Here is a 108,203-nt window from a genome sequence, read left to right on the forward strand (position 1 = left end):
TTTGGATTAAGAATTTTAAAACGTTTTTAACTAAATTTTAGAATAAAGTTAATAATAATTTGTCTCCGTATTTTTTATTTAGTATAATAGTTGGGAAAGATAGATGTTGTTTTCAGCCTTTGCCCTTTTCTATCCAAGTACAAAAATTATATTGAGACGTCTACTAGTTTTTTTTCTATCACGCCTCGACTTTTCCTATGGTTTTAAGGTCTAGGGACGCCCTTGGTCTGGCGGCGAAACGGCTTGTGGCGTTATTTTCGGATCCGGTCGGCAAGTTAAAAATTAAAATATAATAATATTTTTTACTTGGTGACTAATATTTCTGGGGGAGGAGGATTGGAAGGCAGAAATTCCTAAAGGGTGACTAGTTTGCTATGACATACACCGAAAAAATGAGATCAAAATTCGTGATTAAAAAATGTTGTTTTTGTAGGTAACGTAGTTTACTCACGCAGCATACCTGCTTGTGGGTTATTTTACAAAAGCATTAGGACAATATAAAACAAGATATTTTTTTTCTCATAAACTATTAATATTTTTGTGAATGGTTAGCCAATAATGGATAGCCATAAAATATATACTAGACAAATTCTAAAGGCGTCTACCAACATGAACACTGACGTCTATAAACTATAAAACAAATTATTGTCCAGTTGTCGAACAGCCAAAGAGAATCCTACACGTACCTACTCTTATTATTTTCCGCATATTTACCATGTAGTATGCAGGTAAGTACATAATACTCAATAGCATAGCAAGGGTTTGTAGTACAACAAAATTCAAAGACCACAATATCCCAATTATTACAAATGCATCCTTCAAACATATGAAATACATGTTATTGATGCGGACCCGACAGGCTGAAGTTTGAACTATTACAATTTATGACCATTGCCCTATTCAGTTATTGAGTTGTTACATTTTTAATGGAAAATAAATTGTCTAGAACTACCAACTACATGTCATTACAACGATTATTTGTACTGCTTGTGTAAAAGTCGCAAAAAAATATATTTTTGATAAATAACTAAAATGAGATTATATTTTTGAAAATATAAAAATTAATTTTAAAAATAAAAATAAATAGTGAATGTGAGACCGGGTCCCGTGAGTTCCACTAAACTCGACCCTGAAAAAGGGGAAGTGAGTAAAAAACAAAATAGGTATAATATGTTATGGTCTGTGATAATAGGTGTTGGCTCTTTTATTAATTAATGTTCTCCACTAACGCAATGATAATTTTATAAAAAAATATATAAAAGAGAAATACAATATAATTTGTCATGACGGTGCGATTAGGGGAGGCGCGATTCCACAGTCGCGTTGAAAGCCAAACGGGCCAAGAGCAGACGGCAGTCGCCGGTTGGTCACTCAAGTGGACCGACATTCTACCCTGACCGGCACGAGTAGGGGTAATATTTTTCGTCCGCCTGTTGTCGTGTTAGGACTTCGGAAACGGCAGGACCGCGTCATTTTTTATGCTAGTTTATTTTTGTCGATGATTATTGTAATTTTTTCTTTTCTATATCAATATATCATGCTGTATGAAATTCTTCGCATAGACTATTTAAATTTTAGTTTTTCTAGATTAAGTAAATAATAGTACTAAATGTAGTAGTAATACTATATGTGCTGTTGTTTACAGGTAGTGTAAATCTTGGTTGTTACAACATCTACAATTCTCTTAGATTAAATATTACAAATTTAAGACAAAAAAGGTATTTGTCTCTGATCTCCATTATTTTACGCTACAATGACATATTTATATTTTAGAATCATAACAGCCAACAGGTAAACGTAAAAGTAAAATAACATTATCGATAATTGTGGGTAATCACTAATCATATTTTGTAAACGATATTTAAATTCTATACAATAATAACAGTAAATATAGATACAGATAACAGATTACATTATTATAACGTGTTTAAACTTGTTATTTAAATTCAATCCATCCACGATTTCCTATTATAGCTGTTTTTTTTATAATGTACATGTTATAAAGATTGAATAATTTTCAATAAATTCCTATGTAATCAACGATATTTCATATCATATAGATGTGAAACAAGTATTTTTTTACATTGTCATCTTATTCACTTATTAGCTCACCATTAGACGCAACATTCATTAATCATTGAACAATGTCTTCACAAATTAATCTTTACAAATGTATGGTGTGTACCTTCACATTGAAGAAGCACATTCACTCTGCTATGCTATATAATATTCAACTAAAATCTTGACGTACTCAATATTATATTATACCTTGTACCATTGATTTTAAAATATATAATAAAATTAATGCTTCTACCTATTAGCTATTTATTGTTCAATTTTGTATGTGTTTGTAATCACACTGCACGTATTATTAATGTATATACAAAGGAGGAAGTTTTTGAAATTATAAAAATGAAACAATTTAATCGTAAACGCTCACAGTGATTATCTACCTAATTATTTTGTTATTAAATAAACTATAAAGTATGAACGATAAAAATAATTATTACCTACCGTTTGTATGGATTCGCGGGTTTGCGTGCCAGTGCACATGTGTTTGGAACCCCTGGTCACCCGCAATATACGCTAGTAGAAATTGATTCTAAAAATGCTGCTACGTTCAAGTCAGTCGATTTCAATTAGTGCAGTTTAAAGTTTCACATTTCTATTAACACTGCCGCTGTTGGTTGGAGTGATAATTTTTAGTTTTATGTGTAACCTCTAGTTTTTATTCTAATGCGGTTTTCCGGTTGCAATTTTCAAATTGAAACAAAAATAAATTAAACTAACAGCCTGGGTGAGGCTCACAAACGAACACTAAACATATAGTTACACCTGATTAACTGCATTTCATTCTCGAGCCATATACGAACAAAATCATCTTCTATTAACGGTATGGCCAATGCTGCCAAGAAGCAAGATGAACACAACTTATCGGTGCTCCGCGAACAATTATCGTTACCAGCCAACAAATATTGCTTCGACTGCCACCAAAGAGGCCCAACGTATGTTAATGTTACCATTGGTTCGTTCGTATGCACATCATGCTCAGGATTATTGTAAGTCAATTTTTTGCGTCCACAATGATTTTATTTAGTCAATTAAGTTTATTATTATGTATAGAAATAATATACATATATTTACTAAATTAGTTCAATAATTACACTTTTTACAAACAATTGTCTTTTTAAAAAAAGCCTAGGTATAATTAAAAGTATAAATATTAGGTATATCATATGTTAACAGAACTTGATATAGATATTTTGAAGACTTAACAATATATAAATTAATATGAAACATATGACCGCTGTTTCCTGCTAGTTAAAATATTCAGTAGCTCTAATTATAAATGTTTAGTCTACCCACCTAAAGTTTCTAAAATTAAGTGGCCTTAATTTCTATTTAATTTTTTTCTTACTATGGATTCAAGAGCTATAACTATTTATCTAAATTGTACTATTATTTCATTAATAAATGTTAGATAAATTGTTAACACTGCCTAGGTTAATATAGTGTAGGTTTAATTCAGCCTACGACCACAATTTGGTTTTTTAATCTATTATTTATTTTCTTTGAGAATTTAATATGGCATATAGAAACAACATTAATTATAATTTAATATTGTAATATTTTTTGTATAATTATTATATGAATAATATTTTAGTATAAGAAAAAACATAATATTGCAAATAAATAATAGCCAGAATATATTACAATCACTTAACTTATGTGGGCACTTTAATGTCTTAATTTTCCATGTTTAAATTTAGAAAATACCTGACCTATAACAGTGTAGTTGTAAATTGTATCACTCTAACCTATAGAATCTTAACTATATGTTTATTATTTATATTAACAAAAGTAATGATAATAATTTACAATAGTAATACGCTGAACTACCTGTTATTAAATATGAACTTGCATGGGTAGTTAGCTATTGGGCTTTTAATATATTTATCAGTTGAGATTATTATTATAGAAACAATTGTATGTTCTGTGTATAATTTATAAAAATTGCTGTAATTTAAAAATCAAATTGTATTATCAGAATTTGAATAATTGAACATAAAAAGATAATAGATAAAAAATATAAAAACATAAATATTATATTTAATTTATTTAAAAGTTTTTTTTATAAGAACATAATATAATATATTATACACAATTTTTGCTTTTAAACTATTTAATCTATTTCATTATTGCATAGATAAAATATAATATAAACAGACAGTGAGAAAATATATATCTATATTATATTACATTACGTGTCGGTTTTTTTTTATTAAATAATAATTTTACGACTAAACTTTAGAAGCGTAGGTGTGTTGCCTATCTATTGTCAAAAATGTAATAAAATCCTACTACACTAGTATAAATAATATTAAAAAAAATCATAGTAAGAAGATTCCAAAATTTGGGATGTGAATAATTTTGGTAGATACAAATCAATTTCAAGGGATTTTATTAAACTGTCTTGGTGAAGTAAAATAATTTACGATTATTCATTTGCTCAAAAAAATTCTTCACAAATGACTTTTTTGAGAGTACATTCAATGTGTTTTATGAAAATTCTTTTTATCAGAGAATTATTTTTAATTGTGACATATTTTGTTGTTAGCAAAACCTACAATTATCTTCCCTTTGACGTTTCACCACTGATAACTGCCGATTGTGAATGACTCATTTATCAGTTAACTAAGACTATCTATCCCTGTCTAATGTTTGCAGAATATTTAATCTCCAATTGGGATAGTAATTTTACAATAAATTAAAGACGAAAAAAGTTATTAAAAATTTAACTATAAATTTATTTAACATCAAATCTGTAATATATATATTTTTTTATCCATGAAAATATCATAATAGATTACCAAACTGAATTAAAAAAAAAAAAAAAAATGTGTTCAATTACTAGTAATTTATAATATTAATATATTTTATCTCCATGGGAGTAATCCTGATGCCCAATAACATGGTAAATTAAGTCTATGGTGTTGACTGACTAATCGGCAATCAATCAGTTAGTGTTGAATCGCATATTCACAATTGTATTTGTTTGGATTTTTATGAAAAATAAATTGTATATAATATACGTATAGTGCTTAGCAAATTTGTTTATACTATTTTTTTTTTGTTTATAAAAGAATAAGTACAATGGTTTTATGCTAATTATAATCTTTTTACTGCTGAGATTTTACTTTTATTACCTCTTCCCAAAAAAAAAAGTTTTCGTTCCTTACATTTTGAAAATGCTGGTTTGTACTTAACCATTAAATATCTCGTTATAAATAATTTTAACTATCTATTGGTAATATATGTAGTTCTTAGGTTTTTCTTAATGTTAAATATGTATAACACAAAACGTGTTCGTATCTTCTCGAGGATTTTAATAAAAATAAAATACAAATTGCATTTCGACCAAGAAGTAATAACGCGTTTTGAAAAACCATTGTCTTGTTTATACTGTTCTGTTCTGATGCGTACGCGTCTAGTCCTCATGTCAAATGCACGTTTGATGTGTTACATTGTTTTTTTAAGTTCATTGTACTGTCACTAGTACTTATGCTTGTGTACGACAATAATTCAGAATTATTCTCGTTCGTAGGTAAAACGATTCACCAAGTATAAGAGAAAAGAGCGCGTTTGCGTTTATATTCAGTCCATCTATAAACATGCACGGTTTTTATTTTTTTTCTGTTTTTTGTTTTGTTTCAACGTAAAATAATTACGTACTATGAAGTGGTCTTGAAGTAAACATAGATAAAATTCAATAAAATTGTGGCCATATTCCAAGTTGCGTCACTCAAGGATAACATACAAATTTACCGCGTGCACTATTATTTACAATGATTTCAATGAGTGCTAAAAATATTTTTGGAACTTGAATTATTATGATTCATTATGTTATTATTACTTATTACCAAGCGTAAGCAATAATGTTATGTTCGATTTATAATATTTATAAATTATAAATACAGCCGTTTCCGATTTTATAGAATCGCCTGAAAGCAATAAAACTTGAGTTCATACTATAAAATGGCCGCGTAAAATACGTGAATTCGCGTGTAAAAAATGCGCGTTAAGTTTAATATATAGCAAGTGCTAAACATTGGCCAAAAAATAAAATGTATAATAACCGTAAAAACGGCCTATACTCGGTAAATTATACTTGGGTAATTCCTCAACTTTAGACATTCGACATACGTGGGGTAGTATTGGCTGCTTATTTTTATAATGAGAAGATAACGAGAACTTCTCAGTAGCTTCTCGATTCCCCAATGATTTTAAGGCTAGAGTTTAATAGTTTCTTCTATAAATATTTTTTAAACCGCTAGTTATACATTTTTTAGTCCTCGTATTCATAAATGTATCAAGCGTTTGGCATACGAAGGCAACATTTCAAACGATTATTAGCTCAGCAAAGACCTTTTAAAAGTTAGACACTAGTGAACAAGTTTGTGTAGGCGACAACTAACAATTGCAACAGAGTTAAAAAGCAGCATTGGATATTATGATTAGTCCAGCCACCAAACAATAATAACTTATAAGCTTCGTGGCGAGTAAGAAACCGTGTGAAAATCACCAGATGGAATAACCAAGATATTTAAATTAATCCTATTACAACTTCCGAGTACCTAATAATTATATGCGGCTGTATGACCCAGTTGAAGTATGGAGATCAAAATAAAATGTATATACAATACACAACACACATTCAGTTTAACAGAAAATAGCCATTCCCCCCTTGCTTAGCCTTAGTTAAACCACAGCTGTAATGATACAATACTGTCGCATATCATTATATTTTGAAAAAGATAATGTTGCGTACCTGTATTTATTAAGGGGTATAAAGTAGATAATATACATGCCCGACAGTATGCAGAGTACTTCATAAAGATGACACTAATAATTTTCTCTTAAACAAATTTCGTTTTTTTTTTAGTTTACCTATGTTATTTTATAATATTAAACAATGTTTAATTTTTTGTTTTTTATTTTTTCCAGAATTCTATCAACTTTTAAAACTTAAATGGTGTGTATTTAATTAACTTTTTAAATAAAAAATAATTTACTGATATTTTTTACTGATCGATAACCATTTTTGAATAAGTACTTTTAAAGTTATTAAAGTCTAAAATTTAGAACGGAAGGTGGAGTGAGGTAGAATACACTACTTTTTATCTTCCATTACAAATAGCTGTCGTGCTAGCATAAGCGCAACTAAGGGGGTAGTAGAAGGACTTTAGTACCCCCAAAAATTCCTTGATTATTACGCATAAAATTTTAATAATGTACATGACTTTATTTACAATTTTATCAGTCAAATATGCATAATTTTAGCGCCCCTTAAAATGGAGGTCTAATTGCACTTGTGCGAGCTAGCTAAAAAAAATAATGGTAAAAGGGATTCCTTTACCATTAAGTCATTTTTTTAGAAATTACTATTAATCGTACAAAAATTGTTCTACATTCAAAACTATACTCTTATTGGTAATACAAATTAATTTGATAATAAGTTGTCGTGATCATTATTTGTAAAACAAGTTTTATTTATACATTTTTGATTATATTTTGTACCACAATAAAAATCCGGCACTGGAAATACTAAAAAAATTCAGTTTTTTTATTATTATTACAAACGGTCATTTTTACATGGTATTTTTTCTTATTGTTAGCAAGAACTTTCCCACTATTATAGGACTTATTGTTGTTATATTGCCATAATCGTACCAAAAGCTCAAATGTTAACAGCCAAAACGAAATTTCTTCTTGTCGCTCGAGGGAGTAATTAGAAAACTTTTCAGTCTGTATGATACACGCGCCAACACTCCATGTTCATAAAACGTAAATGTGCATTTCGCGCTCATAAAAAATTCGAAACGATTAAAACACAATATTAAAGTATTTTACGGTAGACAAGAATCAAAGACTTTACACACAGTATACAAATATATTAGTTACAACACGAATTAGTGCACAAACACGTTAATCGTTGGCGTGCAATTTTAATTGTAGTCATTTTTGTGGTATTTTATGCGTGTCTGTTAAGGAGCGTCTCCATTAAAATAGGTCAATTAATGCTGTTGGCTATTAAACATAAATATTATACTAAAAGCAAGCAGCGGAGTAATAATTATTATTATTGTTAGAATATTAAATCTGTCATCTTACCACAGCACATAAATACATAATAGTTACCATTTGGTTCTTTCATAAAATAGAAGTATATAGATAGAATGAATTGTAACTACTTGTTTATCAATTATCATAATATGAATTTAAAATAAGTGTAACATTTCTCGAGGGCATTTGTCCTATAAACACAAAAATTTATTTAGATTTTTACTTTGTTGTAAAGAGGCTGTTGTTTTAAACCGCATCAATTTGACTGTTGACTATGATATTGAATAATTTGATATGTAACAATTATGGTAGCTATTTTGGTTAATTTTTAAAAATTGAATTCATTTTTATATATAAAGATAATACAAATTTAAATGTATCGAGGCCTCTATGTATAATTTTAAACGTTTATTAATAAATATATTTCTATAGTATTGAACATTTTCTTTGACATTAAATATTCTATTTTCAGATTTATCGCAGATAAATTATTACGGTTTGTAACTGCCGACTAGAGAAAAATACGTATATTAGTTAAAATTATTATTAATTGTGTTTATACTTTATAATAATTAGCTGGTACAATTATTGGTACTAGCTAGGAAGACCGTTTTAATTTTAATGAAAATAACATCTCGTGCAAAAAAACCCAATTACTTAAAAGTATTCCGAATGCTATATGGCTTAAAAGCCTTATAATTTACATTACCTCTGACGGCGAAACGGCTCGGCGAGCTTAATTACATTATTATTAGATTTTTGTTTACTGATATTTTTTATTTTTTGTTAATATGATGTGTACTGAACAAACGTGTTGTTTGAAGCCTTACATAGCTATGCACACGACGGCATAAAGAAAAAAATTACAGACTGACGACTGTCAAATGTTTAATGTTAAAAATCACCATAAAAAACATTTAACATCTGGTCTCATAATTGTAACAATAATTATTATGAAAAAAAAAAAATACTGATAACGTTCACGCCTACACCGTCACCTATTGTTTTGTGTACACGTCAGCATCGAACGTTACGACCGTTTCATTGCTCTTTCCGAATAATTAATCTTCAAGTGGCCATTAACGGATGTAAAAGTTATATTTTTCAATAACAATTTTGTTTACCATTAAGTATTAACACAAGTTTGTTGGCTTTATTTTTTAATTATCTGAGTAAATCTATTTCGGATTTCGAACGACTCTTGTAAGTATATCTAACGTATTGGAAATATGCATTAATAGAAGACGTGACACCTTTTTACTTCGGCACGTGGTACACGTTATATATATATGAATGTAATATATTAGTGTATTACAGGAGATGCACTTTTCTAAGAAACTTAAACAGTTTTAGTGGGGATTTTCAAAACCCATAGTTTTTATTGATACCAAACTTATTTTGCTAAGTTTGTTTTTTTTCTAGCAACTCCGAATTAATTTCATGCATTTGTTTTCGTTTAATGTATAATCTTATAAATTAAATTTGAAGTATCGATTTTTAATAATTTCCTTAGATAAAATCTTGACGACATCGAAACACCTACTGACCTTCACAACTAATATTATTATAATGCAAACTTGTTGCTACGAAGCAAGGGTTAAAAGATTATAGTAGGTTTGGTTTTTTCGCTAATGTATCGATTTTAAATTAAGACACCGTTTACGGCATTACGGTCGGTTTAATCCAATTTCGAAATGCGTCATGCTTGTATTACTTACTTACTTTATATTATGGTGTCTCTTAAACACAACACAGCTAGATAGACAATTTATTTCGTAATGAAAAAATAAATAAGGTGGGCGAGCAAAAGGGTTAACAAGTAGACTTATGTTGTGAAGGGACGTCGGATGCATATTATATCTTATATATATATATGTGTTCAGAAATGTATTTATTATAGGCATAAATGGGTTCTCAGTACGAATATTTATATTAAGCTTCAAAGTTGATACTTAACTTTTTATTATTGCGAGGTCGAAATGATTTTCTTATAGTTGCAAATCAACTACTTACAATTACTAAATTAGTTTAAAAGGTTTTTTTTTATAGTGTTTATAGTTTTATATACAAATTTGTACATCTGTAAAATCTTGCTGGTTAGTCATAAAATGTCAAAACTAAATTACATTTTTTATCGACGGGTAAAAACTAAAAAATGACCTTGATTAAAACTGTTAAGAGTAAATTATCTAAAACTATGTGTTGTCCAATGCTCGTTAATAACAATGCCTATGTATTGTATTGTTATCTCCAAATCATTGGTAAAATAACATATACAAGGTACAAAGAATGAGTTTTGTTCAATAAAAAAAATTGATCAAATTCACCTTGTATTATAATTGTAATATATTATATAAGTAAGAAAATAACGTTGATGCAAAATGTATTTAATTATGTTTAAATAAATATATTTTCATTAAATGGGTAATGCTTGTAGTAAAGAATCTTAGCTAGTGATCTACTTATCGCTCTACTATACTATGATACTATCTATCTACTACTATACTACAAATCGATACCTTTTAAAGCACATAATATGTCCACTTTATATTGTATGGACATAAGCACTTGTATGCTTTAAGGTACCTTAAGGAAGGTCTGCATGATTTTGTTTTACAGTTCTTTCGTTGGGTATCATTTACAAGTATTTTATGAAACTAAGATTTTAACCATTAAAATTATAAGTTTTATTTCTTCAATGCTATTTTTTTGAACGATAATATTAAATTTTTTTTTCATAATATATATTATATAATATTGACGACTTATTGAACTCGACTTGATCGACTACCTGAAGATGGCAGGCAGCTTTTATGCGTAGGTATTTTTGTTGGAGCGCTTGAAGTGTTTTATATTAATATCCCAAACGTCAAAAAAATTGAATTGTCCATCTCCAAAAGTTTTTTTTATCTTTTCATATTGCACAACATTTTAAATTGTTTTCGTATGACTAGTTTATTTTTCTCGAGTGCGATTTAAAATTTTATCCAATTCAGTTTTATTTGTTAACAGTTCAATTTATTTATTTTAATAAATTCGGTATGAATAATTGGAAAATGAAATCTGTTTGTGTTTCCATTCCCGCGGATCATTACTTTTTTTTGTCGTGTAAAATTTAAATCAGTAAATCAGTAATAATAAAATCTGTAAATCAATCTATAATATGAAAATTGCATTTAATCCTAATAAGTTATAGGCAAATATATAAAATGCATTTAGATGGCAGTACCGAAATAATATCTAAATAAATTATGTTTTTATTGTAGCCTAATGTACAATTCTAACTTTTAGTCATGAAAACGTCGACCTTGACAGCCTTGGCGAATAGTTTGATAACAATTACACGGCCTACTAAATCGATTACTGACAAAAATAGAAACACTATATCTTGACACAAAATTTTCCAAACGCCTCTACTAAAACGTGGTAGAAACGTCATAATCTGTATTTAACGTGTTATGTATCATGTGACGTGGTGATACCACGGACAATTGGTATTTTTATATTGATATACAAATTACATGCAAAAGTATAAAACTTATATTTGGTTAGAAAGTATGATGAAAGAATTTCTCCATTCGCGCTTATCAACTGTATTTGTACAAATCTGTCAGCGACGATTGCTAGGTTTAATTTTTTTGGAGTAAAAATCAATTTTCAAATAATAACATAGGAAATACTTTTGTATTGTTTTTAATTTTGTCGTTTAGAATGTAAGTTCGTTAGCGCTTGACGGCCAATATCACCCATGCTATGTTTATTAATTTTTTTATTGTAAATTAATAACGCAATTTTTATTAATTTTCGTTCAATTGTTTATTTTCAGACGAGGCTTAACACCACCGCACAGAGTAAAAAGCGTATCGATGGCAACTTTTAGCACTGAGGAAATTGACTTTATCAAATCTAGAGGAAACGAGGTAATAATTTAATTTATAGTGAAATGGCTGTCAAGTACCATTTATATCATTATCTGCATCCACGTCATTAGTCTTAATTATATTATTAATATAGCTTGAACTTAAAAAATGTTACTAATAGAAAATTGTGACGGTTATATTATAGTTGTAACCAACTTTTAATGAATTAAACAAGTCATTAATCCAATGCTCGTTAATAGCAATACATTTCCATTGTATTGATATCTCCAAAACATTGGTAAAGTAATGTATACAAGGTACAATTATTACAAATTGTAATATGGACAATTTTGTTAAAGTACCTTATATTATATTAGTAAAAAACAAATACAAATTAATTAATTTTAAAGTAGGTTTACACAATCAGTGTAACTGTATACACTTTGGTTTGTGCAAAGTAATTGTACTTGTAAATAGAAATCAAAGAATTGCATTTTTTTTCTTCAATTAATCGAAAATTGCACAAAAAATTTTCCCAGTCTAGCTAATTGTGTAAACCTTGTTCTGAATTGTTTTTTAAATCTTTTCTTTAGTTATTATATTGCACACTAAAACCAATTTTTTTTTTGTCTTTAAATATTTCGTTTAAGTTTAATATTTTATTTTAGAACTGCCAGAGGGTTTGGCTTGGAACATATGATTCGAAACAACCTACTAAAGATGAAAAACAGATAAAGGATTTTATGATATCCAAGTATGAAAAAAAAACATATTATTCTGATCCAGTTGCCCAAAAGCCTAGAAATGGTTTTCAGCCAAAACCCAGTGTTACACAAAATATTACTACTACAACTAACCAAGTAATGCATTTATAAAACAATATTTTTTATTACTCAGTCTTGGTAGTATTGATTAAACTAATATGTATTTAATTTTTATTTTTAGAATTCAATTAATATGATATCACCAGCAATTAGTATATCAACACCAAACAAATTTGATTTTTTCAAAGAAGAGCCTGTTGTTCAAACATCTCCATCGTTCGCAAATTTTGATAATAATCCTGTCTTTTCTAACTCTTTTGATAGTACAAAAAGTATTGGTATGTATTGAATATTTTCCAATAATAATATTTCTTAATACGTTATGTTTAGTTGTTCAAATTAAATGTATTAAATTATCAATATATTAATGACATTAAAAAAAAAATTTTTAATACTTATTCTAAAGTAATAATTTCAATATTTGTTTAAAAAAAAACCATTAAAAATATATGAATATACATTTAATTAAACATAATTGATAAAAAAAATGTAATTAGTTGTTTTTAATGAACTGTTACATGCAAATTTAAAAATTATTGTATTTTAATTTATAACCTAAAATTTCAAAATCAATTACTATATTAAAATTATCCTTTTAACTTAATTTTTTGGTTTGTTAAGACTTAAGTTTTAAGTTTATGCAACCAATTCAAACTGGATATTTCGATTATTTTGGAACAAATCCAATACATTTTTCACCGGCGAGAAAACCTAACAACATAAACAATCGTTGGAGTGAGTTTAACGTGTGTTGCCTTGGAATGAAATAAAATGTTTGATAGATACACAAAAAATTTTGGATAATGACGATTGAAATATTTTTTATTAATGTTGTTTGTATTTAGTAGTCTTTTGTTCATGCATTTTGTTTTGTCAATAAAACTATTATTTAGCATGTTTTTTTTAATTAGAGTAATATTTTGAAGAATTTTATTTACACGTTAAAATGTTATCCTTTTTTTATTGGTATATTTTTATAAAATAATTATTAATATATAATTGTTACTGCTTAGTTAAAATATGATGCACTGTAGTGTTATCTTTATCAGATTATTCTACTTAACCTCCTACATTGGTATCATTTTGTACTTAAACACTTTTGATGATAACAAGTAAAAAAAAACATTAATTGAAACCGGGTTATTGATCAGTAATATTTCATTAAGTTATTCTCATAATGTTAATAAAATATTTCAAAATTTTCATTGTCAAAATAAAAACAATTTGTTTAACTAATATAAATATTTTTTATCAGATATTTATCTTAAAAACACAGTTTTTTTAGGGAGGAGAGGCTACTATACTGATATTTTAAATATCGAACACGGACAATATTATAGTTTACTATCTAGTTGATTTTTCCAATATAAATAAAAACAAGCAATCTGATTTGGTGTATATTATATATTTTTTATTTATAGTTTGATATTTTAATTTTTAATTTTGTTATTTTATTAATTAAAAAAAAGTGTTTAAGCCAGTCTTCTTTCTTAAATAATCATTAAAATTATTAATAGGTGTTGCTGTTGATAATTCGAGTCCATGTCCTAGTTGGAAATCAAATGGTTCTCAAGCTCCATCTGAAGATCGGTATGCTGCGTTGAAGGATCTCGACTATCTTATGAAATCTCAATCCCAACAAGATGCTCCTCCTCTTCCTCAATTAAATAACAGCAATAATTCTGCATGGAGTAAGTTCAAGCTTATAATTTTAAATTAGATGTACATCTATTATAATTTTCTTCTAAAATATTTTTAGGTTCCGATACATCTTTAAATGGTACATGGAGTAGTCAGCTTTCAGAAAATAACTCATCTCAAAATCCGTTCAAAGGTAATCAAGTCCAAATAATTAATATTATTTATTTATTTATTTAAAAAAAAAAAATCCTTACTTTTATTGTTATAAATGTACTATAAGTAACTTATCTAATTATTCGAGGTATAACAACCTAAATAGTGTATTGATGTTTCTCTTACTTTTCTTTCAAAACTGTGTAGATAATAATATGATACAAGACAGTTGGATATCGTCAAATGATTTAATTAACCCATTTCTGAATAGCAAATCAGGTACGCTTTAATAATAAGTTTCTATGTGTATAATTGAATGGTCAAAAACTAACTAACTGCCTAATTTTAACATGACTAATAATAACGGTAATTGATAAATTTGATATTAAATCTAATTCCAGTATTATAAAAAAATGTCCTTACTATATTTTATCAATCGTATGTATTTTGTACTAATGAAACATAAAGTAGGGTTTTTTTACTAATTTATAATGTTTGCATTTACACTTTTGTTAAAGGATAACAGAAGTTGATAAGTCATTTATTGTCAATTTTGGGTATACAGCATACAAATATGTTTAAAAAGTGGTAAAATATTGTATAGCTGGGCTATAGTGTTTTCATTATTAAGCTGTAATTGCAATATGCATTTTTTATTGAATGTTCCTGAAAATTCAAAAAAGAGACATTAGCTCCTTTCATCCTTACACAGACTATTCAATATTACTAGACCGTTTTTTTAACAAATTATTTTAAAATAACAATGATGTGCCTTAAATAGGAAAATATTATCTAATGGTACAACTTGTATTTAAAAATTAATTTTACTATTAATACTTATAATATTGAGGTCAACATTTAGTTAATATTATGACCTTACTTTTAATAATATTATACTGTAAAATCTAATACCTGAATAGATTATTATGCTTTTTATCTCTAACAAAATATATGAACTGATGTGCTGCTTTAATTTTTCCTCTAACAAGCTGAAAAGCCTAAATAATTGTAGTAAATAATTAATATTAATGTATAAATATTATAGATGATTGGCAAACCAATGTGCAATGGACCAACGGTATGTCTTCTAGCCAATCAATGGGCTTCAACGATGCGAAACCATGGAACCCGGATTTTTCTAACCCATTTAAGGTAAGCAGTTTGAAAACTTCTTTAAAATATTAATATGAAACATTTTTATGAGTCTTAAATTTTTCGACTAGGTTAGTTCAGAAATCAACAAACATTCTAGCAACCCATTTTTATGAGAAAAAAAATAGGATTTTTATCATCAAATGGTAATATACAAATTTTATAATTAGTATTCATATTAAATGAAACGTTTTATAGAAATCAGATGATTTGTTATTCCTTATCTAAATTATAAAAATAATAAATCAAAATCATGGCTAGTAACATGCGAGTCTACGTTTTTAAAAATATGGTATTTAATAAATTTTTAACGTTTCGCTTAACAGCTCACTATTTTAGACCCATAATATAGTCTTTTTTCCTAAATAAATAGATATTCATGCAATTGTCTAGTCTTGCAAATATGTATGATTTGCTTCCTTTTTTTTATACAACATTTTATTATTGTATTACTTTTATTATTTATTTATTTATTGTTTAAATTTTTAGATCGGCTATTTTTTTTTATAAACTGACACTTAAAGTGTTATTTAATAAATATATATTATATTAAGTATATATATAAATGTGATACTGCTGTAAAGCCTTTTAAAAAATACAAACATTATATACGATATTGTATTTATTTCAAATTATTATTTTTTAATAAAATATTGATATTATATGCACTACTTTGTAATATGTTTAGTTTTTATAATATTGTGTATTCGTTGTTAGGTTTTAAATTATATTTACTACTTTTAAACATATTAAAGCTTTATTTTTAATTTTACAATTTTTTTATGATTTATTTTTCAGTACCTGACTGAACAATTTTTTTTCTTAGCATGTTAACTTTTGATTTGATTTGATCTAATTATGAATCTCCATTATCGAATAACAGAAATATAAATTAAATAACTTTATACTTTGAACATTAAAAAAATGTAAGTCAAGTAAATTTTAGTATTGTATTATAATATTAGTAGTAATTAAATTATGTCTTGGGAATCGGAGGTTGAGGATTAATTAATTTTACTCTTGTTTTTTAAATCAATTTGATATTTAATCATTATTTATTATTAGAAAGTGATTTTGATTTTGATTTTTCATATACTATAATTATAATTATTTTTAGCTGCCTTCTCATTATAAATACCTATAACTGTGATAATATATTTTTCATTCAACTATACTTATAATGATTGGTATTAAAAACAAAATTCGGTTCGAAGATCAAGGTGGGCCAAACTTTTATCTTATATATTTATATTGATTGTTAAATTAGAAAGCAATTTATTGTTGTTAAAATATAATTATAACTATTCTATCATCATCATATAACTTCACAGTCTTTAAAGGCCTAATGCTGTGATCATGAGATGGTTTCTTGAAAATTGACTATCCGTGACAGGTCTTAGGTCTTTCATCAGAGAGGGGGATGGCGTGACCTTTTTCAATGAATAAAAAATATTAAATTTAAATAATGCATATACATACGTATCTATAGTATTATACTTATCGATTTTACTAAATTTTTTGTAAAATTATTTATTATTTTCGTTAAATGTGGTAATATTTGCTTGAAAAACTGCACTGATGGAAAAAAAATTGTGTTGTTTGAGTTTAATTGTGCATATTTTGAACACCCTTTAAATGTTGTATTATTTTTATATTTAAATTTAGTGTTAAATTATACATAATTATTTAGTTTATTTAATGAATCAGATTTTTACCAAAATAAAAACCATGTTTTATTTTAAATTACTATAATAGTTTTTTTTTGTTTTAATGTGCAAGTGTTTTAAATTACATATATACTACCTTTATATAAATATAAAAGTTTTACTTTAGTACACTTATAAGTTTAAAAATTAATATCCATTATATAATATTATTAAAACATTGCTTATTTGTGACTTTATGGAACACAGGGTTATTAAATTATTTTTATGTATCAGGATATCGGATATGACAGGGTTTAAAAAAATGTATTGTATAAAACCATACAGATGTAACTTCAATCACAAGCTTAACATTCTTACAAAATATTATGTTTATTTAAAGTTTAACTTGATTAGTTAAACTTGTGACAAAATAACCATTTACATTATTAAAAAGATACACTAATAATTCGATTATATTATAATGATTTTTTTTTTAATTCTTAATTTGTTTGAGCTCTCTGCGGTGTACGGTTTTATAGGGTTAGTAAGTTTATGGATTATACGTTTCTAGTATAAACTTAAATTTAGGCATACGATTGACTGACTTACATTACTCTTAGTTCTTAACTCTCATAAACTTCCCATAAGATTCAGTAAACAAAATTATATTTATCAATTGTTGTCTTTGTTAATGTAATACATGGTAAAAAAATATTGTTTTAAAAATAGCAAAATGTATTTTTTAAGTTATTATTTGTTAAAGCCATTTAATTGTACGAATATTAATATTACTTTATACGATCAATTTAAGCTCAACAGTGTAAACTTTTTTTTGTAGCGTTTAAGTAAAAACTTATTACATACATGTGCTATACCTACATAATTTTTTTATTACATTTTACTTATATTTTTTATTTTTATGTTGTAAAATATTTTATGATTTGACCATCAAACTGGCTTAACGTAAATTCTATGATTCAAACATTTTATTTTTTTATGCTTGAAACTATTATAATGTATACGTTTTAACGTTGTAAAAATGTTATCTTTTCAACTTCGAGTATACGCTTAATTAAACAATAATTGTTTAATTATTACTATTTATAAAATGTAACATTATCTCTTTGGAAACTATTATAACATAAAATATGTATTATGTATACTTTAATATATTGTTACCTATGCTTTAATTTTTGTTTAGAATTATAACACATTTTTATCACAATAATATTGTTACTATGAAGTATATAACTGTGTGTTGTTTATTTAAATTTCCTGTTTATAGATAGTATTCTATGTAATAAAATGACAAGTATCATGAAGCTACAAAAAAAAACGAATATAATAGAAAACAGGTCCATTCCGTGTTTTATAATAGTATTGTTTTCCACTATTGGAAATATCCAATCATATGACATATTATTTTATAATTTGTTTAATTTTATTACAGATATGTACTTTGCTTAATTGTAGATATTGTGTTTGAAGTTATAGTAATCTGTATTATGTTAAGTAAATCATATTTGGATACTCCAATAATACAAAAATCAGCTATTAACTGCAATAATAAATTTTGTTCATTTGATTCATAGTGAATTAAAAAAAATAACAATCTAAAAGTCAAATTTTAGGTTCTCAAATTTCACGACTTATTACAAATAAACTATTTGTGAACGTGTTGCAAGAGAAAATACTATTTTATAATTCAAAAAACAGAAGCAAACTTAGTCCGCCAAAAAAAATTTGTTTTTTTTTATATTGATCAAAATTTTAAAACAACTTTAACTTAGTTGCGTTGTTGGTTTCAATTTACTTATCTTTTCCACACATTATATTTCGTTCTCTTAAGGTTTTACAGGTATTAAAATAAAATAAAAAACTTTCTCTATTCATCCAACATGAATCATGATTATCACAAATAATAATTTCGCTTATTATAGTACACCTAAGTTTTCTGTGTTGTAATTATATTATTACAACACAAGAGACCACATAAGACGTATAAACAAATATTTATCTAGGCAAGTGTCATGTATAATATGTTTGATTGAAATGTTAAATGAGTACAACAGTAAAATGTTTATTTAATACAGCTGCCGAGTGGTAGCGACGGAAATACCAACAAGTGACTTGTGATTACTTTAGAAGATAATTTTGATTATATACTGAATGTTTTTTTAAGACATAGGTACACACTAAATTGAGGAAAACGCGCGATAATATCTAACAAAGAACAAATAGTTAGGTGTTGAACTATTATAATAATATATGTGTATATATAATTGGGTATATACTTGAAGATCGACACCGATAAATCAAGATTAATTTTAAAAATAATAGGCGAAGTCAAATATCATAGTAGATGCTTTCAAAAAAATACGTTACCAACTCGGCCCTTAGGTACCTATTCTACATTGATTACAATAATTTAAGTCTGTAAACTAGTCATAGGTACCTATTGTTTAAGGATTATAAAAAAACAAACAGATTAACTGCAATCTGACGAGTTGTGTCACTTCGAAAATTACCTAACTAATATTGCTTAAATGTAATGTCTTATACATTTTTGTGATATAAATGTGGTTATGAATTATTTTTTTTAATATACGTAATATATCTAAAGTCCAATAAGAAAAAGATATCTGTAAACGTCAATTCTTTATATAATTTGCCTTTAATGATTTATTTGTACGTTACATTAATTGGATATTTATTGTGCACGTAATTTATATTTTATTTATAGTTTCCGGTTTTAGAGCATCGAATCTGTCAATGTTTAAAAAATATTAATATCCATTCAATGACATATTAATTAGAGCATATTCTCCGTAAACAAAATCGCATACTTTAAACCATAGAATATATTAGTCTCAAAAAGATATTTTATTTGAATTAATAAAGTATATGTACCTATATCCGATATCGCCGACTTTTGATTTTACTCGTAATATTAAGTTAAGCTACCAGATATTAGGTATATCCGAATAGTTAACATTTTAAAAAATGAGTGTTAAATAAATGGATAAGTGCAATTTGAACTTCAGATCTTAAAGACGAATCCGTCCCAGAAAAAACAAAATTCTACGTACGAATAACGACCGACTAACAATTATTGGGAAAAGAAACGAAGAAAATTGCAAACGATTAGTAGCAAAAAGCTTTCAAATCTTTACGTTATTACTACGCAGTGGTTGGCTTTAAAAGCCAATTTATAATATGCCATTTATTTAAAGCAAAACATAAATTGTATACGACAATATTTATTCTAAAATGGATTTCGGTCAAATGTTCTTTAAGTGTCAGTAAATATTTATCTCATCGGTTTAGTCTTTCTCAAAATGACAGTTTTAATAATAATTACATCTATTTTCCAGAGAAGAACAACTCGCGTAAAATGTTCAATTTTTGTTTTTCCTGTCTTGAAAAGGGTTGGTCTTTTACAACCAATTAAAATGTTATTTTTACTCTTTTAATATTTTAAAGTTTATTTCGATTGAAAAAAATATGTTTAGTCTAAAGGACACTATTTTGAAACATACTGCTACGAACAAAAAATTACGTTATACAATAATTAAAGAACTCATTTCAGTTATTATATTATAATTAAATTAAATTCTATGTTGGAAAAAAAAAATGGCGATGTTTTATAAGTATCTGATATCTCATATTTTGGTCAGAAACTTAATATCATAGAAGAAGTGTTTAAAAACAAATTTTTAAAATACTTTATTAATTATAAAAATGTTTTCAATATCTTATTAATAAGTATTAACTAAGCAGTGTTTGTGAGAAATTCAATTTCTGACCGAATAATTGATAGTTATTTGAAATATTGTAAATTTGTTCATCGTATAAGTTTAATTTGAGTATCACGGTACTTCATATTGCATATCAAATGAACTTAATTAGTTAAACCAATTTTTGTTTAAGACTTAAGATCTGAGCTACATACTTATAGCTCATTATAGAAGAATAAGCCCGTCCTAAAAAGTAGAATTCAAAATTAGAGAAAAATTTTAATATTTCAACTTTTTTAGAATTTTTTCCGCTGAATTCAAATTTTTTTAATTTTTATATCTATTTTATTTTAAAGTTCCTAGAATACAAGAACCTTGGCTTACAGAAAAACTTGAAACAGTAGAAAACTGCCTTTTGTGTTGAACCTTCCAATAAGTAATTTCAACTAAATAAATTATAATAATAACTTCTGTCTTACCTTTTAAAAATATAACGCTTTAAGTTTTTCAACAAAATTTTCAGTTTTAAATGTGCTCAATGCTCATTAAACTTATTAGTTATTTAAAACAAAAAACAACTTTTTAGTTTTAAAACTATACAGAATGTAGTTACAACAACTTTTGACTTCTTATGAAGTTACTGTCCATCTTGGTGCAAAACTTGCGTTGAAAATATCACAAAACGCTATTTTTCAAAACTTTGTAAATATTCTAAAAAAATAATTCGAAGTACGATTAGGGGAATTCTTAGGGGAAAAAAAGTTATATTTATTTGGTTTTTGTTCTAAAAATAGTTAAATTTTGTTGTACAATCTAATCAATAAATCTTTCTTTTATGTTCTGTCCTGAAAGTATCCTTATACATATTTTTAAAAACATAATATTATGCCAAACTTTTATTATTGTTAATATCTTTATAATTTATAACACACAAAAATAATTAAATGCTTGTAAAATGTTGTATGCACTATGTTTCCATATTGAATACAATCTCTTTGTCAATACTGCCTAAGTATGCCTTGCTCGTTTTATACTTTATAAATATACTGCGATTTAAATACATACTTATTTTTATTATCTAATCAAAAAGTAAATAGTACCCGTATTATACACTCGATTATTTTTTCGGTGGACTTGAAGGCATTTCGAGGGGGAAGGGTCAAGAGGATGCTTTCCTAATCCCTATTTGCGCTACCACATGCGAGGTATTCAGGTATAGCCTAGTAGCAAGTTAAAATAGGGAATAAGAGGATGTTAAACAGCTGTTTGTTTTTAATAAAACATACAACTTGCACAGTTTTACCGTTATACTTATTATAAAACAGTTACTCTCACAGAAAAAGACTATACTCTCCACCCCAATCTATTCACTACTTCCTCCTATCTACCCCATGTTACACCTACACGATGTAGGCTTTATTATAGACATGCATTTAGCTGACATCTATATTGGCAAATCGATGCTCGGTGCTCCCCTTTTGCCTTTTGAAAGTCGCGTAAGCGCATGTCGCAAAATTATTTTTTTAGCGTTCTATTCTGCCATGTGGGTATCTGTGAAGTAATTAGATACCCATATCTTATACTTTCCCAGTGGTATATATGGTCAATAAACATGCAGTGTGGTCCCTCCCCCTAATTTATTGCCTTGGTAGCGCCGAATCAGTGACGGCCGACCGCCGACGGGATGGGAGTCGCTTTCGACATTGGCGTGGGTATTGTGGACAAGTGGAAATCCTCAAAAGCACAGACTTCACTAATGCCACCTATCGGGTGGCCTATGAATTAATGTGATAAAACCAACAAATCGTTGTTTTATCTGAATTATTAATAAACGGATAATAATTGATCAATAGAACCAATTACAAAATAGATATAAGATTGATGGATATTATTTTAACTGAATTTGTTTGTTCGATAATCTTACCCCCTCAAGTTCTTAGTTCCTCTAGTTCACCGAACTAAACGCAGTAAACACATTCCTCAAAACATTTTAATTAGGTAACTATCCTATTGGTTATTGGATATTGCTCAATTAGATAGTTCAAGTTTTTTTAGTACATAAGTCATGTCATAAGTGCAAAATTTACTAGGCATAAATATCTGAGAAGAATCGTGTAGTGTTTTGACTAGATTATTTTATTTAGACTTTCAATTAAAATAATATAAAAACTCGAGTAACATATAAAATAACTAATAAGACGTAAAAAGCACAACTTCTATTAAGCCAGATTAAGCCCACCCCCCTCGGCTTAGCAACTACTCCCTAAACAAATTTTAGTTTATAGTGTTATTCTCTAAATGTCAATAATAATGTACAACGTAATTTAACGTTTTTTTTTTTTGGAACATGAAATAAAATACATCTATATATACCATTATATTAATCAAATATTTCTTATTATTATATATTGAACTTAAGTAGTTCAAGCAAATCGTGATAGGTATTTCTTTACAACGAGACGTAAATAGCTGCAAACTAAAGGTTTAAATAAGAATAGGTTTAGCAATTTAAATATAAATTTTAATATCAAATAGTAAGTCCAGTGACGCACAAAATAGTATGCATTTAAATTCCACTACCGACAAATTATTTTCAAACCTTTATTCTTTAAACTATCTTTTTACCAGAAATTAAGTCAATATAATTTATTCAAGCTAAATTAACTTTAAAATACTTAGGACCGCACGTGACTTTTGAGACATACGCAATGTAGTACAAAAACAGTAAATATGTAAAATGAGTAAGAAAATAAATTGTAATATCTGAACAAATAATACAGTACCTACAATTTTATTAACTAGCATAAGATATTTGGGTATAATAAATTATATTATACCTATATAGTATGTGTATATATATATATATATATCTAAAATATTATTATATATCATAGATATAATATATAGAATTGTATCTTTCCTCCTTATAAAAAATAAACACAAAAAACTACAAAATTGCAATTGTTTTTAGAGAAATAAGTTTTACATAAAATTAATAACCACCCTAACCCTTGTAACATACACATTAATTATTATATTAAACGTTAGTACATCTGACGTCACGCGTACTATATTTGAATTTTGCATAGGTATCACTTTTTTTTTACACTAAATGGGTACTTATTAAAATGGAACCTTGATTTTTTTATCTTAAACCGTTTATGAGTATTGAGGTATGATTTTTTAAGAATTTGTTAAAAATACTTAACACTAAAAATGATGTTACAAAACTTAAAATAAGGACTTGCCTTAGGGCGGAAAGTGGCTGCCGGCTTTAATTAATGATATGTCAATTTTATTAAAATGACGGTGAAGGGGGTAAATGCAATTTCAGAGAATTGCTAAAAGCGGTTGTCCTGGGATACTTATAATGCGGTTAGCACGACACTGTTTACAAGGCGTCTAACTTCATTTTCGTCAAACATTGACATTGGCTCTTTTAGATCCCAAGACCTAACCTAACCTAACAAATACGTAAAATATACATATATTTGTTTAATCCCTGCGGTGGCATAAACTCAGCAGAGCACCTGCGCACTCCCATAAAATGTGTAAAGGGGCCTCTAAAAACATACTATTTTGCACCTTCTGGAAAATTTACTTTTACATTACGTAGGTAAGTACTAAATTTATAAAAACTGTGAAATAGACCCGGCCATAACTTTTATTCTCGGAGGCTGTCAAATCGGGTTTGTACAAGTTGAAATTCTGCGATATTAGGCCTATGAATGTTCAGGGATATGCAATAATAATTTGTTTATATTGGGTATTTTATTCTTAATTGAAGATGCGTAGCGTATATGGGTTTTCACTAAATGTTAAATTTTCATACCTATAAAACCGTTTTTTTTCATCGGTTAGGGCGGTTTATCAGTTGTGTGTGTATAATATATATATATATACATAACGTAAAATATATATACACACCCTATACAATGTATATGCGGTTACTGGGGGTAGTTTTGAACTTCAATATGAATGAATATTTGCGATAAACAAAAAACGAACGATACGCTTTTCGCTTGACAACCGAAAACCGAACGATGGAGTGACGGGATGGTTAGAGGGGAGGGTTTGACGTCAATCGATTGTGTATGTGGTGTGTGCGGGTGATTATTTAGTGTACATAATTTAATAATAAAATAATCAATGAACACCGCCACCGGCTACCGCGGTCCTATCGATAACGGACGACGGGGAAAATATCGCCAATTCGGAAGCGTCATCGCAGGCTGCGGGTCGGCCGGCGGCGGCGGCGATCGGCCGTTATCACCGGCCAATGGAAAGCCGCGAAAAAAATGCACGGATAGAAAACAAACGTGAACGGCGTGGCGGGCGGTGGCGGCGGCAGCAGAGGACGCCGAAATTGCAATTCCGTACAATTGACAGCACTGACACAAATCAATTAAACCCGTACGGCGTAACGACGTTCGACGACGAGTTGAATGGATTCTGAGCCACCTTCCGTCGGACGTTTACTTTTTTACCGTATTTTTTCAAAGTCGCCAGATTCGTTATGGAATAATAATATTGCCAGTTTGCCGAAATCCGGCAAATCATCTCCTCTCGACCTATTCTCTCTGCAGAAATCGGGGAAATTAGAAATAGGGACGAATAAATCTAATATAAACGCGGCCCAATACAGAATAGACGTATATCGATGCCACTACAGTCTACACAGTCATCCTCCATATAATTTTATATTATGTTCCGAGTGCAGATAATTTTCATAAAAGGGACGAGACGCGAGCTAATAGCAATTGCAAACGACGGGTGATTGAGGAAGCCGGCACGGGAGGGGTGAAGAGGGGTTGTTAGCCCGGCGTACACACAGAGGAACCGGCAACGATAATATTTAATACAACAGAGTATTACGAGTGTCGTTGGGGCCGGCGAGACACCGTCGTGTGTAAAAACACGATTGTGGTCAGAAACGACGGCGGCGACGATATACCGTAGTATTATATTATTATTTTATATATACATATATATATATAGATTATATGTGTGTTATTGGTCAAATGATTGTCCCGCAACCAGCTGACCTAACGGCGTCCGCCATTGGCCCGCGTCCCCGAGCCGCCGTCGTTGTAACCGGCCGACGACGACCAATCATTCGGGCCGTTACACGAGTCGCCCGCACCGCCGTTGCTGTCCAAGATACAATGTTGACGTGTGTGTGTGTTTCTCCCCCTCTGGCCGCTAACGCGGATATACCGTCGCACACGTTTCCCCTTTCGCTAACCGTAGGGCGCGCGCGGGGCGAGACGGTGACCGGAACGCACGCGTGCGGGCAAACCTCACGATCACGACGACGGCGGACGGACGCAACGACGACGACGAACCGTGCCGATCGTCTATGTGAATGTGTGTATAGAGCGCGTGCGTGTGTATGTGTGTGTGAATTGCCCGAGGATTATATTATTGTGGTGGAAATGAAAATATAAATGAATGATAATAAAATATATTATCGAGAAAAAAAATCGAGACAAGAAAATTTAACGAAAAATCAAAATTAATTAGATAGTTAAAATTCATCATATATTTATATATGTACACATAGAGTATTATTATTATATATAATATAATTTCATATAATAATAATAATATTATAGTCGTTTGGTGTTATTTTATTCGCTTCCCTTCTCTCGCTCTCTCTCTCTCCAAACTCATTCTCACGCACACACCTCTCTCACTCACTCTCGTCGTCGCCTCCGCCACAGTCGTCCGTCGTGCAGCACCGCGGTACGAGTCTGAAGTAGATACCGCCGCCGCCGCCGCCGACGTACCGATTTTCCGTTCGTTTACACCGCCGTCGCCGCCGTACAAGTCTGTGTGCGAGTGCGTCGTGTATAGTTGTGTACGTGTGTGTGTGTGTGTGTGCGTGTATGTGTGTACGCGCTGATTATAGAAGATTGTTGTTAAAATATTGAAAAAAAAAGAAGAAATCGTATTTACACTTATCAACGCGAACAAATAAATATTATAGAGCAACGCCGCCGCGACGATATAATATTATCATATTCGCACAAATAACATAATATAACGCTATATTTACATGTATATAATATACAATAACACACTCGCACGATATCATCGTTTTGTGTGTATATAACATAATTTATATTTATATATACAACGAAATAACATGACGTATCGTTTTACCCCGTGCAACAGAAGAAGAATAAGCAGCAGCCGCCGTTATTCCGGTAAAAGTGTCGTGGCCGTCGACGCCGCCGCCGCCGCCGCTGCAGTCGCGTTTACGTGAACCGCAAATTTGTATTTATATTGTTTTTCGCGTGTGATAATAACTATTGTATGTGGTCATCGTCCGGCAACGGCACGCAGAAATCGCAGCTGCCCCGCACAAAGCAGAGAACCGAACGACCGTCATCGTTTTATTATTATTTTTTCCCTATTCGTTTTTTACATTAATTGTTTTTATTATTATTATCAATTTGCACGCCGACGATATGACGTGATCGCCAAATGATACAACCGCTACCGGTAAGTCGGCCGATTTTCGGTCTTGCGTTTATTATTATTATTATAACAATAGAGCTCATTATCATTATTGTTGTTATTAGTATTAGTATTAGTATGTGCACCTATAAAATAATAACCATCATTGGCAAGTGCTACCCGTTTTGTTGTAGACGCGCATAGCATCCCCCCCGTTTCGTTATCGTCCGCGCGTTCTCTGAAATCGCCGACGACGACGCCGCCGCCGCCTCCATCACAATTCATAGCTGTAATTAGTATTCGGAACGTTGGTTTGATCGTTTGTTTTTGTTTACATCCGACATTTACATATTTCAACAATTAGCAATATCGCAATAGGCGTTATATTACATGGGGTTGCTCGGGACAGTGATAACGAACGCCATCGCCGTGAAGCGTCCTGACGTCGTCGCCGTCGCCGTTTTGGTGGCGGCGTGGTAGTGACTAGTGGCGGCGGCGGTGGTGGCGGTGCGTGTGCGGTTCCACGGTAGTTTGTTTATCAACGTTGGTGAGACACAACAATGTCGCAACGCAAGACGAGCCCTGTCCGTTTTGTAAACTATAGGTAAGACCCACCACGTTTATATATCGGTTTAAGTGCGATCGTGTTCGGTTTTAGTGTCCGAGGCATACACCCCCCCCCCCACCCAACCTTCTGTCTAGATGTTTTTGGAATTGTTCAATTTTCGAATACGGTTGATACTGCAGCCGATAATGATACAATTGCTAATGTTGTTATGCTAACAAGTATGTGGGTGGTAGTGGGTACACCATAATACACATTTTCACCCAGCCAAATTTGATGCCGCCCCAATGTCCATTGACGACCATCCTAATCATTATCATAAGCGATTTAGCACTACTCGATTTGTTTTAAGAATTTCATTTTCGTTATCGTCTCGAAGAATTAATATTGGTCACCCCGAACGTCGTTATACATATAAAATGTTTATTGTTTACATTCAATATATAAGTAATGTCTAAAGATGAGCCACACTCTTATAAAAATCGACCTAATAACAAAGTTTTTTGCTAATGACCTTTCTTATTTTGTTTCATAGTAATAGTAGCTATAGTTTTAGCTTCGTTGCAAAGCGAGAAGGTATTTAAACTATAGAAATAAACAGTAAATATAGGTTTATGTTCGATCTAAGTAATGATAGCATAATACTAGGTATACAAGTGCCAACCTTTTAGGGTTAAAATGAAATTAAAACCGGCAAAATTTTTTTTATTTTAACTGAATGTTCATTATTGAAAACGATAAATAAAAATGTACATTTCTGTTAAAATTAGTCCTTTTTTACAGTTTTACCAAATATTATGTTTTAGTTTTATATTATTACATAATATTATAAGTGTCCTATTCGAACTAATGTCTTACGAATAAATAAATAAATTTGAACTAATTAAATTTTACAATTAAAATTATACCATTAAAATGAAAATTTAAAACAATTTTGATAAATGAATTAAGTTGTAACTTATAGTTATTAAATTCACGTTGAAGAAAATTATGCGTTATTGTTATTGTTCACTTTTTAATCTTTTTAGTGTCTTGCACGTATGTTATGGAAACAAACTATTTTATTATATTTTTGCGTTTTTACATATTTAACTTTAATGTGACATATCACATGACAGTTGGTAATGAACATTTGAACAATAAAAATGTATGATTTATGTATAGTATCAATTAAAATTAAATACTAGATATTATTAATTAACAATTCGTTTAATTGAGATTTAAAATTTATATTAACTTACTTAAATTGTTTTGTCCAAATGCACAAACATATTTTAAGTATTTTTTAGAATTTTAGATTTGATGATTATTTTGTTCTACACTTATTAAACACATAGAATTAACCTAACAGTTGATATTTATAAATTATAAGCTTTAAATAAATATTATTAAATAAATAACACTTTAAAAAAAAAAATTATTTAGTGAATAACTAATGTTTAAAATATTTTACATTTTATTCTATTTTTGTGAATATAAATAGTTAAATACAAATAGTGAATATCAATAATTTAATTCAATAATACAGAGAAATAAATTTATAAAACATGTAGGTACAATAAATAATATTTCACATTAAATTTTGGTTCATCCAACCAGGTAAGGAGCTAATATAAACATTTGTGAAATGAAAATGATTTATACGACTTCAATACCTATTTATTTTTCTCATTAACGCTTTGATGTTTTCAACTTGTAACTAAACAAATAGTTGAAAATTCATTCAGATGTTCAAAAATGATAATTCTTTCGACTTAAGGTATTATATAGTAGAAAACAAAAAGCCTTACTTTATTCAATAAAGACTATATATTCAATTAAGTACTAGGTCCTAGTACTTAATTAAAGTACTAGGGCTATGAGCTAAAGTACTATAAAAATATATATAGTAACTAGGGCATCATTATTTTCGTTTTAATATAATTAAATGATTTCATTATCAATGTTTTTTCTATGCCTTGGTAGCGGTTGGAACTCGAGTCTGGTCTTCGGGTGTTACGTTTGAGAGGTTTTCAACTAATAAAGTATTACAAATGGAGAAATATTTTTTCAAATTGGTCATCTTATTATTATTTGTTTTTGGAGGTGACATTATAAGTCCCTAATTAGACTACTGAAATTGTAGTACAGCCAAATAGTGTTAGTTAAAAAGGTGTAGCTTTTTCTCAGATGGAAATAATTGATAGTCAAAGTATTATAACGTTATACTGAAGTTGTAGTAAAATAAATTTATTGAATTAAAATTTTTGATATTCTAATATTAGAGCATATTTGTCAACCTATTATGGGAACTTTTATTTAATTAGACATATAGTGATATAATTGAATTGATGTTATTATGTTAGAATTAGAAAATTAAATGTTAGGAATAAATTGACGTTGATGTGGTGTCTGATGTATGGAGGTTGAGTGGCTAAGTGGCGTAGTTGTTTGTCGCTCTCTGTTACTGGTTTGACAATCAATCACGGACGCTCAATTTGCTTGGCGAGAAATTGTCTCGTAAAAAAGAGCTCCAATTTCCCTCAGTGACCACCTAAATAGAGAATTCTTCAAGAAACCATCTCATGATCACAGTGTTGGGCCATCAGGCCTATTTAGCCTATTATATTATGATGATGAACCTTTAGAGGCATTAGCCTCTGACATACAATTATTCTTTATTTGATGTTCAATAAGAAAATTGTATGTTTTTTTTAGACATTTTGAGTAAAACTTTATAATAGTAGTCAAACAAAGAAAATGCTTCTGTATCTGAATTGTTTAGTGTTTACTTGTATGTCATGTTTCATATGGGTAATAAGTATCTATTCTACAAATATTAATATTTTTGATAACTTTTTCTATTTTATATATTTACTTATTATTCAATATTTATTATGACACTAAGCAAACATTTTGTAGTTGAAGTATGTCTAATGTAGACTTTTTTCTCTTGTTTTTTTTTTACAATAAGGGAGAAAAAGAGTTACTACTTTTTTTTTTTAATATGCATTTTTTTATATCTTATTTTTTTCTAATAATTTATTATATAATTCTTAACATAGTAATTAATTGTACTTGAGTTTACTTTTCTTGATTGAAATAAGGTTTGTGTTCAATGACAGGTCACTAAAATAGAATTATGCTATAAAAAGAATAGTTTCAATTTGTTTGTTGGTTATGTTTAAGATTAAAACAAAAAATTAAGAAAAAATTTTAATTGTTTGAGAATTTATTGGATTTGATGGAACAGAGATAGTTTTAAATCTTTTTAATGAAAAATTGTTTTATGTGGTTGGATTTATGGCTATTCTCACCATTATAGCTTTAAAATTAAGTATAGCTTAACAATACTAAAATTATTCGATATTCGTATATTAAGCCTAACTGGTTAAAACAATTATTAGAACATTTTTGTTAGTAAAAATAAAAATATATTTCATTATCTACCGTTATTAAACATTTTTATAAAGAACTTGCAACATTGATATATGATTTTGAACATCATTTTTATGTATATTTTAAAAGTCATTTTATAATTTTTTTATAGGCTTTTTTACCTTACAACGTAGATTAAAAAAAATATTAGCTTAAATTGCATCAGTTTCCTCCTTTATTTTCACAATACCTAAAACCTGTAATATAATTGTTAAGAACAGGTTAGGTAAAACAACCATTATTTTCTTTAGATTATTTTTGATTATAAGTAAGTAAATGCTGATAATAATAATGATCTATGTGATGCCATGCATAAAGCATTATCTTGATTGTTGGTTTTGTTCTATGAGATGTGCTATGAAATGAAAAATTTGTATTCATTATATAGTTTTTATTTATGTTGGTAATTAAAATCGCTTTACTATAAAGAGAAAAACTTGATGTGACAAGCTTACAATAAAGTAAATTTTGAAACTTTTTGCAGCCAAAAAAAAAAAAAACCAATCCTACTGAAATTTGTAATATAAATTTATTGTATTCATAAAAAAATATTTTTTTTTTTGATATTATGAAATTAAACCTAAGTATTGATTTTACCAGTGGCGGCTCGTGAGTAAAATAGTTGGTGGTGCATATTTATAAAATGTTATAAAACTTGATAGCACTCAATTACTTTTATCTTTTATTAATTTTAATTTTAATATTTCAAAACACATATAAACAAAACGGTAAACACACTAATACAATGTATAATTTTATTGCACTGGATTTAAACATCAAAAGACCATCAGGTATCTGCAGTAAAAAAAGTGAATACAAGTTACGATAAAAGAACAGCTTAATATATTTTTACGCTTGTACAATAAGTAATATTATTGTATACAGCAGTAATATTCCCATATATTTCTTGATAAAAATAGTATTGGCTGCAGTGGTCTGGGGAAGCGTTAACCGCTTTTATAAAATGACCACAACTCATAGTCTTACAATCAAGGCAAAGGCACCGCTGCAGCCGTTTGTACTTTATAAAATAAAAGCCTCGAGCACACAATGTCTGTGAACCAAAAGCCATGCCTAACACAACATATTTTGGGAGTAGTGGGAATGAAACTGCATTTCAAATATTATTACTATATCATATTAAGTAATTTTTGTTTACTTCAATTCTGTATTTTAACAAAAAAAAATGTTTAACTAATATTTTATATTTTACAATATTTTTAATATCATCTAAAAATGCTTTTCATAAATTAAAAGAAAATGTCTACAATAAGTTTTAATAGGTCAAATACTTTCTATTGTGTACGCCAGTTGGGGAAAAGAGATTTTGACAAAATTGCGATTAAATTTTAAAATAGGAAAAACTAATAGACAGTGTTATGTTATCACACTCATAATTTAATATGCTAAATAATGTTTCAAGGATATAATCTTTAAATTATTCTTTTTTAAATAATTAAAATTTTTTTTTTATACTAGGCAACCCTCTTGTAATGTAAATGTAAAATTTGAAATTTTATTAGGTACCTATAGTTATTTTTAATAGTTTCTTTACTATTAAATCTATAATGTTTCTATAATAATCGAAAATTATTACAAATATTCCTTATATTTTTTTAAATTTTTTTTGAACAAAGGCAGAGTCAAAAAACTTATGGGCATTACACATTTGACATATTATTTGTCATTAGAACATTTATGTTTTATGAAATACTTCACACATCAAAATCAATTAGACATTTAAAATTCCTAATTCAACTTATTACAATGAAAATGTGTAGTTTTTTTTTCATTTAATAGGTATATTTAGTTTTTATTAGAAGACGTGACACCTAGCAAATCGGACACTATCCATTTTATAGCCAAGTTTTTTGAAAAATATCACATGACCCTATTTAAAGTATTTTTATTCTCAGTATTTAGATTATTTTATATGTAATTAAATATTAATTACATAGTTAGATATTTACGTATTGCCTTAATAATAAAATTTAAAAAAATGATTAAGTACCATTTATTTATTTTAAACTTTTATGCTAGAAGAGGAAAAGTTATTTCACTTATGTGCATGGATGTAGTCGTAAGCGTATAACTTTTACCCTTTTAGCATATTCCACTAATACATCATCTTTTATGTTCAGATAGACTATGTAAGAATTACAAACAAAACTCAAAATTAGGCAACTGATATATGGTTATAAAATACTTAAATTGTTGTTTATTAGGTATTATTATTTAAAATTAAATTAAAATATGTATGATTTTTAAAAACTCAATTTAACATTATACTACTATTAGAGCTATAGAATACCCAGTACATTTTCCCTTGATTTACTGAATAAAATTTAAATAGGGAATATTTTTAAAACTAGTTTGTTTATGCAACATTTTTAAAATAAAAATTATTGTTTAATAGTAACAAATATATGTATTTTTGTATGCTACAGGAAGTGTAAATTCGAATTGTGCAAACGCTTTGCAGTCGAACAATGTCAGACGGCGACACAAATGAAGATCTGCTAAAAAGCAGTAGTTAGTCAGGTTTGAGACTATGGATTCATATGAGCTGTTTGGAGAGGATGTGGGTGGAAATATGTTGGAAGGCTTACCTGAATTGGGAGGAGATAATTTTACAGATGTGGCAGGTCGTGGCAATCAACCTCCTCCGAATGCCGGTTATGCACAATCGCAGCCGTATCAGATGCCTGGAGAAATGCACGGCCATCAAGTGGAATCTCCATTACAAAAACTTGCATCTTTTGGACCACCAGGAAATGGAGGACCAGGTGCACCTGATTACAACTCTGGTAATCACATGGATCATTTCCATTCTAATCATTCTGGGTCTGCATATGGTTCAAGTAGGATGCCTTCAGGTCTCAGACCTAATTTAGGGCAATCTGGACCTCAACAGTATTCTCCTTATTCAGATACAGCTGGAGGCATGTATGGAAACAATGATCAAGCTGCTTTACAAGCCTGGTCGAATTATCCTGCTCCGGGTATGAGCAGACATTATCCTCATATAGCTCAAACGTCGTATCGACAACACATGAGCTATCAGCAACAGCCCAATCAAGAAACCCAACAAAAACCTGGTCAATATGTACCGATGATGACTTCACATCAAGCACCTTCTAGTGCTTATTCCAGAAGTCAACAACAGTCGATGGCCCCTCCTTATCAGAATATGATGTACTCAAATTCTGCACCTGGATACACTGGTTATGGCCATCAACAAAATACTACGACAGGTTCTACACGTATGCCACAACATCACATACAACAATATCCTCAGCAACAAATGCAGATGTCTGAAATACCTAACCCACAAGGTTCTTCAAATTACAACCATTTACAGTCTCAAATGTCTACACATCCAGGTTTTGCGCAGCAAACACAACCACCTCCACAACAACAGCAATCTCAACAACCCCAACAACCACAACAACAAATGCCTCAAAGAGCTTTAGGCATTGAAGTACCTAGTAATCCATCGTACGGTTCCCCTAGTGGTAATAGTCAAAGTAAATCTCATACTTCTCAAGGTGAAAGTCCACAACCACAATATCGTGCACAATTTCCCCAACTTTCACCCCAGATGTCACCGCGGCCTCAAATGTCACCTAGACCGCAAATGTCGCCTAGGCCCGTAATGTCACCAGCCAAACCATCGACACATTCTCCACATCCTCATTCCGCTCAAACTATGTCCCCAAGGCCAGCTACTGCGATAACTCCTAAGGCTGTAGCTTCGTCAAGCCCATCACCATACACCCAACAAAGTACTCTTCAACAGCTTGAACAAATGGTTATGCCGACTGTAAACACTAACCAACCTACAGAGTATCCGTCATACAGAGGAGGTCTTCAGACTAATACTTCTCCGCACTGGCAATCGAATCCAAGAACTCCACATAACGGAGGAATGGTTCCATCAAATTTAAACGACCCTAGTATGTCCGGATACTCAAACATGTCAGCATCTGAGGATAACCAAAATGTAGATTCATCGAAATCGCAAAGTAACTCGAATTCAAGTAGCAATATGAACATGAACAACATGTCTAATATGGGTAAGTTAAATTATTTATATCTGTAATTCAATTTTATTTTTCTTCTATCTCCAGTAATGTTTTGGAGCAAATGTAATATTAAAGGCAGTTGACCTGAGCAATTTTTATTTAAAACAAATAATAAATTATTTGAAATAAATACCACTTAAAATTTTGAACAATATTTTTTAAACATTTTTTTTTTTTTTTTCATATAGCTTGTTATTTAAAATGATTTTTCAAGTACAAATTTAAATACACTGTTATTTTCTATAATATTTGTTGATATTAAGGTAGAAGTAATAGAAAAGTTTATTCCACAAAAACAGCTGCTTATTTTCCTTTGCAACATGATGTCTGTTAATATATTTGTTCCCTGAAGTATTGGTACCAAATAAATAACATTTTATTTTCCATAGCAAAAGAATGTCTGTAAAAAAATAAGTATATGTTTTGTTAAATTTTTAGTATTTGAAAATCCCATTTATAAACGTCTCTCTCTATGGTGACAAAGAGGACGATTTTAAATATTAATAATTTTTCGGCGTGGAACGAATAATTTAAAGATCATGTTAAAATTGACTTTATTTTATACAAAGCTAATGCTGCAGAAAGTCATATAGGCATTAACACGGGTTTCTATTTTTTGTTTCATATTTTACCCTTATATGTTCCTTCCAATTAGACGCTCAATTTTTGGAGGTTTTTACACTAGTTTCTTTATTTACGTAAATTGATGTATTTTCTTAAATTGACAAAATTTTTTTTTTAAATATTTGTCATAACACTTAAACTTAAAAAAACTTTACTTCTTAAATTTTTAAAATAAAAAATATCCTTACACAGTTGTAGTACTATATATTTTCTTGGAAAGTGTATTGTTTTAAAATGATTTGCTGAAAATTACTAAATATTACTTTTGTCTTACTGAATTCAGAATTTTTTTCATAAAAACATAATTTTATAGTTAATAATTTTGTTTTTATAGATTTGCCTCCAACTTTAGAACCGCAGACCAGCATACCACCTGTGCAACAACAACAAACCAATCAAAATCAGGGCTCTATTGATCACATGGGATCTAATAGTATTATGCCATCTGCTGCTAATATTGGGTATAATGATTCAATGTCACAATATCAAAATGGTAATAAAATGGAAGATATGATCAGCAGCCATCCATCCGATCCACCCCAGCAGATGCAACATGGACAAGCTTCGATGTATGATCATAGAGGGCCACCGCCTCCTGGAATGTATCATTCGTCTCCTATTAGCCACCAGCAAGAAATGGCTGCATTGCAACAGCAACTCCAAGAGTTATATTGTATGCCACCCGCTGGACCTGATCACCAAATGAGAGTATGTATTTATTAAATTGAAAGAATTTTTGTTTTTTTGAGTAGGGTTTTTTTTAGAATTGTTTACACTCCAGGCAGGCTAATTATGAACTCTATGGTTGATATTTTATGATAATAATATTCTTCTTCTTCTTCTTCCAGCTTTAAAGGTCATTATAGCCCATCGCTGCAAAACAAATCTCCTTCCATCTGTCTCTGTTCAGAGCTGCTTCAATAATATTGTCTATTCCAAGTTGATTTAGTTCTTTTTTATTTTTGTCCATCCACCTCTGTTTCGGTCTTCCAATCGGCCTTCTTCCCTGAGGAATCCAGCTTAATACATCATTTGCTATTGACTTAGCCCTTAGCACATGTCCAAGCCAACTCAGTCTCTTGTGGCGTATTTCCGCTATTATGTCTGGTTTTCCGAATAATTCCTGCAGTTCTCTGTTAGACCTAATTTCGTATGTTTGGTCTTCGTTTCTTTTTGGTCCGTAAATCCTCCTAAGGAATTTCCTCTCCGTGATAGCTAGTCTATTCTCATCTCCTTGGGTCGTGGGCCATGTCTCACATGCATACATTATCACTGGTCTAGCTAGTACTATGTAAAGTCGTTCTTTTGATTTTTTTGACAGTAGCTTCGACCCCAATAACTCCGAGAACGCGTAAAAACATTTGTTTCCCGATGTAATGCGTTTTTTTATTTCTTCATGGTTGTCGTTTGTGCTACTTAAGTTAGTGCCTAAATATTTAAAATCATCTACCTCCTCAAAAATATATTCTCCGACCTGTAGTCCAACTGCATTTCGCATCTGACCTTTGTTCCTACCGATTCGCATGTATTTTGTTTTAGTCTCGTTAATGTTGAGTCCCCGTTTTTTTGCCCTTCGTATCAGCAGTTTTGCTTTTTGAATGCCCTGCTCACTTTCGCCTAATATTACAACGTCGTCGCCATATGCTAGTAATGGAAGGTTTCGGCCGCAGTTAATTCCTTGATATTCTTCTTGTACTTCCCTTACTGCCATATCTAGTACGATGTTAAATAGTATTGGTGACAGTGCGTCACCTTGTTTTATCCTGTTGTTGTTTGGAATTCTTCTGATTTTTCGTGACCAAATTTAACTGCACATCTTGATCCTTCCGTACTCACTCTTATCATCGATATTAGTTTTGAGGGGACTCCTAACAGCTTTAAGCATCTCCATATTTCTGCTCTTTGTACGGAGTCATATGCCTGTTTAAAGTCTATAAAAATTAAGTGTAACGGCCTGTTGAACTCATAGTACTTTTCTATTACTTGTTTAAGCGTGAATATATGGTCTATTGTTGATCTGCCTGACATGAAACCACTCTGATATTCTCCTATGATGTTATTGGCGTATGGTCTTAATCGGTTTAGTAGAGTATTCGATAAAATCTTGTATGCGGTGTTAAGTAAGGATATTCCTCTATAATTCTTTACATCCATGGGGTCCTCTTTTTTATATATGGGGCATATTATCGCTAGGTTCCATTCCGGTGGAATCCTTTCAGTTTTCCATACTTCTTCTTTTAATAGGTCCCATATTTCCTGCGTTAGTTTTTGTCCACCGTTCTTCAGGAGTTCAGCCATGATCTAGTCTTCTCCTGGGGCCTTATTATTTTTAAGAATTTTAATGGCCGCTTCTATTTCTTCTTGACTTGGTTTTTTATCCTCTGGTTCTGCAGTTAGGTATGTTATACTCTCTTCGGTTGTGTCCGCTGGTTTTCCCAATAACTGTTTAAATGTTTCTCTGAATTCTTCCGCAATCTTTTTTTCTTCTGTAATCAGTACGTTATTGCTATCCTTCATTATCATCGTTCTTGGTTTACGTTTTTTTGTTAGCTCATTTGTTATTCCAAAAAAGGTGCGGGAATTCAGGTATTCCTCTTCGATGGTTTTTATTTTTTGTTCTTCCCAGATTTTTTTTTCCCTTCTTATTATATGTTTGCATGCTCTCTGTTTTTGTGCTAGCATTTGTCTTTTTTCTTCTGTGTTAGATCTCAGTACTTCGAGTCTTGCTTTGTCTTCTACCGCGGTATATTACTTAAAATAATTATTTCAGGTCATCATGAATAAATTATATGTTGTGTCAATTATTGTTATTATTATTATCATCAATATTTTTAGATAAGCCACTTACAAGAAAGAATATCTATTTTGCAACAACATGAAGCAAATGACCAATGTATGGGCGGTGTTCATTGTCCTGTAGTTAATCCAATGTATCAACCTCCAATCATGGAACCAGCTGTGCCTGTGGTATGACATTATTATTAATAACATTAATTTGTGTTGTACATGACTTATAAGAATTATAATTCCAGGCGACTTCAGGACGTGGAAGAGGTAGAGGACGAGGGAGAGGCAGAGGCAGTGCTTCGGGCGAAGGTAGAGGAACGCCTAAACCTAGAAAAAGTAGAAAGAAGGCTCAAGAACAAGAGCAGATGCCTTTTTCTCCTCCTGTTTTACAACCCGAACTGCCCACTCATTCTATGGTGCCACAAGAAATGATGCCAATGCACATGAATATGAGTCCTGGTATGGCTCAGCAACACCATATGATGGGTTCTAATATGCCACACTTAGGAATGCCGCCAAATCCTATGCATCATGAACAGCATATGCCTCAACCACCCATGTATAATAATTCAGACCCTGCATATCATCATCACATGCAGTCCATGGGAATGCCACCACAACAGCACGTACCCCAACAACCTCCACCTCAACAGTTACAACAACTACCAGTCCAACAGCCTATCATGCCCTGTGCATCGGAGCCACAATTGCCTAATTCTGTGCCCTATCCGACAGACCCTATGATACCTACGGGACACATTGAACAACCTATGCAAATGCCTCCTGAACAACATCAACAACAACCACACCAACATGTACAGCAACAAGAACAACACTTAACTCGAGAGCAACACCAGCAACAGGAGGATGCGGAAATCGAGCAGGAAGAACAGCTACAACAGCAGCAACAACAATTACAACAACAGTCCATTATAGCTAATTCTCCAATTCCATCTGAGCCTATAAGCCAGGCTGAATCGCCTTCTGTAGAACAAAATAATGATGACTCACCAGCACCTTCTGAGTATAATGCACAATCGCCATTGCCTTACATTGAAGAGAAAAAAGATGACAATACTGATAGTCAATCCCCGGTTCCCAGTCCAAATGTTGAAAAACCAGCAACACCTGAAAATGATAAAATATCTGTTGACTCTCATCAATCTAGATCGTTATCTCCAGCAGAATTAAATGAACCACAATCTCTTGAACGTGATTGTTGGTCTGGCAGTGATCAGGATCCTCCACCGCCAACACTAATTCCTGAAGTCTCACCACCAGTTTCACCTAAAGCGTTAGAAGAACCTCCTGTAGAGTCCAGTGTATTTAATTTTACAGAAGACGAAGAACCGCCCCCTCCACTTCATTCACTTACTGAAGGATCTCCTAGAAAGTCTAAAGCAACAAGGTATTATTTTATTATTTTACACATAAATTTTATGTGCTCGACTTGTATTAAATAATATTAAAAATATATTTTTTGAAATATTACAGAACACCTAAAAAGTCACAGTCTCCAAAAACCAAAAAACCTAAAGCTGTCAAAGTTCCTAAACCTAAAGTTGTTAAAGAAAAGAAAAAGAAAGAAACAGTCACAGAAACTGAAGTAACAGAAACTCCTAAGCCCAAAAGGTAATATTAAAAACATTGTTAGAAATATACTATATTGTATATATTTAAAAATGAAAGCTGCCATTTAATTACAATTTTATTACAATTTTTTTATAGACAACCAAAAAAGAAGAAAAAAGTTGGAGTCGAAAATGTTACGCCTGTTGAAGAAGCTCCGATTGACGAACTAAATTTAGAAACAAATAATGAAGAAGAAAGCATTATGAATGACAGTGAAGTTGAAACTAAAAATGATACTGAACCAGCTAAGTCTTTGGATGATTCTGAAGTAGATACAAATCCTTGCAAGAGCGAAAAGGAAAATACTGCTGATGATTCAATGGTAGATGTAGAATCGTTACCTGAAAGTACTCAATCAGAAGCACCTTCAAAATCTTCAAAGTCTACTAAACGGAGTACAGATCGTAAAACGAAAGCTCGTAGTAGTAATCGTTCTTCTAAGTAAGTTGTTTTTTTTTTTTTTATGATTTGAGTATATAGTTTAATTGACTAAACATTGTGTTTATTTGTTTTAGGCGGAAAAAACCAAAACCCGTTCCTGCTAATGAATCCGATAATGACGAACGTAACATAACACCACCACCATCTCCAGAAGGAGATGATAATGTATGTATTGTATATAAATATAATTCAAAAGAAGAATTATGTTTTTATTTTAATGAAATATAGAGTTAGAGATTACCTAATCAATTATTAAGGAACTATAATCATAATAATAATTTAAACTAAATAAAAATGAAAAAAATATGATTGATAAAATTAAATCATTTTAATTAAATTTGAATGTTTTCTTACAGAAACGAAGATCGGGGAGGCATACTCAAAGAAAGAAATATGTTGATGATATTATGTTAGCTATGTCCGATGATGACTCACGAAAATCGTCATCTCCTCAAAGGAAGTCTTCAGTTTCTGGTTCTGGTACTGCTGGTGAAAGTAAAAAATCAAATCAAGACAAAAATGCTAATGCTAATTCGGTCAAACCTAATATGGTGTATATTGTAAGTCATTTCATGGTGACTAGAAATTAGTTTTTTATTAATTAGTTACGAGTTATTTTCATTATGAATATTGTCAAATTGTTTTTCAGAATGTAACTGATGAGGATTCGATGGTAGTTCAGCATATATTAGCTGTTCGAAAGGGAACTCGAGAAGTGATTACTACTAGTAAAGATGAAAAGAGTTCTCATAGTGACAGTGAAAGTGAAATTAAGAAAGAAAATGAAGAGGTTATAACTGAAAAGACTGAAAAAGATTTGGAAGAAAAAACAGAAGAAACAGAAGATAAGGTCGATGAAGAAGGATCTACAGTAAAAACTGAAGATATAAAACATGAGGAAAAAATTGAAAATAAAGAAATTATAAAAAAAGAATCGGGTGATGAAGAAGAAAATACAGAATTAAAATCTGATGAGTCTAATGATAATAATAAAAAAACGATTGAAGTGGATGAATATTATGTGAAGTATAGGAATTTCTCATATCTTCATTGTGATTGGAAAACCGAAGAAGAATTAATGAAAGGCGATAAACGAATCGCTGCTAAATTGAAACGATTCAAACAGAAAATGGCAAATAATACTAACATTTTTGAAAATGTGAGTGTTATTGTTTTATGCTCATAAGTTTTAAAGCTTTTATTTGTCTATGTATTATAATACGTAATTTTGTGTTTTAGCTTGAAGAAGAACCTTTCAATCCAGACTATATCGAAGTAGATCGTGTCCTTGATGTATCGGAACAGTTTGAAGAACCAAATGCTGAAAAACCGACCAAATATTACTTGGTTAAATGGCGTGCTCTGCAGTATGAAGATAGCACGTGGGAGTTGGAACCGGATGTCGACCCAGTGAAAATCGAGGCCTTTGAAAAGATAAGGCATACACCACCCAAAGACCAATGGAAGGTAAATTCTAATTTAAATTATTTTTAAATCTTAATTTGTTAATACTTATGAGAAAAACCTATGTGAAAATGATGACTGTAGCCATGCTAATATGAATGTTCAAACAATAATATTATTTTATTAAAATATATCTATTGGACATCATGATATATATTATGTCTGATACTCACTTAAAACATTTACTTTACCACTTTTCCCTTTTGTTTTAATGTAAATTAGTACTTGGACTCTCAATTATATATTTTTTATAATTATGAATTATCGTTGTATAGCCCAAGAAAAAACCTTCTCCGACCGATTGGGAGAAATTGGAGAAGTCGCCTGTCTATAAGAGTAACAACACGCTGAGGGAATACCAATTGGAAGGTCTTAACTGGTTACTTTTTTCCTGGTATAATGGGTGAGTAACAATAATCATTTTCAAATCGCGTTCGTTGTAGTCTTAATATATTTCATTTGATTAAACCTTAGTCGCAATTGTATATTGGCTGATGAAATGGGTCTCGGTAAAACTATTCAGTCATTGACATTTATAAACGCTGTTCATGAATATGGTGTTAGAGGGCCTTTTCTAGTCATAGCGCCGTTATCGACTATTCCTAATTGGCAAAGAGAATTTGAAGGGTGGACTGAATTAAATGTTATCGTTTATCATGGCTCGTGAGTATTCTACTATTTAGTACTAAATACTACTAAATAAATTTAAAGAAAAACATGGAATAAAGTATTTATTATTCTTTATTTTTCAACAGTTCTCATAGCAGAAATATGGTACAACAATATGAAATGTATTATCGAACCGAGAAAGGTGCTATAATTAAAGAGATAACCAAATTCGATGTACTTATCACAACATTTGAAACTATTATATCCGATTGTATGGAACTTAAAGATATTAACTGGAGACTTTGTGTTATTGATGAAGCACATAGGCTTAAAAATCGAAACTGTAAATTGCTGGAAGGATTGCGTGCATTGAACCTTGTAAGTTATAATAGATAATAATAATAGTGATGTCTTGCAATTTTGAATATTTATCAAATAAGTATGTTATTATTAACAGGAACATAGAGTTTTGTTGTCTGGAACACCTCTACAAAACAATGTAAACGAACTATTTTCGCTATTGAATTTCCTCGAACCCACTCAGTTTTCGAGCTGTGAAGAATTTTTGCAAGAGTTTGGTTCTTTAAAATCAGAAACTGAAGTACAGAAGCTTCAATTATTACTAAAGCCAATGATGTTACGGCGGCTTAAAGAAGACGTTGAAAAGTCAATTGCCCCTAAAGAAGAAACAGTCGTTGAAGTAATTAAAATATTTCAATTGTGTGTCGTGACAAGAATATGCACTTGTGTCTATTTACATTTTGTTTTTTATATATTAGGTTGAATTGACCAATATACAAAAGAAATATTACAGAGGAATTTTGGAGAAAAACTTCTCATTTTTATCGAAGGGCACAACTTCGGCTAATGTCCCTAACTTAATGAACACCATGATGGAATTACGTAAATGTTGTATTCATCCATATCTATTAAATGGTAATATTTAGAAATATTATTTTGTCTGCTTATATAGTAACATAAATATAATATTCTCTTGTAGGAGCTGAAGATCAAATTCAATACGATTATCGCAACCTCAACGGTGATGATCCTGATGTCTATTATAAAGCATTAATACATTCTTCTGGTAAAATGGTATTGATTGACAAATTGCTTCCAAAACTCAAAGATAATGGACACAGGGTGTTGATATTTAGTCAGATGGTACGGTGTTTAGACATTATTGAAGATTATTTAGTGTATAGAAAGTGAGTTCAATTAGATTATTACTACTGTGTACATGTAACATTTTTGAAATGCCTATTAATATAATTTGTATGTTTCAGGTATCCGTTTGAAAGGTTAGATGGTAGGATACGTGGAAACTTGCGTCAAGCTGCCATCGACAGGTTTTGTAAACCAGATTCTGATAGATTCGTGTTTTTGTTGTGTACCAAAGCTGGTGGTTTGGGTATTAATTTAACCGCTGCCGATACTGTAATAATTTATGACAGCGATTGGAACCCACAGAACGATCTTCAGGTTAAAATACTTTTTATGAAATATTGCAAACGTTTATTATAATTTGTTGTTGACTGATGCTTTTAATACACAAAAGTTCTAAATATTTATTCAATGATTTTTTTCATTTTAGGCCCAAGCGCGTTGCCATAGAATTGGACAACAAAAAATGGTAAAAGTGTATAGACTTTTGTGCCGCAATACATACGAAAGGGAAATGTTTAATAAAGCATCGTTAAAACTTGGATTGGATAAAGCTCTTCTTCAGAGTATGAATACAGCACAAGGCAAAGATTTAAACAACAAACAGCTTTCTAAAAAAGAAATAGAAGATTTGCTAAAGAAAGGTTTGATAAAGAAATTATAATAAAATGTGTTAAGATTTATTTTGCTTTATGTTATATATTACCTACTTTGTAATATTAGGTGCGTATGGTGCTGTTATGGAAGAAGACAATGCTGGGGACAAATTTTGCGAAGAAGATATCGACCAGATCCTTTCAAGGAGAACACAAGTTATCACACTAGAAAGTGAAAAAGGATCAACTTTTTCCAAAGCTAGTTTTGCATCAAGTGGCATACGTCAAGATATCGATATTGACGATCCCGACTTTTGGAAAAAATGGGCTAGGAAAGCTGATATTGACACATCCGACAGAGGAGATCAAGTATGTATTTACATTTGGTTAAAAAATACTTTTTGTAATTTTAATTTTATTATTTTTTTTTACAGAATGAACTAGTAATATCAGAACCAAGACGGCGTACACAAATAAAACGATATGGGCACGATGAAGCTGTTATGGATATGTCAGAACTTGAATCTTCTGGTTCTGCGGACAGCGACGGTGACAATAATCAAGGAATCGGTCGTGGAAGAGGTAAATATTGTACATAGAAAATATTAGTCAAAATGCGTTTTAGTCAAATATTGTAGTGTACAATATTTTCATATAAAACTCGAGAAAAAATATTTTTTATGGTCTCTTGTTGAATATGTAAATATCAAAGTAAATATTGTTTTGTAAAATACAAAATATTATTTGAATGCTAGCTCAACTTGACCATACATAATTATACTTTATAGGACGTCGAACTCGTAAAAGTAAAAACTTGCGTAACAAATTTTTACCACCTGACTATGTACCCAAAGAAGGAGAAGTGCTTTATGGTTGCTGGACAAGAAGTGAATGTTACAAAGTTGAAAGAGGAATTTTGACTTTTGGGTTCGTATTTTATTTGAAATAACCATCTAATTGGTTTAATGTTATATTAATTGTTACAATTAAATATTTTTGCTTGTTATTATTATAGATGGAGTCGTTGGTCAGATATTATTTTACATAATGATTTCCGTGACGGTTGGAAAGAAAATGATGTTGAAGATTTAGCTCGTATTGTTGTATGTATTGATAAGGGTTTAATTTAAAAATAATTAAAATCGAGTATTTTGTAATAAAATAAATTATTATTTATAGATTTTATATTGCTTACGATTTTATCGTGGAGATGAAAAGATACGATCTTTTATTTGGGATCTTATAACACCTGATAACATATCTGTTGAAGATTCTCCAACACATAGTGGTAAGCAATCAAGCATTTTCTTTCAAATTTTTCATACTTAAGTACTTACTGATAAAAAGAGTTTTTTTTAAAACAAGGTTATATATTTTTATTTGTAAATAATTTATATTGTAATTTTACTTATATAATATTTATTATATGTTATTTAATGCCATACCTATGATTTATGTTAAATCAGGCCAAAATTCTCGAGGATCAAAAAAGAAAAAATTGAAGCAAAAAGAATTGAATTCTGCTCAATTGATTGACGAAGAACATTGGAGCCGAAACTCCAAGTACGACGGAGACATTTTTTTGGATAGCAATTATCGTAAACATCTCAGTCGACATGCTAACAAGTGGGTATTTAAATTTTTTTAAAAAACTTTTTTACTATAAAATTATTTTTTTATATTTTCAGAGTTTTAATAAGACTACGTATGCTGTATTATATCAAAAGTGACATAGTGGGTGATTTAGCTTCACAAGTCATAGAAGGTCTCCATATTAGGTCAGTAATGCGCCTTGTACATTGTTATTTATTAAATATTTAGTGTGTACAAATTTATAAAATAAATATGTAAAATTTTAATAATAAGTGATTATTCTTATGGTTTAATTTACAGTAAATTACCAATAAACACACCTCTTTGTGATCTCGCTCCTACTCCCTGGTGGGATCGCGATGATGACCGTTCACTATTAGTCGGTATATATAAACATGGCTTTGAAAGTTATAACCAGATGAGAAATGATCCTGCTTTGAGTTTCCTTGCCAAGTGCGGACCACCAACTACAGTGTAAATATCATTTTTTTTGCTTGATAACCTAACCTAACGTGTATTTGATTTCATTTTATAACAAACTCAATATTTTTTTTTTTTTTAGCGATGAAAAAGAAACAAATGTGTCAAAACTAAATGATGTAGAAGAAAATTCTGAAGTACCTACAAACTATGAAGAAATATTATCAGAACCATCAACTTCATTGGCTGCAGAAGATAGCACTGCCGTATTACCGTCAACACCTACAGCCGAATCAAATGAATTTATTTGGCCTTCCATCGGTGATCTTAATAACAGAGTGAGAAGACTCATATCTACTTGCCAAAGAAATTTTAAGAAAGAAGAACAAAAAATGGTTCAGAAGGCTAAGGTTAGTTTTTATTTTAAATACTTACTGTTGCAACTATTTTAGTAAATTGTCGTCGGATGATTATGATCAATGAACACGTTAAATTTTGGATATAGCAACTATTCTATCCTATTTGAAATTTAAGCTATTTTTTTTTTTAAATTAAACATTTATGCCTATTTTTAATTAGTAAAATGTATGTAATAAAATTTCTTTATTTACAATAATATTATAATAATATAAAATTTAATTTCTTTATTTTCACAATTGATTGAATTTACTTGATAATTAAGTTAGAATAGGTATGATCTGTTATATTATTATTGTGAACTCTGGAACTCTGGTGTTTGTTTCTATGCAGGATGTGACCATGTTTAAATTTGATCTCGGATCGCCGAGATCTTTGATGGATACCATCAGTTCATCACAGGCATTGCCGGTAAATCTTTTATTTGTGTCTTGTAAATATTCTATATGATATGTTTTCGTTTTTAATTTTTATTTTGAAGCATTCATTCAAGCATGACACATAGATGAACATTTTTTTTTTTTTGGTGTTCCATATTATTTTATTGGTCATTCGCTAATTAATTGAAATTATTTAATTTGTTTTATTATGTCTATTATTATTTTATGATTTTTTATTTGGTCACTATATTTATCTTATTTCCCTCTCCCTTTTTTTAAGGCAGAAATGTTTTTTACTATAAGAAATATTACAACAATACTTAATGTAAAATTGAAAATCCACAAAATATTTATTGGTTTTGTTTATAAATATATTTTTTTTAATTTTAATATTTGATTTGAACATCAACTAGTTCAGTTGTTTCAGATCATAAATCTAGAACATAGAATTGACTTCATTAGTTAAGTAGAGTCATTTATAGGTAGGCTAAAAAAACTGGTTGTTAAAAAATAATTGGTGTGATTTCTTTTATATGTTTAGGGTAATAGTGCTGGGTTGCACAAAACAATTAATAATTTTAACTGTTCTTTAAAAATCAATTGATCAAGCGCAGTCCTTTAGAGAGCTTACTTACATAATAAGATAAATTCATTTAAATTGTACTCTATTTAAATTAAACATTATGCATTGGAATTAGATAATGGCATAAATGTCTATAATATTATACTGAATTTTTCATTTCCGTGTGTATGGATTAAGTAGTAGTATTGGTTGGTTTTGTGGGCTTGTTATTTGTTGTTTTATTTCCGTATAATATAATATTTATATATTCTGTACAGTGTATGGATTATTCAAATTCCATGTTGCAGCCAATTTTTAGATAAAATATTTATGATAAATAAAATTACACTTAAAGTAAGGAACTTAAAAAACAATTCCTTTGTACTTTAGAGGAAAATCTCTAATAAAATATCCCAAACAAATATGTATCTTATTATGTTGATTTTTTGAAAAATTATAGCATACATAGAAAATATATATCCATTTTAATTTGTAAGTCTTTTAATTTTAATGTGAGGGTAATACTATGTTTTTAATATTTTCCTTCATAATAAACTTTCGTGAAGGATTTCTGATTAATAAACTGTATAGATTCAGATAGAGAAATTTGTCTATGTTTTTGTGAATTAAAAAACACATAAAATGCTAGTTAAAATATTATCACATCAACGTTAAAATTAAATATTTCAATTATTTTTAGATATAATTATTTGTTTACTGTTTTTTGAAAAATTACACTTGTTAGTGTAAATAAACCAAATTAAAAAAAAAAAAATTTAAACCAATAATTTCTAATGGTTGTTGATTAAATACTTTTGAGATTTATTTTTTGAACACATTTTTACATAACAGTCATACTAAGTTATGTGACTATTGAAACATATTATGAGTAATATTTTAAGTTTTCATATAAAAAAAAATACAAATAAGTTCTTAATCAGTCATTGAAATAAAAAAATAAAAAATATAAATCAGTTTAATAGCTGGCTTTCAATTCAAACAAAATTATTAAATTATTTCTATTCTTATGAACGCCTATTATGTTATGTTATTATTACTTTATTAATATTTCACATTTGACGTATTTAGAATGCTTTTACACAAACAAGTAGTGGACAGCTGCTAACACAATCATTATTACACAGTTATGAAATTATTATTTTTTTTTTCCGGTTGATCAATTACAAAGTTACAAAATTGATTAAAACTTAGTAATATTATATTCTTTTTTAGTGAAACCATCATTAAAATATAATATAATATAATATGTAGATTTGTTGATGTAGATTATGTTTAGTTGCATGAATGTTGTTTGTGTGTTCGTAGCTAGGAGAATCAACGTGCGCGGTGACGCCAGGTACAGCCCAGTTATCAGGAGACGTTGCCAGCCTCCTTGGTACGGGACAGCCCGGATGGGACTGGCAACAACTGGCCATGTATCTTTGGGTTCGTATCAGAGTTCAACAAAATTACTTGGTCAAAATACATTATGGATTTGCACTAACACTAACAAATTGAATGGTGTTCTTAATGATAACTCTCGCTTGTAATCAATATTCAGATTGTATCAACATCATTAATATTAAAACATCCTCGAAACCATTTTTTTAAATTAAATAGTGATCGACAATTGTGTTATTATCATAGATTTTTGGGAGACACACACTTCATTAAGTTTTTGAGAAATATTATAATATGACAGCTCATTTTGTGTTCGGTAATAAACAAGTTCTTAATTATTATACCTACATTTTTCTAAATAAAAATCAATTATTTTTAATTTAAAATTTATTTCAGTATTAGTTATAATAATATTTACATTATTATGTAGATTAGCACTAATAAGGGCAAATAATTTTACTGTTAAAATCAAGTTCTTATTTTTGTATTATAAAAACAAAGTCGTTGCACGATTCTCACAATAGCTGTAGTTAATTTTTGCATGATAATTTCGCATAAAAAATAATATCAGCTTTTGTGGTTGCATTGATTATAAATACAACTATTGTATTTATAGTCAATCGTGGTTGTTATTTTGCATGGTTTGTTTAGAATTAATTGCTTGTTGTGTGATTGTAATAAATATTAATATTTTGCAATAAAGTTCTATGACCATTCAAAGAACTATTTTAGTGGTACTAACTTGGAACGTACTATGAACAATTTTTATGCACTTTCTATGAATAATTTGTAATATTAACATTGTAGTAGTGAGTTAAAAAATATAATGATTTTGTTTTATAAATAATAATACATTTTTTTACAATAAACATGATATTTCATTTTATAAAACCAAATACCACGTTAGTATTAAAAAAGGGGACCTCTTTAGTGACTTGTGGTGTTGATTGTAATATCTTAATGCAAATTACATGAATAATAAATTTAAAAATCAACTATTTATTATATCAAATTTGATTCGGTTCAATTATATACTTTTTTTTATTATGTTATTAAGTGTTTTTATACAATATATAAAATACACTAGTATTATAAGTCAATAGCATGATGCATGTAACTTATTTAATAGAGTTATTAGTTTTTGTAAATATAAATTTATATTGGTATTCAATATTAATTGTTAGTAACGAGATTATTTTTTTTTTAATCTCAAATTCCTGTTTTATTTTTGTTAATATTTACTGTTATCTTACTGAGTTTAATTATTAAATTTTGTGTTTATTAGAAGGTGGAAAGAAGAGAAAAGTATGAACAATTTGTCAGGGAGCGAGAACGACAGCGAATGGAAGTGAGTCAGAAAAAATGGACCAGAAAAGAAGAACAAGAATTCTATAGGGCTGTGACCACATATGGTGTTGATTACGATAGGTAAAAATAAAAGATTAAATAAACGGTTTAAATAATAGTGAAGTTTTATAATTATATTGGAAAATTTAAGGTCGACAAAAACATATAATTGGACAAAATTTAAAAGTGTTGCTAAATTGGAGAAAAAATACGATGACACTTTAACTGAATATTTCCGTTCATTTTATGCAATGTGTAAACGTTTATGTAACCAGGCTTTGACCAAAGAAGAAGGTATGTTTAAAATAACTGCTTTTTGTTTGTCTGCAATAACTTAAATAATTTTTTATTGATTTATAATATTTTTTTAGAATTATGTGATTTTCCAATGGAATTGATAAATGAAGAACGTGCCCGTCGAGCTCTGGAACGCATTAATTTACTTGTTAAAATACGCGAAGAAATATTAATTCACCCACAATTGGATGAACGTTTAAAAGCTTGCCAAGTGTCTGCAGATGTACCTGATTGGTGGCAACCTGGGAAGCATGATAAAGATTTACTCATTGGAGTTGCCAAGTAAAGAATAATTGTTTAATAAGTGAATCCTTTTTTTTTTTTTGATAATTTTCTTAATGTTAAATCCTGTATTTATTTATAGACACGGCCTAGGAAGAACCGATTTTTACATTCTTAATGATCCCGAGTTAACTTTTAGAGAAATAGTTCAGAAAAATTTACTATCCGCAGTGTCGGGATCTTATCCAGCAGAATTACTTCAAGCGGCTAAATCTGAAGCTATTCAATTGGCCGAATCCAGTAAATTAAAAGTTTCAAAGACAGATTCGAGTAAATCTGAACTATCTAAGCCGGCTTGTAATAAATCAGAAGTGATTAAAGCAGAAACTCCAGTAGTTGAGTCAGTAAAGGTTGAAGCCACTGCATCAGATGTTCCTGAATCTGACACTTCCAAGGGGGAATCTTTAAAATCTGATCCCGAAGCTGAATCAAAAACGTCTAAATCCGACGATGAAGAGGTAGTGGATAAGGTAGCTAAACCTGAAAATGAACCTACCGAGTTTTTAGATAATAGTAAATTGTCAAAAAGTGACACCGCAGATGCTGATCAGGAGAATGATTTATCTGAAGATGCAAACGAATCGAAAACCACTACTGTAGCTGGAAATATTGAACCCATGCAAGTCGATATTCAAGAAGATGCAGAATCTGAAAGCTCCGATAAAAATAACAAACAAGAAATCCATGAAAATCAAAAGGAAGTGTATAATGATAGAGAAAACTTATCAGAGACTAATGATAAACAAGAAAGTGATGAAAAACAAGAAGATGATTTAGTAGAAAACGAGAAAGCCAACAAGCCCGAGAAAGAAAATGACGTGTTCCCGGTTGATAACAAATCGAGTGATAAAGTAGAAACTAAAGAAGAATCGATGACCTCTGAAATTAAAGAGGAAGCCACTAATGAAATAACTACACAAATCACAATTAATCCTGATATTAAAACCAATGAAGAACCTATCAAAACTAAGGATGTTTCTGCATCAGTAGAAAGTGTTGACAGGTTAAAAGCTATGTTTCCCGAACTTGAAGTTATGCATAAAGATATTTCTAGTCCTGCTATTGATAAATTGCCCATGCAAAAACCATTACAGCAAATCGATCAAACTATTGCTCACCTCTTAGCCACTAGTTATCAGAATCCAATTAAATGGCCAAAGGTATTGTATGCGTGAATTTGGTGGCTAGTTGAATTTCTTTGTGTATAGTACAATTTACCATATATTTATTTTCAGGAACATGCTCTGGTTGTTCGATTGCAGCACATTGTCGAATGTGTTGAAACTGGTGAATGGCCTGTTAGTAAAAAGTTTTCAGCATATGCCCAAAATCCAATTGGAATTGTTAATGTAGGAATGGACGATTCCGATATTGGAATTGGTAAAAGAGAAATAGGGCAACTACATGATCACACTGGAATATCTGATGTCCACAATGACCACTCTTCAATAAGATCTAAAATTATGATGGCTCATTCGAATGTTAACTTAAAACGCAAACGTCATATTGCCATTGATGTAGAGACTGAAAGAGGTTGGTATATATTTCCACAATTAAAAAAGTTACATATTATGTGCTATTTGAAAAAATGTATAATGTATAATGCATATATGTAGTATACAACTAGTACTTGTTATTAAATTATATTACTATAAACAATGCTAAATAGTAAATAATTTTTTTTTTATAGCCAAACTTCATGCATTACTTAATACCAATTCAATTCCTGCACATCCAGCAAAACACTCATCTGCTCCCATGTGGGAGCAAACGGATGAATCACTTTCTGAAGACTCGAGGTTTGGAAAAAAAAAATAAACATTTCAAACATAATGTAAAGTACTTAAAAACATATTTTATTATTACAGGCGATCGACACCAATTCCTTCGCAACATATTCAACCTCCACCAGCTCATCAGCAATCACATAATACATCTGCTAGGCTAATGAACATGGCTTATGATTTAAAATTTTCAAATACTCAAAAACCACCTACTTCAAATATTGCCACTACACCACAGTCTACTGGACCAATAGATCTGTCGTCTGGGTAAATATAACTTTTCTCCCTTTTTTGTATAGTCAATGCAATTAAAGCTTGGGGTCCGTACACAAAAATTGGGAGAGAATAGACTGTATGTGCAGTGGGTACATGTTATAATCCAAGAGTAAATAAGATAATGATGATGAATTTGAGATAAAGAGGGTTGACCGAATCTATTAAGATACAAAAATGTACAAACAATAATAATAATAATGTACAATAACATAATTTATAAACTTTGGAATTTACAGAGGTGGACAACAACAGTCAGGGTGTATGGACTTGAGTTCTGGACCAAGGGATTCTTCTGTAAACGAAGTCCAAGACTTTTCCATGCCATTTAAAAATAAACCCAACCAAAATGTAACGCAATCTTCCAGTACGTCTACACCACCTAAAAGTAAATTGGATGACATGTTGAACAAACTCATGCAAAAGAAAAATTGTGTACGCCCCTCAATGACACGAGTAAGTAACAATAAATATGGAATATTGTGATACACGGTCATGCGAGTTTAGTCCGATTTGGCTAAAGTTTAACAATTAGTTATGACTGCCTATCGAAAATATATATTTATATATTATTAAAATATTAACTGTATCAGTATTGTTTTTGAATTGTGTTTATTTTATACACAGGCTGCAGAAGAACCTCCTGCTGTTGGAAAAGAAATGAAACGTCGCAAGCTTGATGAAATAGTGTTCGGTTTATCTGCTGCTAAAGAACAGCAGTCAACACCTCCGGCCGAACAGAAGAAACAGCACTCTTCATCAACTCCCTCTGCCCATGGTTATCCGGTACCATCAAGTAAATCGCAACAGAGTTTGTCACAGCAATTAGGAGCGGCTCATAGGCAATCCAGTAAATTAGACCCACTAACAGCATTTTTATCATCACAAGTTCATGAACAGCAGTCGAACTTGCTTAAGCAACACACTACATTACAACAACAACTTGCCCAACAACAACAAGTAAAAACTCATATCTTAACATTTTAAACTTATTTTCTTAACAATATTTTTTTCTAGGTTTTAAAAATGTCTCAGTCATCGAATGCTTCATCAGTTTCTCAAACACAACGAAAAATGTATGAAGCAATGATGGACAGTATGGCAAAAAGCACTGCTGAATACTCTGGTAAATTAAACGCGTCTGCGTTTTCACAAGAAGCCAAAGTTAACAAATGGTTAGCAGAACAAAATGCATTGATGACCGATCAGCAAATGTCTGCAGACTTCCTATCGGCTCCAAGAAGGCGAAGACCAAGAGTAGATCCGACACTATTAGACTGGAAAAAATTGACCGGAGAAGAAAATGTATCGGTTATAAACAGAACCACAGGAAAAAAGGTATTTTTTTTTTTAAATTCTTTGTAGACAATACATTTAAATTGATTAAATCATAAATTTTCATTGTACAATAAAAAAACGTTTTTATAATTTTTTATTTAATAGCTGACTGGAACAAAAGCTCCGCCATTAAAGAGAATTGGTCAATGGCTTCTTGAAAACCCATCGTATGATGTAGATCCAAAGTGGGCTGACTTAGTTAAAGAACGTGGAAATCTCACTCATGATTTGCAAAAAAGATTACCCCAAACTGAACGTAAAAAGGGACCAGGACGACCACCAATGCAATCTGGAGAAAATGCTGGCTCATCTGGTCCATCACTTTCAGGAAATCAGCCTTCGTCATCTATGGCTTCAAATTTGTCCTTCCCATCATTAGCTACTGCTGGACTTGGTGGAATAAATCCATCAACGCTTCTGTCTAGTTTGTCAATGGGCAATTTTGATCCAAAGAACAATCCTTTATTAATGCCATTTAGTGGACTTTCTAATATTGGTGCATTGGGCAGTATGGGAGGATTAAGTAACATGAACTTGACAAATTCATTATTTGCTAACCTTGCTGGTTTAGGGTTACCGGGACTGGCTGGTCTAGATCCATCCAGCATGAATGACAGTTCTCATTCTACCCAAAACCAGCAAGTCAATTCTAAAGCCTCTAAATCAAGGAAGTCTGAATCGAGTACTAAAACACCCACTCCGTCATCTTCGTCGGCCAACGTACCATCAAGCTTACCAGGATCATTACCATTTTTCTTCCCCAATCCCAGTATGTTGTACTCGCCATTGGGCTTGGGTGGACTGAATCCATTTACATTGCCACCCGGAGCCATATCATCGGCATATGACAGTTTGTCATTACTAAACGGTAGTCTTAATGTCTCATCTCCAAACACTTCTCAAGGACTCTCTCGACATAAAACTTCAAGTAGCCGAGGTCAGAGTTTAAATGCCAGTACCGTAACTTCATCTAGTCAACGACAACCGAGGACCAGTACACATCATTTACCTACGCCCTCCCCAAGTCCTGCTGACCTTCTTGAAAATTTAACTAGAGCAAGTCGTAATTTACCCCATCCGGAAATGTCAAAGAGTCGGAGTTCCAGGGACGTAGACAGTTTACGTTCGCTGATGTCGAGCATGCCACCGTTCAATATGTTGGCCGCTGGAGCCCTAGCCGGTAGCAGCGACCCTAAAAGGTCTAGAGAACAGGAAATGAGAGAAGCCCTTGAAAACTTGAGCAAAGCTTCACCGGAGTTGTTTGCACGAGCTTTACCTGACGATAAGAAATTCAGTTTTCCATCTATGGAAATGATGGAAAAGACGCTAAAGAGAACTGTCGATCAAAATTCTACTGAGAGGCCCAGCAAACGTCCAAAAGACATGATATCTCCCATTACAATCCCAGTACCACATGCTATGACAACAAAACCGAATGTTAATAGGGAGAGTTCCTCTTCTGAATCCGGCATTGACTTGACGAGTACAGTCAAAGCCAAGTCTCCCGACAAACACAAAGAAAAATTTGAGAATATTGACGCACCTCAATCTAATGTTTTAGCAAAATGTGATTCACAAATTGATAAACCTGATGATATGACGAAGCAAAAATCTGATATGGCTGACGACATTGACGACAAAAATGGGAACGGTAAAAAAAATAAAAAAGGTAAAGTCAAAAAACTGTCAGTTGAAGAAAATGTAGAGCGAAAAAATCTTCGCAGCGCTGGTAGATCTACAAGGGCTAAGTCTCATTCTCGATCACCATCGCCAACGACATAACAACTTTCCATTATCGTCTTTTTAATTTAAACATTTTTTTTTTAATATTATATATATATATATGAGTTATAAAACCATTCCTAGTATTTAATGCGCTAGTTAGCATTTTTAACATATATTTTTTTTATTGTTTATTTGTAACAAAAGTTTTTCTAAAAAGTATTATTATTAATATAGTATTTTTAAGATATTTTTAACTAGTTTGATGTTTAAGTTTCTTTTAAATAGATTTTTTCATTTATTTAAAACTAAAGTTCAAATGAAACATTTGAATCATTTTATTGTTTCATTTTTGTACAGTAAGTTATTGGAAAATGAGAAATTAAGCTATTACATTATATTATTACTATAATATACTATTATGGGTTTCCTATGATATTGTAAATACTTTTATAATACCAAGCATTGCTCTCTAAAAAAAAAAAAAAATTATTATTTATAACTCTCTTCAAGTCATAAATAATTTACAATAAATATTTTTTTAAAATGTCTGCTTCTCATTTTTTATTTTGTTAAAGTGATTTTTTTGTTTACACAACTGTGATAGTGTATTTTCAATTTTGAAGACTAAATATAACTAATACAAATGTATTTTACATCTTTTTAAATTCATATTTCATGATATTTGTTTATTTTCATAGATCCAATTTATTTTAATTCATGATTAATATTAATAAAAGAATACTTATTTAAAAGTTTCAATATTAAAACGATTAAAACTAATTATAACTTTTTAACCAGTATTCTGTTTCATGTAATTTTCTTTATACATAAAGCAGCTAAAGTGTTTTGTGTTTACACGCACAAAAATAAATAAGTGTATGTAAATAATTATAATTGTAGATATATATTAACAAGTTTGTTAATAGATGTTAGTCATAATGTGACCCCGTTTCCTCAAGTCACTTTTGTTTGTGTATAGTCCCAATGCCCGATGTATTTTTATTTGTAACCTATAAATTTGTATATATGTTAAATATTGCTTTATAAATATTATGTATACTTAAACAAGATATAATTAAATGTAATAGGTAAACTTATCTAGTTCGTAGCGATATTGTTTTAATATTAAAATACAGTTTTTTCAACATTGTATATAAACGTACCTAAGAGTTTTGGATCGCTGATCCGTTTTCTTTGAATGAGTGGATGAGTATTATATACATGACCTGAACAAAATCACTTTATATAAAATTATAATAAAATAGGCAAATGAAAAAAAATGTACTTCAGTAATATTACTACGTAGGCTTAATTACAGAATTTAAGGTTTTATATTAATTGCATTAAATTTATTTGTATGTTTAAATTATACATGTGTCAATATGTATAATATACATGGTGTATACTTATATAATAAAAGATAACGTGGAATAAAAATATATAAACATCACAAATAAAAAAAATTGAATTAATCGACTTAAAAGGTACTTATATTAAAACTTTTTTACTCATATTGTATACTCGTTTATGTTATTTTTATTGAACTACCTATTTTGTTTGGGTTGAAAATGTCTTGTTGTTCTTACAATGTGTGGCAGTTTTTTGTTTGTTTCTAAATCTATTTTTGCTTACACAAACTGTTTACTTTCTTAACTAATATGAAACGGTATGTGTGAACATATGATAGTTAATGGAATTGTTATTATTGTTATACATTTTCTTTGTTGAATTTATTTTTGGAAAGACAACTAAAATTTCTTTCTTATTGGTGGAGGATATAAACAAAAATATAAGTTAAAGAAAAACGAGTTGTCGTTCCTATCAATATAAACGCATTTAAAATAATAATAATAATAATTTTATTGCAATGGATTTTACATTAAATATCTCAAAAATTAAATAAAAAGTATTTATAGTTGAATTGTATAAACCGAAATGATAAGATTATGTTTTAAAATTTAATTTGTATTATAAATTACTAATTAGAGAGGGAAAATCTTAGAAAATTATACTAATGAATTATAATAATATTTCCACTTAATTTTTTATTTATTCATTTTGTTATTTATACATTTTTTCCCATAAAGCGCTAATTATAATCTTTTTTTATTTACAAGGTCCTCTCATTTCTGTCAGTAATATATTTATTATCTTTATGTGAAATACTTGTCGCTGCCTGTACAATTATGTTGTAATGTGTATTGACAATTGGATATTATTTTGCCCTTTTAAAAGGCTGATATAAGTACCTATATATTATGCATTGTTTTCAGTCGATGTTTCTGTAACTTTTTTTTACTTGTACAAAATAAAAAATTGTTTTTCTATTTGATACGTCATTTATATTTATTTATTTGTATATTACTGTGACTACACCCAATATACTTAGAATACCTATACTGAAAACATAACTATAGTAAGTAAAAGGTTTTTTTTCTATTATGACAGAAAAAAGTTAAAAAGCGACTTGAGATTTAAATTTTAAAAAAATGTTTTCAAAAAAACTGTTGAAAGCCTATGTTGATAGCTTAGTTAACAAAAACATAATTACAAACGGACCTTTTCACAGGATAGCAGTTTCACTTATTCCCTTCACATTTGTTTGCCAGTATCCGTTTATGTTTTGTTTAGTTCAGACTATCTAGTAATATTACATGAGTAGTTTTATCGACGTGAACATCGGTTTTTCTTTATGATCATTAAATAATATATTGAGTTATTTTAGAGTGTTTATTAAAAGTTACTAATATTGTGTTTTAAAATTTTAATTACCTTATTCACTTTTTAATAGTGTAATGTACTCGACGCAGTACAAAGACTCAAAAGAAAGTAGTATTTTGTATACCTTCGTCCAGTGCTTTTTAAGCTCTTATAGTTGTTACAATGCCAAAATCAGTTGTGACATCCTTTAATTTCCTTTCACACATTAAATACAACTTTAAAGACACTCTAGATTAGGTTAGGAATTCGGAATTCGGTTAACAGACATCATCAATTTGATTTATAAGTAAAATTTTAGTTGTTAAATATATTGAACAAAAGAAATATACATTTTTATGTACAGTAGTACCTACATATTCATAAATATAAATGCTTTAAATTTTTGAAAGAGAGCTCTTTATTTCTAATGAATAAAAAAAGAATAAAATGTTGAACGTTGTAAAATAAATAAATTATTTTCATTACCAAAATAGTAAATAACAAATAAATGCACATTATATTATATTAATTAATGTTATGTTTTATTTAACACTAAGGAACCTATGTTTAGACAAAAGTGGGTATCAAATACTGACGACGCGCTGTTGCGTTAGTGCTGTAGTGTCATGAGCGTCTGACATTACTTTGAGTCTTGTTTAACTGAATAAAGCAAACAATAAGCACATTCCATTAAGTTTAGAGCGACCATGTACAACACATTATAATATAGGGTGCTCTGTTTATAAAATGGTGACATAACTTAATGTAATATTTATCAATTAAAACTAACTATAATTTCCAAAGGTTCATGACAGTTACTTATACTTTCTTTAATTTATATTTATTTCGTGTTTAACTTTTCCACCCTATTTCGTCAATGTTTGAACTCTAAACTCAGCAGTTTTTATTACGTTATACAATATGATTGCAGACAAACACAGGAAACACATAACACAACAATAGGTATTATGATGGGAACCCCTACTTTATCACCAACTAAATTGAAATTATTAACAAATTTTATACGGACCCAAGCCACTACATCGCAGACAATTTAACCCCGAAAAGTTGTAATCTCTCAAATTGTAATCTGACAGTCAGTGTGCACAGCTGTGTATAAATTATACGGCTATAGCACGGTTAAAAACAGAATTTTCCATTTTCTCCGTTTTTTGAGTGAATAGTTTAGCTGGAATGACCGAAAAATTAGAATTGCCCTACACCTACCAGCACTGTCGTCCATTTCTCGATCATTTCCAAAATGTTGGACATGTTTTTGTCTCGTCCCATAAGTTCGTATATTTAAAATGTAGTTTTTTTCTGTTTATTCTGTGGTTATATCAGTAAACATTTGTATCGTATTTGTACGTGAATCAACGTGTATAGTTATTTATTATGGATCAGCAACTCGGAAAATTGTATAACCTTTAAACGAGTTGAAATCTATAATGACATTAATGAGTCTAATATTACTTCGTGAACAAATAAAATGAAAAATCAACGGTGTTGACAATACACTATAACGAGCGGCCACACTGTTAAATAATCTAATTCTCATCTGCAGGCTACAAGATGTTTTATTATAAACTAGGGTTTTTTAAACAAAATATAAAATAATACACATATATACAGGGTGTAATGTAAAGTTCTACTGAGCTTCAAATGAAACATTCAGGATTCTCTATGGGTACACTAAATGGTATTCATTTTTTTTAATTTAAAAATTATTTAAAATAGAATTCGTATCTCATTAAAAAATGGTTTTACGGAAAAATAGCTCAGTGGCCACTCGGTGGACACAAGTGTGGCCAGATACCAAAAAATCATGTTACATATCAATTCAACAAGATTTTTTCTCCCGATTTCAAATCTGAAATCATTTTTTTCGTAAGAAAATTTTGTAATGAGATACGAGTTCTATTTTAAATAATTTTTAAATTAAAAAAAAATTAATACCATTTATTGTATCTATAGAGCATCCCGAATGTCTCATTTGAAGCTCGGAAGAATTTTACATTACAACCTGTTTATAAAGTGGTCCACAATGATTTGACAAATTAAATAACTTTTGTGAATATTTTTGAGATTTTATTTTTTTAAATAATTTATACTCATTTGCGCTATAAGCCCCACGGTTTTAATTGCACTTACCTGTTTTAATTATTTATTTTTATTATATATTTTTATTTTTTCAAGATAGCCATTTTATTCAAACCAATTTTTAAAAATGAATTGGTGAAAAAATGTGTATTTTTATTCATCCGTTCAAAAGCTATAGTCATTTAAAAGTGAAGATGAATTTTAAATTATTCACTAGAACAAAAGTTATTTCATTTGTCAAATCATTGTAGGCCACCCTGTATATATGTCAACTTCTAAATTAAAAATTAATCTGTAAATGTGTTAATGTCCCTGTTACTAATTCATTGTGTGAAGTTTTAATGATTGTGAAAACCAATAAAGTGTTCAGTGTTGCATAAAGAAATGTTATATTATTATAAGCCGCGTATACACTTGTCGATTACAGCGAGCCGAACCGTTCGCAAAAGGTTCGTGTCATGTTCGTTAATGTCACGTACACACTTGCAATCCGCTCCAGAACTATTGGGAAATGCGAACCTATAGCAACCAATACCGAACTACCGTCAGTATCTTCCGAGATGTCATCCGAAGATTATGGAATGCTGGTGATGAGTGGTGCGACTATGTTAATGCCAACAAGCAAACAACTATTTTTTTGCAGTCATCGACTGACTTTTCGGCTATCTCCCTTCACCGTCCACGCATCTTCTTCTAAATGCTTTTTAAAATAATCACAATGTTTCGAGTCCCATAATAAAGCTTTACTTTTGCAAATGTCAATTAGAAGAATATTTTCTTCTACTGACCATTCCATAATAAAAAATAACTTAATACAGTAGGTAATTAGAAATTTTAAATTAAAAATATAATACGTGGCTACACAAAAAATTATATACGCGACTAAACGAACACTCGGCTAAGTGACGAACCTGTGGACGACGCTGTCCCAACTTAAACCAGGTCCGCTGTGTGTTCGTCCAAAGCCGCGTATACACTAGCGAGCCAAACCCTCGTGAACCGTTCGCGAGCCCGTCCTAATTCGGCTTGGTTCGCGTTAGGTTCGTATCAAAAAACCCGTCGGTATAAAGATAATAATGGAAATGACGTTTCATACGTTTATAGTAGCATAAATAATATTGTCAATATTTTAATTAATGTCATAATTACAAATAACTTTCCTCCCTCGTCGCTGATACTGCAACAACACCTATACTAAAACAATTTTTATTTAGTTTATCACTTTAGGAGTCTATAATTGCGTTTTTTTTTTAATGCAAACACGCATTCGAATTTTAACAGTACGCCTAGTCCGACAATAGTTTTGTAAATAGATATAGATCATCGAAAACTTGCTAAATGTACCAATCGAAGTAAATTTTTAATGTTACTGACTACTGTAATTAAAAATCTTTAAACATTTCAATTTTTCACATAGAAATTACCTTGTAAATGTTTTGAAGAATCCAAATGTTATTCAAAGACTTAAATCAGATTATTTTTTAGATCTTTCTAATAAAGTAAAAAATGTATATATAAAAATTGCCTATATAATGCGCCTTAATAAATGCTAGTATAAAGTTTTGTAATTAGTAACACAGATCTAAAAACACAAAATCGGATAAGTTATTGCAATTTGTGTCATTTATTTTTTAAATATAAATTTTTACATTTTGAATGTATTTTAAATTTTAAATACAATTTACAAAGCCGACAAAAGTTGTACAGCTTTTTGAGCCATTCATTTTAGGTAAACCAAAATAGCAAACGGAGAAGCAAATTTTTAAAAATAAAATAATACTTAATAGACAATTTGTATTGTATTTAAAGGCTTTTATATTATACGATTTTAAAATATTACAAATTTAAATAAAACACAACAATTGCACTCATTCTTTTATTTTTTGTATGTTTTTATACAAATAACTAAGTCTTATAATTAATGCTTATTCATTTTTTGGTTGCAAATCACATTTATTTGGCTTAGGATATTTTATATAAATATGAAAATATATAAATAATAAAAAAAATATTGAGTTATAAAAAATTATATTTCGCAAGCGATTTTATCATTCAGTTATAATAATTTCTGCAGTCCTGTGTCCTCTCCTTCCCCAATATATTTTGACCACTATGTTCTGACCCCAAGGTTTAGATATTCTACTCGAGTAGATCGGTCCACAGGAAAAAAATTGTCCTTAGACACATCATATCGCTGTATAGTTCTATAAAGCTTTGCAATGAAAATAAATAAATTAAAAAACAACCATTATCATTTATTTTGAGTGACCGATTTTACGTTAGGTCGTTAAATGGCTGAATTTGATGTATTTAGCGTGAACGGTTCACGGTTTAATCCTCGGCCGCGAATGAAACTTTTTGCACTATATTCAACCAGTTAATTCTTGAATTCTAACATACCTTATAAATTGATATGAGTGACTAAAATTTGATATGATTGTGAGCCATTGATTACATGACGTTTATTCAGTCATACAAATAGCCAAAAACATATATATGATTCAATGTTTTACCGCGTAGTGGAGAAAATTTATCTTTTATTAGCCTGTAGAAAGGCTAATGGAAAATAATTTTTATCATTTGATATAAATATAATTTATTTTATTACTTATAATGCCTACAAAACTAAATATTGTACATACATACATATAGATACATGTATAAATATTATTTACTATACAATATAGCAACGATATGTAGCGATACACATTTATTTATGATACATAACTGTATACTATAATTCAGAGATGGGTAGGATTATTAATTAATCACGAATTACTGGATTCTTTTTTTTATTAATTAGAGTTATCCAGGATAACAGAATTAAAAATAATCTAATTTTCCAATAGGTCGAATTAATGGATTATAGATATTCCGTCAATCTAGAAAAAAGAGAATGCTGATTAAAGTCAGATTAAAATTAATCCCAGTATTTAATCTTATAAATATTTTTAAGTAAAGATCCGATTTTTATTTATAAAATATACTGTAGGAACTTAACGTTCTTAAACATCCTGGTCGAAGCGCCCGGGGGTTTTACTTGTTAAAATTCAACAATAATTTTTTTAACCAATGAACGATTTTCTTTCGATTGAGGAAATCATTCATAACAATGTGACAACCAGAAAAATACTTTTTTTAATTAATCAAAATATAGAAAAAGTATGTATCATAAATAGGGTTCTAAAATTTCATGAAATCATTTTTTTAAAAATATTTTATGAAAGTTATTTTTTTATTAATTTAGGATTACGAGTAGTTTGTAATAACCTAACCTTTGTAATCAATTACGGATTGTAATCCAGTTTGCCCATCTCTGCTATATTTATATATTTTTTTTAGCTATTATAAGTAATAAAATTTATGAAACTATTATTTTTTATTAGCCTTTCTGACTCTATTAAAATGTGTATATTTATACTTATTTGTCATGCTTATTTTCCTTTAATAATTAATATCGTCTTAGAACAATCATTAAAGCTACATTATTAAGCCGTCATAAGGTGTATTAAAAGGTATATAAAACAATCAATAATTTCATTTAAAATTACTACTATGACTAACGTCTGCCATGTAAGGAAATTGTGTTATTAACAGTGGTTTGTCCATCATAACCATGCCTAGAGTTTTTATTTTCTTGTACGTTGTTTGGTTCAGTATAATTGATCAAATCGTTCAAGCAAATCAAACTACGTATATAAACCCATCTCTATCCGATGAATATATTGAGAAACTAAACAAGGAAGCAATAACATGGAAGGTAACTGTTATACTAATCTATAAATAATTAATGCTATTACGTTGATTAACATTGGTGTTACAATTTGAAGCTATAGTTTATAGTTTTATCTACATATAATATATATTCATAATTGTCTAATTTTAATTTGATTTTAAAATAAGATTAAATAAATAATATTTGCGTGTAACGATTATAAATATATATATATATATATATATATATATATATATATATATATAGTTGTGCTATGTAACTTTTTGATGCTTTTTATCAGGCCGGGAGAAACTTTCCTGCGAATACTACAGATGAGTTCTTAATGAACTTGTTTGGGGTATTGCCCGAACCACCGACAAGGGACTTTTCATATAGACCTAAGGATAAAGAAGAAATTAGTTTAAATCAGTATCCATCAGTATGGAAGGAAACGTTCGATGCGAGAGAAGTTTGGAAGCATTGTCAAACAATCGGACACATTCGTCACCAGGGACCATGCGGCAGCTGTTGGGTGATGCTACTAAACATTTTTAAGCTTAGAGAAATGTTAGCGAAATAGAACCCAATTTCAGTCTTCAATAATAAAACTAAAAAAATAATAAAATCTTTTATTTGAGTATTTTGTTCTTGCATTTCGAAAATCATTTTTGCTATGTTTCGGATCCAATTAATCCTCTGGGATATATAGAATTATTAATTTATAAAATGATTTTGTTAGATAAATGACGATGATAGAAAAACTTTTCAAAATATCTTATATTGTCAATTGATTCATTAAAAATAGGAAACTTAAAAACTACGGCTTTGTAAGGTTCAAACTACTTACTGAACAACAGGACAACAGAGACTTGATAGAATGGCTACTTTAAACATACTCGTACATGCATTGCAAGTCATTCTACCGAAAAACTACTCATAGATTGTAACTAATTACTATTATTATCATTTAAAAACAAGTAATATATATTTAATGTAAGCCATCTTCACTCGTACTTTTTAATAAGTCTCAGACAGAAAAATTAGTTTTTTTTAAATTTACTTTTAAACCCTAAACAATTCCAATTTTTTAAAATTCATAACCTACTCCACTCCCAAAAATTAATCTTGGTTGCGCTACTGCACATATGCTACCTAAAAATTTACAACTGTCAAAAATAAAATTCGTTCTTTTTCTTGATTTTTAATTTATACAAAAATATTTGACTACAGATTTTTATGAAAATCGTATATTTTATAGCTCCACTCAAACTTCGGTCTAATTTTCTAGGTTATTTTTAATTTTTAAAGAAGGTTGGATTTTTCAATTTTTTGGCTCAATTAAGTATCTTTTTGGTACGATTTCTGTCCTGCTACATGATGAAATTAGTTCAGTGGTTTGGGAAATACGTGGGCCCATTTCACATTCAATGACGTATTAGATTTAATTGAACTTTACTGCACGATCCTAGAATTATGGTCCAGATTGTTTAGGGCAGTGTTTCTAATCCCAGACTAGTTTATTCTAACTAAAATGTTTTTCCACCGTTTAAGTTTGTCAGTTTACAGTCAACAGTGGTACTTTCCCAAAATGTATGTCATTTACTGTTGTAGGCATTTGCGACTACGAGCGTATTTTCTGACCGCATGTGCATCGCTACAAAAGGCCAATTCAATAAAATGCTGTCGGCCCAACAACTAATTTTTTGTATTCAACATGGTACTGAATTTTATGGATGTACTAGAGGTAGCTGGCCTCATGAGGCCTTTAAGTTTATTAAAGATCACGGTATTGTCACTGGAGGTGACTACTCTTCAAATGAGGTTAGTCTTTAACACATTGTCATCAAATCAATTAAAGTCAAGCACGACCAATGTAATAAACCAGTTTTTTTATGGTGTAGGGATGCCAACCGTACAAAGTTTCGTATGGACAAAAAAACAAGCACAAATGCGAACAGAATTGTTACGGTGACACTAGCATCGATTACAAGAGCGACCACGTCAAAGGTATTTGTGTGACCAAATCTTTGGCTTCCCTATAACCATGGAATTTTGATGACTTTTAATAATTACAGCCATGGACTCGTACGACGTACACTCTAGCGATATTCAAATAGAAGTATTACAGTACGGCCCAATCACTGCGACCTTTAAGGTGTATGATGATTTTTATAGTTACAAATCAGGTGAGAGACAAAATTAACTCTTCTATCATCTAGATAAAAGGCTAATTCGAAAATCGTATACTCTAAGGCGTCTATATAAAGCAAAAAAATGCTAAATATAGGGCTGCACACGCCGTGAAGCTGATCGGATGGGGGGTCAAAAAAGGAATTCCTTACTGGTTGATGGTCAACTCGTGGGGCCCTCGTTGGGGTGATGGAGGAACGTTCAAGATCCGAAGGGGTACCAACGAATGTAACATCGAAAAACAATTAGTAGCGGCTCGGCCTGATTTAACGTATTATAGCAAAAAAAGGATAAATCCCTACGGTATGTTCTATAACCAAGGCCGCAGTAGATACGGCTACTGGTTTTTTGAAAGAAAAAGTTAAATAATTCCATTTTGGAACAAAAAAAGAAATAGCTTTATTGTAAAAGTTATCAACAGCAGTGGAGAAATTAACATAATCATGAAGTAAATCAGATCAATTTATTGAACATATACGATTCAAATCATGTAATAGTTTCTGGGTTTACCGAAAAATATTACATGATTTGAGTCGTTAATCCATTCAACACTTGGTAAGTTAAAATTACCACCTAAGATAAGGCATAATAACAGAATTTGTGGAAACCCAATCTACTCGGATCTACCCGATAGGTTTCATATGCAAACTACCTGGCGGTTCAATCGAGTTTTATCGGAAAAATTGTATTTAAACTCAACATTGTTTTTTTAATAAATAAATTTCAATCATTAATAATGTTTTTTACTTTAATTTTTACTAAAAAGTGACCTATAGCTATACAATTATTATTATTTGTATGCAGTATTACTTTTAAAACCTTATCTAAGTAGAATAAAAGTACCAAAATGATATTATTTTTTAATTAAAAACAGAAAACAGTCCTTTTTCAAGTACCTATTTTGTTAAAAGTTTAGTGGGATTTTATTAAAAAAAGAGCCTCAGTTTAGCTAGGAAAAACAGCCGATTAATTTTTATTGCAATTTTTTTTTAATGGAGTCTTTTTTTCATCAATAAACGTTATTAATATTTATTAATAATATAATATTATATTATTAAGTTGTACCCCATGTAAAAACTAAAATATTTTCGTACCCTTTAGGATATATTGCAATAGGTTAACTATAATGAAAAAACTTGTACTGTGAAATTTATACCGCATCAAAGCTAAAAAAAACAAAACCAAATATTTGTACTGTTTTATTTATTTAGATCACACGACAAAAAGAATACCCTCAGTTGAGTTTCCCACTATTCGTGTAAGAGGAAGTTATTTTCAAATAGGATATGAGATTGTAAGTTATATTATTATTTAATAATTAAAAAAATAAACTAATTTACTTAGATATAGTTGTTAGAATGTTAATTATTATTTGTTTAATAGGGTAAAACTTTTAGCAGTTTGATTAGACAAAACATAGACAATGATAAGATGTTACAGCGATCATTGCGTCAATACGATACTCCAAATGGAAAAGTCGAATATGAGAAGATAATATCGTCTGCTGAAAAGTTGTGTCCACAACAATTGAAACAAATCTATGGCATGAGTTTCGGAGCCAACATAACGGTTCATAAGGTAAGCAAAAGAAGTAGGTATTATTTTTGATAAGGTAGGTTAGTAGGTAACTATAAGTATTGAACGTAGATATTAACAACTGCGCTCCAGCGTATTCTGCAAAAATCATTTAACAAAGTAACCCACTAATTAAATGGTCAAATTTTAAAGGATTACGAAGACTGCTAAAGGGTATTTCTTGTATTCAGAGAAAGACCATTAGAAATACACCAGTCAGAAAGACCTCTATTTAATTAACAACTCTATAAATCGTAACGTTCTCATTACTAACTAGTTTATAAATAGCGTCCACTTGTCTTGAGTTCAAAACATTATTTACTAAAAATTAGTAATAGACTAAAAGGTTAGTTTTAGTGAATTTAGCTCGTCTAAAACCGTGTTTTTAGAATACAGCAAAGTCTTAAAGCTCCGGCCATAAAAGGTTCAACTATTACCAGAGTTAATGATATTTTTTTGGTTTCTCTTTTGTACATAGATATCTCTCTCGATATCCTTTATTTTACAGTGTGGGGGATATATGAAGGATATCAGATATATCTTTTGAAGAGGGGCGTTTCATTTAAATCACTCAACAAAATATTCAGTTCAGTAATAAATACATACGCACACATGATTAATTTAGAAAAGCTTTATAAAAAATTTTGAAAACATAAATATATCTGCTATATTTATAATCCATATGATTGTTTTACTTTAACGTCTGTATATTCCCCTGACTGAAACTTGAAAGGTTTTTGTCACATTTGGCGGGTTTAAGGTTAGAGCTGCCAATCTAATTCTTATCAAATATGTTTGGCACCAAAGAGGGAGATATGGGCTATTTCTTTCTTTAGGCGGTTGCCTATTCGAAGGAACAAACTGTCAGTGTCACATGTCCGTATTTTGTGGTTAAAACTAATCCTTTTTAAACAGTTATTGATTTTTGTTTTCTTCTGCAAATTAATTAAAATCATTAATAAAGTTATCGTAATGAATGTTAATTTCAGCTGATGTTGTATCAGTTATACGATGAGTTAACTGGTGGCTACGGCAAAGACACAAAAATATCAACATCAACCGTCATAAATGAAAGTAATAAAAAGGTAATAATATTAAGTTTGACAACATGATTTTTAGATTTAGTAATAATTTAGTTTTACTTTTTAAACTGAGGTTTTTCACTCTTATTTGTTTTGAATTGATCACTTCAAAAGGTCAAAATACGCGAGGCAATTTGAAATTAACGATATTTTGTTAAACTATAAAATGAACACAACCCTAGTTAAGTAGATTTTACTATATCGCACGATCCACTCAATATCTCATAGGATTTAATGAGAAATTATAATTTTTTTTTCATATTTTTTTTATACAATGAAGTTATTAAAGTTTCAAGTTTAAGGCAGGAGGAAAGGTGGAGTGTAGTATTAGTTTTATCTGCGCGCATTTCCCAACCACACTTCCCCTCCCATCCTAACTTTAAAACTCTTATAACTTTAAAAATAGTTATCCGTAACTGGTTATCGACCAGTCAAAATGTTTAGTACATTATTCTCAATTTAAAAAGTTAATAAAATATATACGTTACCATTTAAGTTTCAAAAGTTGCTATCAAAAAAACTAAGTTGGGTGGCAGGTAAAACAAAAAAAATTGAGATCACATGAAAAAAAATGTAATTTCTTATTAAACCCTCTGAGATATTGATCGGTTCAAGATAAGTGGATCACCCTGTATAAATAAAAACATTGTAGAGTTGTGTCACTATCTCAATTTTTACAACAAAAAAAAATATATGAATAAAGTGAAAAAGTACATCCGACTGTGTATTTTTAAATCAGATATCACAATCTATAATATAATTTGTGAAAAAGTTATGATAAAAATTATAAAAGCAATATTTATAAAATATAAACTTAACTCCTCATAAACACACACTTGTTTACAACAAGTTACAAAACGTACGACTCATTCTGGTAATGTTTTGAACAATAGAGTAATTATGTTACAGGCTTTAATATTTTTTGATGTTGACCTTGAAGAGAATTTTGTCAACTATTACCGGGTATGGGCTGAAGTGATACCAGCTGAAGACGAAATGGGTGGTACGTTTAAAGCAGTAAGTAGTGAATGGCTAGCATACGTAAAGGCTGGTACCCTGCCGGGACAACTGTTGACTGAGAGAGGCAACACTACAGTAACTGTTAACAGGAAATTCGGGAAAACGCTTGCTAAAAGTGATTATATTAATGTTATAATTTATTGTTATATGTTATAATGTTATATTAGTGTTATCACGGGGGTATAGTATGTGTGTAGTATATTGGAGATAAATAATGTAATATTAGATAAAACCTAGTTTCAGTCTAATTTTCAGCTCTTAAATCTTGAAATCATGTATAAAAATAAAATACAAAACCTTTCAGGGGGGCGATGGGTGGTAAAAATTAAGGTTCGAGGCGGCTTTTGAAAGAGGGGATACCTGTTTAAATGTTAATTTAAGGGGATAAATGTTTGTAAAAATGTTGTTTAAAAATGTTTCATGTGAAGTTATATCATAATAGCATACGATTTTGAATCAATAGACATGCTACTCGAGTAAATCGGTTCAATGTCCAGATAAAAATGTATCGTGTAAACTGTCACAATAAACCCCACATTAGTATCGAAGAAACGACCACAGCAATCGAAATAGTTGAAATAATTATGTGTTTAAATAATTAAGATGTTTTTTTGTTTTTTTTAATTTTTTTAAATAAAATTTCCCCTCATTTTTAGTTTTTTAAACGTTTATAAGGAGAACCCAGTTTAAAATATACAAATGTTATGTAAAATTATATTAGCTTTCTGAAAAAATTATAAAATTTGGCTAACATGAAAAAAACTAATTTTTTAGATTGTCGACTCAATTTTAATGATTTTTTTTTATTCGAAAAAATAGTTAAATATTTTTTTAAAAAAAACTGAGATTATTTTACGTAAAAAACTGATTCTTAATCATTTTAACTAAGGAATGTAAAGAAAAAAACTAAAAACTACGTTATAGGCCAGGCGACCATGGCCAAAATAATAAACAATAAAAAAAATTTTTCATGACAACGGATATACAAAGTAAGTTTCAAAAGTTCCACGGAGAAGGGAGGGGTGCTCCTCTTGACGTTTCAACCTATATTTATAAAAGTTGTATATTAGTTGCGATTATAGACCATCCAGTTGGAAATTGTTTATCATTTTAAATGCTTGTAGCGTTTTATCATGAATTCTTTTTAATTTTTTTTTCTTTCGTGGAACTGGAAGAGAATTGCTTTCGCTTTACGCATCCTCCCGTTACACAACATTTATTATTCCTGTACAATCCCTGAACAAATACTCCTTTTCGGATACAAAAATTTGGTACCTACAATGGCAGGTTCACATATTTTGACAATGTCAAATTTATTATTGTCCTTCGGCCCACAGCTAATGTAGCTAATAATTGCAATTCTATATTTCCGCCTGTCTCACTTTCTTATCATTCTCTTTCTCTGACAGGATTGCTTCGATCATGTCTATAAAGTTTCCTGTAACTTTACTAGCTTTAATTTTCAACTTCTTCCTGATCAGCATGTAATTTGGCATCATTTCTTCGACTGGGCCGCAGAGAATATTATTTAACATCATCTAGCCCCGCGGCGCACAGGTCTACGCAATGTTAAATTAATCTCCAAGCGCTCTCGTAAACGGTGGAAATACCGCGAATGTTGTTACTTTTGAAAATTTAAATACAGAAATGACATGCCCGTGTAAGCACCACAACTAACAAGATTTTTTAACTCTTGGCAGCTTGGAGGTTTAGGCTAGCCCGCATGTCGCCCAAATACGCGCAACTAAAAATTAAAAGCAAGATGCAAGTATTACTAACTGAACTATGTATTGATATATTCTATATTGAAACATTCAATTATAAACTAATTAAGTAATATTAAAACGAATACTTCAGTATTCATGCTTCATTACCTTAGCAATTTTATAATTAAAATAGTTTTTAAATATATTTTTTATTAAATTAATTTCTAGAATATAGTCTTGCACTCTTAGCCACAATAAAATAATTTTCCACTCATTAAATATTCGTTGTCCGGGACGGGTCTTCAGTCTGCCGCCGGAGAGTGGGATGACGGCTCCTTTTCACTGGACCGGACGGTTGCTCGCTCGGTAAACGGAGCGCCCAAGACCGACTGTCGAACCGGCAATAGTTAGCGCCAACACAGAGCCACCTTATCCACTCGACTACTTCTTCTCTTTGTAACTAGGTTATACGTTAAGTAATTTTAAAAAAATGACATTAAATTATATGTATCATTCACGATTGGCGTATACAACTTTTATACATAAATTTACCCAACTCTACCTATCATCTTCAAGTTAGAGTGAAAAATTAGCTTATAATTATTAATTATACAACCGTAAAACAAAATGTAATTTTAATTGTTATTAAGGTGATTTCTTTAATAAAAATATATAATTTATCTCTCCAAATATAATGAAATGGATTTTTTTTCAGTTGCTCCTCTGCTAATACCAATTCAAGTAGTAGAAATAATTGAAATGGCTGAAAAAAATAAATTTATAAAGATTGAAAAACTATTAGGTGAATTGACTGAATCGTTCTTGGAAAATAGTGGAATCGAATGGACGCGCTATAATTTGGACTTGAGCACTTTAGATTTTGTTGCCAAACGACATTTTTTAAAAATAAATATCGATATCAACTCAAGAATAACTGAGGGTAAAAAATATGCCATATGTGGAGATATATTTTACTATAGAATTAAATATGACCTTATAGATGCCAAATATAATGTCGAGCGTATACCAGTGGCTTCGAATACCCCTAATACAAAATATTGTGGTTGGAGAAATGACATTTTTAATGCAGTTACATCTTACTGCTTTGAACTGTATCTAAACAGCACGGAAAACCGATTAAGAAATGACATACAGTCAATGTCAGTGACCGGGGTACCGTATTCGTCAAGCTTTGTACGCTTAACATGTAAGTACTAGGTAATCTCTTTGAATAAGGTCTAAAGTTATTTTGTTTTAATGATTCATCTAGTGTAAGAAGACAATATTTTGTTTTGTTTTGTTATTAGTTACCTATTAATATTTAATACACTAATAGGAACTCCTTATTGGTTGTTTTTTCTACTACTACAGTAATTTCTATAAAAAAAAATTTTAATTTTTCCATTATAAGAAGTTTCTGCAAATTAAATCTACCCTATCTTTGAATCGTTGTAACATATGTATTTTAACAATAAATACATTATTAATTTTATAGGAATAGAATATGTTCTCGTGGTACAAACGTTTATGGATTCTTGTAATGCTTATTTGTATAAATTCTTATAAGGCACTGAAAGTCCACTCAATTTCAAAATATTACATATACACAGCAATACTCTCATCCCTGTGGTTAGGGGAGAAAGAATTCTACCAAGGTCATTTCATTTTGTGACACACCTTTTCCGGCCCACAATTAGCACCCAGTGCTACTAGTCGGTCCGCAGTCGTAGGGGATCACTTCGAGGCGAACCACTAAAGCCAAGGAACATCATACACAACAATACTTTTTCTTACCTAATCGGTATTATAAATTTAATATTGAGTTTATAATTTTAGTTCTTTAATCCATTAAGGTCCAACTCGGCAAACTCCATACATTTAATATATATTTAAGTATAAATAAAATTGTATACAGTAAAAATAAGACATTTAAATGTGCCAAGTGAAATTATTCTTACAATTATTTTTTTAGTGCATCTTATGGAAAAATAAACAAAAATCAATTTCTTTTTAAATGTCTGACAAATTTTTTAAAACTAATGATTTATTAAATTTAAGATTTTATTTAAAAATTAAAGATTAATAGTATTCAGTAATTTTAAAATTATAATAATAAAGATAAAACTATTATTATATTTAAGATTTTAATGATTTATTTATACTAAAATATTTCAAAATTTAAATAAAAAATAGTGAAACTAGACAATTCAGATGATATTGGTTGTGTTTAAAAGCTTATTCTGTTGGATATATAAGAGAGTGATTCTACGTGTATCCGAAGTTCCGGATAAGTTGACTCAAAGTTCGTTCGTTGCTTTAAACTATACGTGTAATCGTGAAGTTTATGAATGTTTCATGAAGTTTGTTAATTTTAGGAAAATTTAAATTAATTTTTCTAATTATGTTGCATCTAACTGAAAAGTACCAATAGATTAATTGAAAAGTATTGAATTTTATTGTTTTGTAGATATGTTACATAAAACGTAATAATCTAACTCCGGGATTACAAATATAAGCCCAAAGGTGTAATACATAGAAGAACAAACTATCAAAATACAAACATTAATAATGTTATTTACGTTTTTCAGGTGTCAAAGATTATAATGAAGGGACCATGGGTGTGTTCAAAGTCAATCCTAAAATACGCCCGTCAGGAGTTTTATACTTGCCCAACACATAGAATTGTTGTCCCAAACCTGTACACAATATTATGGCCCGTAATTAGTATATTTATATTTTTTTTTATCTATTTTTGTAAACAAAAATATTAGCTAAAATAATTTTAGTTTTATATATTGTGTACATATTAAGTAGACAAAATTATACAATTTTTTATCTACTAAAAATATGGCTTTTACCTATATTTATTTTTCTTAGTTGCCATCTTTTTTTATAATATAAATAAAATTCTGCTTCCTATACAAATCAAATTGAAAATGTATAAATAATATAAATAAACCAAATATATAAGTATATTTTATAAAATATGTAACAAAATATATATACAAAAAAGAAAACATTTTAATGGGTTATTGCTTTTATAATTTTTAACTTGAATTTGATTTTTTTTAATGTAGGCTAAATGTGCACTTGTTACTTCATCATAATACTCAAGAAGTTCGACCAAATTATCGTTATTTTTGTCGCAAATTTTACTGCTACTACCCTGAAAAGGTTAATGAGAATTAAATTCATATCAAGTAGTCTTTTTTAAGATGACTTTACATTTTTTGTTTCACAAAATATATTTATTTGGAATTTACTATCTACCCCAAAACCCAACATGAATGTTGTAAATCTTTTCATATACATAGGTATAACAAGTAATATGAGTATCAGTTATTATTATGAAGAGGAAGCCTACAATATAATAGTTTTGTGGTATTGTATTTAGACACTTTTTATAGCTAATGCATTACGATTTTTTAATAGCGTAGAATGATTTTCGGCAATCAATAACCAAAAAAATAATGAACATTTCAAATTACTATAAATGAGCTAGTTTTATTGATGCTTTCCCCTATTATTTGTTATTTGGTATATGATACAAATTCTGAATATATTTTATTGTAACAATCTTTAGTCAAACATTTTTTTATTTTTAAAACATTATAGAAATCAAGAGAATTTGCTTTTATAATTTGTTAAAGTATGCTATCATTAATATTTTAGACTATAAACCGAAATAAAAATGATATTTTTACTCAACTTTGTCTGTAACATTGTCATGCGTGTATTGCATTATGTTTTACTTCGTTAATTTCAACAAAAATATTGCAAAAAGTCCAGGAAATTTAATTATTTCTATAGGATCTTCGATTTTAAATTCAGAAATTTCTACGGAAAGTGTTGTTTTTATTATTTGGTACAAGTAATGCAGGTTTTCCTTTTTTTCGTTCTTATCCAAAACTGGCTATCGACCAGTCAAAATATTCAGCAAATTATTTTTAATTTAAAAAGTTAATCAAATATGTGCGTTACTATTTAAAAAAAACTCAAGTTTATAAGATTTTAATATATAAGGGACGGAGTTTTAATTAAAAAAAATATATTAAATTTGTCCCAACTAATAATTATAAGCTTATAAAAAAAAAAATTAAAAAAAGTCCAATAGCTTCTAAGTTATTGACTGGCCCATAGTTAACCAATCACCCGGTATTAAATATTAATACCAACGTACACTGTGTATTCTTTTTAAATTGTATGATATAAATAATAAAGGCATAATGATTTGAATTTGAATATTGTCTAATATTGTAAAATTACAAAAATAATATTGTTTTAAAAAGTAAAACTACAAAATTGCAATTTTTTTGATTTTTAAGAGAAAATGAGTGTATTGACCAAATGAATCACCCCGTATAATGAATTGGATAAGGTATGCAGAAAAAACAAACGTGTTTCTAGTAGAAGGCCATTCGTTTTCCCCTAATCAACTTGACGTCACCGATAATGTCCAATTATACAAGCTTTATCAAACCGATAAACGTCACCTATAAACAAAATAATAATATTACCTATTATTTAACTGATGAGAAAGCTTATTAATACTATTGTTATTATAAATGGTAACATATTTTACACTTTTTTAAACTGATTTAATTACTGTATTTTTGTATATTTTATGCTTACGAGTAGTTTAATGTTTCAATACACAGAATGTTATATTATTATGAGGACGTGTAACTTGTATTTTATTTTTTATTTCTAATTATTAACCTTAATCTAGGTGTTGTATTAATATTATAAGTAATATTGAATAAAATTTATAATTATTCTTATTAATGATAAAATTTAAAGTTTTTACATTTATAAAAGTAGAATCAATACATGCAAGCAGTCCCACTTGGATGTCTTGACTAGTTGGCCAACGTTTCGGAACACTTGCACGTTCCATATTCAGGGCTGTGGACTTAGGTCTACAGGAGAGCGCGGTGCGAGCAACATCGAAGCACTGAAGACCCACTCAAGCTTCAATGATTTCTTAAAAAAAAATTTGTTTAATTTAACTTATAATGAATTATGTTTAAATAATTAACTTTAAAGAGTTTGCAATTCATATAGTTATCATAAATCACACGAGAGAAAGGTTTTTTTATTTTAATCATTTTTACATGTTTACACTTTTAGTAACGATGATACATATTTTATTTTATTTCGTTGATAAAATAAACTAGTGTTTATTAAATTGTAATTATTGTTATAAATAATTAGGTTTTTATTTAATCAACAATTATTTATGTCCATTAAAACGTTGTATACCTACTTATGTCAAAAACAAATTATAATTATTATTTATGCAATTTTTTACATTTCCCAATTAAATTTAAAAGAAACATTTTATTTACTAACATAGTACAATTTACCAATCAATTGTAGCACATTTTTTTTAAACGTCAACTACTTTGAAAACAACCGAAAATTAACTACAATTTTAAATAATGTGAATATATAACTAATTTCATTCATTAATTTTGGAAGATTTGAAAAAACATGGAATTTTAGTGAAATGACCCCACATATGACCCTGTGTAGGGCGACCAGAATGTCTGAGTCCCAATATTATTACAGGATATTGTATTGTCATCCGAGATGAGTGTATGTGCTAAGTTTCAGCCATCTACGAGAAGTAGGTTAAATTATTTTGCAAGATTACGGTACGTGTTAGTGAGTTAAAGTAAAGCATGTAATTATAATTATTGCCTGTTGTCAGTTGTCGTAAACCAGAAATTATATTTCTTGATGCTCTTTATATTTTTGATAGTTGTTACTAGCCTTTTTTTATAAACGGAGTACGAGCAGTGAAGAAATGACTCATTGAATGATACTTTTTTTCACGATAAACCGAATTTTTTTTGTTTATTCTTCAAAATTAATGTTAATATAGTTATAAGTTAAATTTTAAGTTGTTCTTATTACTAGACTGTATTATTAATTTGAGATATTCTTGTATGGTATAGATTTGGTAAATTTTGCTTAAACTACGTTTTATCACACCAAAATCTCCATCACAGTTTAAGCTTGAATGTCTTCTAGTTGAGATACAATGTTCTACTATTTTAAATCTACCTGTATCGATCAAAGCTTAGCGAACATCTAACGACGGTATTATTTTTTATTGTCCAGGACAGTTGTGACTAAATAATCCTAATTCTTTAACTTCAAGTGGACCACATTTGTCGTAAGACAAAAATAATGGTGATAGAGTGACTCTGTACTCTGGATGTATACACGCTGGTTGAACACTGGTACTTGCCAGAGCACTAGAGTATAACGGATTGCTGTTCGGGTTCTTCGCGGATGTCGAAGAGCCGTTGTTTACACTGGATTAAAAATAATTAGAGATAGAGAAAGGATAGGTACAAGGTTCGAACGAATCGCAAGACACGAGTACCTAAGGAAATGTAAGCAAACACGGTGCGAACGAATCGCAAGACACGAATACTTGGAGAGATGAAGGAAGGATAAAGTACGAGGTGCGAACGAATCGCAAGACACGGGTACTTAAAGAAAGGAATGTGCACTGTGCGAACGAGTCGCAAGACAAGTGCACGAGGAAAGAGGATAGACTACTAGGTGTTAATGAACGAACTCTCGAACTTAAACCTTGTAGACGGACAGCGACAACCAAGTACTCTTGACTGATGACATATGGCTACGGTAAAGTTGACTGACGAAATATCATTGAATTTAATTGTCTTTAATATTGTTTTACAATTTGAAATTAAGCGTTATTGTTAATTTAATCGTTTGGTCATCAGTCTCAAGTCGCCGGAAGCACTGCCCCCATTTATTTAAAAAACACGTAACCTATATTGATGACGTGGTCATCATATAACACATTGTTGAATATGTATGAAAATGTACACACTTCTGTTCATAACACCTTTGAATTCCTCGCCTTTTTTTTATGAAAACACATCGCGTCTTCAGATTTTATATTATGAATACCAAATAAATTAGCTTTAAGCTGACGAAGGTAAAAAATATTTAGAACATATTATTAACTGTTATACTTTTTCGGTGAGATGAAATGCAAAAGAACCAAAAATATTTTACAATCTAAAATGATATGGTTTTATATTTTCTTTAGGATGATGCAAAATGTAATTAACACTTTTATTAGTGTAATTCACAATAACTAAAAAAAAAAAATATTATGTTTAGTATGAGTTTGTAAAAGTAGCATAAAAATTGTCTGCAGGCCTATATGAACTATTTGCAATGATATCATTAATTGTTTATATTTATTAATATTAATATCTTCTTCCCTAAATTATAGCGTCCGTGCTAATTTCACAATTGCAGTTAACTTATACTTACCCGTTGCATGTATGAAGTTTGGTGAAAAGGGCAATACATTTTTTGACCCCAACTGTAGTTCGATTTTCATTTGATCTTCTAACCAGTCAAGATAATTTTTGTAGCAGTTGAAATTATCATCACAACTTAGTGTATTTTGTTCGATGGACATAAAAGGGTGAATTTGGACGCGATTTTGAGGATCTATAATATTATATTCAATATGTTTAAACTACTTCCTTTAAATTACGCTAGTTTTATACCTTCGGACACTTGTGATTCAACAGACATATTTAGTTTATAAAATAATAATTTAGCTTTACTAGAATGCGTCAGCGCTCTTACTTCCAAGCTATAATGCGTCCATTTGATTCCACTGCTCTTTAAGAACTAAGTGCTTGATTTATACAATGATGATTCAATTTGGCTTTTATCTTTACCGTCCTTTGATAATGCATCTATTTCTTTTTCTACTGCTGCTGCTTGAATTGGTATTAGCAGAGGTGTAACTAAAAAATCAACAATTCGATTGTTTATATTTTGTAGATAAATAAAGCATTTTAAACTAAAAAAACATGTGAAATAACAGAATCCACAGAAATAGTTATTAGAATACAGTTCTAATAAGTATATCAGATAGTATACTGTAAAAAAAATGTACTTTACTACAACCTGAGAGTTAAATCGAAAATAGCGGGTACAATTATATGGGGTCGTGTCCGTCGTCTATTTCCTTAAAAATATTGGGGTCCCTCCCTGAGGTAAGACTAACGAAAATCGGCGCCTCGACCAAATTGTAACGTGTCTGCTTAGCTAGTTGGCTAGGCTAGGCCGAAACGACAGTCGATAGGGTTAAATTAGTGGACCCGAAGACGGGACGGATGGCTAGGCCGTATCTACACTTCAATATCCCTAAAATCTCCTTTGTATACTTGCTATATCGCCTGAGGAGCTTAACAGGCGATCGTAACCTAACTCTAAATAACCTAACTCTCAAGTGTGCAACAAAACGAAAACAGGTTTATTAAATAAGTAAAGCTATGTACATATATATTACACCTCTACCTGGATCCTAAAGCGTTCTCTGTAGTTAGTCCAGGTAATGGTGGAGTTGAACGGACACACGAGTACGGGTAAAGTTAAAAGAAATATAAAATAGTAATGTAACGTGAAATAATAGTTAATGGCTTTAGAATAATTAGGTCGTGGTCCGAAGATGGTAGTATGTCAACTAACTGAGCATCGGTGCCCCTGGCATTGTCCCTTGTGTCTGTTGTCTATAATGGCTTACATGCTATTGAATATAATTAATATTGTTTATCTGGGTCATGGAATATAAGTAATAAATATTATATAACCTTATATGGTAGTATATGTGTACACTGAAGAAATCATGAGTAATATTTAAGTTGTTTTATACAAGGACCAATTACGTCTGTAACCTAGATTGTATCGTATATAAGACATAGTATTAAGGTGTTGGATTTACCATTCTATTACGGCTGCTGTTATAATTGAAACGTACGTTGTATATATATATTATTCTCTATACTGTGTGTGTTTTTATATTTAATAGTATTGTGTTAAACATATTATTGTTGTGTTTTATTTTCTACTAAAATACTAACTTCCACCAAGATATACAGGCGTATATCGCAATACATGCTAATCGGGGTAAACTGCTAATAATGCATATTTGGAGGCGAGTGGTAACGGGCGGCTAAATGTGACCGTTACAGCACTTTGATAACTTCTTTAAAATAAATTCAACAACGGAAGTAGATAAACAAGAAGATACCATATATTATACACTAGAATTGGGATTATCAAATCTTAACTTAGAAGAAGAACAGTACGCGATTTAGATTCTAAAAAAATATTAAGTCACCAGGAGAAAATAAAAGTACAGCTGAACTATTGGACAAGGGAAAATATATCACTAGAATGAAACAATAATATGTCAAATTTTCAAAAAAGGAAACCGACAAAAAGTTTAAAAATTACAGGATTAAATAGAATAAAAACTCTATAAAGATTTTAATATTCCACTTAACTAATTAACATGATACAGCAGTCGAATCACGGCAAACAACGAGATATCATCTTCGTTTATGATTAAGAACGGATTGAAAAAAAGTTTTTCAGCCGAGTCTGCAACCATGAAAGAGCATTTTCATGTTTCGTTGGTGTACCGAATAAATTTAGATTAGTTGTGGAATTATAATTTTAAAAAAAAATTACATGGAGCTTCCAGTTACAGCATAAGCCAAGGAGATTAAAAAATTATGTACAATCAAGTTTCTGGCTAAAATTGTAGTGTTTATTATCTGGCCAAAAGTAACTTATTATAGAGAATTAAACTATTTTGAATTTATTATTTAGGTTTGTTTCAATCATGCGCTTCGAATGACAAAGAAATGTTTGGATGCAGATTCTAAGAGAACACAATAAGAATACTGCTATCTACAGATTCGCATTGTATAGTTTTATTTATAATAGTTTTTTCTACCTACAGATATTAATTTAAAAACAAATAATAATGATTCAGAAATATCTGTGTCAATATAGTTGTTAGCCGACGTTTCGGACTCTGTGCAAAGACCGAACATCGGCTAACAACAGCTATTAACACAATATCTGAAAGTTATCCACGGGATATTTTAACCAGCGAAAGCTTAAACATATTCAAATAATAATCTTTTTATATTTGACGGTGTAAAACCTGTATAATAATACGTTATGGTAGTACTTATTTAAAAAACTCTTATTGTTAAGTCAACTAGTAAATACCTCTTGTTTAGATGAATTAATGACTAGTGTTGATGATCCCCTCGTGTCATTGCCGTGGCCTCCTATTAATTCGTCAAATAGTTGATATAAAATTAGCTGAAATGGATAATATTTACAAATGAAGCGGTTTTCACTATAAGGGCGTCTGATTTTTTAAATTAAAGCAATCAAATATCGCATATATATATATATATATATAAAATAAGCTACATATATTTTTTTAAAGAATATTACGATGGATACTGGGCCACTGTGACACGGTACCGCTGACTTTGTCAACGACCGTGTCGTTTTGGTCTCGCCGCCCTCCGCTTCTACATGCGATAACTGGTGGACGAACATCGCCCCACCTGTGCGACCAGGATCAAAGTCCGTCCACTCGGAACGGACCGACTAACGGCTGTCGCCGACTGCCCCCGGTCTGTTCGGTTTTCATCTCGCCTGCGGAATCACACTTCCGCCTCTTTGTCCCACATAGTCCCATCTCACAATAATATATATGTTTTTTTTTATCGGTTAGTAGAGAACATTAATAAACGGGCTTACGCCCAGTACCACGGACAAATAATTGTGTTAAGTTTTATATTTATTTTTATTATTGACCTTTGTCCCTTATTTTTTTAATTTGACGTGCGATCCGCTAAACGGATCTCCGTCAACCGCCTTCATTAATGGGAACATATATTAATTACTACATTAATGTTGTATATTATATCATGAGTCTACATCAGTATAGTACAAACCAAGTATAGTTTAAACCAGTACAGTAAGAAATTACCAGAGTAGGGTCCAGTCTCCACACATTCGCATCGAAGGGTTTTCTTTAATGTGATTTTATATTTTCTCCATATAACTTGATTTTGAGTACTAGACTCTAGTCTATTTTTTTTTTTTTTTTTTTAATATACCTAACGTTATGTGTTTTTCTTCAATTGACACTTTTATTTAGGCTCATCCTTGACCACAATTTTTAAAAATAGCCAATCATTATATAATATAGATAATTGGTGTAATTACTAATAATTATCAAAGTTTAATAAGAACATTTTTCTGGGAATAATAAATCATACAACATCTCACATAACTGATAACATTATAATTAAAACATTATTAATAAAATTAACGAAACTACATTTTCAACGATACATTTTCACTATCTTATAAATGCAACAAATTTGTCCACACTCAGTTTGTTTTTAATTTTAAACTCTTAAACCAGTCTTGATCAAGAACATGTTTTACATCATTCCAAACAAAATGAGTTGGCATATACTGATCCTTTTTTGCATACAAAAACTTTTTACTTAATTCTATAGCAGCCTTTGATGATACTAGTCCCACTGAACCGTATTTTTCACTTGCCGGATGATAGACGCGACCATTTTCTACATTCATCCAGAGTTTGTTAGGTTGAAATGGTACTGTCAATTTAGAACCTGCGTGGTTGTGACAGAATAAAAGGCCACTTTCATCTTCGATTATATGAGTAAACACAACTGGATAATCATCACATCGAACATAATTGCGTTCTCTACCACACAATGAAAGCCAAGGAAAGTGTTCATTGTAACGGCTGATGGTATTTCGTCGAAGACGCTTGAAGAAAAATACTATAAAATCAATTTCTTGAAACATGCAAATGAAAAATTAATAATTATTAAAATACTTCCATATTCAGAGTGCATAATTTGTATTTAAAATATAATTTGCATACCTTTATATGCTGATGTAAAATTTTTCATTTTACTGTCATCCAAAAAGAGCTGAAAAAAATAATAAAACTGCCATTTTATAAAAGTTTAAAATGAACATTGTAGTTCAATCAATTAAGTTAATAAAACATTGTGTATAAAATAAAATTGTAATTATATACCTATCGTAATATTGTAAGTATTTTTTAAAAACATTAGAAAATGCAAAATATTTTGAAAAAGCTATTAATAATAGTTAAATCCATGAAATATGCCAAATTTTATTACAAGTTCACACTATTTATTAATGAATAATATCAGTAGTATTTGTAATTGTACTTCTATTTGTAATACTTAATACAAATAAATATGCAAAATGGATCCCAAATAACTGCAGCAAACCCCAAAGTCGATCTAACAAACACACAGTATAGAGCTTTTAGCAGAGCTACCCTCTTGATTTCTCTACAAATCCTTTTTAGAAAACCAAAAGTCTTTAGAGTCTTAAAAACAAGATGCTTTGATATAGGTATGAAAACTCAATTCCTGGTCCATAATTATACCAAGATTTTTGGTCATATTACGAGTGGAGGTAAGTGAGAAACCACCCAGTGAGTAATAAAACTCCAGTGGCAAGCGTTTTCTATAGAATGTCATTGAATGACATTAATGACATAAAACCAAATATTTCATCAAATAACTTAATAAATACATATTTACAAAATTGTAGACAAAACCAAATTTACCATTCCCTGATGATCAATGAAATAAAAATATTCTCTTATTTTGTTTTCTGGAGATTGTCCTTGAATATAATTGACCGTTGAACAATATTTTTTGAGAAGCATTTGAATATTTATAATTTTAATATCTAAACTGTGAAATTTGTACAGTGTTTTGTACATTTGTACTACTTTTAATATATTTATAAAATGTAATTACATTAATACGTAAAACTTAAAAAATTTTTAAAAAACCTTTGATTAGATCATAAACATGACGGTAGATAGGTAATTTAAATATCCCTTATTATTTTAAATAAAATGTAATATTATATTAAACACTTTGTCTATATCCTCGACCAGTCGGGTATCAATTATATCACCGACCGCCGTGATAACATATGCGCGTGCGCGGGAATATAGGTATAGACATTTTTCAAAAAGAATAACAAGAAAACTCTATTCTGATACCACTTATAAATTATTTTGTGTTTTTGTATAATGTAATTTACAGTTATAAGTAGATATTATGGGCCAAGTTTCTCAAATATTGGACTTATGTGCCATCTTCAGCATGTTCCTCGTATGATTCATTTTGATTTATGTTTGCGATAATTATCATGTTTTACAACACAAATAATTTGACTTATCTTTAAAACTGTGACCTCCTCCTAGACTGTAGCCAGCAAACCTATATTTTTAGTTAGCGGAGCAAAGCGACGGCGCCGAGCGAGTGCCAAAACATTATGTGGCCTGCCGTAGAATAGTAGATTGAAGCTATAAACTACTCAACTTAAACCTGTTAACTCCTAGTAGAGTATACATCGGTAAAAGAAGATTTGGTCGGCTGTTTGTTGAGGTGCCGACCACATGATAATGAAAAACACAAGTCCCCACGCACGAGCATTTGTTATCACGGCGGTCGGTGATATAATTGATAACCATAGATATATATAATAAACTAGATTGCTAACTGTTCATCAATAGAGAAGATTGAAGCAGCCACTTTCCGCCATTTCGGTGGGAATTAGAACCTTATGACGCGAGAATAATATATGTTTATAACAATCACATATATATATAATAATATATACAGATATATATTATATGACACCCCCTGGCTTAAAAAAATGTATTTATTATTTTTTATTGAGACGCATATCTACAAATACAGTTGTAGTAAAATAAGTATTTTTAAACTCGTGGCTAGAATGTTTTTTTCCAAATATGTTTGTGGTCCCTACCATTATGTTGGGCATCACACCCAACAAAATTGATACACGTTTGAATTTGCGCCAATGTGAATGAATTTTTAATTGCAACAGATTATACAAATAAGATAACATTGAGACCGTGTTGGACTTTGTGCTCGATGACAACTGCTTTGTTTTTACCCCTAGTCCATAATATACAAGCCCGGATTAAAACCTCAACAGGGGCCGATATTTTGTTGTGGGCCCCCTACAACTAAAAAAGAATATGTATACATAAATTGTCACTTGAAAAACTATGGGCCCCGGAGACGTGGCCCCCTGCCCCCCCCCCTTAATCCGGCCCTGGTAATATAGTATAATTAACTAACCTAATGCCTATAAGAATTTAATAGTTATAAGATGTCTGCAAATAATTACTAACGCAACGTAGGTCGTAGGATAATTTCCTTACTCCATCCCTATAAAACTTAATAATTTTAACAAGCTACCATGGCTTAAATATATAACAACATTAGCTTAGCAACATTATTCATTGCCCAATGGCCAGTGGCCACCCGCAGGCCACGAACAACCACTTTATTATTAATCATGTGTTTGGCAGTATCGGTGATAATATATTGATACTGATAACTGATAAGGTAATCAAATACAAAATTAACAAAAACAGAAGTACAAAATACAAAGATGAAATGATCAAAATTAATAATTCAAATTATTGTGAAAATGTGTTTTCTTCCTTTCGAAAAATAATAGTGACATCTCTTGCATCTATTACTTGTACTTCTCCGTTAGTTCGGAACGTTCGCTGTGCTATGTAGGTATGGGAATCTATACAAATATACGTTTAGTCAGTTTTACATTGGTAATGGAACAAATATCTTTTTAGGTCAACATTGTGTCCATTTGCAATGGTTAAACCATAAACCGTAATTTAAGAATAGGCTACTTAGTAAAAGATGCAGTATGTTAAATAACATCGGGAAATGCTTGCCATGTTTTGCATAATATTACTGTTGTTTGTTAACATACTCGGGGTAACACGGTCTATCGATGCACCTTGTGACAAGTCTAGAGCTATTCTTTCTCAGGCTAGTGGCACCATTACGCATGGACCTCCAGGAACAAACTACTCAAAAAACACACATTGCGAATGGCTCATAAAAGGTAACAGTAAAAGTGTAGTATTCTTCACAGATACCTGTCAACTAGGTGTTAAAATTACTAATTATTGTTATTTCAACAAAATCACCTTTGTTAACACGTTTTAGTTGTTTATTTGATAATTATAAAATTATTATGCATTATACAATTTTTATAACTTTCATAGATTGTAGAATTCTTTTTGTTTTTTTAAATGTCTCTAAAATGCGTAAAGTAAAAAATGTTGAGTCCACCATAATGTTATAAAGTAATTAAGTTTTTGACATTTTGTTATTTTGAATTTTTAGCAAACAGTACAAATCAATTTATCACATTGGAGTTTAAATCTTTAAGTACAGAATGCTCTTATGATTATGTATTTATTTACGATGGAGATTCATTCAATTCGCCACTTCTGGGAAGTTTTAGTGGAAAAAACCAACCACAGTCAGTCTTGGCCTCATCAGGTTTTGTAAGTAAAACTATAAACTTACTATTTTGAAATAATTTTTCATATTAAAATTGTTAATTCAATTTTGATACACATTTAAAAATATTTAAAACAAACTAATTTCTTTTGTTAATCAATGTTTCAGATGTTAATATTATTATTTAGCGACACCAATTATGCTTTAGAAGGCTTTGAAGCATCCTACTATGTTTCTGATTGTCCCAGAAATTGTTCAAGTCATGGATTTTGTCTTCGCAACTTCTGCGTTTGTGACAACGAATGGGGTGGACCTGACTGTGGTACAGAACTCTGTCCTGATAAATGTGGTGAACCTCACAGAGGAGTATGCAAACAAGGGCGATGTCACTGCCGCCACAGTTATTCAGGAATGGGTTGTACATTGAACAGTACCGATTCAACCGGAAACAGGTAAAATAAAATAATTTATTTTTAAAGTTTTTTTGAAGAATACAAATTCAAATCTATTACTTTTTTTTCAGATGGCATGATTTGTACCAAGGCGGTATACATCCAAGAGTTGCTCATTCCGCAGTATATATTTCTGAGACTGATTCTTTATATGTTTTTGGTGGTTATAATTTAAATAACATTCTTGGTGATCTTGTCGTCTTCCATTTCAACACTTCTATGTGGTATGACCACAACGACAATGTCATAGGTAATCTTATAAAATATTTATCACTTCTGTTGTCGCTCTCAATTAAAGAAAAAAACTTAATTTTATTAATTTTATTACATGCATAGATCCTTTGCATACATCAGTAAATTCAATTGGGTCTGCTACTATAAATACATTGATGACTGCAAAGTTAGGAGAAACCAAAAGTGGGACAAACAAATTAAAATATCTGTCTACCGATAATAAAACTAGTGATGTTGTTGAACAAAAACAAAATAAACCATGGTCAGCTGTATTGCATGATATTTTTGTTTCACTCGCTGACGACTCAACATTTCTTGAACATCAAAATGAGGTAGTTAAGTTCGAATTATTTATTTTATGATAATATGTACTCCTATTCCTAAATTAATGATTCAATTTTATCTTTTCTTATTGTAGAATATTCGATACTCTCCTAATGAATTAAGTTCTCGAGAAAAAGATGAGTACCTAGCAAACGAGATTAAACATAAACGAATTCCTGCCTCTCGTTTTGGCCACGCAGCAACAAAGTTAGTAATACAATTTGTAATTTCTCATAGTTGATAATTTATAAAACAATTCTAATTAATTTCAAGGTATCCTGGAGGATTCCTCATGTATGGTGGAAAACTAAAAAATGGTCTTCTTTCTGGAGAATTATGGTTTTACAACGTACATTCAAAAGTATGGTCTTTGCGAGCACAAAACTCTATCTTGCAACCTCCTGCTCTTACTAGGCACACATTAACCTTTGTAGAACATACAAATAGTGTTTACCTAGTTGGCGGTAGTAACAGTAAAGGTTATTTTTCATCGAAAATATTCACCATAAGCATAAATACAGGTAAATAGATAAATAATGAATATGCAATATTTTATTCAGTAATTGAAATATCTGTAAATAAATGTTAAAGTGTTTTAACCTTTAGTTAAACTAAAGTTAATGTACTATCAAAATACTACAAAAAGTTGAAAATAATCAATAATTGTTATTACATCACGTTGATGACTTTCAGATATAACCGTGTCAATAGTTGTTAGCTGACGTTTCGGATTCTTTGCAGAGTCCATCTTCAGGGCTGTGCTAGTCACGACTGTTCTACTGCCATGGTATATGAGAACTATATGCAAAGAGTCCAAAATGTCGGCTAACAACTATTGATACGGATATATTTGAAAGTCATCCACGTGATATTTCAATCTGTGAGAGCTTCAACACATTCATAAGTTAATACTTTATGTTTTAGATAATGAAAAGGAGCAATGGAAAGAGGTGAAACCGAGAGGTGGTAAAGAATTAAATTACCGAGTAGCAGCACATTCTACAGTTTATGACGTTCGGACACAATCTCTAATAATTTATGGTGGCATTGTAACAAGTACATCATGGTATTCAAAACTTAGTGATTGCATGTTTATTTTTAATATACCATTGAAACATTGGTCTGAAATAAAATTCCCTTTGTCAAATGTTCCAACTGAACGGGCTTTTCATTCAGCTAACATAATGGGTGAGAATCATACCATTTATATTATATGTATCTAGTTACATTAGTTTTGTGTAAAACATAAATAATGGAGCATGCTTAGAAAAAAGTACAAAAAATACTTTGGTTATTACATTTTTATTAACAATATTATATTCAGGAAATTACATTGTTGTTTTTGGCGGTTACACACATCATCATTCTAAAGAAGAAATTTGTTATGACAATGAAATTTATTTATATCATCTTGGCTGTCATACGTGGCTTAGTCGAGATGTGCTTGGTACTACAGTCAAAGGTCGATTGATAATATTTTTGTTAATAAATAGTTTTATGTAACTCAATTTTTTTATTATAGATTTTACACATAAAAAAATAAATGGAGCATTTGGTCATGCAGCAGATGTTCGTAATGGAAACACTCTAATCCTAGTTGGTGGTTATCGAGGAAATATTGTTTCTGATTTGTTAGCATTTGTTTTGCCACCTACATTAGTTCCAACTGGCAATGATTCATACCATTTAGAACTTATGTGTTCAAGGTAATATGACCAAATCGCTATCATTTCCTTTTATTTTTTATAAACTTCATCAAATACCTACTATCTATAATTATACAAATAAAAGATAAATTAAAAATATAATTTGATTTTTTTAAATTAGACATAAAGGTCTTCAAGAATGCACTGCTAACCCTGAATGTGGATGGTGTTCATCTGACGACACCTGTTATGGACGTCACGGCGGAATAAATTGCACAACAAATTTACAAACAACTCGATGCCCTGGTATTTGCCAGGCATTGACTGATTGTCATTCGTGTTTAATCCATGGTGAAAGTAGTCCTAATAACAACAACAATCAATCTACTACTTCAATTGCTCATATTATGCAGTTGGGTCGATGTGTTTGGTGTATTCAAGACGGCCGCTGTCATCATAAAAATGGTAATGTTACATTGTTATGTTACAATGATTAATGAAAAAAAAAAAATTGGAGATCCATATTCTTTAACAAATTTTAACTTGTATTTTTTCTATACAGATAATTATGAAGTATGTGGCCTACATAACAGTATGTATAATAGCGGTGGTGCAGAAGTGGCTAATCCAGATGACTGTAGATCACTTGATAGAAGATTAGGATTGACATTTTTCAAATATCTGCATCCCGCTAATTATTCACACCCAGACCTAGTACGTGATTTATTTATAATTCACTTTCAGTTATAATAATTTCTATAGACCTGTGACCTTCCCATCCTAACTATATCCTAACTGTACTATCTTTTTTAAAAATGTTTTTATTTTTATATAAACAATTGTTTAGGTGTCTATTGTAAATACTAGTGTAATTGATGTTTCATCTCACATACCAATTTTGCGTACTGAAATAGCGATCGGTGGCACAATGGTTGTGCGACTTTCTGGATTTCTACGGTTTCCTCAAATTTGGGATAACCATAAAGACCAATTGCAGTTATGCTCACGATATACAACTACTAGCCTAATTATGACATCTCCTTATATGTATCAACCAGTAAGTGAATTAAAATGTTTTTAAGTGGTCACTGGATTTCAAATCTGCAAATAGTTAAAGCCAATAGCAAAGTGTCATAGGAGACAAAGAGACAATGTCTACCCACTTAAAATACGGACAAATAATATGGTTCTATTATATGCATATAAAATAATTTTTTGCTAATTTTAATGTAAAAATATTTGTAATAGTATTCTTGAAATAGAGTAGTTGTGGACGCCGACTACTGCTCGCGCTGCCGGCCGCAAGGTCTATCCTGATGTAGTATAAAAATAAATGAGACAATTTCAAACTTGTCTCTTCTGCCGGGCACGATATGCAGGGGGTATTGGAAAATGATGGGGGGTTACTATGCGTTATAAGACATGTCTCGCCATTCATATTGTTTCGGTATCAGTTATCAACGTACGCCGCAGTTTTTGACAATCGTTGTGTTGTTAATTGACATTTATGCCATTTAGTTTCTAGTTTTTGAACATTTTTTACAGTATAGATAAAATAAAACAGACAGGGGGTCCAAGGGGGCGCAGTCCCCCTGTCAAGTCACTTAACACAATTTTTATTTAATGTCTCCCCTATCTAAAGACCCACGCCTCGCCACTGGTTAAAGCACTTATTATTTGTCAGGCATACAACCCATAGAAGTTTTGATTAATTAAAAAAAAAACTTTTTTAAAATATTTAACAAAATTGTATTGTTTAAATTTTAGGAAATTAACAAAACACAGAAAACTGACAACTGGCAGTGCTTACCGTTATCATCTTGGTCCACTGATGATCAACCATTTCATGCTCCAGAAAGATATTTATTAGATTTGTCAGCTTACAAGAATGTATCTTTTACTATAAATACTGGTGCTGCTCTCGTGGAACTACAGCATAACAAAGGACACAATAACTCCAAGGTTATTACAAATGTTTTATTATTATTTTATTTGTTTTATTAGAAAAAAAAAATATATATTTATATTATTATTAATGTTTCAAATAGCCCTTTACAATAGAATATTTAGAACCATACCATAGTAGAGATAGTTCAACTTGTGCCGACTACAAAAACTGCCTCATATGTGTTAGCGACGCTAATTGTGCTTGGTGTGATCTAAAATCAGTTTGTACCACAAGAAACCAAACAGATTCTGAATTTTGCCACAATGATAATGACGTTAATGATTGGAAGTATTTAGTCATATCTCCTCAGATGTGCCCAAATTGTTCAAATCATGTTAATTGTTTGGACTGCGTACAAAATGGTTATTGTGAATGGTGGAGCCAAGAAGCTAAATGTGAACGTCGTGGAAGGTGCTTATGTTATAATAATTATGTTTATTTATTTATATAAAATTTACTGACCTAGTTCTAGATGGATTACTTAAAATGTTTATTTACATGGAACTAACTCAACATTTTTTTTTAAAACCAAAAATATGAAGTTATCAATACTTCATGTTAAAGAACAATACATTTTACGTTAATCGAACTATTGTGCAAGACAAAAATAATGCTTTAAAAATTTACAAATTTTATTATAAACAATTGCTTAACAAGTTAAAACGTTTAATAAATTATTTAGGTTGTCTGAAGGTGTAGTCTCCGTAGAATCATGTCCCAGTCAGTGTTCAGAGAGGCGTTCATGTTTTGATTGCTTAGATAATGATCGATGTGTTTGGTGTCGCGCAACAAATGTAAATATATTGCTACAAATATGATGTAAAAAATTAAACTATTTTTAATGAAACCATAATTTAGGAATGTTTTCACTTTGCTGAATACACATCAGAATATCAGTTTGGACGTTGCCGAGAATGGATTGATCGTAGCGTTCACTATACTGAAACAGGACAAATAGAAGTTGAAAAACCTATATCTACATGTACGTCATGTGAAAAAAATACCAATTGCTCTGACTGTTTACAAACTTTAGGCTGTGGCTGGTGTTACGATGACAATAATCCAATTCAGGGAGTTTGTACTGAAGGAGATTTCAGTAACCCATTAATAGGTAAATTCTTTTTTTTTTTTTTGTAGAGTTGTTTTTTTTTAAGTTAATAAATAACATTTAACTGAATGAAATTTTTTATAGAGAAGTGTTCTTATGTAATGAGTAACAGTACATACGAAGAAGACAGTAGTTGGGCATACGCACAATGCCCTGATGTTGATGAATGTGGACTTGGACTACATGACTGTCACAAAGAAGCAAAATGTACTAATACTCAAGGATCATATAGCTGTCAATGTAAAAGAGGTTTTATTGGGGACGGAAAACATTCTTGTACTAAAACGTAAGACCTTAAAACTAAAAATGTTACATTAGTTTTTATGGGCAAAAATTTACAGCTGCTACCATAAATGTGTGAACGGTTATTGCATTGGCGCTCCAGAGTATACTTGTAAATGCGATCTCGGGTGGACTGGGCCTGACTGTGCAATTAACTGCGGTTGTAATAATCATTCCACGTGCTATAAACAGCCTGGGATATGTGATCAGTGTCAAGATTGGACCACAGGATTGTTCTGCGAACACTGCAAGTAAGTATGGAAGCAGAGCAAAATTTATGTTATCAACATTTTAGGGCCATTTATTTATTATTATTATTATTTATTTTAGGGCTGGAAGCTATGGTAATGCTACTTCAGTTGAAGGATGTCATAAATGTGACTGTAATGAACACGGAGACGAACAACTTGGAATTTGTGATTCTATAACTGGGAAATGTTATTGTAAACATTATACTGAAGGGGACAATTGTCAAACTTGTAAAAAAGGATTTTTCGGAGATCCAAAGTAGGTTTTTAACATGAAATGCCAATTTAATTTGAACCACAATCCAGTACTTGTTAAATTATTAAATTCTATTTGACATTTATTCTTTTATATATTTAAGCTTTGATGCGGAGCCAAGACAGTTAGGTTTCACAATAATATGATTTTAGTTTTTGTTTTTATTTATCTATACCCCCACTAATTTTTCAACCACTAGATCAATTGCTTCGTGTAAAAGTCTATCAGTTAGAAATTGTTTATCCTAGGTACATTATTGGGACAAAAATTTAAAAAGTTTACTCCATAATTGTATAATTGAGAAAATATTCACATTTTCAACTTAAAAATTATAGTACTTTAGTGTTTTGGTTATTATAATAATAAAGTTAAAACAATTAATTAAATTAGAAATGAAAATGGAATCTATTTACACTTAATAAGTTACAAATAAACTACTAAATTATTTACATGTGAGATACACTTCGTGCACTGTACTAAATTCACGATAGAACGAATGAGTAAATTGACGAATGGCGCGGTATCGGTACACACCGGTGTATCTAGAATTATCTAGATAATGCTCCTGTCCGATATATGGAATGTTCTCGGACCTTCGCACGTATGTGTTTTATATTGCCTATCCGTCACGAAATTTCCAAAACATTTCATATGGGTCACTACAGAACGCTATATATTTTTAAAAAAAACCAAAATCTTCCAAATTTTAATGGTGTGTTCTTTAAATAAAATACCACTAGTATCAAGAAATATCATTAACTCATTCCCTTTAAATAGAAAAAACTTATTTTTAGTTTCGCTTTTTACTTAAGATCTTAAAGTCTGAAAATTAGACTGTTGGTAAACCTAGAGTGGCTTACAACATAAACGATTTTTTCAAAAAATCTTAATCAATGTATTTATATAAAAGAAAAACCGAAAAAACTAAAACCACTATTACAAATAATTTTTTTTTTTTTTTAAATTGTATGTATTACATTGTTATAGTTTTCGCTTTACTTTATTAGTATTTTTGTATGTTTTTTACAATTTTAATCATTTTTTCAGTTGAATAGTTAACATTTTTAAATAGATTAAAATGTTTTCTTTAGTTAAAATGTTAATGACATTTTACAAAAGTTACATTTTAATTTTTATATTTAATCATTTTTACCATCTCCAGTTTTGCATTGAATCATTTACTTGATAGTGATTTTATTACTTTCAGTTATAAAATTCCTGATGCTATAATATGCTCACTTCGTCTTAATACGTTTCATCCTTTCTATACACTGACCCCACATTACTGACTATTTTATCTTTAAACATTCTGTATAAAACAGGCATCAATATTACTGATTGACAATGACAAAAAAATCAAATTATCAAAAAATGAAAATCATATTTTTTTATAGAAATGGAAATGTTTGTTATTACCAATGTATGGCCAGAGGTATTTTATCGGGAATGGGACCTCAAGGATTTGGTTCTAAATCTGTGGAAGTCAGCGCTTGGGAAACACGACTAGAAGGTCCGCCATCAAAAGAATGCCTATGGATTATAGATCCAGAAAATATGCAAAATAATTCGACTGCCATGTAAATATATTAATATATTTTGAATGTTAATAGTTATTACAATTTAATAGAAACTCACTCGTATACATTTTTAGTGGCTCCTATGTAATTCAATTGACAATAGATAGTGACATAAATGTCCCATGTGGCATGAACAGTGTGTACGTTTATGATGGACTTCCTAATTTTGTTTCCATGTCAAGAACACATCCAGCCCACTCTCTTGGCGTGTTTTGTACTAGAGATTCACAATATCCTTTAACCATTGAAGGCATAACTGGTAAGAAGACTATAGTGTTACTGATAACTTTTATGTTAAATTTTACTATTTACACAAACTGTTAAATGTTAATCTAGGTGTTATGACGGTTTACTACAAACAGTCTGAACCAACTGAAGGATTTAATGCCACATATGTGGTGTTTAGTTGTCCAGAAAACTGTCCTTCAAATCGTGTTTGCATTGAAAACCGTTGCGCATGCCATGAAGGAAGTACTGGTGTTTTCTGTCAAGATTTGATCTGCCCAAATAATTGCAATCATGACAAAGGACATGGAATGTGTGATCATGTGAGAAGCCACTAAATAAAATACAATAATTAATTAAATTGGTTTAAATTACTTTTTTTTTATTTATAATTTTTGTTATAATGAATATTATGTATTTCTCTTTTAGGAGTACGGTCGATGTATCTGCGAGAGCAACTATGAAGGAGAAGATTGTTCGATATTAGTACCAGTGACTAATTATTTGCGACAACCTCTTATATTTACAGATCTGTTTAATTCTGCTCACGTATCGGAGAACCTGGACCATTTGCGCCAAACATTACCTCGTTTTGGCCATTCAGTTGTTGCGACCAGACGAGGTCAGCTGTGGCTGTTTGGAGGTTATTCATTGTCACATGGTCCTCTTAATGATATCCGTTTGTTCGATTCTAAAAATAATTCTTGGATGCAGGTAATTGAAACGTTAACAAACAATTTTGTCTAAAAAATATTTTATTGTCCTATGTTATATGTGCTGTAGGTCACTGTGGATGGTACTAATGATGCCCATATGCCTAATGGTAGATATTTTCATGCTGCCGAAATTGTGCATTCTAGAAGAGAAATATTCGTTTTTGGCGGACTTACACAAATTCAAACCACTTTTGGCAGGTCAATAAAATATTCAATGAAGATTTTATTTGATTTCTGGAAATTCAGTTTGAAAGATCAGCGATGGATCAGAATACAAGTAAATAATTTTAGAACGTTTGAATCGATTAAATACAATTTATATTTTATCCAAACTATAAATAATAACAGGTATTATTATTATAAGAATAAAGACATTCTAGTTAAATTATGTTAAAATATTTACAATTGTATAAACTAAACCTAAAATTTTTAAGAAGTCGTTTTGTAATTAAAATATTTGTCATGCATTAAGATTATAATTTATTAAACTATTTTAGACAAATAATGATCCACCCCCTCTGGCTGGACATACATTAACATTAAGATCAGTTGGGGACAAGGAAAGCCTTATATTAATAGGAGGATTTAGTCCTGATTACGGTTTCCTTGAAGATGTTTGGGAGTACGACCTTCAGTTAGAATCTTGGAAACAGTGTAAAATGAGAGGCTATGGACCAGCTGGTATGGATAATATTTGAAATAATAATAAATCTTTAGTATTTGATTTAGTAATCAATCATAATAATATAAAACACATCATTTTTTAAAGGAATTTATGGACATAGTGCGGTTTATCATGGACCAACTGATAGCTTATATGTATTTGGTGGTTACATATACTCTGTCAACCAAACTGTAATGACCGATAAATTATTTGTATTTAACTATGAACAACAAGTATGGTCAGTTTTGCCTAATTTTAAGGATTATAACCCTCCAAAAAATAGTTTGGTGAGTATATTTTTAAATCAGTGTAATATCTACAAGATATAAACTAGGTATTCAATTAACAACCTAAAACTAAAAAATTCATACATGGCGTACAAAAAAATGTGTTAAGAGGAATTAATAACTGTTGCATTTAATAAATATGTATATGATTAGTTTTGTTGATCATTATATAAAAGTTAATCCATCGTAGTCATTCAATATATCTTATGGTTTTAGCCAAGAGGACGATTTTTACATTCTGCTGTAACTACAGATGAATATATGTTTGTTTTCGGAGGCCGTACAGATCCACCCAGTACAAATGACACTCTTATAGCATACTCGTATGCGTGTAATCAATGGATACGCTTGCTAACACCAGGTAAAACCCAGTTTACTATTATTCATTATGAAAGTTTTTAAATTATCAGTTGTGATTTTCGGATTTTTCTAAATGGCTTAGATATATACATAATCGGTTTACCTCCACCTCTGACCCACGCTCACGCCATGACATTGGATATTGACACAAATTCAATGTATATTCTCGGGGGATTTGCCGGCGATATTCAATCACGTGTCACACGAATACAATTACCTTACGACTTATGTAATCTTTGGTCAGGAAAACGAGACAAATGCAGGTAATAATAATATGATTCCATTTTTAACAATTAAAATATTACAAATACAAATTACTCGACAAGTAGTTAAAATAGTTAAAAATATACAATATTATTTGAATATTTTAACAACATTTTGTGGCCAATGTTTGTAAAACATGAAATATTTGTCCAAAAAATGATTACAAAATATTAAAAACTGTTTTTAAAATATTGACATTTCGTTTTCTACTGGGATCATACTCGTTAAACGATTTTAAATAAAAACTATGAATTTAAATTAAAAATATGTTATAATTAAATAGTTCTTTTAAACTACATAATAATTTTTGTCTACATTACGAATAAAATTATTTATAACAATTTTCATTAATTGATTTCTTATTAGCTATTTAATTATTAGAATTTTGATTGTTAGCACTTAGCTGCTTGTGAGTTCACACTCTGTCAAAATCTTTAAGGCCGTGTTGTTAACAGTTGTTGGTCTCTTTATATAATTAGATATACAATTATTTTTTGTTGTTTAGATCATTCATTGGATGTTCGTTTTGCGAATTGATTGGAACAAATGTCAGTTACTGTTTTACTCATCTCGGTCCTGGTTACAACCCTTGCGTTTCGTCCAATGGTTCATCACGAACAAATAACGGTGTGGTTTGTAATGCAAATTGGATATGGAGCCGTGCATGTGAGCAATATACCTCTTGTACTGATTGTTTAGCTACTTGGCCAAACAGTTATTTAGAAAAAACAAACGTATGTATAATCAAATAATAGGTATATCCGTCTTGAATAAAGTTAATTATCATCATTTTTTTAGGTGTGTACGTGGTGTGGAAATTGTGGTGTGAAAGGAAAATGTGTCAAAGATCCTTTGGGTTGTGATAATCAATGTAATACAGTGACAAAAGTAGAAATGTGCCCTAATATTCAGTGTATGGCAACAGACTGTGAAAAGTGCCATCAACAAGACAATTGTTTGTGGTCTCGGTAAATATATGTTTACAAAAGTGTCAAATCACTGTGTGGATTATTGATTTATTTAATGTTTTCAGAAAAATAGGTAAATCTGAGTTTGGTACGCTTTTAACTGGAGAATCGTTATACGACTGGAGCTGTAACAGTCAAGATCTCAACCAACGATCAAATATAAAAATAAAAAATTCATCAATATGCCCAGATCGTTGTTCTGCCCACAAATCTTGTGAAACCTGTTTATCTTCTCAAGTAAAACAATTTGTTTCTAAGTCAATACATTGCATAATTAATTGTGATTATTTTGGCAGGGTGGCGAAGGAGGATGGCACGAGTGTCGATGGTCAATAACATTAAACGAATGCGTATCTCCGAGCTATCAACCATTGTATTGTGCTGGTGGAGTGTGTGGTCTTGTCTTGGGTGGTGGTAACGTTGATCGTTGTCCCCAGCCTTGTTCCAGTTACACTCAGTGTTCAACTTGTCTGCGCCATACACATTGTGGCTGGTGTGCGTTAAGTCAATCCAACATAACAGGACTGGTGCGTTTCAGTTATTTGTTTAAATTGTACCAATAATAAAATCAAATAACACTTTTTTATAATTTATAATAGGGAATATGCACAGAAGGCTACATGTCCAGTCCAGCTTCAGGACCTAATCATTCGTGTCAAGAATTACTTAATCAAATGCATAATGAACCTGCCATGGCCCCTTATCGGAGTTTAGAATTTCAAGATTTTGATATTCGTGTAGATGATAGACTGTCAACTTCCACGGATGTAGTGTTGTTGGATCTCGATACAAATCCAAATGGTTCAGTAGCGTGGTATTATATATCGTGTCCACCCGAGAATGAGTGTGAAAACGGCCATCATAGTTGTGACAAAGAAAGTGAAGAATGTGTGGATCAGGCCGAAGGGTTTCGTTGTGTTTGTGGCAAAGGTTATCAATCGGATATCAACTCTCAGTGTGTACCAATATGTTCTCAAGGTATTATTGATTATAATAAATAAATAAATAAAACAATTTGCTAATCTCAATTTTTCTCTATTTAAATGTAGGTTGTGTAAGAGGCGAATGTGTAAAACCAGATGTCTGCCAGTGTGGCTTTGGTTATGTCGGTTCTAATTGTACTATACAGTGTGAATGCAATGGACATTCCAACTGTGCTGGTCCTGACCGTCTCACTGAATGTTTGAGCTGCCAAAACAACACCCAAGGACCACAATGCCAACGATGTAAACCGTTGTACGTAGGAAATCCAATTGATCATGGCCAATGTGTACCGTGTTCAGAATATTGTAATGGACACTCTCGAGTTTGTGTAGAAAAAATTGAATCGGATCCATTTGATTCAATGGGTTATATTAACAATCAGAACAACGGTTTAATACAAAATGATGGGCCACTAGCTGATGCATATTGTATTAACTGCATGGATAACACAACAGGTCCTAGGTGTTCAGGTTGTCTGCTGGGTCATTTTAGAGGATCGTCTGATGAACGAGATCCGTGTAGGTAAGTAAAAACAATTCAGTATTATATTTCACGTAAATTGGTCAGTATTAAAAGTAAAGGATATTTTTTAATTGAAATTCTTATTCCTAAGTTTAAATGGGTTTTTTATATTGCATTTATTTTAGACCTTGTGAATGTCACGGACATGGAAGCACTTGTGATCCAGTTACCGGTGAAAAGTGTGATTGTCAAAACAATACCGAAAGTGATACTAACTGTCAATCCAGTGGAGTAGCACATCATCGAACGATTAAAAACAATGTGCAATTATGCTGGATGCATCAGTGTTCCAAGTGTAAAGACTCATACATGGGAACACCAACAGATGGCCATCAATGCTATAAGCAGATGAACGTAGACTTCCGATTTTGTCTTGATGCAAAACTGCTCGAAGAATGCAAAATGAAACCTAATCCTCTTTACCCTGGGCAAACGGTATTTTTATTTTCATTTTTATTTTATTATTTAGTTGTATAAATGTATCACCAAATCAGTACTTATTTTATATTAATTGCTAATAGCTTATAATATAATATAAATTGGTTTTAGTCATTCTTTGTTGTCCAACCTCGGTTTATGAATGTTGACATACGAATTACTGTTGATATAACACAAGGAGCTGTTGATTTTTTCTTGACATCACATGAAGATATATTTATAATTACTAAAAATACAAGTTTACATAAAAATGTTTTTGACTTTGACCCAAGGTAATAGAATATTTCATATGTTACAATGTAGATTTCTATAGTAATTTTTAAAGACTTGTTTCTTAATTATCGTAACTAATAAATAATCAAATGTTTTTAGATTTGAATGGTTAAGTGAAATGGAAACTTTCGAAAGAATTAATGAAGAAGGATATAACTCATCAAAAAATTCAAAACATTTATTTACATATCAAGAACATAAAACTAAAGGCCTATCCACATACGTAACAATGAAAAAGAGCATTTCATTGTTGATTGTTAAAAACGTTAACAACAGGTAAATATAATTGTTTTTTTCCATGTGGTTTCACATGATTAATTGATTTTTCTTTCGTCAGGTTAATCATTACACTTCCACATGACAAGCACGATTTATCATCTACCAGATATTATATAGCCTTGTTAGCTATCTCGTCGCTCCCAGTGCAAGCGGCTCATGTTGTGCCCGTCCCGACGTATGGAACAGTATTTTTTAGACAAGACCAACTTCATATTGATCTCTTTGTATTTTTTTCGGTATTTTTCTCGTGTTTCTTTTTGTTCCTTGCCGTTTGCGTTGTCGGATGGAAAGCTAAACAGGTAAAATATGTCTACCCTATTGTTTTTAGTAAATATGTTTACATTGTTTGTTCATATCATTTTACAATTTACACTAATCAACATTTACTCATTACAGGCAGCCGATTTGCGAAGAGCTCGCAGGCAACAAGTTGTGGAAATGTTGCACATGGCTAAAAGACCATTTGCCTTTGTAGCTGTTCTTTTTAACGCAGCCCAACAACCAGACGCCAGTCAGTCGACCAGATTAGGTGATATCAGACCTTTGGCCATTGAGCCTACAAGTAATTCCAATGCAGCGGTAACTACTTTGCTGATTAAACTACCGGATCGGGGACAATCGGCTGGTACCAGATTAGCGCTCGGCTCTACACTTGTACTGAATATGCTTAATCAGAGAGGATATTATTCATCAAACGCAAATAGACATAATAGCGGTGGTCCAAGACATAGAAGGAACGCCCAACAGTGATCGACTATTGTTATGATAAGAGTATTAAATCTATTATAAGACTTTATCAGTATTATTTAATTTTATTTAACTGAACCAAATGTGGAGCATAACGATTGTGTCATTGATTATTTAACAACACTTAATTTTCTAATCAAGTCGATCAAAATAACTTAATATTAAGATGTTTTATCAATAACAAAAACGATAATAAAGTGATTTGTACTTAGCATATTGATTATAACGTCAGTGAATTACTACTCGAGCACAAAGTTGGTGCTGATCAACGACCAAATGTATTTATTTATTATAATATTGACTTTTCAAATTTTATTAATTTGCAATAGTTTTTGTTTTGTGATAATTTAGTTTAAATTTAACAACTGTTACCACTCGCCTATCACCTTCCCCATATTAATATGACTTATAGTGTACTTAATCCTATTATATGTTAAAAATTATAATTTAAATAACTTTTTTCTCAAAAGCTTTATTTTGAAATTAAAATTTTCATTTAAAACTAAATCTCTTGTCCTCGGGAGCCAAAATGAATCTGAATAACTTCTCAATAAGAATATATAACATATTTTAAATATATACTTATAAGTATATATTATATACTTACATATTATTAAAATTATTATTCTTTTTCTTTTTTTATTGATCTCTCTTTGTAGTGGGTTTAATAGTATAAAATTGTTGTCTATAAAGAATCTAAATTGTATGTAACTAGTTCGATATAAAATAATAGTTGATATTTTATCTTATGTCGAGTGTGTCATAAACATACTCATTTCTTAATAATTTTAAATCATTCCTAAACAATATTAAATAACAAGGAACTACATATTCATTTAAGACAATATATTTATTATTTTATATGATTAGATTTTTTTCAAACGAATCCCCCAAAGATTAATTATGATTTTATTTGTGATAGTTATTTCTAAAAGACAATAGATTAATTTATTTGACTTTTAAGACAATCTATCTTAAGTGTATATTTTATTTTGATTAGTATAAAATAATCATATGTAGTCATGTATATTTCAATAGTGTATGACCTATGTTTTTCTATACTGGCAAATAAGATTATTGTATGAGAATATAAAATAAGTAAAATACAAAATACTCATTCAGAATTAGTAATATTTGACATATACAATATAAGGGTCATCAAAAATTACCTCAAATGTATTAATAATAAAATCACAGTTTTGTAGTACAACGTGTAAATATGTAAAAATTATGTACTTATGACATCCTATTTAATTTTGTCACAGAATCTATTATTTTTTAGCTATAAATAGGCTTATATAGGTTTAAAATAATTTTTAAACATTGTACTTAGTAGTAGCTTTACGTATAAGTCAAATTGTATTAAACAATTTTTTTGTCACTATGTATAGTTTTTTCTAATGCTATTTGAAAACGCTTACTTAACACAATATAAATTGTATAATATCATCTCATTATTCTGCTTAGTAATTATTTTAAATATTATACTTCATATTCAAATTTATGTTTGGTTTTCTCCTACTTCTATAATTTTAAAAGGCATTTAACTAGTACGTAAGTTTAATTTTCTTTAGTAATATTGATTAAAAGTTTTGTTTACAATTTTTTTAACAGTAAAAAGTATTTGATGTTGTATTCAAATGTTTTTTTTTTTTTGTTTGTGTTTTAATAAAATCCGTTTTGTTAATTAGTTATGTTTTTTTTTTAAATTATTATTTTTTTTTGTAGTATTATATTATTTTGGGTCTAACAACGCTAATAGTTATAATGTGAAATACCTAAGTATGATAAAAATTTCAGAATTTTAAAACTGGTCGAAATCGATTTTTCATCAAAAATACCTATATTTTAGGGGTAAATATGAGTAATAATTATTTCAAAAAAATTATATTGGTCTTATATTAGACCAAAAGAAGTTTATAAAAAAAGTTTCGAAAAATGTTGAGGAGGTCAGGTCGATGGCCGCGTTTGATTCAGAATGCCCAGTATATATATATACTTTTGATCCTCAAAAAGTCGATTTTCAAATATTAGACTCAACGCCCTCTAAAAAGTTTCAGAGTACAATAAAAATAAGATTTCAAAAAAAATATATGTAATATTTACATTCTTCTGATAACTTTAATGTACCAAAAACACCTATTTTTCACTAGCAATTTTGACAGGTGTGAACTTTTGGGTAAGTTGTACGTGTTCTGCAGACTGTAAGCTATAAAAACAATCAAAACTTCAGCTCAAATTAAGGAGTAGGAGAGAAGTTATGCATTGATTTATGCATAAGTGTCGATCCTATGTAAATCCCATTTAAACTTCAACCCTTGTGGGGTACGGGCTAAAATTAAAGTTTTTTTTAATATTTTTTTCGTTTACAAAAAATTATTATTTTTTATTAAATAAGTAACTACAAAATGAATTACTTATTAATTAAAATGCTTTACCAACATAATATTACCATATGTTTAGATGGCATTTTTTATGAAACCGGGCGCTTATGGTTTTTTTCGTAGAGTTTAAAATCAAATTTAAAACTGAACGAGTATAAGCCAACAATATATTTAAATTAAATAATTCGATGTACACAGGCTATGAATTAATAATTATTTATAATTTCTTTGTGATGAAATTTAAATTTAAAACACATACTTTATACTATTACATTGATTCAATTAAAGCGTCAGTGCAAATATAAAATTAAAAAAATATGTAATAATGTCCGCGGTCAACACCAGACGGCCGTTAGGTTAGATAAGAATCGAATGGTTCAATTGTAGTTCTAAAAGTAGGAAACCAAACTTTTATTTATTAAGAAAACCACAATAAACCTAAAAACACATATTGAAGTATTGCATTGATAAGGATGGTGAATTTTTTCCCAATTTCAAAAGTTTAGATAAAGCGTTTTTCTTGAGTTTTGTTCTATTGTAGTCTTTAACCGAGTTACTGTAAAATTCTATTTCGCCATTGGTGTATGGTTTATATACCCATAGAACTTAAAAGGTATGAGATTATATACCTAATAAGAGATTTTCTTGTAAGTTGTAATAAACCCGGCTAGCCCTAATGCCGGGCGAAAGACCAAAGTAGTTGTATGATTTTTGACAATCTGTTAACGTTGTTTGATGGTATTTTGATTTATATATTATTTTATAACAGGGTAGGTTGTGTACTTTTTTGATTTCAATATTAGGTCATATCTATTTGTATATATTAAATCATTGACGGAAATGAGCGGAACAGATGAAAATTTAACGAGTCTTTGGACATAGTTATGAAAAAAATCCCGTCGTCAAAGTCAACAATATCTGCTGGCCAATAATAACCTGGCGAATTTGTTGACCAGTAGGTACTACGTCTAGCGGTTTAGTTATTTGTTAGCAATCGACTGACTGAAGTTCACCTGTGAGGCCACGACAATCCGCAACAAAACGCCAACGCCGTTTACAAGTTTGTTTGTACTTAGCGGTTTTTCGTTTTGACCTATCACTTTCAAAGAGTCCGAGCCGTCGACCCGAAGAAAAAACGCCTTCCATTAACCAATAAAATGTACAAGTGCGCTATCGTATCCGTGCTGGCCGCCGTCGCCGTGTTAATCACTTTCGCTCCCGGTAAGTATATAATAATCAAATATCCAGCAACAGTCATGAAGTATAAATCGCGATAACAATCCGCACATTTATTCGCACAGTCAGTGACGGGTTGACCTGCTACAAGTGTAGCTGGACAGAACCGGATTGCGCAGACGACAAGATAACAGACGCGACGCCCACCGAGGAGTGCGGCAAAAATCCCTCAAACGACACTACTACTGTTGCACCCGGCCCAGATGTAACAACAGTAGCACCAGGATCTTTGAGGCACAAGAGATGGACCGTAGCTCACACAGCGACCAATTTGAAACGGGCGGTGCTCGAAGATAAAACTTACTTTTGCTTCAAAGTGACCGTCGACAGTGAGTTCATACACAATATATTATAGACCTAATACTGGCTTCACTTTACACCGTTATATGCTGTACGCAGAGTCCGTGGAGCGCGGATGCAAGGAAACGGACAGTAAAGACGATTGCGTGGACAAGGTCAAGTATCCGGACGCCAAGGGGGAAGGCTGCACGACATGCACCACGGACAAGTGCAACGGCAAGAGCGGAGTGGCTGCAGTCGCCCCGGCCGCCGGACTGGCCCTCATGTTTGCGATGACTGCCTTCAAAACCGCCTACCAGCTTTGAAGTTAATTTACCGAAGAATAAATAGCATTGTCCGAAATTGGAAAACGTTCTATAATATGATACTATAAATATATATCTTACATACGTAACGCCGTGTACGCATTATTCATTACTTAATTGTAATTAACACAAACCTACAACACGAAGCGAACCAGCCCGGGACATACGACATACGGGCTCGGCCTCAAAACTATAACCAGCCACAGAAAGTCCCCTAAAATAACAATTTTACAGGATAGCAAAGGGTAAAAACATATTTACGGTTTCCATAACGTTTAAGCAATTATAATTTGTTGGTGGTGGCACACAGTGTATCAAACAAACATTATTCTTAGACTGTGATTTATGCTATTATATTAGACTAACGATGACTTTTTAAACTGTATTAACGATATCTTATCGGGCCAATAAGTTCAAAAAGTTAACCCCGTCTCTTTCAAAATCGAGAAGAACACCCAACAAAATTTATATATTTTTCAACTTAAAATTGCAGCGTTCTATATATATATATTTTTTAATATTTCAATTAGTTCTACGTTGTCTATTAGACCAGCCTAACACGCTACCGCCCTGGCTGAGAGGGAGCGACAAAAACTACCGGTGTTTGTCCCTTCTTAAAAAATTAGTCCAAGGATAAAAAAAAAATGTCCATGCGGCGCAAGTAAAATTTTGTGAGACCGCCCATCGCGAGGAACCGATCTTTTGTTAATATCAATTTATTTTTTGAATAAATTATGTCGGGCTGGGAGGGAAAGCAAAGCAAAAGCGCCCTATCTCAGTCTGGACGATATCGTGATAAAATAAAAAACAACACTACCGCCCCAAATTCTAGACCCAATTGTACTAAATCTAAAAGCGCTGTTAGACAGTGCACATCTTTAAACAATTGACAGGTACGCATTGATATACCCAAGGTCGCGGTAGGCTTTAGCACAAATTGTTCTTATTTAGATATTAATCGTTAAATCGGTAGATAAGATGACATCCAAATTATATAAA

At 30.3% G+C, this 108,203-nt stretch overlaps 6 protein-coding genes and 1 long non-coding RNA gene across 18 annotated transcripts; 5 read left to right on the forward strand and 2 right to left on the reverse strand.

Moving 5' to 3' along the window:
• The first annotated feature begins 2,633 nt into the window (after window positions 1-2,633).
• Window positions 2,634-16,203, forward strand: LOC126836739 (uncharacterized). Of its 6 annotated transcripts, none has more exons than XM_050570358.1 (10): window positions 2,635-3,059; window positions 11,951-12,044; window positions 12,653-12,844; window positions 12,930-13,086; window positions 13,430-13,543; window positions 14,326-14,499; window positions 14,568-14,642; window positions 14,810-14,881; window positions 15,648-15,754; window positions 15,826-16,203. In XM_050570358.1, exons 1-10 carry the CDS (start codon window positions 2,896-2,898, stop codon window positions 15,868-15,870), a joined length of 1,194 nt encoding a protein of 397 aa, XP_050426315.1. In that variant the 5' UTR covers window positions 2,635-2,895; the 3' UTR covers window positions 15,871-16,203. The 6 variants fall into 6 exon arrangements, with proteins under 6 accessions (XP_050426316.1, XP_050426315.1, XP_050426317.1 ...); XM_050570362.1 differs by lacking the exon at window positions 2,635-3,059 and adding an exon at window positions 9,173-9,327; XM_050570361.1 differs by lacking the exon at window positions 2,635-3,059 and adding an exon at window positions 11,575-11,837.
• Window positions 16,204-26,852: 10,649 nt separating this feature from the next.
• LOC126837081 (chromodomain-helicase-DNA-binding protein 7) lies at window positions 26,853-59,136 on the forward strand. 6 transcript variants are annotated; one of them, XM_050570839.1, is made up of 42 exons: window positions 26,853-27,644; window positions 34,029-35,657; window positions 36,625-36,751; window positions 36,812-36,998; window positions 39,126-39,257; window positions 39,323-40,485; window positions 40,572-40,709; window positions 40,806-41,150; window positions 41,225-41,315; window positions 41,507-41,710; window positions 41,800-42,309; window positions 42,390-42,617; window positions 42,890-43,017; window positions 43,089-43,277; window positions 43,370-43,601; window positions 43,681-43,923; window positions 44,003-44,159; window positions 44,224-44,431; window positions 44,510-44,705; window positions 44,818-45,031; window positions 45,111-45,352; window positions 45,418-45,565; window positions 45,772-45,910; window positions 45,999-46,086; window positions 46,163-46,271; window positions 46,450-46,609; window positions 46,672-46,761; window positions 46,877-47,050; window positions 47,139-47,406; window positions 47,747-47,824; window positions 49,682-49,801; window positions 51,042-51,184; window positions 51,255-51,397; window positions 51,475-51,682; window positions 51,765-52,842; window positions 52,918-53,215; window positions 53,373-53,481; window positions 53,551-53,733; window positions 53,979-54,195; window positions 54,367-54,699; window positions 54,757-55,077; window positions 55,183-59,136. In XM_050570839.1, exons 2-42 carry the CDS (start codon window positions 34,133-34,135, stop codon window positions 56,857-56,859), a joined length of 12,543 nt encoding a protein of 4,180 aa, XP_050426796.1. In that variant the 5' UTR covers window positions 26,853-27,644; window positions 34,029-34,132; the 3' UTR covers window positions 56,860-59,136. The 6 variants fall into 6 exon arrangements, with proteins under 6 accessions (XP_050426796.1, XP_050426794.1, XP_050426798.1 ...); XM_050570837.1 differs by having other exon boundaries at window positions 36,625-36,998; XM_050570838.1 differs by lacking the exon at window positions 26,853-27,644 and adding an exon at window positions 28,075-28,203 and having other exon boundaries at window positions 36,625-36,998.
• Window positions 59,137-65,218: 6,082 nt separating this feature from the next.
• LOC126837016 (cathepsin B-like) lies at window positions 65,219-67,790 on the forward strand. Its single transcript, XM_050570739.1, has 6 exons — window positions 65,219-65,362; window positions 65,619-65,849; window positions 66,929-67,138; window positions 67,219-67,324; window positions 67,393-67,503; window positions 67,605-67,790. The coding sequence occupies exons 1-6, from the start codon at window positions 65,219-65,221 to the stop codon at window positions 67,619-67,621; spliced, it is 819 nt and encodes a 272-aa protein (XP_050426696.1). The 3' UTR covers window positions 67,622-67,790.
• A 1,113-nt stretch (window positions 67,791-68,903) lies between these two features.
• Window positions 68,904-75,570, forward strand: LOC126837018 (uncharacterized). The gene is made up of 6 exons (XM_050570741.1): window positions 68,904-69,085; window positions 70,072-70,167; window positions 71,074-71,299; window positions 73,606-73,830; window positions 73,891-74,097; window positions 75,479-75,570. Exons 1-6 carry the CDS (start codon window positions 68,939-68,941, stop codon window positions 75,568-75,570), a joined length of 993 nt encoding a protein of 330 aa, XP_050426698.1. The 5' UTR covers window positions 68,904-68,938.
• Window positions 75,571-76,632: 1,062 nt separating this feature from the next.
• Window positions 76,633-83,261, reverse strand: LOC126837261 (uncharacterized). The gene is made up of 5 exons (XR_007685489.1): window positions 82,983-83,261; window positions 80,538-80,701; window positions 80,214-80,396; window positions 77,698-77,873; window positions 76,633-77,383 (listed from the first exon to the last, which is right to left on the reverse strand). It is a non-coding gene; the product is annotated as an uncharacterized LOC126837261 (long non-coding RNA).
• An 802-nt stretch (window positions 83,262-84,063) lies between these two features.
• On the reverse strand, window positions 84,064-86,262 carry LOC126837260 (UPF0598 protein CG30010). Its single transcript, XM_050571101.1, has 3 exons — window positions 85,420-86,262; window positions 84,697-84,745; window positions 84,064-84,607 (listed from the first exon to the last, which is right to left on the reverse strand). The coding sequence occupies exons 1-3, from the start codon at window positions 85,576-85,578 to the stop codon at window positions 84,168-84,170; spliced, it is 648 nt and encodes a 215-aa protein (XP_050427058.1). The 5' UTR covers window positions 85,579-86,262; the 3' UTR covers window positions 84,064-84,167.
• A 1,011-nt stretch (window positions 86,263-87,273) lies between these two features.
• Window positions 87,274-103,552, forward strand: LOC126837259 (multiple epidermal growth factor-like domains protein 8). Of its 2 annotated transcripts, none has more exons than XM_050571098.1 (41): window positions 87,274-87,427; window positions 87,496-87,773; window positions 88,058-88,221; window positions 88,346-88,629; window positions 88,701-88,879; window positions 88,966-89,195; window positions 89,282-89,394; window positions 89,461-89,708; window positions 90,112-90,375; window positions 90,512-90,649; window positions 90,710-90,893; window positions 91,015-91,298; window positions 91,396-91,547; window positions 91,681-91,890; window positions 92,601-92,795; window positions 92,882-93,192; window positions 93,464-93,575; window positions 93,640-93,892; window positions 93,974-94,175; window positions 94,231-94,422; window positions 94,502-94,678; window positions 96,070-96,252; window positions 96,327-96,511; window positions 96,589-96,800; window positions 96,907-97,191; window positions 97,261-97,470; window positions 97,691-97,874; window positions 97,963-98,144; window positions 98,361-98,505; window positions 98,587-98,767; window positions 99,274-99,502; window positions 99,567-99,736; window positions 99,802-99,973; window positions 100,033-100,263; window positions 100,336-100,714; window positions 100,786-101,242; window positions 101,368-101,677; window positions 101,792-101,952; window positions 102,053-102,229; window positions 102,291-102,531; window positions 102,629-103,552. In XM_050571098.1, exons 2-41 carry the CDS (start codon window positions 87,593-87,595, stop codon window positions 102,980-102,982), a joined length of 8,721 nt encoding a protein of 2,906 aa, XP_050427055.1. In that variant the 5' UTR covers window positions 87,274-87,427; window positions 87,496-87,592; the 3' UTR covers window positions 102,983-103,552. The 2 variants fall into 2 exon arrangements, with proteins under 2 accessions (XP_050427055.1, XP_050427056.1); XM_050571099.1 differs by having other exon boundaries at window positions 87,274-87,423.
• The last annotated feature ends 4,651 nt before the right edge of the window (window positions 103,553-108,203 follow it).

Source organism: Adelges cooleyi, unplaced genomic scaffold, assembly GCF_023614345.1.
Source record: "Adelges cooleyi isolate 19-005CV unplaced genomic scaffold, UGA_ACOO_1.1 ACOO_flye_CR_arks_rails_tigmint_CR_PRNA_247, whole genome shotgun sequence".
NCBI lineage: Eukaryota > Metazoa > Arthropoda > Insecta > Hemiptera > Adelgidae > Adelges > Adelges cooleyi.

Coding starts and splice junctions, on each gene's coding strand:
- LOC126837081 (XM_050570837.1), top strand. CDS start 34,133: ATGGATTCATATGAGCTGTTTGGAGAGGATGTGGGTGGAAATATGTTG. Junction 40,486..40,571: donor AGAAAGTCTAAAGCAACAAG/GTATTATTTTAT, acceptor GAAATATTACAG/AACACCTAAAAAGTCACAGT. Junction 40,710..40,805: donor GAAACTCCTAAGCCCAAAAG/GTAATATTAAAA, acceptor ATTTTTTTATAG/ACAACCAAAAAAGAAGAAAA.
- LOC126837259 (XM_050571098.1), top strand. CDS start 87,593: ATGCTTGCCATGTTTTGCATAATATTACTGTTGTTTGTTAACATACTC. Junction 94,176..94,230: donor AAACATTCTTGTACTAAAAC/GTAAGACCTTAA, acceptor AAAAATTTACAG/CTGCTACCATAAATGTGTGA. Junction 98,506..98,586: donor GATACGCTTGCTAACACCAG/GTAAAACCCAGT, acceptor TAAATGGCTTAG/ATATATACATAATCGGTTTA.
- LOC126837018 (XM_050570741.1), top strand. CDS start 68,939: ATGTTACAGCGATCATTGCGTCAATACGATACTCCAAATGGAAAAGTC. Junction 70,168..71,073: donor TAAATGAAAGTAATAAAAAG/GTAATAATATTA, acceptor ATTATGTTACAG/GCTTTAATATTTTTTGATGT. Junction 71,300..73,605: donor CGGGAAAACGCTTGCTAAAA/GTGATTATATTA, acceptor ATTTTTTTTCAG/TTGCTCCTCTGCTAATACCA.
- LOC126836739 (XM_050570358.1), top strand. CDS start 2,896: ATGGCCAATGCTGCCAAGAAGCAAGATGAACACAACTTATCGGTGCTC. Junction 3,060..11,950: donor ACATCATGCTCAGGATTATT/GTAAGTCAATTT, acceptor GTTTATTTTCAG/ACGAGGCTTAACACCACCGC. Junction 12,845..12,929: donor TTACTACTACAACTAACCAA/GTAATGCATTTA, acceptor TTTTATTTTTAG/AATTCAATTAATATGATATC.
- LOC126837016 (XM_050570739.1), top strand. CDS start 65,219: ATGCCTAGAGTTTTTATTTTCTTGTACGTTGTTTGGTTCAGTATAATT. Junction 65,363..65,618: donor AGGAAGCAATAACATGGAAG/GTAACTGTTATA, acceptor GCTTTTTATCAG/GCCGGGAGAAACTTTCCTGC. Junction 67,325..67,392: donor CAAGAGCGACCACGTCAAAG/GTATTTGTGTGA, acceptor TAATAATTACAG/CCATGGACTCGTACGACGTA.
- LOC126837260 (XM_050571101.1), bottom strand. CDS start 85,578: ATGTACAAAACACTGTACAAATTTCACAGTTTAGATATTAAAATTATA. Junction 84,746..85,419: donor TCATTGATCATCAGGGAATG/GTAAATTTGGTT, acceptor TATTTTTTTCAG/CTCTTTTTGGATGACAGTAA. Junction 84,608..84,696: donor TTTTACATCAGCATATAAAG/GTATGCAAATTA, acceptor GCATGTTTCAAG/AAATTGATTTTATAGTATTT.